General features: G+C 30.3%; 2 protein-coding genes across 2 annotated transcripts; one reads left to right on the top strand and one right to left on the bottom strand.

Moving 5' to 3' along the window:
* Window positions 1–21,085: 21,085 nt before the first annotated feature.
* LOC142321622 (lamin Dm0-like) lies at window positions 21,086–102,116 on the bottom strand. Its single transcript, XM_075359873.1, has 10 exons — window positions 101,595–102,116; window positions 47,732–47,864; window positions 45,491–45,628; window positions 45,155–45,337; window positions 40,555–40,695; window positions 35,792–35,997; window positions 32,380–32,602; window positions 29,189–29,413; window positions 25,230–25,343; window positions 21,086–21,641 (listed from the first exon to the last, which is right to left on the bottom strand). Exons 1-10 carry the CDS (start codon window positions 102,008–102,010, stop codon window positions 21,603–21,605), a joined length of 1,818 nt encoding a protein of 605 aa, XP_075215988.1. The 5' UTR covers window positions 102,011–102,116; the 3' UTR covers window positions 21,086–21,602.
* A 748-nt stretch (window positions 102,117–102,864) lies between these two features.
* Window positions 102,865–110,794, top strand: LOC142321133 (transmembrane protein 138). Its single transcript, XM_075359125.1, has 4 exons — window positions 102,865–102,992; window positions 103,427–103,499; window positions 108,018–108,192; window positions 110,688–110,794. The coding sequence occupies exons 1-4, from the start codon at window positions 102,865–102,867 to the stop codon at window positions 110,792–110,794; spliced, it is 483 nt and encodes a 160-aa protein (XP_075215240.1).
* Window positions 110,795–141,625: the final 30,831 nt, after the last annotated feature.

The following is a 141,625-nucleotide window of genomic DNA, read 5'->3' as shown; positions in this document are numbered from 1 at the left end:
AGCCAAAACCATGATTCATTAATCATCAGTTTTCATTAATCATCTCTTTACTGATTAGTGAAAAGAAAATAGCATATTCTTCCATTATTGAAAGTTTTCAAAAATAGATTTTGAAATAAAGGTGCATTTTGAGTTTCAGTGGATAATTGGAGTTTCACCATTTATAAATTTCTATTACTGTACAGAATATCCTTTTCAACTACAAATTTATGAAATTTTTAAAAATATTTATATAAATAAGGTAAAAATTGACTTAATGACTTCAAAGATAATGTATGGATATGTAAATAAAATTAATTTTAAATTAAATAATTAATGCTATGCAATAAATCTTAATCTGTCAAATCATTTTGTATGGTGTAAAATACCAGTTACCAGTTAATGGTATGCACTTATATGCATGTTATACTTGAAGACAGTTACACGTAATTTAAAAAAAAAGTTACAATACATATTTTTTCATCGTACTGCTTTTGGTTTTTTTTTTTGTAAATTTATAATATATTGCTGTAAAATTGTAATCTTTCTTCAGTTATTCACTCACACATCATTACAGTATCTAATCAGAAAATCTATGATATTTGGTTAATTAGTGGGTGGAAATAGAAATATTAATCATTAAATCACTTTACATAAACCCTTAGCCTTCTTTTTATAGTTCTCTTTTGAATAATTACTGTATTCTGCAAATTACGTTAGCATTGCTTTTTTAGTCAAAGTGAAAGATATCTTCAAAATATAATTCTTTATATTACTGATTCATGTATTTCAATATGCATGATAATGTGATGTACTGAGAACGAAATAGAAAATTATTTTGTTAGACTGTCACAGGTTGAAAATTTCCTTAATTCTAAAAAAACTAAGTTTTCATACTTCCTAACATCTTAAAAACAAAAGTATTGTGTAAGAAAACAAAATTTCTTGATATGATTAGTGATGAAAATTCTAACACACAAATCATGTTTTAAATAAAATAACATCTTGTGTATATATACATACTTTAGAAATAATGTACAGTACATGCAGCCTTGAAACATTAAGGTAAATTTATTTGCTTTTATTCATTTTTAAATAAATTCTGGAATATATTTATTAGTATGATGAACTATGAAATAGAATTCTGAGAATACAAAGACACGCACTGAAAATTATAACAAAGTTAAAGCCCTTGGATTTCTCTAGAAATCACTTCACATTATTTGAAATATTGCCATCTTTGACTTGTATTTAGTGAAACTTTACTACTTACAAAAAAAAGAAGATATTCAAGAACTAGCAACATTGGTTCTTACCATAAAAAGGATAGAGAAGAGTTTACCAATACGTGGTATCAGCTAACTTTTTCCAATAAAATAAATTATGTGAGTATTAGATTTTTAAATATACATCACTACTTATGGAAGAATTTAGAAATATTTAGGCATATATAAATTATGATACATAAGGGAAAAGAAGGCTTATCCTGTGCATTTAGTAAATGCCCTTGAAATAATAATTTGTATAAAAATGTTAGAATTTTATTGATATGGGACACTATTTGAATAGAGAAATTGAGACAAATCAAGGATTAAGGTAGGGATGCAGTCTGTCCCCATTATTATTATTATAATATTTACTTGGATGATGTAAACCATCATCTAGGGAGATTTTATAAACCAGGGGGTGCCTCCAGAAATATTCTTACAGTCATTAATGTTATCAAATGTTTTAAACTTGGCATATAATTTTGTCATTACAAATGGGATGACAAAGATAAATAACAAATAACTACGTACATATTGAGCGAAATAACAAAGCCTTTTAATTTAAAAATTTCAGAACAAAAATAATGGCTTTTTTGAGGAAGATGTTAGAACACAAAAACACTTTTATAGATAATAATTATAGATAATTTTATAGATAACTTATCCTGAACAAATATCAAATTTAAAATATTTAGATGTAGGTATGATATTTATGAATGTAGATAACAAAATAAATAAATTTCAATATACTTGTGATATAATTAAATGGATTTTCAGAAATAAGACTTGTATACTCAGTTAAAATTTGATAGCATAATGGCCTATATTTATGTATGGAGCATAAACTTGGGTCATTTCAAAAACACAGGTGGCAGATATACATTTCCTTAGGTGTGTGAAAAGTTGTACACTTATGAACAGAGTACATAATAATGATTAGAAGGGTCATGTAAACACATGTAAAGAATTTCAAAAGAAATCTACTAATATAAGGTAATTGTAGACTAATGAAGAGTTGATGATTAAATCCTTTTGATACTGGAATGGATATTTAATGCCTAATTCTAGAAAGAAGACATTTTGCTAAAATGTAAGCCATAATTTCAATCAACTGATTTGCAAAAGTTTAGTAAAAATAAAATATTCAATCTAACTAATTTTAGATCAATTAAATTCATCAAGATATTACATGTGTTTAATTAAATTTAAAACATTTAAGTGTTCTTCATCAATAAACAGTAATGTTACATAATGATTAAATGACAGGAAAAAATCCAATTGTATCTAGAAGCGTTTTTTTTTTTTTTTTTTTTTTTTTTTTTTAGTAAAACATCAAAACATCTCTTCCGCAGTAAATCCTCTGCTATACAGATTATTTTACAAATTAAGGTTTGTTTTGCCTATTTTTACTTATTTCATTTCACCAATAAACACCACAAGGAAGTCATCGAGTTGCTTTCACAAATATGTAAATTAAACCTTACGATTTTTAAAAATAGTGATAATATATAAAAAGATTACATTACAGAAATACTATGAAAGTAACATTGTTGGCCATTTAATTATCCAGATAAATAGTAATAAACAAACAAATTACTAACCGTTAAAAAAATTTTTTTTGTATTTTGTAAAAAGACATGCCTATGAAAAAATATTATTCTCTAAATAAAAAAATAGAAACATTACAAAAGTGTTTCGAATTCATTAGAAAATACAAAAAAAATAAAGCATATTTTATTTCAGATAACTATAATGAAAGAAAAAATGACAGAAGGCAAACTGGAATTCAGAAAAACTCACTTTTCTTTCAAGACAAGGTTATAGCCTATCACCATTGCTTTTAAATTTGCATTTGAAAGAGATAATAAGAAATTAAAAAGAAATAATAAGCTCAGAAGAATAAAACAAGGAAAAAATAAAATTAAGAGTTACTGATAATATAATTCTGGCTAAAAATAGGAATGAGCAAGGAGAAATGAATTTAAGGATTCATTGCCGGGGAAAAAAATTCAGTTTGCACTACATAACATTAAAACAATACAGACGAGATATAGAAAGGAAGATAATGAGCAAACTTTATAACTAAAATAACATATGTTAAAGTAAAGAACAGAAAAGCAGATTAATACAAGGCAAGAGTGTTTTAATGCATGAAAATGATTTCTTTCTTGTAGTACACATGGTAAAAATAGTAAAGGAAGATAAAAATTAGAATAAATGAAATAAATATTTAGGATGTAGAAATTGTCGAGGCTAAGAGGCTGGCAAATAATAAAAATCTATTTCAACAGGTCAAAAGTTATCAATTTTGTTTTATAACATTAGGATAAGCTTTGGTTTACTAAACTTTTAATATAATAAACACAATTATTGTTATTATAAATGAAAGAACTAATGTGCACTATTTCAAGTAATTTATTTAGATCTTAATTAAAATTTCTATACTGAAGACATCATCTAAATGTCTTTTACTCTTATTACAAGAATCTATTTCTTCATTTTCACCTCTTCTACCTCATCCATTTTCTTCCTCCACACTTCCTTTTATTACAAATTTAAAAAAAAAAAAAAAAATCTGTGAAATATTTATGTAGGAATAACAGCTTCATATATAATTTTTTTTAGAATGAGAGAGAGGACTGTTTCAGTAAGTTAATTAAATATTCTTGTCTATGTTAAATCTGTGGTCTTTTACATAAAATTATTTCTATATTTTGCTATCAATCTTATTTAAAAAAAAACAAATTCATGAGTTTATTATTTTTTTCTCTTTTTGAAAATATTACTTAGTTTTCTATTTAAAACCATTTCATAGAAAAATAACTTATCCCACTTAATAAAATTAGAGATGGTAATAATTAAATCTTTAACAGATATACTCAAATAGCACAATTAATTAATAGATTTCTTAAAACACCACTCCTACAGCTGATGATAAATATAAGCTCTTTTCAATTATTTAAATTAAGAGTTATTCACAAATAATTTTGAAAAATAAATGTACTGCAAGAAACAGTGAACTTAAAACAATATCATCCTTGACCTCATAGACAACTTATGCCAACTCACATATCTATGTTTTACAATTCTTTACCACCAAGGGCTTTAAATAAATAACATATACATGAAATAATTAACTAACTAGTAACAGCATTTTACATAAATACAACTGCTTGAGAAAAGCTTCCAATAATGTGCAATAAATATATTATGTTGAAGAGTAGGCGAGTACTGTCATTTGACTGAAAATGATGGTAATAAAACCAATAACAAATTCTAATTTTGCAAACCTTTAAAAGTAACAGGACTGACTCAAATTTACATATTAATTCTTGTAGAGGAGAATGAAAATCAGGCAGGCTTATATACCTCTTTAATATTTTTTTTTTTAAATTCATAACTTTTATGATCTGCTAATTTATGTAACTTGTTACATACAGTCTGATTAGTCTGGAAAGTAAGTTCTTTGCATCAAATGTTTCAAGTCCTTTTTAACAAATCAATATCCATAATAAAAATTTAATTTAAGATCATGTATAGATCTTGATAGAATTTAAGAACAGCCTGTACAAATGATTATCTGTTCATAATCTGCAAATTTTAATCTGAATAAATGTTTATTAATAAAAGTTAATTTTGTTTTTTGTGGTAAAAAACATTTTAATTTTATAGAAATTCTACAATAATTAGAATTATAAAAAATTACCAAAAAAATAGATCAGCCTATACATCAAACTTAATAGTTACACTGGGGAACAAAAAAGAATTTTTTTCTGTCTCAAGAAGAAAAATACATGATTCAGATAGTATTTTTTTTCCTAGATTTAAATATAAATATGATATCGGTTTTTCCCCATCACGCAAGGTTTCCAAGAGACAGACATTTATAATTTCAAACATTTTAATACTTTCTGCATTCTTAACTATACAATATTCAAACATTTGACTCACTTAGAAAGTAAGAAATGACAATTTTTTGCTATATTTTGCCCGTGGAGCATCCTTCTTGACGGTCCAACAATAATCGGCCAGCATAACAGGATTCCATTTGCTTTGATACCGCTTTTCCATAGCTAAAATCTCCTGATGAAAGTGTTCCCCGTGCTCATCACACCAAGATTTTCTGGGAAGATATCTAGGTGTGAGTGCAGAAAGTGTACTTTTAAGGAGATATTACAACCCAAATTATTATAAGATCACTGACAATATCACAGTAATTTTCTGCCTTTTGATTTCAAAAAACTCTTAGTAACATTTTTTAATGCTTGTAAACCTGCTTTCTCCAGTGGATTCAATAGTTCCTCAAACTTTTCATCATGCATTAGTGATTGTATTTGTGGACTTACAAATATCCCTTCTTTAATTTTTACATCACTAATTTTAGGAAACTTCTGTTAAGTACATAAAACCAGGAATATTGTCCATGGCCTTGACAAAATTCTTCATTGATCCTAGTTTGATATATATATATATATATATATAATGGAGGTAGAGACACATTTTTAGGATTACAAAATAGATCATGTTTCACATTTTTCTGTTCAGGAATGGGTGATTCATGTTTAAACCATTCTTTTCTAATGAAATGGTTTTTTCTGTCCCTACTATCTCATTCACACAAAAAACAACAGTAATTTGTGTAATCAAGCTGCAGACCAAGAATAAGTGTAATTACCTTCAAATCACCACAAATATTCCATTCATACACTGCATATTGAAGCTTTTCCAATATAAAGTTTTCATATTAGCAGAATGAGCCACAGGTACTGATGGGTATTTATTGCCATTATGCAGAAGCACAGCTTTTAAACTAACTTTAGAGAATCAATGAACAAGCACCATTCTGTTGAGTTATGTTCATTACAAAGTACCTCCATAAGAGAAGAAATGTCATTACAAAACACCAAGCCATTTTCTTCAGAAAAATAGTCTTTAAATTCAGAATGACGATAAGTACTTATCTTTGTATTCTTTTGAAGAAGATTCCATCCTTTTAGCTGGGAAGCAAGCATTTCAGACTGTTTTTTGGAGAACTTTAAATCTTGTATGAAATCATTAAGATTTTCTTGAGTCAGTAAATAAACTGCTTTGTTCAAAAGTTGCATCACCAGAATCTGTTTCTTTTCTTCCTTACTTCCATCAGACTTTGAGCTCTCTTCATCTAATGTCACATGTTGAGGAGGCTTTGGTATGGACTATTCTTTGCATTGTGGAACTGGTCTCATTGCAGATTGCAAGTTAGGGTGTACCACTATATGTTTTGATTTTGCCATAATCCCTTTAATGTTTGTTAATCAGAAATAACAGTAAGAAGAGTGATCTTTGCGTTCCCTCCAAATCATAGGGATAGCAAATGGCACGTGCCATTTTCTCAGGCAGTGAGAAACCTAGAACATGATAAACAGATATGTGGGGCCCAGGCCCTTGTTCGGTTCCTGACTTTACACCCAAAATAAAGTTCATAACACTTTTTTACTAATGGAGTAAGGTTTCATCTTTGGGACTTGAGCATCAATTCACCACATACATAACAAAAATGTTAGGATGATTTAAACAAATTCTAGGCATTTTGTAACTAACAACTAATTAAAAGAAATAAAGTTATAAATATGTAATACATAATAATTCAGACACACAAAGCACTCGCCATGACGTATTTACTGGTTCACTACTATCCCACAATTGTTCTGATGAATGTGCTACACAGATCACGCTTGTATATGCCTATACACGTCTGAACCTGCACAACAGTAGCAACGCTACCCTTTGAGTTAACTGATTTGGTTCAATCATATTTACAATACTCTAGGAGCTTTTACTTGACAATGGACAAATGGATGAAAAAACGTTTTAAAATATTAAAACAAATTAAAATAACAAGAAACTGGGCGATTCAGAAATTCTGAATAATTATTTGAAAACATGTTAAAAAAACTGCTGCATTAAGTACACCTATTGGTACTCATGAGACAAAAATCATGTTGACCAGTGTTATTGAATATTTCACAATAAAAAAAAATTACTTTTGAAATAAACCAAAGAAAGCCACAAATAAAAAAAATAATAAATATTGTACATTTGTTCAGTTCTACAAAATGAATTTCTATAATTCATAAATAGTAAATATTATACTAATAGTAAATATTATACAAACCAGTAAATATTACCTTCACTTTTAATAGGATTTTGGCATTTAGCATTGACTAATACCTATAAAATGGTGAAAAAAAAGAAAACCTTTCCTAATGTCTGCATAATGGAACTTTGTTGCAGTATCAGAAGTACTAGAAGATTGGTTCAACTTGACTATTGATTGACATGTCATTTATTTTGCATATGAACCTTTAAAAAAATGTTTATCTTAAAACATACATCAGTTACTAAAATAAAAAGATCTGATGCACTTAACAGTTTTTTCTTTCAATTTGATAAACAATAATTTCAAGAAATCTGGAAAGACTGAATTGAGCCACTTTACTCAAATTTACACTTTCTCAGCATCCTATACAAGTAATTTGTACAAAAAGAATTATACATTATTTTCTTTATAATAATAATGTTATGTGAACATAAACATTATATAACAAAAGAAACAATTAACACTACTCAATGTGGTAATTAGTCTATTATGTGGATTATATCACCAAAACCCACCAGGTTGGTCTAGTGGTGAACGCGTCATTCCAAATCAGCTGATTTGGAAGTCGAGATTTCCAGTGTTCAAGTCCTAGTAAAGCCACTTATTTTCACATGGATTTGAATACTAGATCATGGATACCAGTGTTCTTTGGTGGTTGGGTTTCAATTAACCACACATCTCAGGAATAGTCGAACTGAGAATGTACAAGACTGCACTTCATTTACTCATACATATCATCCTCATTTATCCTCTGAAGTATTATCTTAACGGTAGTTATTGGAGGCTAAACAGGAAAAAAGAAAAGGAAGTTTTATATCATCAAACAATCATACATCTTCACAATATTCAAATTATTAAAACAGTAAAAGCTAATTTGCATGGCAAAGGATTAAATTTCATTATTTTAACAACTACAAGCAAACTTCAGCTTTATCACTCTACAGACTTATGAGTATTTTATTAAAACATTTTTCTATAAAATGAAATAAGTTATGAATAAAACACTGAAGATTCTGACAACACTAACAAAAAAACGTTGAATATCCCAGATTTAAAAAAATATGTTAAGCTAAACAAACACCTTTTTTAAGTTTAGACCACCCTCCCCTTACTTGAAGTAAGAAGACTGTTTTTCTGTATAAGATGAGTCGTGTAAACTGTGCTGTTAGTTACACGTAGGAATTCTTCACAAATAGATTGCATCTCCAAAGGTGTTACACAATTTAGAAGTTTCCACATTCTTTATTTCTACCACTTCGCTCATTCAGGCTAATTATTACTGTTAGGTTGTTTTTTACTAAGACCATTCCTGTATTTACAGGTTTTAAAATTCTCAATGAATCCCAGTTGAGCCCAAAACCTATTGGAGGATGCACTGAATAGAAATATTCAAACAGCAAATCCTACACATCATGATGGTTTCTTGTTGATAAATTAAGGAAATAAGGCTGCTGGCCTCTTAAAAGTTATTTTGTTTGTTGACAGTCATGCTAGAGACTTATGCAGCATAGTTCAGGGATGAATCAGCAGGTGAATAAAACAAAGGTGGCTTTTACACTTAACATAAACTTACTGTCACCAATGATAACACAAATTCCATCAACAGACTGTCAATGTTACATCAAAGATTGGGAAGTTTGATTATGCAAGCATGTTATTAACTAAAATCCTTAGGAGCTTCAACACTTATCTTTGAAACTACATGAAATAAAGTAAATTATCACACAAGACACACTAATGTCTCACTGTTTTTTTATAGATTGAAATGTGGCTCTCACATGTTGTGTACATGCTGCATCAGAGGCTGAATTTAAATTCAGGTGACAAAGTTGTGATTGAAGCTTCGTCACTGGAAATACCAGACAGGATTTTCAAAAATGGCACAGGGGATCCTTTTTCTGTCTTTGAAACTACTCCCACCTTAAATTCTTCACATTCCTTTTATGACAAAAACCTTTAATTATAATACTTTACTTCAAATTCCTTCAATGTAGTAAATAACAATTCTGTCTTTAAATATAAAATAAATTCTAATATTAATACACGTTATATATACAGTTAAAATGATCCAAACCTTCATATAACTTGATTTTTTCTATCCTCCTCCCCATAAAAAAACTAATAATTACATTATTCTTAATATTTTTCATATAAATATTCAGTCCCTAAGAAATAAAAGTGAACTAAGAAATATTTCTTTCCAATAAGTCACCAGATTTTGCAGGTTTTCCAGAATAATGGCTGATCAATACATAAGATATCTCAGAGATAGATTAATAATGTAGTAATTCTAAGCTTGCATATAGAAACATGAGGTAGGGTCTCATTTTTTTTTGTTGAAAATAACTGTGTATTCACAGAAGTGTGGAACATTTAAAAACAATTAATTACTCTAAAGTTGATTTGAGAGTAATTTACAGATTGCCTTCTGAAACTTTTCTAAATTAACAAAAAACATTTTAAACTCCTAATAAACTTAATAATGTAGTATGCAGTGATTTTAATGTAAACATTCAAGACAATTCTAGTCCTGTGATGAATGAATTGTAAACTATGTTTCAGTTAGCAGGTGTAAATATTTCTATCTCATAGAAACTAGAATTACTAGTACTTCTAATGCCTGCATCGATATTTTTACAAATTTATCTCAATAATTTTCTTACCTTTTATGTAGATTAAGGTCTTTTAGATTACAAATCAAATTACTATAGCATCATTTATTATGTTTTTAAAGGCTGATTAATAAGGATTCTATAATAAATTTGAGTAGCTTGTTGTCAGAAACAAGTTTAAATGAAAACAAAATAAAATTAGGTATGATGAAAACTTGTGGGTTGTAAAAGTGAAAAAAAGGATTAACAAATAAAAGAAGTCAGATAAATTCACCAAAAATACAAAAGGGTTCACATTCGTAATTCTTATAGCAGAGAAATTAAAATTCTTTATTGACAATTCAAACAATAATCTTTTGAAAGTTATTCATATTAAATGGTTATGTAGATGAGCTATTATTTAACTTCCCAGTAGTACAAAAAAAAATTAAAATTTGTATTGTGAAATAAAGAGTAAACATTCTACAGTTATTGATAAAATTCCTGTCAATATTTTAAGTTATATAACTATGGTCCCTCTTACAAATTAACCATTTAATACATTTTGCTGTACACGGTACACATGCAAGTTTATACCCCAAATGTGTTTTGCCGTACAGCGTATGCACTTTGACATGCTGTCATGATCCTATCTAGTGGTCTCAAATGGAACTGGACTAGATGCAGTCCTTTTCTATAGGATTGATTTTACATATTTCCTGTTTTGTGTTATCGATTTTACGTTATATCCAATTCTACTGTTCGATATAAACTTCTGTTCAAGTTCTGCATCTGACCGCAATAAATAATTATTTTAAATGTTAATTAACATAACAATTTTAAATTCATTTATCATATGGAAAAAAACTCATCCAAAAGCAGATCATCTTGCTTTCAGACTGACTTATTAGTGAACTTATACAGAGTGATTATTTAGTCCTGTTACCCAATTGTTAATGTCTGGTAATTTTTTTCTAAGAAAGGGAAATTTTGTTTTGTGACATGAAGTTGATAGCGCTACTCAGCCGGTATAGATACGGCAGTGTGAATGGATTCTCCTTGAGCTGTGTAAACTTTTGTGCTGTTTCTGGTCATGTTACGAACAGAATGTCTTTTACCATAGAACGAGTTTTCATTCTTGAACAATATTTTGCTACGAAATCGCACGCGAGTATAAAAGAATAATTTCAAATTAAATTTGTTGGTGTTCCTCCGCCAAAAAAATGTCAATTTCTAGGCTAGCAAACCGATTTTGAGAGACAGGTAGTGTTTGCGACAGAAAACGTAGTGGTCGACCAACTCGCTTGAAAGATGACGTTTTAGAGAATGTGAAAACAAGATTGCTCAATTCTCCACGTAAAAGTTTATGAAAACTTTTCACGCAAGTTGGTTTGTCATATTCAAGTGTTCAGAAAGCTGCTAAAAAATTTAAATTGTATCCGTATCGCGATGAAGCTTGGATCCATCTTGGTGGTTATGTGAACAGTCAAAACTGTCGAATTTGGGCAGTTGAAAATCCTAACGCTTTACAAGACAAATTTTTGCATCCTGAAAAAATTGGTGTGTGGTGTGCAATATCTCGTCATCGTATAGTCGTATAGTAAGCAAGGGCTTATGGCCTCCAAGGTCCCCAGACCTCATATCTCCTGACTACTTTTTGTGGGGCTATATTAAGTCCGAGGCTTTCAAAAACAATCCTCACACTATTAATGAAATTAAAGTCAATATTACAGACTTAATCACAAATATTTCCAATGCAACTCTAAAAAATATTTCTGCCAATATGCTGAAAAGAGTCCATGGTTGTATAACCGCAAGGGATGGGCATTTTGAGCATATTCTTTTAACAGTTATGCAAGTAAAAGCTTTTTATTAAATCTCTTTTGTAACAAATACATTTTTTATTCCACCTAAATTTCCCTTTCTTAAATTACATTTAAAATTGGGTAACAGGACTAAAAAATCACACTGTACAACAGCACAGCATAATGGAAATAAAATCAACCGGTAGACCATCAATCCAACAAAATTAACAGAATGTCACTTTCTGGAAAAAATTCCACCTACAAGGAAAAAGGCAGTCTAAAAAGGTGCGTTGTATGCTCCAAGAATGCTAAATGAAGGGAAACTATCTACTGGTGTCCAGACTGTGAAGCTGGTTATGTCTGGAAAAATGTTTTAAAGATTACCACACCAAGGTGAACTTTTAAAATGTCATTATTTAAAAAATATAAACATAAGAATTTTATAGGGTAAGTGAAAATAATTTTATACTATAAATAAAGAGTTTCTTAAATGTAAAGTTGCATGTGCATGTTTTGCTTATTTAAAAAAAAAAAACCATGCAGTTGGGGGTATGAATGAACAACGAAACAAATGGGTTAAAGAGTTAATGAATCTTTCTGCAATGGATTATTTTCTAGCAGCCTTCATGTTATTATTCCCTCCATTAGACACAGTTAGAAGTTATCTGTATTTTTTGAAGTATTTAAAAAAATACTCTTAACATTTCTTGAAAGTGTAATTTGACTGACCTTCTGCATGCTCCTCTTAGGAAAAAATCTATTATACAATTATTCTTAGCTTTTAGACAACATTTAAATAGCACAAATAAAAAAGACTTCCTGGCAAATTTTTTACCATTTCAATAAAACATCGAATTAAATTATGTACATTTTACTGAAAAAACCCTTATTTCTATGATATTGGAGGTCAGTTTACAACTGTTTCAAGTCGCACCTTACCAACCACAAACAAGTAATCGATAACCTCACAGTGTTCTCAATCTCTTGCTCTTATTTTTTATTAATGATCGGCCTCAAAATCTGAAAACAACTGTTGTTACCCTTTCACTGATGAAACGACTATATCTATATATATTCAACCATAATTATTGAAAAGCAAAAACATTTCTGTCAGCAGTTCAAAATGACCTAGGTTAAAATAATGTATTATGTACAAATTAGATTAAAATAATTATTTAATGCAAATTCTGTTGTTCTGACTTTCAAGCCATATGTTTCATGCTTCCATATTTAACCATCAAACTTGTTTAGAGGAATACCAATTTTCTTTATACGAGATCTTCTCCATGTAAATACATGTCTTCACACAAGAGAGTACATTGTCTTTATGTTTGGAAGTCCTTACAAAAGTTCTTCCAGGAGGCCACTATTGTTTAGTTTTCAGACAGCGGATTTATATGTTAAACATCTGTAACGTACCATGTAAATATAACTGCATCTCTTCCAGGTGGTTTCTTTTCCATTCAAGTCTATATTCACAATGTGTCTGATGATATTTTAGATAAAAGTACTTATTTATCCTTTCATGAAATTTGAATTCAGAGTAATATTTAATTTTGGCTACAAGTAAACATCACTGAAAATGTGTTTTCAAATCATTTCTCTACCTCTTTATTATGAAAATGAGCCAAACTGTCAGTGTAAATTTCAGTCTGTTCTTCTTCACACTTAAGAATTTAAAATTAAATAACACATATTTTTTAACAGAACATAATTTGTCAGACTCAATAATTTCCATATAAGAGATTTTGATCAACAATTTTAAAGAATAAAATAACATTTAAAACTGAAGCCAAAGAAATGACATTATAAAACTAAATATTAATTTGAATTTTATTATCATGACTAAAAAATTAGAATTACAAACTAATTCTAAGAATTTTTAGTTGTGGTATTGACACAGGATTTTTTTGCAAAGTTGAATAATAATGGAATTCCATAAAACAATAAAAATATAATTTTGAAAATATTATTTTTTCAAAGCTGTTTTATATTGCTAGGGACTGACAGTTAATCACCAGACTGAACTAAAATAATAGTAAAATTATATATATAAATGGAAAAGAAACCCTTTCTCATTTTTATAACTGTTCGTCTAAGTACACACATTCTCAATCTCATTACACAACAATTACGTCCTCTAGTTCTAGCTAGCCAAACTGATATGGAATTCTTATACAAATCACAAACTATTTTAAATTAAATGAAATACATCTGACAATATTTCTCTGAATCTCAAAAAACCTGCACTTAAAAATCTTTCATTCAAAAGGGTTAACATAAATCATATTAGAATAAAAATGTTTAATAAATTCTAACTATAACTACTGAATAATGTGACTGTTGTTTTCACGCCAAATATTTAATTACAAAGTTTTTTTGGGATGCCGGAGAGAAAAAATTAAACAGGGATGGGAAGCATAAAAATGTTTGCGTTGGTTATCAAAGTATGAATGAACTATTCGACACGGATCATTGTTAATGCAAAGAGCTCTTATAACTGATAAGTTTACAGTAATATTTTTTAATAGTAAATGAATTCTAAAAATTCATGAGCTCTTTTTCACATATGGCTGAGATCATTCTTACATGTTGTAAGAAATAATATGCATTTGTTGTTAATGAAATTTTATGTAACATTTAAAATTACAATTAGTATTTATGAAAACAATGGTATATATTACTAAAATTAATTAATATACATTAAAATTACTTTTGCTACGTAAGATTTTACTGAACACAAAAATTAATTTTCTTTTTTAAGATTTTATATAAAAATATATTTTTAAAAGGAAAAAAATAACTTAGTAATTAAAAAAATACTATGAAAAACAAACAAGTTTGATTTTACAATTTAATTTTGCTTTTTAAAAATAATGTAAATTACATGCACCTAAACTAATGTAATTTGCATAAACAACCTAAAAAAAGTCTCTTATTTCTAACAGTTTATATGTACGTAACTAGCAAAATATGTGTTTTACAATTAGATACAATTTGTGCAATCAGGACTCTTACTATTTAGATTTAATTAATTAAAAAAGAGAAATAGCAGAAGAAATTAAAAATTTCTATGAACAAAAATATCAGTAAAAATAAAATGAATAGAGCTTTAAACACAAATTAAAATTTTTTATAAATTTATATTTTGAGGATTCTGTAGTTTTTAGAAAAAGATATATTACTTAAATTTACAACAAAGTGAAAACTTGTAAAGTATATATACTATTATAAAAAATACAATAATTTTTACAAATAGCACAAAGGATAATTCTTAATAAAGAACAATATTATAATTTTAAGCAACTTATTAATTATTTAAAATTGGAATAAAAAAACTTTGAACAATATCAATTAATTAAATAATTATAAAAATAATACAATAAACTAAAAATATATATATATAGACATATATATACAAACAAGTGAACACATCTGCTGCCAAGAAGAGACCCATCAGCAGTCCTGTGCAAAGTTTTTTCTCATACCCATATTAAATATTCAGTTTTAAAAATTAAAGTAAATATGTAAGCCTAATCAATTAATTATTTATTTCCTCAGCCACAACAGCTGATACCTAGTTATATAATCAATTTTGCTTTCTTAAAAATTAATGATGAATGTGATGAAAATATCATGCCAATCCAGAAATACTTAAAATGAGACAAAACTGTCAAACACAATAAACTGGGCACCTGTTGTTACGATAAATAACATATTGAAGGTACGATAATTTACCTAATTAAAGGATTATTTTTTTATCTGCAACAAAAAAGATCAAATTACTGATTTGCTATTGCCAGATTTTTTCTTTATATTATCATGTTTATCTTGATGCGAACATATTTATTATTTAGCACCTTTTACTGCTCCTATGAGTAGCATTTTCTAACACATAATGGCAGCAAATATGTTAAATTCATAAAATAAGTAACTACACAGAGAAATAAAAAATAAATAGAAAACTTATAAAAAAAATCCTTTATTTGCAAAGAAAAGTTATATAAAATTAATAACATTCTTTTTCTCTTTAATATGAAATAGTAATCTATAACAATTCTAAACATCATAAGACATGCTGTTTTTGTAATATAACATTGTTAAAAATAATCAAAATATATGGAATAACATATTATGAACACTGATTTTATTACTAAAAAATAACAAATGTTAAAAAAATTAATATGTTACCAGATTTAAAAAAGAAAGAAAAAAGGATGTAATATTAATAAGGATATATACCTTTACCTAAACTAATAAAAAAATTAACATATAAGCTGCTTTAAAATATTTCACAATTGATAAAAAATAATCCATGAGAAAAATTAATGTGCTTCTCAGTATATAAAAACTGAACAATTGAATTATACTCAGAAAAACAAAAAAAGAAGAGATTCAACATGAATTAAAAATAATAATTTACTGAAAATATGTTGTTTTTTTTTTAAATTCTTGTGGCTAACAGTGGATAAAGATAAATGCTGAATGAGGGACTAATCTATATATGAGAAAAAAAAACTGACTGATTTTTTTTTTAATATAAATGAATCTTTCTATTAATTTTGATTAAAAAAATAATACAAACCTAAATCTACGATATGTTTAATATAAAAATTATACACGGACATATTACTGTACTGATTAAAAAATTAACAAAAGTGATCTAGAATGTTATTTAATCAATTCTGATAGCAAATTGATAGCTCCTAATGTACTTAACACAAAAACATAAGGTAATTGTGTCATTTTAAAACTGAAAATAATGAATTATAATTTTAAACACTGACAATGTGGCAACTGTATAGTATTAAAACTGCATAAGATGACTAAATTAAATTTTATCTGATATAATTTTACAGTTGGTGAGCAATCTTTAATCACATACATGATTATTTTTAATCTCATACGTCATACCAATTATGGTATAGATTTTTTCTTAACTTTCTTGAAATTTGTTTTAATTATTAAAAAAAAAATTAAAATTATCTATCACTCTAAGTTAAGAATTTATTTTATATAAATTGTTCTAAGTTAAGAATTTATTTTATACAAATTGCTCTATTTTCATCTATAACAGAAATGTGTGGAGAAGTTCATGTGTGAAACCATTCAAATAACTGGAAAAAACGTTTTTGTTGATGTACTTTGAAATTGTAAACATCATACTGCAGTGTACAGTACAGATTGTATATATGCACGATGTTATATACTTAATTTTCTTCAAAATTAAAATTCAAAATTTCTTCCCTCAATGAAAGAAGAAAATCAAGAAAAGTAGTTAAAAACCTTTTTATACTAAATTCATTGGGCTGTTTTTTTAATTTTCTTTAAAAGACTAATGGACAATGAACTGCAGTCTCTATACATACAGAAACGGGTTATTTTATATTTACCATAACAGAATACAAATTAAAAAAAAAAAAAAAAAATGTAATACATTATGAACATGATCTTACTGGTACTAAAAATGAAAAATAATATGACAATAGGAAACGGTAATAGTTAAGGAGTAATAAGAAAATTATATTTAATAAAAATCAGCTTTACAGATTATGTCTAAAGCTGGGAGATACATAACTTATTTCATCAAAACAGGAAATATTTTATTAAAATCTAAAAAGTATTTTTTTTTTTTTTTTACATTTTATCCTCTCTAGTAGTGAAAGTATACATTTAGAACCAAAAGTTTATTCTGAATGAAATTAACTATCTGTACTCATTAAATGTTTTTAATAAGTTGAATTTAGTAACTGCAAATGGCACTCACCTCGTTCGTTTAGAACAGTGTATTTTTGCAGGCTGCGTTGACACTATGTGTGGGTTAAATTAAGTTATAAGACTTAGAAAACAAATTGTCTTATATACTTAATAAAAATATAGAAAAAAAATTAGATCTTGCTAGTTTAACATAATTGTTTCATGTATGAACAACCATTCTTTTGGGAACATTTACACATTGCTCACTGCTAGCATGAATGCTGCTGTAAATATTGCTTAAATAACTTCTTAAGTAACCTACTTACAGTAAGATCATACAAGAAATGTATAGCACATAATTCATGTGTAATTAAGATGCTGTAGATTATGTTATTGGAATGCTTTATAAAATTTACCTGGTTAAAAAATTTAATTTAGAAAATGTCACAACTTTTAAAGAATGTTTGTATTAAATTAATTCAAGTTGGAAAATAATGTTTATAAAATTAAACTTTTTTTATTTTTAATAGGATCTTGGACACATCTCATTTAGAGCTGCTCACACATTTTAATTTCAACAAAACAAAAAATTTTATAATAATTTTTTACTTTGCTTATAATTCCAATGTGTGAAACGAATGTTATGAGTTGCTGAGTTTTCAGTTAACACTGTTAACTTTTCTAGAAGATTTATGATTTGTAAAGAAATGAGTTAATAGGTCTATTGAATTATTAAACTAAATGATCATTAAAAAAATTTCAAAGAGAAATTTTCCAAGAATCATTTATAAAAAGCATTTATCATCAGATGAGCATTCTGATTATTGAACATTGATTCATGAGGAGATATAAAGGAAATATAAATAATAAATATCATGTTGCAATTTCCTTTATTTCATAATTAATTTTTTAAATGTATTTCCTTTTTATTTCCTGTGTATTGTTTATTATTATTGAATATCGAAATGCTCATCTAGCTATATATTTTTAATCTTTTTGAAAACAGTTGAAGTTTTCTCTTTGTTATTTAATTTATCTTAATTAAGTAACTAGCAGTGAAACATGGGCCAGATAAGAGCAAGTCATACTTGTAAACTTAAGTTGCAGGTAGTGCATTTTGCACAAAGAAATGAAAATCAAGCAGCTGGGAGGAAGTTCAAATATGGATGAGAAAAATATGCAAAGATGGATCGGAATGAAAGATGTTCTTGAAAAATTCAACAATCTTTTCATAGTAAGAAGGCAAATTACCCGGAAGTAGAAACCAAGCTTCTAGACTATGTTAAGAAAATACGGTTAGATGGATTTTCTGTGTGGGAATTCCTTGGGAGTGAATTTAAAGTCAGTTATGGCTGAACAAGGCGATTTATGGCACGAAATGATCTTATAGTTCAGAAGCTGACAACAATGGGGCAGTGATTTCCAGACATCTTCCAGAAGAAGACATGTTCTGAAGTACAGAATACACACACCTACAGCATGGGAACAACTGGAAATGCATATAAAACTCCCATATTCTTCAATGTGCCAAGTGAAACAAAGAGTGAACAAAGCTGGTGAAGAAACAGTGCACATGCCAACTTCAGGAGCAGAAAAAGGGCAGTGTACTGTAATGGGAGGTATCACTGCTGACAGACACAAACTCTCACCATATGTCATCTTCAAATGTAAAACCAAGCCCCTAAAAAGAAGTTTCCATCTGGAATATTGGTAAGAATGAAAGAGAGAGTGGATGAATGAAAAAAGTGTGGTTTTGATGCCCAGGTGCACGGTTGTCACAGGTCCAAGCTACTCATAAATAATTTCAGAGGTCATTTAACAGAAAAAGTGAAGAAGTTGCAGCAAGAGAAGTGCAACATGTTTGTGATATTCAGAGGGATGACTGGCATGTTATAACCACTTAAGATTTCCATTAACAGGCCTTAATTTCCTTTAAGGCTAATTTGCAGCTTTTCTATTTCAATTGGAGATGCAGTGTGATGGAAGTGACTCTGACTGGGCGTTTGAAAAAATCTTTATTATCTAGATTCTGTGAGTGGATTGTGGCAGCATGGAAACTCATACCATATGAAATGGGAGTTTCATATGACTTTAAAACAAGAGTTTTAAAGTCACCTTTACGTCAAACTAAATGGACAGCAATGAAGGTGACGCAATATGGAAGTATCATCTGAAAGTGAGGACTATAGCAGCAGTGATGAGGAAGAATCAACAGCTAGATGTTTATCAGTGCAAAATGGAATTGTTTTCATAGGGTGCATTACAAAATATCGTATTGATTTAATAATTTTTTTTAAAGTGACCTGTAGGCCTAATATCTTGAAAATAAGCAGCACCATACGATTCCTCAGTGAATCTGAGTTAAAAAAAACTACAGCCAACACACATGTAAATGCAGTATGAAATTCAAGACAAGCAATAATGTTATTAATATCTCCTCAGTTCAAGAAGCACTGAATCACTGAATTTTAATGTTCTCAAACAGTACAGAAAAATTTCAATTTACTGAATGTGTTAAACTAAAATTTAATAAAATCTTCATAAAAATTTGTTAATTATTGATTATATTTTAGTAAATAATAGTAATTTTAATCTGTGATGACTGATTTTGTTTTTCAATAAAGTTCAAAAAGTCTTACTAGAAAGCAGGTTAGAAGTTAAAAATAAATCATGATGGGGAGATTGTGAATAGTTCTTTTTCATTATTCAAAATCTCCCCATCGTGATTTATTTTTACAAATAATGTCATTTCTTTTATTATTATTTTTTGTTTCAACTGAATTATATGCAGTGAAAATCTTTATATAATGATTTTTTCAGTAAAAGATGATTGCCTTCACTTAAAAGTTGATTCTAACATTGTATAAATCTAAATTTATCATAATTTTTAATTTATAAAAAAAAATTAACTAAGAATTTAAAACACATTTTAGAATTAAATTTGGCATATTTAAAACAAAATAAAAAATTGTAAAATTTACAAACACTACTATACCTTCTATTTAAAGACATCTGGATAAAAAAAAAATAAAAAAAAATACATATATATATATACTTGTTAATATTGAAACAATAAGTTTCAAAATGTACTTTTAAAATAAAAATCAGCATGATAAAATTATTGAGGTTTGAATTAAATAAAAAAATTAGTTAACCTTTAGGAATACAAGATAATCTTTTTTTCTGCAACAACATTCCAGATCACAATTTCTATTTTTTACATCATAAACAGTGAAAATAATTTAAGTAGTGATTAAAAAAAAAAAATGAACACAATGGGCAAAAGAAACATTAATGAATATTTACATTGAAATGAAAATATAAATGGAAATAAGCTGTGCAACCACAGCAGATAAATGATAATATATAAATGTAGTTTATAATTTATAAATTAGGAATATAATGAAAATAATACATATTTTCATGAAGTGAAATGTTATGGTAACACCAACCACAAACCTGACTTAGGCCATATATTTAACACATGGCAATAGTATGCAGTCTTTACTAATTATGTTTCTAAATAATGTTGATAAAATAAAATATAAATATTTATTAAAAACAAATTACAACAGTCAATAAGGAAATACAATAATGACTGTTAAGTTAATAAATACTTTTTTTATTTTTTAATAAATTCACATTGTTAAGGACAATTCAATCACTTAAATTAACAGAAAAAATTATACTGGTAGTTAATCCTAAAAAAAAGAAGAAAAAAAAGTTAATTCTAAGTAAAACTGTTCTATTTTTTAATAACCAAATCACCGCATCACACCACATTTAGAAAGTTCTTTTCTTAAAAAAACAAGCCACTTTAAATTAAAAAAAATTCAATGTAATATTTTTTAAATAATAATTGATATAGAGAAATGCAGTCATTATGATTTCCCACTCATCTAACCAGTCACCAAAAAAATTGCACACTATCAATCATTTTTTATATTTTTAATTATAATTCTTTATAAGCATCACTTAAACATTCTGCAACATTTTTTTTTGTAACACTGATTATTTCCACATTTTGGAAGTCCCTCAACTCAAATAATCTTATCTGTAAAAAAAGAATTGCTAAACCACTGTTAACAATACTTATAATTTCAATAACTTTTCACTATATCTCTCACATGACAGAACACCTTTCATCTGGCTGTCCATCACCCTGAAAAAAAAGAAGATAACATGAAATATATTGTCTAATATGAGCATTAAACCTACAAAATCCACAGACTTCTCTGTTTGAGCAGCAGTAGAGAAACAAAAATATCAATTTAAAAATGAAGTTTCAAGATATTTTCTTCACTATTATGTAACTAACTCATATCCAATTTAGTTTTAAAGATACAATATTATTTACAAATATAAATAAAACTATCACTCCATTGAATTAAAATTTCATAATAAACAGGGATGGATAACTGCTACCTCATAAAACAAAGTAAAGATATTACTAATGTTATTTATTGTTAATCTAGTTCAATAATTTTTTTTACCAATTAGGAAATATATAATTGCTTTTCATAAAACAAAAAACTTATACGAATAGCAACGGCAAAGTAAGCCATCAGTAAGAAGAGGAAATACAATGTAGCAAAAGTCTGGAATGAAAGTTAAGGAAGGGTTAGTCAAATGCTACATATGTAGTGTCTTGTTGTATGGAAGTGAAGCATGGATGATGAGGAAGAGGGACTCTAGATTGAGGCTTTTGAGATGTTGATATGCAAAAGGATGGAGAAAGTAAGATGACTGGATAAGATGAATGAGGAAGTAATGAACCGGATTAAAGAAGAGCACAAAAGAAAGGAAACTGTTTGGGACATATGGAATCTTGAAAAGTGCATTGGAAGGGTCAGTAGAAGGAAAAAGGAAGCAAGGAAGAGAAAGGATGAATTAATAGATGAGGTGAAGATTGGAAACTACAAGGCACAAAGGAGAAAGCTTGGGACAAATATGAATGGAAACAGTGGTGGCATAAGAGACATGCCACCAGGCAGAACATTAGCTGATGACATTATTTTCTATTCCATGGAGGTTAGTCTTGAATTTAAAAATCATTAAAATTTTAACTTGAATAATAAATATATTTATTTAACACAATAGTTATTCATTACATTTTACAAATAAAATGTGAACCATTTTTAAGTTCACAAAAAGTTTAAGGAAAGCAGTTTTTCAGAATTGTGTTTGGACATTTATAAAGTATATATTTGAATTTTTTCTTTTATTTTCATCAGAAAAGGTATAATTAAAAGACCTTCTACTTACACTTGCACTCAATGAAATCATATGTAGCACTGTGCTAACAGCTCCCCTTATGTATAAATGTACATGTATGTATAAATGTATATGTAAATGTAAACATGCCTGAGTATTTTTCACTCACAAATTTATAACAGGAGAGATGATTTGATTATGAGCTATACAATTCTTAGAATTTAAAACATAAGTGTTTACTCAGCCACAAAAATCACATCATTTTGCTAAAATATACATTAAAAAAATGTATTCTGTTGCTGCCACTTTCTTAAATACATGTTAATTAAAATAATAAAACCTTCTGGCCATGTTTACAATCAGTAGATTGCAACATAAGTGTACACTAATATAATTGCAGCTATTTTAAGTTTTATAATTAAAATCCATTATGGATACCAGCAGTGGCTAGCAACAATCTCCTAATAAAAATTCAACGTTTAACATTTCTATTTTATTTTCATAAAAATAATTTCTCTATTGTGTGTAGTTTTTTCTTTGTTACATAGATTTTATTATTTTTAAATGATTGAAAAAATTTATTAAAGTAATTGTATTTTTTTTTATTTCACAGTTTAATCAATGTTTCTCCTATTCTATTACCAATTTCCTGATTAAATATCTAGTGATTAAAGGTTATTAACACGTTCAGCACCAAGGATGCCTCTATGGCAGCTGATGGGCTATCATCTCACCACCCGGTAGTGCCGTACAGGTGCTTTGTGCAACGCTTAGTTTATAGCAGTCGTAGTCATTTGGTTATACAGCTATGCTTTGTTTCTTTTCATGGCATATTACTGGTAGTTATAGAGAACGTGTATTGTACTTTGCCAGAGTTTTTTCTTACCGTTTGAGTATCGCTAATGATAAATTGTGGTTCCTTCACAATCGAAGAGAACACAATAATCAGGACAAAAATTAATGACATATAACTAACTGAAAGTGATTTTAGAGTGTGATAGTAGTGACTATGATTTTGATGGGGAGGGTTGTTGACTCCGATTATTGTTGTGGGGATAGTTATGATGAAATGGAAGATATGTCTGATGAAAATATTATCATTAAAAAAAACTGGGCTGTCATACTATCAAGACAATGTTACTAAATTCTTTCAAACTTTATTGCAAGTAAAAAATACCAAAATTACTTTTCATGATTTCTGATTGGCTGTAATAGAGGAATTGTTACCAGAAAGTTCATCACAGGAGGAAACAGTGCCTAGTCCAATTGTTCAAGGAAATCATTTCATTAGCAAATATGAAGATAGTGAAAAACAAGGTCATAGACTTTGAAAAAAAAATGCTGTCGTGTGGTAAAAATGGCAAGTGGAAAGATACAATATACTATTGTAAGACATGTTTTGATCTTCATGGCTTGCATTTCTCTTATTTTTGCTTTAGTTCGAGTTTTTAGATATATGTGTAATTAGTTCACCACTATCTTAATTTTTTCAATATTATTGCTGATAATTCAATTATATTATTGATAATTATTATTAATAATTTTTGTTATTGTATCTGCTTATGTAATCATTAAATTATCTATAATAAACAAAATTGAAAAACATTTGTTTTTGATGTCTTAATTTTAAAACTATTTTCCTTATACAGTACTAAATAGGTACAAAATTTGTATCAATACAGATAAACCAACACTATAAAAAAACAACAAATGTAGATATATTATTATCTCAACAAGGCTGGCGCCACAGAGGCGTCCACTGGTCCTATACCTAATGTTTTCATTCAATGAACCAAAAAGACCATAGAGGCGTTTTTTATGAATTATCACTAAAAATGTAAAATATGTTATCCTTTCTTTGTAAATGTTAGTTACATGTATAATTAAATCAAAATAAGAAAAATGCAGAAATTGGGTTTTCTGAAGAGTATGATAATTTCCCGACGGCACTGAATGTAATAGAACAGTAAAAAATTTTTTAATGAGAAATAACATGAAGAAAATATACTCAGAAATTTTTTTTTTTTTTAGAATAAGTTGTTTTAATTTCTAGGTAATATTATTGTAAGTGTTATTATTAATAGTAAGAAGTTACAGATGAATGGGTCTGTATGATTTTGTTTAGCTACTTCAGTTTTCAAAAATTAATTAGATATATATTAAATTATTATATTAATAATAAACAACTATTGACTGATATTCAAATAAAGTATGTGCAGTGTTTAACAATTTACACAACAGCACTATAGTCACACTTAATCCTGACACAATTCTGGCACCACAATAAACATGTTAATTTGGAAATATAATTTAACTGCAATTCATAACCACAAATCTGGGTTTTTTCTGAAGGAACTCATGTAAACTTTCTCATAGTTATATGATGTTTGATTACCATTTCAACGATATCATGTATTTAATTTTTTTTTAGATTTAACCCTCATACACAGAAAAAAACCCAGGAATATTGCAATTAGAGAATTATAATATAATTCAATTAAAAAGCTAGTTAAATAATAAACTGTATGATACTTACGTGATGGTGGTACAATTGTTCACCAGTAGATGTAGTATAACGGCGTGGAAAGTAACGAGCTGTTTTGGAAGAGTGTGACAACTGCTGACGTGTATGTTCTGTAGTTGCCACTTCCTTTAAAAAGTAACAACACACAAAAAATTAACATAGAAATAAAACTAATAAGGATAAAATAAATCTTACACTGAGTATGTATGACAGTAAAATCAGACACATCAGCCTAAAGACTAGTGACAGAAATAACAATAAAAGGCTTGTATTTAATCCAATAATCAACTGCATACACAGAGCCTAAATACCTCTAGAGCTCTGTAGTTTATAGTTATGGTCACATAAAAATGAATACTACCAAATTAATATACATATACCAAAATCTATCATTAGTTTCATAAGATTAGATAAAGCAATTTTTCAACTTAAGATATAAACTACTAGTGGTCTTACAGCTCTATACAGATATATCACTTTGAAACAATAATATGTTTGTATTTAATTATAATTTTAATAAATTGTCTGAAATTAAAAATAAACAACTTTCATTTGGCAACAATTTATAAACCCTATTCAAAAATTCAACATTTAACTCAGGCAAGAGACTCAGTGCAACTGACTTCCATTAAGGCTTAAATTACAGGGACACAAATTACATAAAGACAAAAATCACCACTGTTTATTGTACATGTTATAATATGGCTTGCTTGACATGGATTGCATTCTTTTAGCTTTAAAATGGAAACTTTTCCACTTAGCTTCACTTTTTTTATGCAATATCAAAGGTTTTTACCACAACTGGAAGTGCATAAAGGCATGTAGTTGCACTAATGTTCTTGAATATTGGTAAACATTATTTATTTATTTATTTATTTTATTAAGAAAAAAAGATCACTATATTAACACAATGCATTCAAAATTAATTTCACCTTCTACAAATATTCAATGTAAAACTTCATCCACAAAAAAAATTATTTTACCAAACATCTGTATTAAGTGGTCTTTTCTAAACAATTTTTAGTACTGTTTCAAGTTCAAATAGTACTTTCATAAATGTAATAAAATAAAACTGGATATTTTTTAAATATTTAAAAATGAATTATAGAATGTTAAAAACCTAATTTTAAATAAAATAGAGTAATAAAATTAAAAAAAAATCATTTAAATGTACATAAAGGAGAGAAATTCAGTAGTTTTTAATATGATGTGTGGATACCAGTCACTTTTTTCCTATTTAAATTAAGGAAACTATTTAAAAACATATATTAAAAAAACAAGAAATTATTTACGCAACTCAATAACAAATAATTTATATAAGTGCATGTCTTTACACAAGTGAAATTAACAGAAAATTTTCATATTAAAAAAAAACGTTGTTTGATGATGCATAACTGAAGAGAGCTTTAAAAATTGCCAAGAGTTCACAACTGGGGACTTATTTGGCCCATTCAACACATTTGGTTTTGTATATCTTTAAGTCTACAAAATTGCCCACTTTAAAGATTAAAGAATAATTTAAAAAAAAAATATTTTTTACTTATGAATTCTTTTTTAAGTTTGTTTTATTTTTACTGAAAATTTGAGGCTTAAAAACGTCCTGCCCAAGTAGAAAAATCACTAGCGAAGACCTGTGCCTTAGTAAAAGATATAAAATCAATCCAGAGAAGTTATGTAAAAAGACTGCTACTCCACAAATAAGCTTAAGGATCAATGAAATTTAAAAATATGCATTACTATTTTTTTTACTGTCTTAATAAAAATAAGAAAAGGAATGAATATGTATAATTTTTCATTTTAAGTTTTTCCACTAATTTTCTTGAATTTTTGCATGAAAATACTTAAAATATTGTATTATATCAATCAACAAACTATTATATAAAAATTATCTTATTACTAAGTAATGATGACAAAAAATGATTGCATCTTCAGTCTGTGTAAGTAATGTACGTGTTCAAAATCTTCCTCTTCAAGTTAGCTGGAAAAACTACTAGGCTAACTTAAGCTGGGTAGGAACCACCAGGGGTACTAAACAAAATAAGAAATGAATCACTGAATTACTTCATCCAAAAAAATGTGTGAACATATAAAAAAAAACACGTCAAATTGGGAAGAACCTCTTACTATAGGAGATGATTATTTTTCAAATTAGTAAATAGTCCATTTTAAGCCACAGGGCACTGAAAAAGTGTTTAATTCCTTATTTATGAAAATTAATATTAAAACTTCTTTATTAATTCAGTTTATAAAAAGTAACCTTATCTCTTTTGTCTACACAAATCTTAAATTGCACATTTAAAAAATGTTCACAGTTTCATCTTTTCAAACACCTCTGCTTTCATTTCTGCTGTTGCACACATAACCAGATGACTTGATTATTTGCTCTCACAGTCTTGGCTACTGAAAACATTTAAACTGCTCATACGGCCAAGCCTGGCTCAAAGTTGGATCAGCAAAACATATATCATTTACCATATTATAGTCTTAGAGTAATGAAAGAAAAGTTTACTGCAAAACCTTTTTGCATCAAAATCAAATCAATTATTCATATAAAAAATTGAATCCAATTCAGAAAGATCCACGTTACATTTTGGATCATAAATAATACATCTCTGAATACAAATTATTATTACGACCAGTTCAAATTTTCAGAACTTCTGGGTGCATAATATGCTTCTTATGTAAGAGGCACATGAACCAAAAAGTTTATATTTCATGTTTTGTAAGTAAAAATTTATTGTTAGGGAAATATTTTTGTATATAACAACCTTTATGCTCATTCTTCCTTTTGATAAAAGTGACTTCACTTATAAATTGTTTTAGTGATTTGTCAATACAAAATCCGGCCAGATTTAATGTTTGTTTTCTAACTATAAATGGTGATTACAAAATAACAAATTATTCCTATTTACAGCGATATTATGTCCTCAAAAGACATCAAAAATAAGTAGTCCCATGAAATCTTCTTGAGGTTAGAGCAATACTTATGATGCAAGAAATTAATGGCAGTTTAAACTCAGAATGAAATGGTATTTAATTTCAGAAACCATTTAAAAAAATTAACAAATGATAGGGGCTAATAACTGAATTTTTAGAGTGCAATTAATAAAAGTGTGACAGAAAAATCATGTTGTAAGAAATTATACAGGCTTGAAATGTTAAATGATTGAGAAAAAAACAAACAATAGAAAAATATGAGTTTCTGCATTCTGCATTCTACAGCTGAAAACACGGAATCACTGGACTGAAATGTTAACCAATGTAACGACTATATTTCAAATTTCACTTACAGGACTCATCTTATGTCTTACAGAATTCGATTTAACAGCAACAGAAAACAGAGCACAATAAAGTTACTGTTAAATATGTTGCAATGTCAATTTAACTTATGCTGCTCATTTAATAATGAAATTGTATAGATAAATCAGCATAAAAGTTCATGAGATTAAAACAAACATTTATAAAAATGCCTTGTATTAAGCAAATTAACATAATAACATTAAAATATTTAGGAGGTTATGAAGACATCAGCAAAAGGCAGCTACTCATTGTTAATTAACAGCAAGTTCAGCTACTGAAAATTTTGAATATTAGAAAATTCCTATTTGGTTTTTACAACTGACTATCAAGAAACTTATAAATGATTATGCATTAGTGCTGAGGGATCTAAGATTTTATATCACGATTCTCATCCCTTATTTCTGGAATATACAAAAATTTTTTTAATTGTCATTCAATTCCCCTAAGGAATGTGGAACACCTTGACTTATTATCAAATGTAAAATAATAAAATTAAATAAATTGATAATGAAAATGGTACTAGGTATTATTGCTTGAATATAACATTTACAAAAGCTATTATTTCTCAACAGAGAAATTATATAACATAAAGATAATTGGAAGTACAAAATATATTAAAATTTAATTTACAAGTTTTGAACAAATAAATATACATTTTAAAAATGGGTTACCTCGCTATTTGGATTAATAAGAGTAGTCGTCATACTGTCACCTACAAGCCACTTCTGACCTTTCATTACAACATTGGTCGGTGGCTCATGAGTTTGGTCACTGTCAGCTGACCACACTGTCACATAACCATTACCTTCAATTTTCACACTGCGGTGGAACTTAAATGAAGTAGATCGGTCATCTCCAACTTTTCTGATCAGTTGCCAACCTCCAAGGGATATTTCCTAAAAAAAAAAAAACAGAAACATAACATTATAAAATATGCTAAAACAGAGAAAATTATACATAATAATATATGTTTCCATACATACATAAAAATTACATACTTTTACTGCAGAATGATCAATAGAATTAATAGTTTCAAAACCATTTCTTTTTTTACACCATTCTATGTCATTAAGATAAATGTTATGAAACATTTTAAAATCTTTAAATCCTCAGAACACAGCAACATTTATCTTTACTTACTCATGGCTATTAGCTAGTCTTCTAGCCCACTAGTTAATACTTTTCCATTGCATAACTGAAGTTCAGTTGATCTTTATTTTGTCACACCTATTCACTTCTATAGAATCTGCCTTGCTACTTATTTTAATAATCTATCTAAGTACAACCCTAATATCAGATTACTGACCCCACTTATTCTAAACTAATCGACACCATCCTACTAAGTTTAGTATCAATCTGGAAATGTCTGGGTTCAAGGAGTTAACATTAGAGAACATTTAATGATCCCTTAATATTAATGTATCACATATAGAGCGAATTACAAGAAAGAATTTTTGTGGGACAGGAATATATTAATATATGCTATTATACGCCTAAATAAATCAACTAATAAAAATATGAGAGCTATAGTAATCAAGAAATACTTTTAAAAAAATTTGGTTGACATTTTATCTTCATTAAAATACACCACACCACTTAGCTTAGATTGTCTTTAATTTTAATTTTTTTATCAGAAAATTTAATGTAACTAGCGGAAAAAAAATTCCAAAACGTAAATATACCAAATAGTAGCAACAAAATTCTACAAAAGAATCCATAAAAACCCATAATTAGTATAATTCGTAAGAAAAAAGAAGAGTTAACAGGAATAGCTCAATAAGCGGGCATACAGATATCCATTACCAAGACAGAAATCATAACAAACTACAAATCACTCACATAAAAGTCAATGGGGACTAAATACAGAAAGATAAATGTCACCAATTACTTTAAGTACTTAGAAGAAATTATGAGTGGAACAAAAATAGATAAAGCATCAATTAAAAATAAAATATAAAAACTGGAGAAGCTTAGGTTTATCAACAAAGACATATACAAGAAGAATCTCTCCAAGATTCCAAAATTAAGAAATTATACAAATGTAGTAAGACCAGTAGTATCTTGTTAAGGCACTGAAACATTAGACTTAACAAACCTTGAAAAACTGTTCAAGATCAAAAGAAGCTTACTAAGGAAAGTCCAATGTCCAAAGATAACATAAGGATATAGACTGAAATCTAAGGAGATCTACCAAAATCAAGAGTCCTAGAAAAGGTGATAAGGAAAGAAGATAAAATTTATTGGGGGCATATGATTAGGATGGATCCAAACAGATTAAATAAAACAAATCTTTGACAAGCCGTGGAATATGAACAGCTAATCCAATTATCGGAAACAGATGAAATAAGAGGGCTACAGCTATAGAATAATACTTCCAAAGAATAATTTACGCTATAAAAGTTCTTATGCCAAAAAAAAAAGGCTGTCAACAAAATTGTAATACTTTCCAGGAACTGGTTATTTATTCTTGTAATGGAAAAATAATGATACATGATAAACTACAAAAAGTTAAAAAAAAAAATCAATATTCTTTACACTTTGATTGAACCGAACCCCTCACATCCACAATATTGTCTTCTAAGTATTTTTTTTTTTTTTTTGGACATTTGCACTACTATACCCAGGAATACATACAAATGTTTTAAATATATAGCTTTTGTTAATTTTTGGGGAAGCGGGAAATTTTAGGACAAATTAAAAAAAAATGGTAAAATAAGCATGTACACATGTACTGACGCTATATGAAGTTGAGTTATATTTGAAAAATTTTGAGAAAATTGATTTTAAAAATAAAATTTTTACTAACAAATTGCCCCATATACACACTAACTAGTCTCTATAGAAAATTTCATCAAAACTGGTCTACCCAGTCAAAAGTTATTAAGTTTCAAACACGCTAACAGATAGGTGCATTATCCTCAATTTTTTTGTGGGTCCATGGGTCATGAAGTATCAAAAAAAGGAAAAAATCTATATTCCAATTTGACTAATTACCATATCTTCTTGCAACATATCTCTATTTGCCATAAACATCTAAAAACAATGTAAGTTGTGTAAATTTGAGATTCTTATCACCAGCCCCCATCAGTTATTTGAAGTCAAAATTTGATTTAAAAAAAAAATAGTTTTCAAAATTTAGGGGTAAGTATATTACCATTAATATTATTTGGTAAAACTACAAACATACACCTACATACAAAAAAATAATTCAAACTGTGTATGCCATGTCTGCCTCTTGAAAAAAATGACCAAAAGTGAAATTTCACTGTTTTTCATGTTCAACTTTATTAGTAATTTTCTCATAGAAAGAGAAATATGCAAATAAACCAATTGACCAATCTTTTACCGTGAAAAAATATGAACAAATTGCTTTCTATTTCTTCCAGTTTTGTTTTTAGTTATGATATTTTCCATACACCCCTACAATCACAAAAGTAGGTGTGCACACTGTAACATAAATGGCCACAGGTAAACTGCTTAAATAAAAATAAGAATAAAAAAAAAAAAAAAAGGTAATTTTAAGGTCCTGAAATATGTAGGAAACAAGTGGGTAAGTTTCAATTTTTTTTGAACTGGTCAAGCAACCCGCTTATGTTTTATTGGGTCACTTCAAATGGATTGACCCAATAATGATGATACCTTTAATAAATTGGAATCTTCTTTGTTACTTTTTAATTTATTTTTATAGTACAGTATAGATATACTAGAATACATGTTAGTATGTCAGAACTAACCATTCTAATGTCTTTATTTATATTTAAGCTATTTAATTTATTTACTAGTTTGTAATAATTTTTTATATTAAAAGTATTAGGTAAATTCATTTTAAATGTATACATACAAATATATTTATTTTTAATACCTTATTGCTCTTATTATGCAATCTTATAAATTTTCCTTCAGGACAGCTCTCAGCTATTTCAATATCACCAGTACTGGTACTGCTTATACTGAAATTGGAAGAAGACTGCTCTTCTGAATCTTCCATAAAAGTACGCTTACGCTTAGCATGTATTGGAGTACGGCGTGAAGAACTTCGAGTAGGACGACCACTACCTGGAGTCGTCACTGGTGTAATATTCAACCTGTACAGGAGAATAAATCCAAGATCAATGAATAATCTGAAAAGAATTCTTTAAAAAAAAATGTAATCATGCACTGTGTCAGCTTTGCGTCCTAGGAAAGTTGTTGGCTTATCTCACTTTATAATATGATGGCTTTGCAACAACTGGCATGGTCACAAGTAGGCATTATAAAAGTAAAATGCCAACAGTCAAAGCCACAATCAATGCAGTTCCTGATGATCACCAAAGTTAAACAATACCGAATATGGTTTCAATGCATGAAGTTGGTATATACGAGAGGCTAATGAATGTAGTCAATATGAGAAAAATTACTATAAGCAAATATACCATTTAATTTCATCAATTTAAAACTTTTTTTTTGTAAAACAGAAATTAATAATTAACAATTTTTTAACAAACTGAAAATGTTTTAATAAACAGATAGTTAAATAATAAAAATACCAATGTACAGTACTATCAGTTATTATAATATATACAGTTAATAATAATTTTCAAGCTGTAAATTTACATATATCTTGTTCTAAAATAATAAAAATTTTATAAGTCTATCAATGTACAAAAAAAAAGAAGAAAAAAGCCACTTTTCAATTTTATATAGAAAAACGTATGGTCAATTACCATTAAATTCATATTAATTGCAGTAAAATAACTACAACAAACTTTTTACTTATCAAAAATGACAAAAGAGAGTTCTTTTTTTATAACCCGTTTTTAAAAATATTAGTTGCTACAAAAAAAATAAATAATATATCATGTTTTCTTTTTAACTATGTAATATATACAGGGAAATTCTTTGACAACAACAAAGAATCTCTGCTTCAAAGTGACTAAAGAAGCTTGATTTACAGCAAAAGCTAGTTCATACTCAAGTTTTTGAGTTGAATTCATGAGTAAAACTTAAGGTTTTGACGATACATGATGCGTATGCACTACCATAATGCATTTCTTAATAAATATAATTATGAATTTTTATTGTTAAATGCATTGGATTACACTAAGTGCAGATTATTTGAGCGATTTTCCATTTAAGATTACCATTTAATATATATATATATAGGCATTTTGACAATTTAAGTAACTTCATTAGTAATTTTATAGAACCTACATTCTGTGCCTATCTACATAACAGTAAAATGGTTGTTCTTTTTTAATTGTAATAATTCAGAAATCCGAAACTAAAACAAGGAATTCAAAGCTAGATGTCATAATCTATCACAAATCACATTCAATATTTTTAATCAAATATATCATTCTACAGTAACATCCAATATTACTAATGTGATGCAACTTACCATTTTGCCAAGGATCCTTAGATAAATCTTTAATAAATATGAGGCATATTAGGTAAGTAATTATAAAAATCAAAATAAAAAATAATATATAAGGGAAATAATTAAAAATTATTGTTTCACAATTGGCAGTACTACCATGTGTACATTATATGTACAGGGAACCAGATCCTAGTTGCAGTAGTGTTATGACTGGAGTATGTGTTTAAGAAAATAGAAATGTGTCAATCTTTAAGAAAAGAAAGGAAAAAATGAAGATGATAAGCTTTAACAATAAATGAATTTCATTAGTTACATTCAGAAATATCAACAATTGTTCTTTAAGAAGCTGTACGTAAATATCAAAGGCTATCAGGAAACTGTGTGTTGATACTGAAAATGCTTACAGACAAGCAAATGAAAAATCTAGCGGCCTCAGTGAAAATATAGTTTGTATCATACGGTCAAACATCTGACAGGAGATAAAACAAGAGGTATATTAACAAGTATGAACAAAATTAAAAAATTAATCCAACAGTTCACCCTCATTTACTAAAAGTAAAAAATCCAGTCACCATCCTCATGAAAAATCAAGATACTTGTCTTCTGGAACAAAAAGAGACCACTTCTCATAGATAATGATGTTGATCCTTACCGAAAACCTTAAAAAATTGCATTGAGTTACAAACTAACAGGAAGAAATGTCAATGAGAAGTTTCTGCCCACTGAATAAAACACCTCTTTGCTATAGATCAGTTAAGTAACCTAACAATTCCAACTTTTAAACAGGAAGTTGCTGTGTACCCTTTGTGCAATCTCAAACTCACATCAAGCAAAGAAGACTTCTTTGAAGAATATACTATTAGACTCAATAGATGTATGTGATTTTATTTTTTTTTTGTTAACCCCTTACTGATCTTTGCTGGAGTATTTCGACACAGCTGATGTGCACAATTAGGGCCTTTGTGCAGTTTTAATTCGTTCTCCTGTCATAATATTACATCGTCGTACGTAGTTTTTATTTTTTAGCAGTATTCTGCAATGATAGATAATGCTAGTTGTTAGTTTTAATACAATATAAAATAAGTGATTTTCATATATATTTGATCGTAAACAGCAGACCCGCTGTGTAATGGTGGGTTGTTTATTTATGGTGTTCTGTGAAATCAGACTCTGAGCACTATTATTTCTTATTGTATCATGAAACTCTATATAAATATATCAGTATATAATAAATCTATAATCATGTAAATATTTTGTGTGTAGATAAAATTATAAAGATAATTGTGTAAATATTTTGTATATACCTGTGATGGAAAGTATGTGAATATTATATATGTTCGTAAAATACATTTTGCATGCAAAAAACTGCTTTTAGTTTAGTTATACCACTATAAGTCAAAATAAATAGATTACGCCCTTTTTTAAAAAAAAAGAATCCGGTAAGAGGAGGTTAAAGAAAATAATGAGGTTAAATCTGGAGTATTCCAAGACAGTGAAATTAAGAAACCAGTTTCCACACTCCAAATACATTTAAGGTCCATATTATGTTTTTTTTTTGTCTTCAGTCATTTGACTGGTTTGAAGCAGCTCTCCAAGATTCCCTATCTAGTGCTAGTCGTTTCATTTCAGTATACCCTCTACATCCTACATCCCCAACAATTTGTTTTACATACTCCAAACGTGGCCTGCCTACACAATTTTTCCCTTCTACCTGTCCTTCCAATATTATGTAGAAAAATAAAAATACATTTAAAAAGTATCTAAATTCAATCAATCCCAAATTACAATGACTGAAAAATATTTCTGCCCTTTGGATTTTTTCTAAATATCTTTTTAACAGTATCACACATAGGAAGAATTCAATGTACTATAAGATGAAGAAAAAACAAAAATAATAATTTTAATTGTACTGTATTACCTTGCTTCTTCACCTTCAAGTAATTTACGATAAGCAGCAATTTCAAGATCAAGAGCTACTTTAATATCCATCAGATCCTGATATTCTTGTAACTGCCGGGCCATTTCCTCACGCAGCCGAGACATCTCTTCTTCAAGTTTTGCGTATTCACCCATGAATCTAGCTCTTTCTGTCTCCAATAGTTGTTCTAATTCTCTAACACGCAACTAAAAAAAAAAAAAATTAAACATGCTTACATACATACAGCAGCAAATCTCAAATTGCATGGCAATTTCTCAAAAGATGATTCTATAGCCAAAGATAAGAAAAAAAAAGTTCATGTAAGTCAGAAAATGGTTTGTTACGAGTTTTAACAAGCAAAATACTTAGCCCTCCTTTCTGCTCCTCTGTGGAATTAAACCGTGCTAAAATTCTTGGGGTACAAATCAAGGGGGTAAATTTGATGCTTCTTACGGTTTCCATCTAAGAAATTGAATGAAAGTGGCCCCAGACCTCCACCTCAATTAGGTTTTAAGAAAACCAGGGTAAAATATGACAATTTTTTTCTTGGAAAATACACTTTTTTAGAATGAAATAACTTTGTTAATTTACCAATAAACAAATAAACATTTCTAGTTAATTTTGTAGAGAACTTAATTTTGAGAAAATTGATGTAAATAACATCTATTAAAATTAAACACAAATTTGAGAAGTTCAACTGTAACTGAAAACAAAACAAACAAACTGGATCGGAAATGTGATAACATTTTAAACAGAACAAATTAAATAAAATAGCTAAAAATTATAAAAATAAATTTGAAACAACATTCTAAACAATAAAAATCTTCATTTTTTTCATAGGTTAACAATAACAGCTGATCAACAATTAAGTTTATTGTCTAGCATTTGAATATTAATTTTAGCAATATTTGTGCTGTTACTGTTCATTCACTCATTCAAAATGGGTGAACCACAAATTTGTTTCATTTGATGAATTGACAGACATGTATTTTTAGTAAAGTAAATAAAAGTGGATTGGCTACTGTGCGTGAATACCAGGATAATTATCCAGATTGAAGAATACTGGTATTAGATACTCATAAAACATAAGAGGCTTTGGAGAGGGAAGTTCGAGAAACAGGTATGCTTACTTAAACCACGATTCACTGCTGGTCATGAATGTTTTGTGAGAAATGCCAACACTGAAGAAGCAATATTGAATGCAGTACAATTATCTCCCACCTCAAGCACTAGAACATTGTCATATCACTTTCATGTTTCACAATCAAGTGTGTAGTGAATGTTACAGAAGCAACAATTGCACCAATTCCATACAATACATGTACAAGAGTTAGTACTACCTGATTTTGATATACCGATGAAATTAATGTGAACATCATCTTGATTTCAGAAGTAATATTCTAATTACTGATGAATTCTGTTTTACAAGAAATGGCATTGAGGATTATCAAAACACTCACACTTTGGCAGAAGATAATCCTCATAAGACGTTTCTTTTTTTTTGTTTAGCCTCTGGAACCACTGTAAGATATTACTTCAGAGGATGAAATGTAAAAATATAAATGTAGTGTAATATTGTACAGATTCAAGTCGACCATTCCTGAGGTGTGTGGTTAACTGAAATCTAACCACCAAAGAACATGATATCTACAATCTAGTATTCAAATTCATGTAAAAGTAACTGCCTTTATACTAGGATTTGAGCCTTACAATTATTGACTTTGAAATCAGCTGATTTGTTGAGTTCACCACCAGACCAACCCCGGTGGGTTATCCTCATGAGACTGTTAAAAGTCATTTCCAACTCACTTTTTGTTTAATTTGTGATGTGGTCTTCTTGGTGATAATCTCATATATCCTTTTTTCTTACTGTCAAGGCTCAATGGAGAGCAGTACTTGGATTTTTTGATGGTACTCTTGGAAGATACACTTGCATATAGACTGTAAATGTAGTTTTTCAATGATAGTACAGCTGTTCACTACTGTTGATGATGTACTGATTGATGAATCATTTAGTAAGCAATGGTGGCTAAAACAGATCAGTAAAATGGCAACCTCGATCTCCCGATCTCATTGCAGCGGATTTTTTCCTTTGGGGTTGGATGAAGTCAGTATATCCCACTCATATTGGCACACAAGAAGAACTGAGATAATGTCTAATGTATATATGACAAATGTATAATAGAAGTTGGAGAGCTACTATTAGGAATAATGATGATATCAGATGTGCCCAGCTAGCATGGATTTGCCAAGGTGAACTACGCATTGAACAGAGTGGCAGCCACATTCAGCAACTGCTTTGAAGAATTATTTGCGGCTTTATCAGGTTACAATTTTAATATTTAATAATTTTTAGAAAAAACCCAAAGTGTTACGTTTTCACCCCCTCTTGTCGTCGAGTGCTGAAACCTAGCAGTGGCTAGGGTGCCCACGGCAAACTATGGTCGCCAGACCATCACGCCACTCTATGTCACAAGTTGCTCCCTCGAGCACTGTACTTCTAACCAGTCTGCAGTCATACCTGACCCAAGGCGGTCACGTCCAGATGGACTCCTCAATTCTTGTTCGAATGAACATTACTTTAAGTTTTATTTAATTTATGTTTGCTATCTTCAACGTTAAGTTATGTTACAAAATTATTTTAAACCGCCAAGACGGTGTACAATTAAACAATCCTTCAGTAATCAACAAGGTGTCTTCATTCATCACCTATGAGTCCACACTCGCTGTAAAATCTACCACAATGCTGATAATCAAGGGCGGGACGCCCTTGATTATCATCGATGTCGCAACACAAAGTAAGTAAATTTTATATTTTTAAATCTATTTTTATTAATTTTTTTCTATTATTAAAAAGTTTTCTATTTGTTTTCATTTACACTATGCTGTTCAAACATTGATGAAAATTGTTCTGTTTAAAATCGTATCACATTACTGATTAAGTGTGTTTTTTTTCTAATTAAAGTTGAATTTCTCAATTTGTGTTTAATTTTAATAGCCATTATTTACATCAATTTTCTGAGAATTAAATTCTCAACAAAGTTAAATAGAAATTTTTATTTGTTTATTGCTAAATTAACAAAGTTATTTTATTCTAAAGCCTGAATTTCTACGATAAAATTTTTCGTGTTTTACTTAGTTTTTCGTAAAACCTAAGTGATAGAGGTCTGGGACTAGTTTTATTCAATTTCTTAGATCAAAATCTAAAAGGAAGCACCATATTTACCCCTTGATTTGTACCCCAAGAAGTTTAATAAGATTTAATTTCACCGAGGAAGCAGAAAGCAGGGCTAAATGTTTTGTGAGCCGAAACTCACTAATGAACAATTTTCTGACCTAAGTTTACATGAAAGTTTTTTTATTTTTGGCAACAGAATCATCTCCTGAGAGATTTCCATCCAATTTGGAATCACCTTTATACCCACAGTGAATGATAAAAATGTAAATATACAATCATAATTAATAATAAGAAACATTAACTAATATAATTTGATATTATTTTTACTACAATTTATTAATTTTGTTTCAGAAATAATGTATTAAGTAACACAATCATAAAAGCAGAAATAGTTTTTATTTTTTCTCCACCAATTTCTGTTTGAATAAATACAAAGTATAAGAAAAAACCTTAATATCAGCATTTGAGTAATACAGCAAAAAACGTTTTGGAGAGAAATTATATTGCTATCTAAAGCAATTTATGGTTCTTAATTAAGACAATAAACTACAAACCTGGCAGTTCCACAACACTGAAACATCTCACATAGTACAGCATGTTCAAAAATTGATGGAATGAAATACAGATAAAATGCTAATGATCTTACCTGAAATAAAAAAAACTGGAAATGCTACCACCTTAATTAAAAAACAACACTGGGTTCAGTTACAATCATCAGCTGGCATTTATTAAAAACTAATGACTATAGTAATCTATGCCAATTTGAAGGGAAATGTGAGTGGAACAATTATTTTGGGGAAAAAACAACATTATCAATATTGCAAAGATGAAAAATTGGATTAAAAAACCTGCTATAAACTATGAATCCACATATGCAGGAAGAAGTACTTTCCCTCTATAACAGAAAATTATAGTTAGCTAGTTCTTTTTTCAGTACTGAATATGAGTGGATTTGTACAAGTTAATCCACGTTAAATGGTTACTATTCTTATTAATTTTAATTATGCTATTATCACTGTAATACAAAGCGGTATAAGTAGAACTGTCAAGAAATATAATTATTTTCAGTGTTACTTAATGGATAACATCAATGAAAAATCAAACATATCCTCACTGTTACCTGAGATTAACTATTACCAGAGATCTAGGAACTTGTCAATAAAAATCAAACAGACAATTTCACAATATGAGTTAATATTGAAAAAAACAGTCAGAAGAAGAATTTGTCATTACGTCTTAGTAAAGGTTTGCAGAAGTTACCCAAGTGTAATCCACATTAACCTTCAACAAACAAGATATTTTGCCATATAAAAAAATTATTTTTTTTAATTTTGTTACAGATCAATATAAGAGGCAAGATACCACACTCCTTATTACTCAAAAGCAAACTCCAGCAAAAAACATTTTCACTTTTCAAGTTTACTTGTCATTAAATTCTTGTAATTTTTTCAAGAATCAAAAACTAGTATGAGAACGAGAGTTCAAACTTCATTCCAAATTTGGTCTAATATAACAATAATAAATGTTAATTAAGTAACATAACAAAACTTGTAATAAAAAAAAAATATAAATAAAAAGCACTTACTTGAAGAGCAGAGTTTGAATTTTCTAGATCAGAAATTTTAGCATTCAGAATATCTGTTCTCTGTTGCATTTGTTGCATCTCTTTCAATGCAAAATTAGCAGTGCTAGTATTTCGACTAGATTGTGCTGCAAGGCTCTTCAACTGAAAAAAAAAAAAAATAATAAAAAAGTAGAAAATGAACAAATAAAAAGTGACAACACTTTGAGACTGATCTGTAAAAATAACATACATAATTAAGAAATAAAAACACTAATATTTTTAATGTAGACCAAGCTTAGTATACATAATTTAAGTTAACATACTGACAACACTGTAAAATGAGATCTAGTATTCACGTATACTGCAGAGCAGTAGTGATACACCCTAAATCTAAACACCACTGAGATGTAATCACATTTCAATTGACATGCCGTTTTCTCTCACTGCGGAAGTTAATCTATTAAATTGACCCCAACAGCTCTGCTGTCTGAGGAAGCCAGTAAGTAAATTACTGAAAAAATGTTATACAATATTGCGTATTTACAGCTGCTAGGAAAATGTTAAACAGCACTCTTTTCATTCTGATAGTTCCATAACTGGAATTCCTCACGGAGAAAATTGAAATTGTGATAAGCAAGAATACCATACTAATGACTAAAGCCATGTTTAATAAACCACTTCCCTAATGATTTCCTAATTATGAAATACTAAATTAAAAAAAAAAAATAGTCACAATTTCAATGTACTCCTTAATGCTTTTTAGTGGATATGTTTCTATAAGGGTCAGAGAGCAAAAGAGCAACCACTAGGAAAGTATATAGCAGACATTGTCGAAGTGTAGTTTCTGATCAATTGATTTCTACCTGATCTGTCATATGAACAATATTGCTTAATCAATTTTAACATTTTAACAAATATTATCACTCCAGCATTTATTATTTCATCAGGTCTATACTTATGAGTTACAAGAGCCACTGAATATGATGTAACAGACATTTAACGTACATGTAATAAATAATAACCATGATATCAATGCTTGTATCTTTAATTTATGAATGAATACACAACCATTGATATGAGTTATTATATTTATCCACAAGAATAAAGTTTACATTATTTTCTGCAATATAATGCACCTGCTTTTCATTTTACTAACATCTTATTCCAGTAGTAAAGAATTTAATATCAAAGTCAATCCTATATTTCAATTGTTGCTTGGAAATGCCTCCATTCATTGAGTGAGCAAAGATATGAAAATAATTTGCTGATAAAGCTGGATTAAAAGCTACATATTGACATATTTTTCAATCAATTTCCTTTAATTTTAGTCGAGTTTGGGATATGTTTGCGATTGTTCTACCTTTAATTATGTTTTTTAATCAATACAGGTAACCTTGGATAAAAATAAAAGTAGATAATACTAAAAAGTATTTCTCTAAAAGTAGAGAAATAATGGTTAACTGTTTTTTTATTCTTTTAAAGGCCGCAAAAATCACACCTACCACGATAAATGAAGGTTTGACAACCATTTCCTCATTATTAACCATTTTCATTGAAACTTTGGTTTATTGATTCAAGATCAAAATAAATCACCCACGTACATCACAAATAACAATTTGAGAAAACATTCATCAGTCTATGCCAAGTAAAACCTATCTTGACTTTACAGCTTCTAAGCATCTGTGATTTGTGAACCAATGTTTGCATTTTTAACGTTCATCTTGCACACATTTTTCAATAATTTGAATTCTTGTTGGTAGAATGAGCTGTATTAATCTTCAAACTGAGCATTTATTTTTTCTTTAAAAATAAATAGTCTACTAAAACCTATCATTTCATCAAAATTTACTATAAGGTTGGAGAGAAGTCTTAAGTCATTAATCAGATAGAATTGTTTCTTCAGCATTGAAATGGCTATCATTCATATGTATGAATCAGTTGCACATATTTCCTAATCTCAAATATGATAGTTTCTTTTCCTTGTCAAGATAATATTGCCTTCACCAGTATTATCATATATCTTGTTTTCATTTTCAATGCTATCCTATTCTTAAGAAAAACTAAAATGTCTTATATCGAGTATATAAACTTACTATACAAATTGCCAAGCTTCAAAAAACACATTTTTTACCATATACTTAAGATTTTAAATACATTCCCAAATCTCAACATTATATTTAAATAACAAATAACTACTAAACTATGATGTTTAGTCTCATCAGCTGTTACTTACTGAATTCAGTCTATTAACAATTAAAAATAAATAGTTATCAGTGTTTGTGAGGAAATTTAACAGTTAAATTTATAGTTTACATGTCAATGTACAAATGAAAGAAAGTGTAAATTGTAACCTAATTGTATATTGAAAGTAAAAAAAAACATCAACATGTTAACTGCAGTAATAATTTTAAAATAAATAAAAAATTTAGTATTTTTATGTATTCTAGTATTACAAAATGAAAAGCAAAATTAAAATCACAATTTAAAAAAAACATATGCAAGTATATAATGTGAAATTATATAATCAGTAACATTTGAAAATAAAAAATACAAATTGTAAAACATCATGAATCATTATACATCTATATGCAGTTGTTCTGTAATGTATGCTACAGATGGGCCGAATAAAACCAGCCCCAGAAAATAGAAATTTAGAAATGAAAAGCAAAAAGTAACATTTAATTACTTACATTTATTGATTCTTGATTACAGTAGTGTTTTTGAAAAAAGAAATATTTTCAATGTTGCAATGTAATTTTAAAGTCTCTGTTCAAAATGCTCACAACTAGCTGCTATAAAGAGTTCAGTGCGACAAATAATATTCAGAAAAACTTTCTCAAATTCTCCAACTGGAATCCTGGCAATGTCATATATTGCCTTTCAACTCTTCCAACATCCATGGGTTGTTCTTGTAGACTATCCCTTTCAGATAAGCCTAAAGGTAAAAATCACACAGCAGTAAGTTTGGAGATCAGTGTAGCTGCAAGGCCTTACTGACTGTTCTTTCTATCTTTCATGAAATCTCAGTGGATTCAAAAGAGAGACTGATTGAAGTGTGGTGAGTTGCTCTGTCTTGTTGGAAGTATCCATAAGAAATTTCTTTTGCAGTCAAGTTATGTGTAAATTCTTTGTACAGTTGTAAATAAGACATTGGTATTAACAGTCTCTGAGAATACTGGTCCAATGATCTAGCTTCCAGAAATTGCACACCAAACACCAATATTTATATCATGGAGTGGTTTCTGATGGGTTTCATTTGAGTTTTGTGTATAGTCCAGTGCTGCTTATTCTGAGAATTAACACAGCCTGATAAATGGAAACATACTTCAGTTGTTGAAATGAAGAGAAAAGGATCAAGGAATTCTCTGCTAATATTCTGTAAGAGCCATTGACAGTAATTTATTTGTTTACCATTACCATATTTTAATTCATACACAACACTCATATGATAGGCTTTCATTTGTAAACCATGAAGTTTAAGCCGACAAGATGTTTGAGAAACAAACATCTTTTGTTGTTGGGCTAATTGTCGTGTTGACTGTGAGGATTTCTTCCAATAAGATTTGCTTTTTCACTAAAACATGAACTGTTGATCTGCAGAAACATTACTTTCAGGATACATCCCTTGAAATATTTTGAACCAAATTTATTGAAATTATACAAACATATTCCTCCACAATGAAATCATGCTGTTCAATTGATTACACCATGACACACAAACACTACAAACTCACTGAATGGGAGGCAAAGAGTGAAGGCTTATGAGTGAGTCAATGACCTTCAACTAATATGCATGTGTAACAAACATTCATCTTCCGACACAGTATGTCAGATGATACTGTGGCATAAGACACTTTGATAGATGGATGAGACTGGTTTTATATAAGCCCACCTGGTACATCCCTGACATTTTGTTTTTCTACAAGAGATGAGATTAATTTACCAAGCCAGATTATTAATTAAAGATGATGGGTATGGGGTATAAATTGTGAGTTTATGAAATCTTAATCCATTAGAAGGCAACTGTGATTTATAGACCACACATCACATGGAAGACCATGAACATTTCATTTTATGGAGCATCGTAACATTAATCTAGCATAGAATCATTATATGATTACAGTAAAAATAAGTAAGAATATTATAAAATAAACTGATGAAGTGAGACGCATATCATGAGTTAAAACAAACTTCTAACTTTCAGCTGAAATTCACTTGTAGCCATAGTATTCTAAATCTGGACAAGTGGGGGGAACAGGTTTCAACTCATTTATCCATAGTATAAAATGATACCTTAGACAAACTTTATAATTTATATGTTTTATCCTTACTCTATCAAAAACTAAAATAAGAAAATAATATTATCTGGAAACCAAAATAAAACAACAGTTATTAAAATTTCATATAATAGAATTTGTCGACCTTCACAGCAGAGTAGTAGTGTAACAGCCTTTAATCCCAGAGATTATGGGTTCAAATCAGGGTCATGAAATTTTTCATGCACTACAAACCAAAATTTCTATTTCTTTTCCCTCATATAGGTTTTGACCTCATGTGGTGAATTTAAAAAACGCAATAAATTAAATTAGAATATTTACCAATACTGCATTTAATACAATACCTTTTCTTCATAAAGTTTCTTGATTTCCTCCTTATTTTGTTCTAGATCTGATTCATACTGTTCTCTAATTTCCTGTAAGCTTTGATAAAGCTTTTCTTCATACTCAGCAGTAAGTCGTCCATCAATTTCACTGATGTCTACCTGTCTTTTTGTTCTTGTTTCAATAAGCTGCTGTTGGTGTATCTGTCAAACAAATTAATTTTATTAAAAAAAAAAAATTAACAGGATTTCTTGCTTAATCAATAAATATAATAAAAAATTAATACAAGTCAACTTTTAACACTTAAAGAATTAAAAACAGAAAAATCAATCCTAAAAACCATAAAAAAAAAATACCTGATCCTTAAATGCCATTTCTTCTCTTAAAGTCTGCATGCTGTTTTGAGATTCAATCCTATGAAGTATCTCATCTTCCAGTTCTTTTTCTACGTCTTTTAATTTCTTTAGAAGTCTATCTCTTTCTTTTTCCAAAGCCTACAACAAGAAAGTACAACAATAATTAAAATCTAAGTAAAAAATTAGCATTTGAAAAAAGTAAATTTCTGAAAAATGTTTAAATAGAAAAGAAAAACATTAATTCTTAAGTAAAACAACAAACTTGAAACCCCTAACAGCAAGTTATACTGATGATCCTCAGCAAGTAGAATTAAAAATAAAGATGTGAATCAGGATAAAATAAAAAACCAAAAGCTACTTTAAACAAACTACCTTTTCAAAATACAAAAGACATACAAGCAGTAAGTCTGAGTTCCCTTTATAAATGAAACGCTACAAATGAAATTCACTTTCTCATGACAACTCAGCTAGTTCATCAGTTAGTCTACACTAACATTCTTATTTTTAATAAAAATTGAAATGAAAATATTTAAAAAAATTCTATAATGAAAGACTAACAGATTTGACAGAACAATGTTGATTATTTTTGTATTCATTCCCACCATTAAAATAAATATGAATTAATTCTTAGTTATACATTAACTGTTCAAAATTAAAATTAATTTTAATCAAAAACAAAAAAACCCGCCCCTGAGACAGATCATAGAAAACAACATAAAACAACACCCAAAAAAAAACAGGTTAAAAATACATATTTCTCCACTCATTTTTAAAAATACATATTTTTATTGTTAAAATCTATTGTGGAATAATCACTCATAATCTTTTTACAAGAAAATTAACATTTAAACCAACTGTCCTCAGGCCATTAAAATTTATAATCTGCAACCTGCATGTGTAAACTAAATCCTGACTGCAAAGAACCAGTATGATCAATTAGGTATCATTATTAAAAGCAACCTTTAACTGGATGTCTGCAGCATTAAACCATGATACTGATTTTTCTAAAAAAAAATGATACAAAGGTATTCAATAAAAAAATGCTATATACTGAATAATTACGTTACACACTGATTTTTTTATTCAATATATATCATGCTACCCAAAATTTGTGTTATGCATGCTAACAAGCACTAGTACAACCAAATATCAATAGTAGTAGCATAATGTATCTTTGATGAGCCAGTATACCTAGTAGCTTTCGCTGAATAACAGATGTGTTTATTTTTGGCAGACAGTTTACAGTCATCACATTTACTTGTGATAGTGATTTTGCAATGACCAATCTGAAAGATCTGTGTACCTGAATCAAGTTCTGTTGAAAATAACAACAGAAATATACAGAATGTCAGCGGAAACATTTGGCATTAACATTTTACGCCAGACACATACATATGACAGAATAAACATTTTAAAAATGTTTGACAACAATCTACAGGAATTACATGAAAAAATGCCTGCTCTTTGGAATGCGATTATGGAAGATCACAGGCAGACCATTAACATCTTTAACATCCTGGCATTTTCATAAGCCACATGTCAGCAAAATTTAACACAAGAATTGAACAAGGGTAAGATTGCTTTCTAAGGTTGATGTAGATGATGAAAGTTGAATTAATGGATATGATCCTAAAACTAAGCACCAATAAGAGCCTAACCTATCATGTCCAAAAAAGTCTGTCAAGTCAAGAGTAACATAAAATCCTTATTGATCTGTTTCTTTGATACAGACATGGTTATTTAGAATAGTTCATATGATCAGATGATTGACAAATAATTCTAATGTGCATCTGAATTCTAATGTGTATCTGAATCAAGTTCTGTTTTAAACTGTGTATAACTACAGAAATGTACAAATTGTCAGCAGAAGAGATTTGGTAATAACGTTTTAAGCCAAATACAAACACATGATAGAATAAATGGTTTCAAAATGTTTGAGTTGATAAAAATTATTCAGAATAACAATCAGAGAAGTGGCACAGAAATGACTGGATTCTACACCATGCCAATGCGATGTCACATACTTCTTTCACTGTGAAGCAATTTTTCGTACAAAACTACTAATAGTTTTTAATAGTAAATTAATGAGGAAGATGAAAACTTAGTACATTGTAAGTTATAGTAACATAAAAAAGTAATGCTTGACAAAAAGTTAATTAAACAAAAACTTTTATTTCATAACAGATATTACTTAAAAAAAAAAATCATCTCTTTACAAATCAATATATATAATAAATGTACCTTATTATCATCGGCTAACTTCTTTTTCTCAGACTGAAGTTGGTTAAATTTTGCTGTCAGATCAGCAAGACGTGATTCATTAATCGACAAACTACGTTCAGCTAATGTTAGGTCAGTTGATTTTTTGTCATAACTGCAACATAAGAAAAAAAAGATTAAAGAAAAGAATCTTGTAAAATATCCTATGTTACTAAATGAGTAAATATAGTTAAATGTACAGCTAATTGTTTGTGACCAATCCCAAAATTCCACGTACATCTCAAATTAAATGTTCAAACTTCCCTTAAAATAACTAAAAAGTCATAAAGAGATTACAAATGACTATTTAAGTAGTGCTTCAAATACAATTTAAAAAATAGTAGATGCTTGCTTGAAAATAATTATACCAATAAGAAATAATTATTGAAACAGAATCAAACACATAATACTAATCATCAATAACAGAATTAGATAATTCACAAACTAATTCATCAAAAAACAAATCTACAGACACAATATTTTTTTCTTAGTGACAGTATACTCTGTCACGGGAAGAGAAATTAAAATCTTAACAAAATCACAATGAAACATGAAAGTTCAATAAAATTTTAAATCAAATATGGAAAATCTAAATTTAGATATCTTCCTATTTTTATTGGTTGACACATAACAAATTAAAATGACGGAAAAAACAACATACATATTTTAGCACAACAAAAGCATTGATTTAAGAATATTTCACAATGTACATTATTACGGCAACATTTTAATAGATATGACTACTACCCTGTATATACTTGAATAATTATAACTAATTTTTATACCAGTTTATAACAGTAATAAAACATAAAATAAAAAAGGCAGTAAAAACAACCTTATACATAATCAAAATACCTGTCATTAAATTAAAAAAAAATTTACATTTTATTATAATAAACAAAGACAAAATTCAGAGATATTAACATAATATAGCTCACAGCTGCTCTGTCAGCAGCAGCAGAATTGTATCACACCTTAATGTGCTATTTATTATTTTTATTAACTATTTAATATGAGAAATGAGTGGGCAGATGGTTGACACAAAGGATAATACAGACACCTACAAACATACCATTAACAAGTTAATAATTTTTGAATACCTGCAGAAAATTACATAAATTTGGCTGACACAATATTCTAACTATTACTTAAAGTAAACATTGGAATTTACTTTGAAATTTAAACTTTTGTAATACACCCCAATCAAACCAGCTAGGAACGGAGCAGGTGGTGTAGCGGCCAAAACTGTCACATGGAGTTTCACACCATGGAGAAGGTGTCTTCCCCTACGGGATCAGGATGTTAATAAGATATTTTTAAAAATCTAAATTAAAATATATTCAGTTAACTTTATAACTATCCTCAGTCATTGGTTTTCTGTTTTCATACAGGTGTCAGCTGATGTTACTGCTAGCAATTTTATTTTTTTTAATTAGGTAGACGCTATTAAGAATATGGTTGCCAAAAGAATATGAGTCGAATTATCTATTCATTTAATAAACAATGGTGCGTTTTTGTATATAAAAATGCATTTCATAATGATCAAATATGTTAGGTTGTTGAATTTATTTTTGTAAAAAATAAAACAGTTGACACCAGTGTGAAGAAAGTGGAACCAGTCATTGAGAATAACTGCGAAGATGACCGAGAACAAATTTTAAGTTAAGTTTTTAAAAACATTTTATTATACAATCTGGTTTAGTATTTAGGGCTGCTGTGTATTTGACAGTTTGGAGTCTGGTCCAATAATGAGGAGAAGCAGCAATGTATGGTTATAACAATTTATGAGTAGTAATAAGATAAGTGGTTTGTGGAAGTATCCATACATAGTGTAACAAGACTGGTAGAGCAGGCCTGAATAATGGATTCTTATAAATTGTTATGAAGGTAATAGAAAATGTAATTAATTGGAAGAATCCAGAACAGAACAAAAAGGAGAACCCTTTTTCAAAGAATAGGTCCATTTTACAACCGCTTAACACACAATGTACACCTGTTGTACAGTGAGAAGAGACCAGGTTTGGAATTTATGGGAATAAAGCCTCGGTCGACTCTTCTCATGCTTTAACTTGGGTCCGATCACACAAGTTAAGGGGCTTACAGTATAAATAACCCAGTAAGACCAACTAAAAATCCAGTTCGGTGGAAATCCGTGAATCAGTCTGCGAGGCATTACAACATCAGTCCTGCAAGGGCAATTCTGCAAGGAGAGGCTGTGAGTTGTGTGAATTCAGCAGAGAGTTCTGAACCAGTCTAGTGAGACGTATGACGGCGGTTCAGCATGGAGAGTCACAGGTGTGAGTCTGTGAAACGTCAGTCCAGCAAGGAAAGTATCAAGTTTGATACGATTAAGGTAACGCCACGAGTAATTCAGTAACCAAGAAAGTACTATCGGTGAGTTATAGTAAAACTATAAGTGCCTAAGTGAAATAAATAATACAGTAGACTTCATTCATAAACTGTTAAGATAGGCAAAAAATGGAATTTGCAAGTGAATTTTATAAGATGTTTTGTTAATGTAAGACTAGTGGTTAACACTAGCTGTTTCTTTGTTAATGGGTCTGAATACTACTTTTCTGTTTACATACCTGGAATAAATTCTGAACGATTATTTATTTTAAACTCTCTTATGTGTAATCAGTATTTACCACTTACTATTGACATTACTATCACTATTTGATGTGTAATAATTTTGATTGTTATGTTTGTTGATTACGTTATGTATTTTTGTCTGTTTTTATATCATGCTTACTGTTTTGATTATGTTATGTTTTTATGTCATGTAATTATTGTTTACTACTATAATTCTGACTATTATTATTGGTTGTAATTACTGTATTAATACTTGTGCTCATTAACTGTTTTATTATTATTATTACTATTATCATTATTGCATATGTCACCATTGATATTATTAATTTGCTTGGTTGTAATTTGAACATTTTAAATCAATAAACTATAATCATATAAACTTTATAAATTGTCAACAACCTCTCAATATCCTGATCAAGCTGTACGGAAAGCACACCGCACACCCACACGACAATAGTATAACATTTACCAGCAGTGATTCAACTTTAACTCAGAACTTAATACATTTTGTAGGGGCATAATTTGGTTAATAATTCTACAAATGGATAGTTGGGATTTATGATCAGGTTGTTTTATCATTGAAGCACATGAATGAAATTAAGGTTAACAAAGTGTACAATGACACCGCCTGCTTAATCTATTTTTTCACAAATTATCTTTATGGAAATGTAAATGAAATTTACAACAAAACAACTCTCCTTTAGACAACATATTCTATATTTTTAGAACAAAATATACACCAAATTGCACATAAAGTGTAAAATAAAGCAAATATAAACTAACAGTAATCCCACGATAAACATGGGGATACATTCCAGCCATTTCCTTAAGACTTAATATTACGGGAAAAAGGGAGTTAGTTGCATTCTTTAATAATACAATAAATTAAAATTAATACTAGAAATCCAAAAGGGAAAACCAGTAAACATCATTTTAAATATTTAATTTTATCCTGGAAACAGCTTGTAATTGCGAATCAGAGTAATGTAATCAGTGCAAAAGAAGACTGCTTAGACCTAGAATAAAGTCAACATAATTAAAATTACATTTTAAAGTCAAGTAAAGGAGGCTAACTGATTATGATTTAATAAAGAAATCTGCAAAAATGCATTATTTCTTATTTCAATTAATATTTCATTCTTAATTACAAATGAATGCTCAACATAATTATTCGGAACGGAACAGCGGGAGTTTCAATATTTCTCCCTGCAGATCGCAGAGCCTGGATAATGTCCCTTGCTGCTGTATCTTTCCACTATCGGGCGAGTTTCATTGGTTATTTAGTGGCAGTTATAAATTTTATTTATGGACGGATTTGGTAATTTGCGTTTCTATCCTTATGGACCAAAGTGAAATTTATTTACTGAGTCTGACCGTGGGAGACTTAAGATTTTGAACCTAGTACTCCAGGCGTGATTCCCCCTTCAGTCCATCCGGTAACAGCACCTTATGGGCTATCAAGAATACGCCTACTGGGGACCTAGTTATTTGGCAGGAGCAATGCACTCCCTTCTCCAGAGGGAGTTGCATATGCTGACTGAATTAAATTGTGTTCTCTTCGTGGGGTGTTGTATAGGGTTTTATAGTTTTAACAAAATTTAATTGTGAAAACGGTCACTTTCGCGACCGGAATTTTCGCGCGGTTTCTATTTATAAGTTACAAGATATAGAAGCTCCTAAGCCTGGTTTGTCATTTCTTGACTCTCGTACCGCCTCTTCACGGTGGTTCGTTTAATACGGCAAGAGGCCGTTTTCTTGTACCCTGTGGAGTACGGTCCTCTCGGCAGATTTCCCGGAGATGGCCATGTTCGGACACGGCCGCTCTCCCGAACAGTCTGCGTCACCCCCACCTCGGATACGGTGTGTAGTCTCGCATGGTAGCGAAGAGTGACGTTTCTGCTCCAAATATCGTCTGCAACGCTATGTTTTGGACGGCTACTAATTTCTTTTGAAGCGTGGACTTCAACAAAGCTCCCCATGTCGGGAAAGCATATGTTAGAATCGGCAGGACATATAGCCAAAAATGAGCAGTTTGATCGCCAGTGGATATGAGCTGGCACTGTTCAGTACTGGTTATAGTAAAGCCCTGACGGTCTTTGGGTCACATATTTAACATGTTCTCCTAAGGTAAGCCGTTTATCCAGGGCTACTCCCAGGTACTTGACTATTTTCCCAAAGGGGATTTTCTCTCCTGAGATTTCCAGCTTCCTGGCTGGAGCACGTGTCTTGTATGTGAACATCACTGCCACCGATTTTTCACCGTTGACCTTGATTCTCCACATATCGAGCCACGGCTCTACTTGATCCAATTGCTTCTGGAGTCTCTCGATCGCGTAATCTACAATTCTGGATTCATAATAATATGCCGTGTCATCTGCGAATCTGCGAATAGAGCTGTTTTGACTCCTTCCGACAGCAGCATATTGTTGACGCTAATTATTCATAAATTAATCAGTCATGGGTAAAGTATAATGTGGTTACCGACAAACTGTCAAGTAATGGTTCATTTTGAAAAATGTTACACGACAAAATGTAGTTCCTGTTTTATCCTTATATCTTAATGAGTAGTATTGATATTCATAGTAGTATAACTTGTCTAGTAAGGAATAAAAACATATGCATCAAAGATTAAAAAAATAAATTTTATGATTATAATTATTTATTAATTTTTAATTTTACGATAATTATTTTCACAACGATAAAGAAAATATTAAAATAGTAAAAGTAAAAAATACACATAATTTCCACTGTTTTGAAAGCTGACGCATGCATGCACATACACTTCACATGGCATATTAATGAAAACAAGGCAATTATCCTTTTGACCATGGCTTCTGACTTCTGGAAGAATTGCCTGTCTTCCCATATAACTTGGTGTCAACAGCGATAAAATAAATAAGGAAAACCAACATAACCATAAACAATTTGTAAAGGGGAGTTATGCGGAGGGGAAATTTTAATACTTCACATTTACATTATACGGGGATCAAAACCCAATAATGGTCGATCAATCATGCACTTCGTTGGCCACGAGTTAGAGCTGCATCATGTTTCTAAATAGAAAGCTGAATTAAATAATATTACAACGGCCAGCCAGCAACTGTAATTAATCTAAGGCAAAACTTAGCAGTAAAACTACGGATTTAAAGGACGGGTATAATATCCACTATATTATACTTCTGGCTGCATTAGGCACATTACAGGAAAAAAATCGTGCAATTTTCAGCGCGTTACAAATAAGTAGCATCTGTGTAAACTTCGTACATTTTTTGCGGAATAAAAGCAACTTTCAATTTTTGGGCCTTTTCTGTTTTCCCCCACAATGGGTTTTTTTACGTTAGGTATTAGTAATTGCTCATGTTTAAACCCGAGAAATTATAATCTTTTCTTTTTCTGTTTTGCCTCGGTACCACCGTAAGGTATTATTTCAGAGGATGAATGAGAATGATATGTACGAGTTTAAATGAAGTGTAATCTTGTATAGTGTCAGGTCGACCATTCCTGAGATGTGTGGTTAATTGAAACCCAACCACCAAAGAACACCAAACCTAACCTACGCTCGCTAGTCAAGGTTAGCGAGTGAAATGAAAATCTTGTAAATTTTACAGTCCAAGTGATATTTTAAATGGATAACAATGGACGTTGATGATGATAAGAAAAGTTTTTTTCTGGATGTAATGACAAACAAGTGAAGAACGAGTAAGTTGTAATATCATAGTCATATAATAACCCAACATTTACAACAGACTGTAAACGAGGAAAAACACGTTTTAAAAGTGAAACGAAAGAATGCAACGAAAGCGTGGGCTTGTTGCCTAGCAACTGACGTAATTTTGTGTGTGCGCGCGTGTGTATGTCGGTGTCAGTACACTCCATTCATATAAACCGGTACGATGCTAGGTACCATGACGTCAACGTAAACTTATATAGATTACTCAATATTTATTTTTAGAGACTGTATCATTCATACAAGTAATATATTTGCAGATAACGAAATAATTCGTAAGAAAACTACTATAGAAAGTTATCAAATTATAAAAATTCAAATAGACAAATTTGCTTAATTTAATTTCACCCTTTACTTTACACCAATCTTTTCGGATTGGTCTCAAATTAAAGTTAACAAAATGTAGATTTAAGACATTATCACAGATAATATTACGCGTATTTATCAAGAAAAAACAATAAACAAATAATATTTGCGCATTTACAATTTGTGAAATATTTAAAATAATATTGCGTTTGTTTAAATCCAGTAATAGATTACAGGAAGTCTTTGATGGGAAAAGCAATTGTTGTTTTGATATATATCAGAGTCATGATGTAAAAATAACTCTAAGAACGATGTCGACAAATCGTTTTTATTTATTTATTGCAACAGAACGGAATTCTTTGGCGGGGAGTTGGTCCTGTTTAAATAAATGCAGTAAGATAAAAATGGAATATAAACCAACGAATTACGTAAATGCAACATTATTAAACCAAAAACAATACATATCAAAACCATTATACTTAATACTTACTACGGAAGGTAAAAATCCTCCAAATCAGAAACTATTCTAATAGACAGCAAATTACTAATAACTTACGAACGAACACCACAGTATAAAATTATTTATTATTAATGGCATTAACACTTATTATTCGGTAAACTTCCGACGACCACAACTCGAAACATTTTTATATTAATCGAAACGGTTTCACTCAAGCGAGTATTTTGCACTTCAGCTAAGTAACATTTTAGAAAAGCGTATGAAAACAAACAAACCAGGCACAGGATGATGCAAGAAAAAAAATATATATACAGTTTTGTCACAGTTCTCCCGGGACTTTCATAACCTATTCTACTTAAGAAAATAATGGAAGAAGTTCACATAAACATATGTCCTAAAATTCTTCGATTGCGGCTAATGAAAGATTTCGCTCGGATTTCAGCTACCCTCATGAAATGAGGTCGTACTGAAATTTTTAGGATATTGATTAAGGGGCAGAATTATTGATATCTTATGATTTATGATCTGAAAAAATCAAATCAAATAGGTCCCAGAACCGTATCTGCAGTAGTTTTTGAGAAATCTGGAGTGAAAAACAATAAACTGGCGTAAAAAAACCCTGTTTTTTATGTTTGACGTACAATAACGTTGTTAAATGGGTAATATACGTACGTATAAAACTTTTAAACAAAACTTGTAGAGAATTTAGTTATAGATAAAATGGTGCAAGATAAGTAGAATAAAACAAAGAAAAGTTTAAAATAATTCAATTTCATTTAGAAGCAGTACACTAGACCAAGTACAGTATATGTACCAGTTTATAATAAAGTTCAAAAATGAGTCCGTCATTTTCAACACATTTCTTGACACGCTTCTGTATTACTTTTGCTGCTCTTTTTAGTTCTTCAGGGCTGTCCTTAAGTTGCTCAGCCGCATCCATGCGACAATTAATTCCTCGAGAAAATGTATTTTTGTTTTGTATACAGTATTTTTTATTCATCCCGAGACGCCAAAATCTAAAGGTTGGATCTGGAGGTGTTGGTGGACAGGAATGTGAACCTCCATGACCGAACCATTTCTCAAGGAACTGGTGATTTAATCGAGTGGAAACGGTACAAGAGAAATGGGGAGTCGCGCTATCGTGGTGGAAGTATACTTTGCGTCTCGGCGCTAGAGGAGCACCTTCAAGCAACGGTGACAATTCTTGAAGAAAGTACAAGTAGACACCTTAACGTTTAAGCGGTCACGTAATATGAACGGTCCAAACAACTGACTGTGAAGAAGGCCGCACCATATATTGACGCTAAATCGATGTTGAAAATTGCCTTCCACCGTTTCACAAGGATTTACTTCTGCGTGTATGCTCAATGCGTAAGTTGTTGACACCACCCCGAGTGAAATTTGCCTCGTCGGTAAACAAAACATATTTGTCGATTTGTATTCACAAATTGACACCACCAGTTGCAGAACTCCAAGCGAAGAGAACCGTTCCTGGGAGTAGATGCCGGACTGGTTCTTTATGATAAGGATAAAACTTGTTTTGTTTAAGTATCCTCCAAACCATCTAGTGCGAAACTCCGATCCGCTTAGAAAATGTCGTGTTGGACAAATCGTTCGTGGCTGGTAAGAATTCTAGGTAGTGAACCTGTTTCCGGACGATTGCCAAAAGTCGCACTAATTGTTTTGGGATCAGGAATCCTGAGATCGGAAAACGTACTTCATATTCTACTGCAGCAGCTGTAGCATTACCATTACAAACACCGAAAATTAATACCATATCAGCGTATTCCTCTGTTGTAAATAAGTAGGGCATTACCTATAACGGTATACCGATCATGTTCAAAGAAATATCCACAGAGAACCTTGCTAACGAGACAGCACAGTTCACACTACCCGATGTACTTAATGTAACTTACAAAACGATTAAACACTAACAGTATTGCGCATTGTTGATCAGCTGTTATTTTATTACTGACACTTTGAAATAGTAATTTTCAAATTATTTATTTATTGTATTTATGTCAATAATAAAAAAGTTATTATCTAAATCATTTTTATTTACTATTAATTTACAATTGTATAATTTCCAGCTTTTAACATTTTTTAACAGTAAATTTTGTTACTTAAAAATTCTTCCCATCACCAAAAAGGAATTTGGTTTTTGTTTACATTGAATAAGTACTTTTCTGACAATGTAGTAATGTAGTTTTCTAAGCAAAATTCGAATTTTTCAAACTTTTCTTTGTTTTATTCAATTAATCTTAAACCATTTTTTTCAGAATTAAATTATCTACAAGTTTCGTGTAAAAGTTTTATGTGTTTATTACCCACTTATCTTTGTACGTCAAACATAAAAACAGATGTTTTTTTTTTACCGCAATTTATTGGTTTTCACCCCATATTTCTCAAACTACTGCAGATACGGTAATGGGACCTATTTTAATAGATTTTCAGCCAAAAACCATAAGAAATTACTAATTCTACTCCTGAATTAACGTCCTAAAAATCTCTCCTGCGTAGCTGAAATCCAAGCGAAATCTTTCAGTAGCCGTAACTTATAAATGAAGTATTTTAGGACATAAGTTATGTGAAATTTTTCTATATTTTCAAGAGTACAATACGTTATGAAAATCCCGGGAGTACTTCATGAAACACTTGTGTGTGCGTGTGTAAAAGATTTTCTCTTTACTTTTTGCTCGTCAGTTACCCTTCTAGGGTGACTGGATTTCTTAAGAGTTTATTTTAACAAAACAGCGGATTTCAATTAATGGTTTACCAGGTTAAGTCTACCTGAATAAGACCAGCCGCCGAAATACGTACACCTTACTTCTTAACAGCATTTTATAAAACAGAACGGTCGAATAAAAATTTAAGAAATTCAATAACTTGCAATTCAACGCAAACCAAAAGTTACTAATTCGCTACATCACAGTTTTGAAATAAACTGTACCCAAAATATCAACACATATATTCATATAATCAATATTATTTATTTGTAAATAAATACGAGCAGTGATATTGCAATATCAATAAAAGTTTGTGTGTTGAACGATAGATAATATTATCAATAAATAGGTTAAAATGCAGACTACACTTCTATTTAAATGGACAGGCCTTTTTTTTAAATTGTCGGTAAAAAGAAATGTACTTTAAAATATGACAGAGCACAAATATTAAATCTATCTATTAGTTTTGAAATGTCTATGTAATCAGTATACATTACACATGACTAATTTAAAAGAATATTCTGTATTAACTAATTTTTTGAAACCGATTACACAAAATTATTTGGCTTTTTACGGCTAAACAAAAAAGCGCTCGTTATTAAGGTTTTTTACAATGTAACAAAAGTAACCCAAAATAAAAATTGTCTCCTTTTGGGATATATTCTCGTATTTTTTTCGTAATTATTAAATCAGAAAATTTTATAGTAGAGGGCTTTGGGAGCTTCAGAAAAATACTTTGTTCGTACCCAAGAAACATGAAAGTGTAATTCAAATACTTATCACAATTATTATAAGGGATAATGAAAATTTATTTCAAACAAATATTATAATGCTGTGAGAAGGGTCATTTTTTTACAGCATAATAAATAAGACATTAATACAAAAGGATAGGAAAGTTCTAAGGTTCGAACCGTTATTACGTGCCACTGAGATATTTAACTGACAAAAAAAGGATTACCTATCCTTTTTTTCTCGCTTAACAAGAAACCCTATTCAAAATTTTAAAAATATTTCGCCAAAAAGTAACAATTTCCTTCACTCTTAACAGTATGAAAAATGATCCTTAGCTTCATAATGAAGAGGCGTCATTAAATACGGCATGACAATACGTTTATGTGCAAAATTAAGTAGGAAGGGGTAAAAAGATAATTATATAACGTAATAGCTGATCCTACAAGGTAAAAGTCTGATTATTTTTTTAGTATATTCGAAAACTAAATCAAAATAAATTAAATTTTCAACAGCATCGATAAACAAATGCATCCTACTACGAAAGGTTTGAAAGAGTTAAGTTTCAACCCTCAGCTTCTTCAACAGAATCAAAGGCTATCTTTCGCTGCAAAAAAAAATAAAAAATAAAAAAAATTGGTACGTTAAAAAGGTATTGAGATACAAAAATATTACCAAAGATTTGAAGGCAAAGGTGTTCTAGAATAGCTAAAGTACTCCGCTTTCTCAAATTAAGCTTTAAAATCTCAAATGCAGGTAGATTTTACGTTCAAAGAGACGTTAGAGGAAAAGTGAAAATGTGCGTTTATACTCTACATGAACGAAAAGGACTATATCACTCACATTCCTTGAAAATAGTATATTATACTATAATAGTATAATGAAAATAGTATATTATACTTTTACTAACGATCAGAATCTTAAAAGTAAACAAATAGGCTTAAAATTTCACTAAAATATTAAAATTACTTTATTTTTTTAACATACGCACACACACACACACACATAAATAATGTAACTATTTACTTTTTAGTTAAATATAACTACAGTATTTAATTTAAATTACTAACAGGACAAACTATTTTAAATGTACACGAATCACAAATGTTACCAAAAGTGACTGTAATAGTCAATATTTGAAGAGAACTATTTATTTAACTATAAACGTATTATTAGTAGAAAGAACATGTTTTTATAGTAAATACTGGATACTGTTTGTATAATAAATACTGGTTCGAATTAGACAATCATTTATTATTTGTCACATTCCAATATCTTAATTTATTAAAAATAATTAAATAAGATAACAGTACAAGGTACATAAGTAAACAGAATATATATACCTAACAATTCTTCTTCTTTTATAAATTTTCGCAATTATTCCTATACATTGTCCCAATTCTCCACCTATATATTGTCATAACCAAAAAGGTGACGTGACATGAATGTAAATCACTCCTGAAACTAGCGTCGATATCTTCAAGACGAGCTCTCCAATCCCGGCTTACTAAGGGAAGCGAGGAAATGAGAAGTTTTTCCTTGATATCTTCTCTTGACCGAACTATATTGCAAATCGGAATGCTAAACCCCACCAAAATACATACAAATGATACTTTCACTTCGTTCACCACACATTGGAAACAAACTGAATATTATTACTGTCAGAGAAATCAAATCGCTAGTTTCTTGTACCTCTACATATATATATATTTTTTCAAAGCCATGACAAAGTCCGGAACGGATACTTTAAAGCAACAATTTAATGCTCTCCTGGCGAAAAACAATGCTTATAGAATAAATATTATTTAAAACATGAATCCTATCAATTTAAAGCCACAGCTACATCCTTTGATAAAAGTCGAACGCAACTGCATAATACTATATCACATTGTATTAATTTTTTTGATACTGTTTCAATCAGGTAAAATTTTCACGGTAATCACTTATAGATTCTCGATGGAAAACTCATTGTTGTACAGCAGTTTGCTCAATACGATTGAAAAAATATTGTTATCTGGAATCGACCGGTACAAAAGTATAATGCAGAATATGAGGAAGCCGATAATGAAATCCGGTATCTTACGTAATCAACTTTCATTTTACTCCTACTCGTACACAATTTTAGTACCAAAGTTTAACGGCGTAAACCTACTTCTTAAAATAAAAATGTTTATGAATATACTACTACTGTATTGAAATCATAACGAACGAGAACTCGAGCTTACAAAATTCCACATCGTAAACAAAATTGTAATTGTCCGAGTAGATCATGTTGGTGACTAAGAGTGCCTACTCTTTGAAGACAGACATCATTTACCAAACTCCAAGTCACTGATTATCATCTAACATCTTTCCAGTAAAAGAAAAAAAATAATAAAATTAAACCGTGCAATCCTTAAGTTAGTCAAAAAATAATTATGAACATAACATTTCGATATATTTCTAAAATGAAAATAATAGCGTTGCGACTAATAACAAGAAAAAAACGTCATCATCAAGGAACACAGATTATTTAGATAATTCATGACCGATCGGGAGTTTCACACGACTCGACAATCTACTATGAATACTTAACGTTCTACTTAAAAGCTATTACTGATGGACGATGAATATCATAAGATGTTTATTTTCAATAATGTAAACTTGGGGTACATCATTCAGAAACCGAGAAAGACACAACACATAAAACAAAATCCCACGGTAATACAAACGAATTTGATTCTTTATTAGCGTTAGTTTGTTAATTATGCGAAAATAATACTCTTTATACTACATCATACGGAATAATTCAAACAAAATTACTGTTTTTTATTCCCTTTTTACATTTTCGTCTCCTTCTTGAAATATGGTGTTTTTCACTTAACAAACGCTTCCTAAAAGGGCAACAGACAAAAAAATATAATCATGCATTCGTAAATATATTATACGATTGTTAAAATTAAGTTAAAACATTAATAATAATGGTTATTATTATCTATATCACCTCTAAAAAATAGACCGGTGCAAGCACCTACAAAGTAGGATATATATTTTTAATATTTTATGTTATATTAAAACTGAGATGTTTGCGATGACATGCTACATATAAAATAAAAATACTTCCTTTGTTCATGACAGTGGCCGACTACTTTTAACCGCGTTAGCACATTGTGAAAGTATGCTATCTTCAATCTTGTCGCAAACTTTTGTCCGCTTGATACATTGATTGCTGTTCATGAGTATTTTTAAATTGTGTTAAATACATTTATCAAAGATGAAATATAAATTATCATTCTGCTGAATAGTTATACTACAAAAAGTATAACTTATTTAAAAATCAGAATCGTTTATAAGAAATATGTTTTCAACAGAACAATTCTGCGATAGGAAGTGAAATTACCAACGTAATATCACAATATTATGAACTAATTATCATATTATGAACTATTATATACATATCTATAAATTATAATTTTTAAAATGAATTTGAAAACTAAAACTGTATTTTAATTTTAGACACGTACAAAGTAAATCACTGGATTTAACACAGAAACGATAAGTTTAAGAGGAGAACACAAGAATGATTAAAAAACTCCGAAATTATCATATTAATACAAATCAATTTAATTGTGAGAGTAATTCAGCGTAAAATAATTTAATAGCTAAAATAGAACGATGTTTTTAACGATTGAAGCGCCACCATACACCATACCAAAGACAACAGTTGTGACCTAGTTCGTGTTAAAATACAGATGGGATGCACATAACGATCACTAAGCACGAAATTTCGAAAAGTAGAACAAATACCTTTAAGGTAAAGTATTTAAGCGGTCTGTACTTTCCCAAAAAGAAACTACAGTTTTTATAAATGCCGTAAAATAAAATATATTAAAAAAGTAATTGTTTGCAACTGGCAGTTGAATTAAACACTCATACATATTTAGAAAAAGTTAAAACAATGTGAACAGAAAATAATAATAAACTACAAAAAAATTACTTTTAAGTTTTCACTAAAATTCCAAATAATTAATAAAATGAGATCGAATATTTCATCTAATTGTACAATGTATTTTAATTAGTTAAAACGTTATTCATACAGAACTTTTATCGATATATATTCTAAAAAGTTGAGACTGCGAATTTAACCCTTTTTAACGTTGGACATCCAGTAGGATCATACTGCTTAAATATACATTACAAACTACACTTTAACAGATTTTTAATTGGCGTTTACTTTTTACAATTATCGATTATGGAGCTAGATAAAGTTCACCGTAGTACTAGTGTACAAATGACAAAATGTAATATAAATATTTCCAAAACAATGGAAACAAAAACTGTGTTAAACGTTCTTAGTTCTTGTAAACAACAATGTCCAATTTTCTAAATTTCTCAAATTGACTCGCACTTTACTTGTAATTCACTTTCGTTTCATCCTTAATTGTACAAAAGTCCTTGTTTTGTAATCGGTATTCGAAATTAAATATATTCCAAGATCAACAAATAAAATATTAATTAAAATAGCAAATTGTAATTGCAAATAAATTATTTTTAACAGAACCGATCCATCAGTCATAACTCATTTAATTTTTATGATTTCAAATGTATTCATAAAACGTGTTGTAAGCACCGATTTTAATATTTTCACTCTTAATCAACGAAAAATCTTAACAAGTAAACCTGTATAATTTTAGTCGAAAAAGATAATTTAACTTAACGCTATACGAAAAATAAAACGGATAATTTTGTAATTTCAACTGTAAGCAAACCAACAAGTACTGTACGTAAAAACATATATACATAGTATTTTGTACACCCCAATATATTTAAACAGGTATATTTTTTAAGAACACCAAGAAACTCATGCCACACTTCCTAAGGAAATGAAGATTTAAGTCGAAACACTTTTATTTATCGGATGACTTTAAAAATAATACAAAAAAAAAATCAATACAGAAATTAAAATAACAACCGACTGTATTTTTTTATATATAAAAATAAGTTATAAATCATAAAATAAAAAAATTTATTAATGAGAAAATTATAAATGCAAGGAATTGTAGTTTTGAAAAAATTAAGTTATAAATGAATTGATATTCACGATGATAATAAAAGCTACATAATTATAATTAGGTTTGCACAAATAAATAAAATACAGCAACGTAATGTATTAATAAGATACTCTTACATCAATAAATACAATTCACGAATTCTTTAAGGAATAAATAGAACTGTATTGTACATAATACTTCAGATTTAATTACTTTTACGTTACATTAATTAAAAAAAAAATATATATATATTTATTTTATTCAAAGTTTGCCATCGTTTTAAATAAATAATATATATTTTAAAATGTTAAACTTTTATCATATTAACAGATTTAAAGTTGTGAGATTAATTGTTTCAAGAATTCAAAACTAATTTTTGTGTATATTTATAGATGTATGTGCACGCTACAAAACTGCTATTTCATCTCAACCTTAAAAACAATATCTAACGATGATTCCGGAGACTAAAACACATGTATGTGCTTAAGTACTGAATTGTATTTGAATTGAAGAATTCAAATTATGCATCGTTCAAGCCACGACTGACTGAGCACATGTCTGAGGTAGTAAATAAAAAAATGTACTGAATATAGCTCCTCTCTGACAATAGGAAAAGTAACAGATTTGTAAATCCTAGTCGAGATGATTCCAAATACAGAGAAAAAAATTTAACGAGTTGACGGGGACAGAAATTCGGTTATTTAAGGACGTGTAACCTACAATAAAGTATTTAGAACAGATAAAACAAATAAATGGAAATTTATGTGTTAAATGTGAATCATCCTTACTACAAAACATTAAATAAAAAATCCAATAAAGCAATTGGAAACGAAAGAAATGTAAATAAAAACCTTTCACGAGAAAAAGAATACAAATAAAAATCCACTAACATTGTTTACTTGGGGAAAGTAATGTTTTTTTTTTTTACAAGTAGCACTTCCCAACGTTAAAGAAAAAGCACTTATAAAAGCAATATTTAAATTATAATTATGCAGCTCTCTAATTAACAAATTTAAAAGCAATTAAATATTAAAAATAGTATATAATTTACGATATAATGGTCTTTAGATAAATATATGAAAATTTACTTGTATTATTAGATAACTGTCGCAGAATTTTCAACTTTATACATTTTTTCTTAACATTAAAGTTTTTACTTACTTTTGGAAGAAAAGTACGGTATTACTTTCGATCGCATGGCGGAAGTGGAGGGTGTAAATGAATTTTCTTTACGTTTTGAGGTACGAGTACGAAGATACAATTCATTTAAATTGGGTTTCCTTACATATATGTTAATTTTGCGGCTCGAAAATCTGCAAAATTACAAGATCAATTTCACTGAAATTCAGATATGCTGCAGTACAGTACTTGAAGCTGTGCACGTGAAAATTTTATGAAGACTGGTCACATTGTTCTTGAATTACGCTGAATTCAAGATCGAAAAGATTTGAGCGGGGCAAGTTAGAACTGTGGTTCGTTATGATGCTGTAAGTTGAAACGTTGACTTTCTTTATCTGCGGTATCTATTGCAAACAAAATTGTTTGGCGTATTTAGGACGCTTTATTTACTTTGAGGCTCATAATGACTGGATATTTGTTTGAACGGGGCAAAAGGAAAAAAAATAAAATAATGAAAAATCTTTTTCAATGTTTCTGTGCAAGAGTCATTATTGTTATAATTTAAAAAAGAATTTAATACATTAAAAATACATACGCAAACTTGTTTTCAGCGGAATATCGCGATTTTTCAAAATTTTATATGCTGTATTAGAAAACATAATGTTAAATTTTGTTTTACTATTATTTAAATACAAATCAAATATAGTTTTTCTTGAATTCATTTTTAATGAATAAATATTTTTCAATTATTCTTATCTTTCCGTCTTTAAACAACATTGGAATCTCATTCTCTAAACTGAGTTTTTTTTCTACTGATTAATTAAATATTTTAACTATATTAGATAAAACTGATAAATTATTTTCCTGCTTTGTAATAATGCTGCGTACATATTTTCATAAAATTAACAGTTTTATTTTCACTTATATATGTGAAATTGCAATAGTTACGTTTTAAGCGACATATGCCAAAAGTTATTATGAGAATCTGCATTTAAAAAAAAGTGAATTATTGCGTATGTGTGTATAACACAATTATTACTTTTAGATGCTACATACTGTAATCTTTTTACTTCCTTGTACGAAGTAAAGAAAATATTATGATCGGGAAAAATTTCTGTTTTAAGATTTCAACGGAAATATACATTTTGACTAGTTTTCGGCGTGACATCTGTTGGTACGTATGTATCTCGCATCAAAAACGATTAGCCGTAGGATGTCCAAAAGAATTTGGATTTTGGACTTTCTGTTAACTGCAGTAATAATCCCTCATTGAGAGCTTTTCAACGATATATCATAATAGGTACTTATTTTCATTGGTTCCAGAGTTATAGCCAAATACAATTTTAATTAATGAAATATTTGGATCTTACAACAAGAAGGCACATCGGTTCGAATCTGACTCCATCGCCTTTTTATTTAATTTAAATATATTGATACCTTTAATATATTTATACCTCTGATTGTAAAATTTTTTAAGATAAATAATAATTCAATAATAACAATAAATAAAAAAAATATTGAAAATATATCAGAAGTTATTAATGAAATAAAAATTTTATGTACTTATCATTTAAAAAAAAAAAATTATATGTGTACATATAATTTAATAGGCGTACAAGGGAGCCATTTAGTGTTCACGTCAGATTTTTTTTATATTTATATTCTCTTTCTGATATTTAAAATTTCTATTTTTAGATTCTTAAATAACTTATTAAAAACCTTTTTTATTTTAGTAATTTTATTTGAATAAAAATGATTATTTAAAATTTCATTGTAATTTTTTTTCAAGTTTTAAGATTTTTAAATCTCTAAAACAAGAATCGTACAGCTGAGTACATTTCCACTTCTCTAATTAAAATTTTTATTGAAATCATTTCTTAAGGATTCTCTAAAAATTTCAACTTTTTTATTCATTTTTAAGTCCAGATGATTAATCATTTTTATCTAGTTTTTTGTTTACATTTGCATACGTAAATTTTAAATTACTACTATTATATTTACCTAATGATACCAACTACTACTACAGTTTATTCGAATTTGCACAGATTTGTTGCAAAAATACTGAGCTAACGATAGTGCTACTTTATAATGGGTATAATAATGATACTATAATGATAATGATAATAATGGCTATATATAATAATGATACACTGCTTGAAGGAAAGACGTATTAAGTTAAAAATCATTGGCCAGTTTTTTCTTAAACAAACGTTATGTGCTATTTCCTAGCTACGGAGAATTCTGTCCGTTTAGTTTAAGGGTGAAATGACCGCTCGAACGGAAGGTGGTGGTAAATCCCAGATTAAAATGCGATAATCGAGCAATGACCCCAGTCGAACTTGGAAGCAGTATAGTCCGCCATTGCATACGGGGAGTATTATGCGGTCGCGCGCATGTTTTGTAGGTGCGGCGAGTGTAATAAAACGACCTTGGATAACGGCAGGTACTACGTGAGCGAAGTTTCCATGCAGTATCTTGTAATTTTTCACGTCGGACTATTATATTTTGGGTAAAAATGTATTTTTATAAATCTACTTATTTATTTCATTAAATAGTTGAACTATATGGACTGAAATTGTTTCAGAAAAGTTTATAAAGTCTTTTACACAGCGAAAGAAGTTCCTCGGTAAACCTTCAACCAGCCGTAAAAGTGTTTCAACTCAAATGAAACACTTCAAAAATCTGCAGTTGCAACTGCAGATTTTTGTTTTCAAAGAACTAGTAGAAAATTTTAAAATGCAAAATAATTCTACTAAATTACGTATTTTATGGAGACGAATCCATTAGTTTAAAATACGCACACAAAATGCGGAAATGTTAACGATTTTTATGATACTTGTTAGTCTGAATAATGCGTACATCATGCAGATCTCCCCTGTTTGGCGTTACGATCTGGACGCATTACTTCCTATCGGTGAAGCATTACTGATGGACCGTCGTAAATGTTGTCATCTGTGTAATTAGAGTTGAAATATTCTTGTCAATTATTGAACAATGAAAAATGTTTGATATATATATATATATATATATATATATATATATATATATATATGTGGTATAACAGACAAACAAGTATGGTTCTCGAGACATTTTTTAAAAGTACATTTTCAGGACATATCAGAAAATATCCTTCCATAACACTGTCGGTACAGGAAATATTACAAAGTAAAGCATAGTACCTATGTTATTTATGTTTTTTCCTTATCAATCTAGTTAACCGTTACACATTTACGTGCAATCGATTTTTTTTTGTTTCTTCACTATTTAGAAATGTGAAGTCAAATTTTGATGGAAGAAAGCTCATCTTAATTCAAAATAAATTACAAGTAAGGTTTGTAAAGGCATAATTTCCGGTCGGCAGCTTTTGCCGAAATTAAAAACTAGATTCCAGAGAAGAGAAAAGCGACGCAGGTGTTAATTTTAAAAGAATTACTATTTCTTATTATCGAGATATCTTAACGAATTAAGACAAACTGGAAATATTTTGGAGAAAAAGCAACAAACAAAAAAAAACATGTAATAAATTATGTAAAATTTAATTAGAAAATACAAGTGAATATATTTGATCAATTAAATCGAATAGGATATGTATTCGGTTAAATTTCTAATTACATTAAAAATGAAATGATTAAGTTTATAACCTATGATTATTTTTAAATTAGATACTTAAAAAATGTTTAATTACCAATGCCTAAGACAACCTTTAATACTAGAGTCCGAGAGAAACGCGTACTATCAAAATGGTAAAATGACAAATTATTCAAAATGAATCTGATATTACGTGTAATTACTTTAATTTTGTTAAATTTTATCAGAACAAATTTAATAAATCGAATGCTAACTTTGACCTTTTTTTTTGTAACCGCAAGAAAACATTTATTAACACCTTACGGACACGTAACAGGAATCCACGAGCTACTTACCCACTAGATAATCACGGCCCACGACGTGAAAATTGTGTGAACATTACAAAAAATAATGATGTACGCAATTGACACACAAATCGCTCAAATAGTTCATCTACAGTTATATAATATTATGTTAACTCCTTCGCGATGCTCTTTGGGTTAACAAAAACGCAAAACTCATAAATGTGAACGTTTATATAATACATACAGTACAATTAAAGATATGAACGAAGTCAATGATGCTACACCATAGTTCAAGGCCAATTCATCTGCAATCGCCGCCAATATATTTTATAGTTAATTTTTATAAGATATATAAATAGTGTATTAACAAAAATTTACATCAGAACTTCAAATAATCTAAAATTGGACAACAAATATTACCAAACAAAAATTCTTTGAACAACTTACGTTTTGGCCAGATTAGTACCGAAAACCCCATTACTAGGAAAGAATCAAGTAAAAATGGTGATTTACTTTGCATGCTGTTCTGCTCTGGGATTAGTTAATTTTTCAACTAACTGAACATTTCTGTATCTTATATTATCAAATAATATTCTTAAAGGGAATTCAGTTATCCCCGACACCATTCAACAAGGTACCATGATTTTTATAAGCGATTTCTACAAAATCATTTCGCTTAAGCGCACGTGACTTAAGCGAGTAAAAAAGGCCTGAGCGGAAAATCCGATCGAGTAACTACGGTTGTTAAGTATAAGCAACCAGTCGTTAAACCAACTCGACTACCTCTAACTACAAAATAATATTTTTATCAACCACTCTCATATCTTATTTTTAAATAGCTAATTATAATTTTACCAAAATAATATCTTACGTATAACAACGAAAACTGAAATATAATGCGGTAATGTAATAAATTCGTAACTACCAAAATAAACCCACTTTCTTCTAAATAATACAAATAATTTCTGTGTGATTATTTAAAAATACAAAAAAAAATATCGCACTGTAGATATATTGTGCGGTTAAAATTTACGACAGTAACTACTGATTTCGCAAACTGACCTCCAATATAACTACACCAAGTTTTTTTGCTATAAACTCTAACCGGAGACATAATTCAGGTTAATGTTAGAGGCTGGAGATTAATTTCTTAATTTAATCCTTCAGTTTACAGAGCTGCACCTAATTCAACTACTTCTGATCCTTCTCCATTGATATTTTAAAAAAATAATCAAGATCTAAAATCAAAAATTCATCACCAATACGATTTATTAACAAAGGGGAAAACAAATAAAATATTATAAACCAAAGAAAAATAGGAAAACAATGGAAAATTAAAACATAAAATTCACGGACTTAATCTTAGATAACAGGCAATAGGTTGGCCACAAGAATTCGTTGAAACAACTGCGTTTCTGGAGCGTAGTTGGTAATTCCACAATCAGGAGCAAGGTGTCTCTGAGTTAGGCAAAGACAAAAAACATAATTTAGTAAATATATAAAGAGAAAAAAGTCTGATGTGGACATCACGACTTCCTTGTATGCCTATTAAATTACATACACACATTTTTTGCTATACTTCATTTAAACTTATTTAATTTGAAATTGAAATACGATCCTCCAATTTTTTAATAATGTGGATAGTTACACAGAAAAATGGCCCTAAAAATTTCCTTAGCATTTTATATTAGTTTATATATTAATCTTGTTTCACGTCGCTCCAGTAGATTGGGGTGTAAGTGAGAACGTGTCGGATCCGTAACCATGCAAAAATCGGTTCAAATCCGACTTCATGTACATATATTTTTTTTTTATTTTTTATTATTTTTTTTAATTTATATATATCGATTTATTAATAACTTTTATTATTGAATTATTATCTATTGTTAATATTTTTTACAATCAGAGGTTAATAATTATTAATAAATCAATATATCTAAATTAAATAAACAGTTAAAAAAATATATATATGAAGTCGGATCCGAACCGATGTGCCTTCCACTTGTAAGATCCAAAGAATAAAAATATTTCATTAATTAAAATTTTATTTGGCTATAACTCTGGAACCAATGAATATAGGTTCCACTTATGATATATCGTTGAAAAGCTCTTAACGAGGGCTTATTACTGCAGTTAAGAAAAAATCCAAAATCCAAATTTTTCAAAATTGAAACCTCCGCTTTATTTAGAGGTCTGACTGTATACACATTTTTGGCTCAGTCGATCGCAATCAAAAAGGGAAGGTGGACAACTAGATGTTATAACAGTCCTAAATACAAAATTTCACCATTCTACGGCTAGCCATTTTCGAGTTATGCGAGATACATACGTACGTACGTACAGACGTCACGCCGAAACTAGTCAAGATGGATTCAGAAATGGTAAAAATTATATTTCTGCTGAAATCTGGAAACCGAAATTTTTCACGATTATAATACATCCTTTACTTCATACAAGGAAGTAATAACAACAAAAAAACTGGTGGTGAGTCCACCGACGATTTATGAAACACACAATATTATAAAATTCAGGAGTTAAGAAATCCCAATCAAATGATGCATGGGACAACAAAGGTTTATAAAAAATAGTTTACGGGATTAAGTGGAATTGATTGTCGTCGGAAGAGAGAAAGGTGGCAGGATGGAGTTGAAGGTGGCGAGGGCCAGACTCTGGATGAAGATAGCTGCATCGGAGTGATTAGAATAAAACTTCTTGGCGATAGGTTATCTCGACATCTGTATATACAAAAGGAGACTATTAAGTAGCAATTTTTACTGAAAAGTCGCGGAAATAATTTCATACAAAAGTTATTAGTTATTACATTACCCAGAAAGAAAGGCTTCATCTTCCGTGAGGCTTTACTGTAATATTAAGAATGATAAATCAATATTGATCAAAGTTTACGAAAATCTTTGCTTTCATTCGACTACAAAATGGATTGGATAAAAAAAATAAACGAGCAATAGTCTATTTTTTTTTTGTGTACACGCTACGTTAGAAAACCCACTATTTTTTGTTTAATAACAATAAATTTGTCGATTTATTTATTTACACAGCATAAATTTCAAAATATTTTGTTAAGTGTCACAAGAAATAACGATTTTTTTCTATTATAACTTATGAATTCTTGAATGAACGAAATAAATAGAGCAGACAGCTGAAACTTAGCGTACAACCGCAGAACAAACTGGTATATATCTCCATCAATTGTTAACATTTTATGTTGTTAAATGATGCCAAAAATTACCTACCTCAGAGAGATCAACTAAAAATCAGATACTATTCGTTAAATGTAACATTCCAACATTTCTTCAAATTGCATCAATTTTCATGATTAAATTTAGAAAAAACACGTTTTAAACAAACTGTGCATCAAATTTTTAATTAATTTCAGAATGGGATACTTTGTATTATTCAGGCATCATTAATTGTAAGGAGTACACAACCACATGCAATACGTGAATGTCTTTAAAAAAAATTAGGGATTTGCTTTAGCATTACATTTCTTGGAAGGCATCAGAAAATAGAAAATCATAAAACTTAAATGCTTTGCATAATAAAAAAAAAAGTAAATGAATAACTGCTGTTTTTTTCGCAAGGACATAACAACACGCAAATTAATAAAATATTTTATTGCCTTAACGTGCATCCATCAACTCGCACGCAGCGTATATTGATTTCTAGAAACTGTAAACTAACAATTACGCTAATTAAATACCAGTTTTATTAATTTAAAAAAAATTAAATAGTCAAATTATATCGAAAAAACAATGTTAGAATTCTTTCTGATCAGAAAAAAATAATTTAGATGTTAAACATCAAGATACCGTTGGTTTAAATATTGAAACATATATAGTTTACGTTTTTCTTAAGAAGAAAAAATTCATGAACAATAAACTTATTATTAATAATAATAAAATTTACTAATGAACAGTGAATAAGCGTTAAATCAGACAGCAGTTCACAAGTACTACTCTTATTAATTAAAAGCCGTTATATATATATATATATATTTATTTTTTTTAACGCAGGAAGTATAACAGAAAACCTACAACCTACGAACAACTGTTCTGTAAAGCGGTCTCGTCTTTATTTTGTAGACGGTAGTTCTACAATCTAGTTTGTTTTTGAAGGGGAGACAAGTTCACTTCCTTTCTCTTTTTATTACTAGTAAACGCCTGAAGAATGTCGAAGATAAAGACGAAACAGAAACTTCTCTACTATCCACAACACTCGTAAAAAACTATCCGATTTAAAACAATAAACAGACACAATTACAGAAACTAAGTTTTTATTTAATAAAAAAATAAATACCATTAGAAATGCGGGTAAACATAAAATGAGAGAAAGAAATTTGTAAAATATATTTCTAACAAGAGTAATAAAAAATTGTTAGGCAATACTACAGATGAATTAATCAAACACTATCTAATTGTAACTAAGTTTTTTTTTTAACTGACAACTTTTAAGAGTATATTAAATTAAAAATAAAGAACAGCTCAAAAAATTAAAGATTTACCTACTTAAAAAACCCCACTTCGATTGGTATCATAAATTAATTACTATCAAGTAAATTTCAAATTTAAAAGGAAATTAATATGACAAATTTTAAAAGTCATACCAGACTATCTCATACATAAATGGCGTCCTAGATTAAGAATATTAACAGAGAATGAAAAATGGGTGAATAAATTCGATAAAAATGCAATGACTCTATTAATAAATTATTAAATGCTCGGCTTTTGTTGACAAAATATAATGTTTGTTGTCAAAGTATAAAACCTTAATATCCACAAAACTTAGAAAAAAGCACAGAAGAATGATCAGGATTAAGCAAAATTGTATAAAATATTAACAACGAACAATAAAAAAAAACCTTAAATACATTATTAGAAGGTTATATACAACTTGCAATTAACTAACAAAAAAAGGTTCAACATAAACTACGTTTAAAAAATTTATAGACTCGGAATTAGAAAATGATGTAGATTATATGTACATCGTACCACCAGGTGAAAAAAACTGGGTCGGTCAGTTTTAGCAACACTAGGTGTATAAGCTTCCCCTCGTGATCACATAACACACAATATAAAGAAAGGATTCAGTAATACAACAGCTGGGCGTGTCTGAATCAACAAGCTCCCCACACTCAGGCGGCACGCGGTCGAGTCAGGCCATCATTTTTTTTCTCTTATTTCTATAACTTTTTCACCCCACTATTAATTTCATTAACTCATACAGCCAACACATAAGAATAGGTTTCAAACAAAATGAAGGAAAAAACCGACGGTAATGTAATTATTTCACGACCATAATAATACATCATTTCATCCTCTAACTACCTTCAAAGCTGATATTAGCACGTACAAAGATATAAAATCGATTTTCCAATACAAGCCTACTTTCCCTTATCGATATATCGATCACTGCAATCCAGCATAGGTGCTTCAGAATATGAAAAGGAACTGAACAATATTAAAACCAAAAAAGTGCTGTTTCCACAGTCTGAGAATCAGTAAAAGCCTTGATACTGCTGGAAGGTACACACTCGACCAGCAGCCAAAAAATCACTGAGAACAGACTCAAGCCACAGCACTCAACGCACTCAAGAAACTGATCAATACTGCAAAAAGGTCCAGCACACTTCTCCAGTAATACCTTTTTTTTTGTTGTTTACGTCTTGGGGTCGGGCTAGCTTTGAATACGAATACAGCCGCAAAGGAAAATCGGGGAGTTCATCCCCCTATGAACTCCTACGCCGTGACTGCGCGGATAAATCTAAACATCTTTGACACCACATACCATACCCGTAGTCTGCAGCATAGACTCCGTGTTGTTATCCGAGATAAGCATGCAGAAATCTCTCAAGCATGCTTTCCTACACTGCAAGAACCGATAGCGTCGAACCCCATGTGATCTGCGGTATCATCCCTTCCGCAAGTCACACTCCGCGGAAGGTCTCAAAGCCCGAACACACAGTACGGTTTAAACCAATCGTGACCAGTCACGAACTGGGTTAACTATTACTGATCCCATCTCTCCTAACACCTGCGGACAAGCGATGCCTCCGCGTCTCTCTTACTAACTCCTGATCGTGTATCAGGTCTTCACGGTCTTTCTCTTCCAAACGAGATGGACCTGATATGCAAGTCTAGACATTATATCGGCAGAATCGCCCGAGATAATCCTGTAACACCATACCCGTAGCGAGACAGTCCTGAGCACCAGATTAAGAATTCCACGGACCCTTTAATTTAGCGCGACAGGCCAGACATGTGCTACGTAGAATACTTTCATAAATAACAGCTGTGACATCTTCTGATCCATCTTCTGACGACCGTGTTTCCGACACTGAATGAAATTGAGATCAGCTACCGCTAACTCGAGATCGTGACCACTTGGGTCTTCTCAGGCGAAAGCTGAAGCCCGATCTCCTACAGAGAGAAACGATATTATTTATCGCCTCGATCCCAGGGTACATCACCATCCCGTTCCAACTATGCCATCACAATCATTGCCAAGTCGTCGGCAAACCCGATCAGGGCTGACTCTTCGGCAAGTGCTTAGAAATACTTAAACATCATGAAGTTGCTGATGCCGCCAGCGAATCATACTGACAACTGAATTCATGTGTGCTGTATCGGGACGTTAGGCAGCTAGTTTTACTGTCAGTGTAGCAAATGTATAACTTACACAATTTGTACAATTATACCTGCAAAGCTTTGTTACGTTTCAGGATTTTCAAATACCCAAAACGACTAAGTATGATGCTTATTAGAACTAAGCAATAAATGGTCCTCAAGAAAAAAATCGAGAAGCGATTATGCTAAAATAAAACTTGTCCGGCTTTGCTGTCAAACTTCCCTAACGGAAGAATGGGAGCAAAAAAATTGGAAATGACATAAAACATATTGAAATTAAGTTTTCCATTTTCTTGATAAATGTGACTTATTTTAAGAATCATAAGATAACTTTAATCTCTGTTGTAAAACTTTTTATTACTGAAAAAAAAGATAAAATGTTTGACAGCTTCTCCTGAGAAGACCCAGGGTTGGATTAACGGAAGCAGATCCCGATTTCATTCAGCAGTTCGTTCTCGGAAACACGGTCGCCCACTCCTTTCCCTGTACTGAAGTGGCTCGGGATATGGATCGGAAGGTACTGTCACAGCTACTACTGGTACTTTTTTTAAGCACTACCACTGTCGAATAATGGATGAACAACATGAAATTTGTTGAGGGTAGACAGAAATTCATATTTTTAACAACGTACTAGAAAATCATCACATGTATCAATAACATCTGCTGTGTTTTTCTGCATTTTCTCTGGACAAAAAATGTCACAATTTTATTGTTTAAGTTTTTAATCAAATAATGTAACACAGAACAAAATTAATTTTATGTATAATGAGATTGATTCAAACAGTAGTTTTATAAAATTAAAATCTCAAAATCAGGTAGTGTTTTCTTTAATCAACCGAATTATAGCACACGTAATAAGTTATGCAATTAGATGAAATACTATCTACGCACACATGTGTAGATTGGCAACTATTACGTTTCTTTTATTAATGTTTCATGATATTTCAATAGTGGTGAACGAATAAATAAGAAAGAAATGAAAAAGTTAATAACATAACATACAGCGCGACCAATTTACAACAAAATCAACCGAAATCAATGACCCTTAACGGTTCAAAAAGACCTAAAAGAAATTATAATATCTGAAGAAATAGTACAAAATAGAACGTTTCAGAAAAGTGGTACTAGATTTCACGAGTTTCCAAGAGGAGAAAGAAGAAACCAACAACGTCTGGCCAGAAAAGAGAAGGGAAAACAAAGCGAGAGAATGAATAACTACTGGAAACAACAAAACGTCTATAAGAAAAATGAATGCAAAATGTTGCTTACGTGGTCCTCAGACACAAAACTCAAAAAACTGAATGGTTAAGGAATTAACCATATGGCAAAAAGTTGTCCTACATACAACTTTTCCATTAAATCCGAGTCACGAAAACAAAAGATTGCACAATGCAACATGAAATACCTTAACTAATATTTATTTTGTCGAATTTTAACTGAACGAGATAATTTTAAAAGATAAAACACTTGTTATAACAATCAACCGAAATTAAAAAATTTTTCCTGAACGATTCAATAAAAAAAAATACTAATAGTTTAAATATACCTGCCAGTAGACAACATAAGCATTCAATAAGGAAAAACAGACAGTAATTAGGAGCTACTGAACAACTATTGTAATATCCAAACATAAAAATCCATAAGATCATATTAAATTACTTACAAATTCACCACAGCACATTACGATTACAAAAAAGTTTTACGATAAATGATCTTCCGACGACTAACCAAAATGTTAATGGTAAAAAATAATAAGAGACCACCGTTTTCAATCCTTATCGATCAATTTATAGTCTGGATACAATATGAATGCACATACTGCAAACTATATTGGATATTAACAGGAACATAATGCAAAACTCCCAACAAATGACAAAGATAGTTTGTATGAAAACAGGTGTAAGAAAATCTTGATTAAACAATATTGTTTAATCAAGACTGCGTTAAAAGTACAATGCCTCTTTTACATTACAATACAAAAACAAATACAATGAATATCATACAGTTCATTGCCACTATTTATAGGCTAAATTGACAGATACATTCGTAAATGTATCTGCCAATTTAGCAGATACATTTTAAAATTACTTTTAAAAGATACTTTTAACCCGTAGGTTAAAAGTTAGTAATTTTAAAATTTGGTAAGCCCTGTATATGCACATAAATGCTTTCACTTTACAGCAACTAGGATTTTTCAACATCATTTTAAGCATAAAGTACATGGAAGATAAATCAGAACTAGTTAAGAATTTGAAAAGTTAAAGTAAAGCCTATAATGTACATTTTCCTATAAAAAAAGTCATTCTAAACAATTTTTCCGAGAAGTTTTAACTCTCAGTCTCAACATCCTGAAAAAATGTTATTTTAAGAGACTCCTGTAAATAATTCCGGCTAGCCATAATTTCTCTCACATACGTTATCGAATATTATAAATATATTGAAAACATTCATGACTCATCGGAAACACTTATAAGTAAAAATATTACCATATCAACGTAGAAAAACCAACAATGGCTGCATTAACAAAACTACGAGTAAAAATATTTCACAGCTTAAAAAAAAATGATTAGAGAAAAAACTCTTACGCAATTCTGCGCGAGAAGAGCGACTCTTTGTTTTTGGCCCCGTTATTTCGCTGTCAGAAACGAACTGATTTTCACAGTAAAACGCAATACACACATTCAATAAATCCTAGCACAAGCATCAAATTCCACTCACTCACCACTATGAATCACTGCATAAGTGTGTATAAAAAATACACAATCACATAACCTCAAATTTAGGTTATGTTGTCTGTTGTCGATCTTAAAATGAGCTTAATTCAAGAACGACTCAACCAATCTTCATCAAATTTTCACACGCACAACTTCAGATACACTACTACAGCATATTTAAGTTTCAATGAAATTGATTTACGAGTTTTGGAGATTTTCGAGCCACAACATTAAATATATATATATATATATATAGTTTTGTTTTGTTTTTTTAAACAAAAGACACCTAAATAATAGAAAGGGGTTTTTTTTACTTTCTGGACCAGAGGGAAAGCATTATAAATTTCCAACCATGTTATTAAAATACTTTAATATCTTAAAATTGTCAATGGATTTAACTGGTAAAAATTTGTTTTCTCTAGCATATCAGCGGTAAATTTCGGGTTGATGCCGAAATTTCTGATTAAGCCTCGAGCTATAATCCGAAGATAAAATTTCTAAGATATTAAGCCATAAGAACTGTAAAAATAACAAGCAATGATCTCAAAAAATCCATTAAAAAATAATTAGTAAATGTAGTTAATTAGATGATATACATACAAATGTAAAAATATAGTATTTGGAACACGAGATTACATATGAGTACAGGCGGCGCAACCAATCTTGATGCTTGGTACCACGGCAGCGACAGCCTCAATCCGAATCATTCTACAATCCTTTTAGCATAATATTTACTTCATTACCTAACAGTGAATAGGCCTTCGTACGATGTATTGTGGTGTTATTGAATTGCAGAACAAAATTTTTTGACATTTTAATCACCACAATGTACAGCTAATATGTTGAACATCATTACATTTAAAATTTAATTTGATTCACTATTTATATAAGTTATGGCAAATTTAATTGGTTCACAGAAAAACGTTTAATTAATACGCGACCATTTTCTGCGAAAAAATATGTTATGCATTTTTCAAAATTAATAATAATTAATTACAAAAGCGTGACAATAATTACAAAAGCGCTTACGTGAAGCAGGGAATTGTACTGATCGGGGCAGAAACAATTAGACGATGCAAAAGTGGCTCCAACACCGACATTTGTTGTAGGCGGTGGAATAAAACACAAGTAGCTGAATAAAGCAGTTTAACGCATTCACTGTTTCAGTTGTGATACAGAGTTGGTCGGAAGAGCATCGTGCTTTTGCGGTGGAAGTGCTCTGCAAACGTAACGGTTCAGCTGATGTAACGCAACGAGTTTTTCGAAATTTTGACATTGGAAAGAATGGAAAGGTTACCTCCATACGCCAAACAATATTGAATTAGGTCAGATAATTCAGGTCTAATGTATCCACTGTCAACAAGACGCCGCCTGGTGGCCCTCGAACTCCGCGAATCCTGAAAAATGTACGAAGCGTTTCAGCGTAGTCCTCAGCGTCCCGCTCGTTCAACCCGTACCGCCGTTGGACGAATCTTACATGAGGATTTAATGCTCCACCTCTATAAAATGCAAGTAGTGCAACTACTCTATCCGTGTGATTTGAATCGACTGACGTTTACAGGCAATTGCTGCAACTAATCGAAGAAACGCCGCAATCGTTGGACCATCTGCTAGTGTCCGATGAACCAAATTTCCATCTAAACGGATATATTAATGATCAGAATTTCAGATATTGGGCCACAGAGAACCCACCTGTGTTGCACGAGAAGCACACAGTGAAAAGGTTATAGTGTGATGTGGTGTTAGTACATTTGGATCGATTGAGTCGTATTTTTTTTGAGAATACTAATAATGGTCAGTCTGTTACTATCACATCAGATCGATATGCGGTGCTGTTGCGAACGTTTTTCTATAACGAACTTCGTCGTCGTCGTTTCGAAACACGCCTGATATGGTTTCAACAGGATGCTGCTACCGCCCACGACAGCAAGAAATGCGAGAAATATTAGAATTTCAAAGATTACTGTCATCAGAATCACCATCGTAATCATCACTGTCCCTTTCACTATCTCTTAGTAAAGAAATAATAAATCATTCCATAGTACTGTCAATAATGTGTTCTTGTCGCACATATTTAGCTTCTGTTTCCTTAACTTTATCACAATACACCTTCCAATTTTTTTTCATTCGTGTCAGCCACTTTATTTTCACACAGCCTTTGAACATCTCTGATATCAAAACTTATATTATGACTTGCTACGTAAACTTTAACTTCTGGCCAAACGATAAGATTTAAATCCGGGTGGTATGGAGGTAATCGGAGAACGTCATGCCTTTTTTTGTATAACATCGTCAAACACATAGACAGTAAACTTTTCCCTGTTTACATTTACCAATTCGTACAACTGTAGTTTCAGAATCGAGGAAGAATGAGGAATGGAATGAATCTGCAACCACTTTATCATATCTTCTTTTCCTGAATTGGAATTTGTGATTTTTCTAAAACGGTATTGTAATAAGGTGCGTTGTCAGAAATTACCACAGAATTATCGGCAATGTTTGGAATTAAAATATCTTCCGTCCATTTTCCGCTTTCATTTGACCTCTGTAAACGCCACTTTTTAAACTTGCTTGACAAGTTAGTAAGACGTTTGGTATAAAACCCACTTCTCCTCCGTCGTGCACCACAATAAGCCTGCAGATGCTATACTGTGTACAGCGGGCGGCGTTGCTGTACACATAGACTGACAGCTGGCTTACTGGCGCTATTAACTATCCTGAACAACTTTGACAATGTACTGCACACTATGTAAGTATACGGAGCTATATGAGATGTTTTCGTAAAGGAATGATTATCTACCACGATTTACTTGCAGTGTGAGAAGATAAGATATATGACTCGTCGAGGTACAATTATCACCCTAGTTTCGTTCTACATGTTTTTACAGCAGTCAGATACTGAATACACTTAAACGTTATGTCATGTCGCTCAGTGAGAACCTTCCTGTTACGTTCGGTTTTTCTCCACCTGAAGCCCAATATTTTTATTATTTTTCTCATATTCGTATTTTTTGTTGAATAAACAACGGCATCTTTAAGCGCTAACCGTCGGCAATTGTTTATGAATTACGTGCAACTCGTTTATAGTCCGTCTCGCCACACACTTGTCAAAGTCTCGTTTCTGGCATTTCACGGGGTTTGTATTTTATTGTAAAGAAAAAAGTCTCAGCCGGATTTTCGGCTAATTTTCTAGCACCTACTTATTCTAGTTTTCTCATTTTTTGAACTTAAGATCGCGACACCCCACACTCTCAATTGCTGTTCTTTTTTCACATTTTTCAATGTGTGTTTATTTTCTTTTTCCGATTTTAAAAATCGATCACCTTCTTGTTTCATAAATTCATACACATTATTTCCCGGAGCTGCCGTTTTAGTTTTTTTTGTTTTATACGGTAGACTTAAGTTCACTAATAATAAAACATTAAAAATACACAACCCATCATAAAATGTGATTACTTTTCTAAAAAAAAAAAAAACAAAAAAAAAACGAAATATGCACAAATGTTCTTACAGGATCAATAGTAGAGGCAATTTGTCATCAAAATAGGCTGTATTTGAAAATCCTTACCTACCGATTGATCTTTTGTCCATGCGTTACGGGCGATGAGGGAGGCTTATTCCCAGATTTTTAACAACCCCCTCCCATAGATTTTTGAAAAACTCGAAAAGTTTTGAAATGCGTTTTTCTCTGAATCTATGCATTTTAGAGAAAAGTTTTTCAAACAAAAAATGTAGAGGACATTCATTCTCCTCTATAATTAATGTCTGAAGTTATGCCGTATAATTTGAATTTGAAATACTAGGTGGCGCTGAAGTTGTAAAAAATAGTTGTAAACGAGTAGACCGGTTTCGAACAAGTATCCAATTCACAACATTTTCACACTTAAAAACAAGCTACAGCTCCAAAACGGTAAGTCGTACAAGAAAATTGTTTAAATAAAAGTTATCTGTTTTTTTTTTTTGAGATTAAAAACTTCAAATGCAATACAGATGAAAAACAATTTTTTCTGGTGAAAACCCGAAAAAAAACGTTTTTTACAACTTCAGCGCCACCTAGTATTTCAATTTCAAATTATACGTCATAACTTCAAGACATTAATTGTAGAGGAGAATGTCCTCTACATTTTTTGTTTGGAAAACTTTTCTCTAAAATGCATAGATTCAGAGAAAAACGCATTTCAAAAACTTTTTAGTTTTCAAAAATCTATGGGAAGGGGGATGTTAAAAATCTGGAGTTAAGCTTCCCTCATCACCCCTACATATGGAAAAAAAATCAATCGGTAAGTAAGGATTTTCAAATAAAAATACAAATTGACTGTACTACAACAAATACAAGAGAACTCATTAATTGGATTATACTAGAGCATTTAATAACGTAAACTTATGGGTAATTATTGGTTTTATTCATTGACCTAGTTGTATTTGAAACTATGAGCACACAGCAATGTAGATAGCAATATTGTTTCTTGATACGATTCTAAGAAATGTTACTCATTTCCCGAGTTATAATATACTTGTCCGTGTTTATCTTTACGATAAAATCACGATAGATTATAAACTATGTTTACATATGTGAGACAATTATAATAAGTTAATTTATCATGCTGCGTTTGTCTATTGACGTAATTATAATACTTGTTGAGAATAGGCCTAAATTTAAAAATATACCATAACATTTCTTTTTAAGGGAAAATACGTAATCATTTACAACAGTTTGACTGCCATGGCCAAAATGTATGGAATCGCCAGAACGCTATGAGACAAATGTATCCTTCGAGTACCTTTGCCAAATTCGTCATTGAGAGATGGATACCAGTTTTCTTTGGTGGTCGGGTTTCAATTAACATCTCAGGAATGGTCGACCTGAGGCTGTACAAGTCTACACTTCATTTACATTCATACATATCATCCTCATTCATCCTAGGGTAATATAATAAGGAAGAAAAGAAACAAAAATTGTTTTAAAATAAATCGGTTTCTAAACTTTTTCATTTTGCTAGTGAAATATATAATTTATAATGAAATTTTTTGTTTTAAGTTTTACGATTTATTTTAGAAGTATTTTCAATGAGTTGCAAACACTAAACTATTTAGAAACAAATCAATTTTTGTTTAATTTTAATTAATTAATTAAAACTCAAACAGTGATTCTGATTTTTTTATTTATTAATACTAAATAATAAAATCATAAAACTGGAACTTAAACTGAAATGGAATTGATGCATCGAATCAATTTTAAATCCAAGACAATCGTAAACGTACTTTCTTGAGGCATTTAAAACTTTTCTCTCAAATGTATACATGTTTACACGCGGTATACACACCTAAGCTGTTTAAATTCAATTATAAATAAATTTGCACGCATTATTGTGTAAAAACCAAAACATCAGAATAATCGTCCAGAAGTTTTTCTCCACTTTTAATAAACTTATTTTTTACTATTTACGTGAATAAATTAAAGTATACATCGGAACTGATTGTACAAAAAACAGAAATAGATTTTTAAACACAGGAAATCCCTTTGACAGGAACCGACTTACATCTCATCAGGATGTAAGAAAACACTATGAAGACCGTAAATGCCTTAATAACGAGAGCAACACGAAAAAGTTATTAATTTTCAATTAACTATTATCATGACGTACACGAACTTTTCTAGCTTTACATTCATCAAATTTCTCGTCGTTTCATTATTTTGGTGATTGATAAGATACTTAGGGATGACATCATTTCTTAAAACATCTATCAAGCAAAGATAATAGACAAATCACATGAAATTAGTTCGATGACTGTAAGCAATAATGTCCGTATTTCAATATACAAGAGTTTTATATATATATATATATATATTTAAATAAAAATACAAGACATATGTTGCATCTTTAGACTAGTTTACAAAAAATGCAAGAAAGGGCAAGCTTTAATTTGATATGCAACGATTTTTTCCAAAGGATTTCGAAAAATTATCACTGCTGACAACGAGGCGTTTCTTTCAATATCCAAACTAGTTTGTATTCAGCCATTCATTCAACTTGAGTTCATCTCTTCGAGTTCAAATAATAATCGAATATTAAGAAAAGTACACTTCCACCAAAACATCTTCCCCACCCCTTAAATGGCGTATAGACTGGCAACAAGAGATTACACCCAAATAAGAATACAAACTCACTTATAAATGTTGCAATTGTATGTATCCACGCTTGTTAAAAACACTTAATACGCATGTTAAAACGCTTAATATAAATAATTAGAAAGTTGAATTTTTTATTTTGTTCTTTTTATAGAAATTTAAATCAAAGCAATACGAATACTAACGTTTGATTTATCCGCAAATAAAATTTAATATACATTTTTCAAGTAGTTTTCATATTCAAAGTTCAAACACATTTACTTAAAAAAGATAGATAAAGAGCGTTTTGATAGATCATAAAAATATCCTGACGAAATAATGTTTGCTAAAATGGATAATAGTACCACAAGTCTTAACTACACATGCAATTACTCTACCGTTACCACCACAATCTTTATCTTTTACTCTATGCATTCTAACGTTTTTTTCAGAATCTTCAAAAATATGAATAAAATCGATTTTACAAATACAATGAAAATGTACGTGAAAATAATGGCATAATTTTAATAAATTGTACATATATAATATAATTATATTTACTTAATAAACACATCATTTAATTACTTTTATGTATATTTAAATAGATTAGTTTGGTATCAATTCAGACGTTCTAAGCAAACGTTCAAAGCATATGTAAAGTAAATTTTATGAAATAACATAAATTATATTAAACAGAAAAACTTTCCAGGTAATATTTTAATTTGAATTATGCAAACACGTAAAATCGCCTTGAACAAATCTACAACGACCGTGACACGATTCAGAATCCATGAATACACTCAGTCAACAAAACCTAGTAAATATTTCTTACTTACTTACTGTAAAATACATCTGTACTACTAAACAATGAATTTCCGTAGTTAATGAATATAAAAGTACGTTCAATAAAAGCAAACATCTATAAATTCAGTTTGGTAAAAACTAATATACAAAAAAACGTTTATATAACAAAATAAAGAGATATCAGATAAGAAAAATCATAACAAAGACAAAAGCATAATTTTCTCCCTAAATTATAAAAGTAAAAAACAAAAACTATATAATCTTGAAAAGAATTTAATATAAATTCAATATTATATGGAGATATATTCATTATTATACTACCGCTTAAATCGATTTTAAATCTGGAACTTTGGTAGGGAAAAATGAGCTATTCTCAGATTACAATACACTTTTTCTTTTGAAATAAATTTTAATAATTAAACAAACTTAGAACAAAAACAATGCACGTTCATCATTTTCGAAAACAATCATTTTAATTAGGTAACTATAGTAAACGGCAAACATTTTCACGTGGGTGCTTGTAGGAGGGAATCGGCGTGTGAGAGCAAATCTAAATTAAACGACATCAGTAATGTTTGTTTCCTAAATAGAATGAAATAAATTCTACCGATCTGTAGCACCAGCGTTTTAGTTGTAGTACAGTAACGCATTAATCTTATTTTCTGAAACACAATAAGATAGATTTGCCGCCATCGACAAGCAGAGTACAACACATGCGCAATGTCTCCCGCCTAAACTAAAACAGTGATGACGTATTGCAACAAGAATTACATGTGACGTCACCCCATGCAAACCGACCGGCCGGCCGGCTTCGTCGTCACCTCACCTACCGCTCTCTCTCAATCATCCTACATGACCCAATTCCTATCACCATCTAAGGAACAAACTGGGAACTGTTGTTGATTTCACGTTTTAATCCATCGCTTAAATACAGAATTAAAAAAATGTGAAACCGCAATAAACGGTTATTTATCACCAGGAGAAATATTTAAAATGTTATTAGAGAACAAACCTTGACACGCAGACATATTGATATTTTTACATATACGACATTTATATTTATAAGAATGACATCATATGCGGTCAGATTTTTTTGTATCTTAAAAGAATTTATTTCAAAGATTTTTTTACAAAATAAAACTGGTAGCTATTAATACACAATTATTGAATACCTAAAATCAGCCTATGCGATACACGAAATAAAAAAAAATCGAAATTCATTTAATTGTGTATCTGAGCAAAACACCAAGCGAGAAACGCATTTTAACACCGGAAATATTTAAAAAACTAATACTAAAAATAATCTAAAATAAAATTAGAAAAAAATCACCGTCCTGGATAACACCTCAAACGATTACGTCTTTCCGGATTTACTAAAAAAAAAAAAAAAAATTTCGTCTTTCCGAAATACTAAAATCTTCAAACAACGACAAACGAAATACGTGGGCAAGTAAGAAAAGAGTATGAAAATCGGATCCTAAAATTGATAATTGTCATGTTATCATTCTAAAATAACATCGAGTTAATTTTTTATTTTAAAATAAAGATTGACCTCATTATAAACCGTTCCCATAATCTTTTACAAGTTATTATTTTTTTTTTTTTTTACTTCAATTTACGGTTTTCTGACATCTATCCAACAACATACAAAAAAAAAACTTAATAAATTTTTCTTTTTTCTTCCGAAAATCTTTCTTTCTGTAATAGATTCATTTACCAAAGGAGGTTTGAATCTTATACATGTGAATATAATACCGAGATTTCTATAGCACAGATAAAATCCCATGCCTGCCCGGAATTCTGATTCCGGATTTTCTGAATGTAAGGCTGAAATACTATCGTTCCACTAGGTTGGTCGGCAAGTAAACAGAACACTGGAAAGTGGTGATGCAGAAAAAAATTTTATGAGCATTTTAAAAATTATAACACACATGTTACTTAATATTTATATAATTAGTTTTACAATATATTTTTATTAGAAAATGTAGGACAAAAAAGGTTTTCTTGAATCTCAGATCGAACACTCTTCCCAATAAACGGTTCTGAAATACAACTACCTGAAATCACCGAACATCTCACAATGTACTCCGTAACAAACGTGATCGCTTATCCTGACGAAGGGCAACACTTGTTTTGTATAAATTATGTTAAAACAAACTTAGTTTTATAAACACTTGTACAGTAGTTTTTACCGCACAAATACTATTAAGTTATGTAATCCGTTACTATAAACCAGTTCCAAAGTAATTTTAACAAATTCTTTATTCCGCGTAAATTTATATGCCACATTGGCGTGTATTTTTTAAATTACTGAATCGTCGACTAATTCGCTGTAACCTACGCGAAATCATATAAAAATTAACAAGTTTGCGTTTATAGTATATTTAATTCACAACATAAGTTCAAAGCCTATGAGGTGTAGATAAGTTCCCTTATAAAAACGTTAAAACCTAAGCGAGATTCGAACCCACAACTAGATGAAAGACGAAGAGGCTGCTACAACTCCGCATAGGAAATCGGCAGAAGAAATTATGATAGTCTTTCGGAATTTAAACCCCAAAATTTGTACATATTATTTTGTCAACGATATGTGACGAATCGTAAGTATATCAACATGGTCTAACCAAACAACCTACGCTAGCTAACCTCGTCCAATTAACGTTAAATATACAAATGATATACAACAATAAAACAACCTTTAATGATACTATCAACATCCTAACCAAATGTATTACGCTCGCTAGCCTTGTCTAATTAACTAACATTATTCTCTCCATAATAATCTTATCTTATCATTAAAATATATGCATTTTTAATAAATTATGATATTGCACAATATAATAGGTATATAAGTAATATACTATAATAAGTAATTATATTATAAGTAATAGTACGTACACTTTGTGTATACAACAGATTTAAAGAAATACGATAAAAATTTCTAATTAAAAAATTTAAAGAAAATCATTGTATAATGTAAAACTGTGGTGTCAAAGTTATGTATAATTAATAACAATTAATACAACCCACCGGGTTGGTCTAGTGGTGAACGCGTCTTCCCAAATCAGCTGATTTGGAAGCCGAGAGTTACAGCGTTCAAGTCCTACTAATGCCAGTTATTTTTACATGGATTTGAATGCTAGATCGTGGATACCGGTGTTCTTTGGTGGTTGGGTTTCAATTAACCACACATCTCAGGGATGGTCGAACTGAGAATGTACAAGACTTATATACACTTCATTTACACTCATACATATCATCCTCATTCATCCTCTGAAGAATTATCTAAACGGTAGTTACCGGAGGCTAAACAGGAAAATGAAAGAAATAACAAGTAATATAATAAACAACGAAATTAAAAATGAATAAATACAATTGAATGACGCAAAAAAAAGTGACAAAGAAAAACAGTCTATTTTTTTAGAAATAAACATACCTTGTAAATATAACTAGACTTTGCAGAATACCAAAACAACAACGTCCTCCTCTCATTGTTAAAGAAATAAAAAAAAAAAAAAAAACATTAACAGAAATTTAATAACTAAGCCCTAAAAATTCATTCTATAATTATTATTCTCTTGTCTCGGAGTCGGTTTGTTGACGTTAAGATTGAATACGCTACAAAAAAAACCCTATATATCCTCAGCAGTATTACCTGCGGTCTGTCTGGACCTTCTCTCAATCTACAGTCCCCTGATAAATGAGGCATACTAATGCCAAATTTTATGAATAAGTTTAGATTTCCTAACACGGTGGTTGTTTGGGGGAGGGGGGGGTAAATTAGCTGACATTGAAATACACCATTATCTAACATTAATATAATTTTATTTGGTAAAAAAAATATAAAAATAAAAAACCGATAAAACTAGACGTTAGGCTGAAACTCTAACGAAGTATAAGGGAATATTAACGTATTACATGCATTGTATAGAATACATACTAACTAACCCCATCCAAACATTTGTTTTGTAAGGCCGTAAATAAATTATCACATATTCAAGAAAATCCTTTTTAAGTTTCGACATTGCAGAGCTTTTATAACAAAAAAAAAAAATATTGATAGTACATAAGAATTAGACGTCGTATTTATAATGAAATTACCGACACCCTTCTGTTTGGTCGGCGTTTTCACGCCGTCAATCCTAACTGCAGAAATAAATCAAGAGTACCTTTCGCAATAGTCCACTACATTAAAGAAGTAGAGCATCATACATTCAAGAAGAAATTCTGATTCCAGACTAAAGTCGATTGATTTTGTGGTCGGTGTGGTTAATGTTGGTTACCATACTTCTAGATAAGATAATTTAATATTAAGAAACTTCCTACATTCTTTTGCAACATTATGCAATAACGTAATAGTTTTACGTTAAAATTGCAACTTTAATTGGTAACAATCATTAAACGAGACATTTCACTTCCGTTTAATATAAAAACAAGAAACAATAATTCATTAATTTGATATCCCGCTGTAAAATTTATCCTACCACCGAACTGAATCGCATGACTCGTGTACGCGCATAATTGGGTGATCGCACCATCAAAACTCATTATTTTTCATTAATCGTGTAAGGCTTCCGTTCTTAAAAATTCACATCTGCAGCAATTGGTAAAAATGAATCATCACATCCGTAACACGACCAACTCTTTCGTTTACGAACTAAATTACATCTGTTCGTACGTCAACCAACAGCAGTTACATTAATGACAAGTAGAAAAAATTCACAAAATCAAATGAATACATTATTTTTAACTTCCTCTTTTGTTCTGCTTAAACCGTTGAAGCCAATGTCGTCGCAGAATTCTTAACTTAAGAAATTTTAATCTCATTAACTATTTTCTAAACCTTTCAGCAAAATGCAGCCAAATCAGGTATGATTTTTACAGTATCTTCCGCTTCACTTTTCACTGAATGGAGCATCTTTAACACACATTTTTATTTATATTAAATGTATATTTAATTTATATATAATTATAACATAATAATTATATATTATACAATTTATATACTGTATATTTTCCCCCTCCACAAAATATCGATAACCTGTCAGTCCAAAACAGAACTAAATTAGTCAAAAATCTCTAAAGTTCATGTTTGGTACATTAATCCGAACTCTCAAAGCGTTATTTGATCATTAAACAATAACCTCTTCATTATTATTAAATTGTTGAAACCTTTTACTACTTATTTCGATAGAATCTGTAATTGCTATTACACAAAAATGATACGGTAATAAGCCTATGCAACTATATAAAACGAAAATATACCTAAAAAATAAGTACTTTTAGCATAACTAGTTTGATTAGACTATGTGCTTTATCTTACTTTCACTCCAATTATTATTTATCTATATTTTACACAGCGTAACTCGTTAAGCTAAACGTCTACTGATAATTTAATTCTAGCGTACACATTGCACGGGTAGAAAAAACATTTATAAAATACTTTAGGCAAAAATTCGCTAATACGTTATTCTTTCTCTTTCTTCATCTTTTAAACTGTAGATGCTGGTTTCGCTCGCATACAACCCACTACAACGCTCAAACATGAAAAATATTGTTTAAAGGAAACAATAAATCGTACAGAACCAAAAATTTTATTTCAAATTAATTTTGACCTTTTTTTTTAATTTACAACACATTTCTCAACTTTTTCAACTAGAATGAAATGGGGACATTGAACAAGAAATATTGTAGACATTAGTCGTGGTTATATTACTTTACTGACCATTAGTATATAACAGGAGAAAGTAACGGTCGGTAAAAAATTGACCAGCCCCCCTCACATTTATCTAGAGGTCCCGTAAGTAGAAAAATATTAAAATCTTTAGTTACAAAAATGCTGTGTGAACCTATATACAAATGTGTGTCTTCTAACACAAGAATTGTTATTCGTACTTAATCGCGAAATTTTATGTAACTTGTTTATGCGTAAACCGTCTCATAGATATAAGTTGTACAAACGCATTTTTATTGCCGCACCCCGTTTACTTTTATAATTATTTTTACCTTTATAAAAATAATTTGTTGCCGGGCGAACAGTTTAAACATTATCAGAATTGGGTGGTTATAATTCCCACTTCCTAATCCGAGTATTCAACTAGGTTTTTATTTTAAATATGATTAATTCACACACATAAGCTTGAAACCTGAGTATGGTAATTTTAATACAGAAATTGAGTAGTGTATGAAAAATACGATTCGAACTACGTACCTACCGGATAAAACGTTTTTTTAAGTAGTCACTGAATTTTTTGAATTTTATTTTTTTTCTTCAAATATTCTGTTCCAAGATATTTCAGATTTTTAACAATTATTCATATTACCGTTTAATTACGTTTTTGTAGTTAAAAACAAGCCTAACCCACCGGGATGGTCTAGTGGTGAACGCGTCTTCCCAAATCAGCTGATTTGGAAGTCGAGAGTTCCAGCGTTCAAGTGCTAGTAAAGCCAGTTATTTTTACACGTATTTGAATACTAGATCGCGGATACCGGGTTCTTTGGTGGTTGGGTTTCAATTAAACCACACATCTCAGGAATGGTCGAACTGAGAATGTACAAGACTACACTTCATTTACACTCATACAATATCATCCTCAAGTATTATCTGAACGGTAGTTACCCGAGACTAAACAGGAAAAAAGAAGTTAAAAACAAGTCTGAATCATTTTTTTTTAATTAAAAAAGTTTTAGATCGAATGGAGACATTCTATAATCACAATGCAGTGTTCCCCACAAGAAAGATGTTCATTAATCTGTTTCTTTATACTGCCTGTGGAAACAAGTCTATCTCATCGTGTGAGGTATGTACGTACATCTCGAGTAAAAAGCAGAATCCTTGTCCACAGGGTGAATGTTCATAGGTTTGACTGAATATGATATGCATTTGGGTGAACTTAGAATGTTGATATGAAACTTGCATTCGATTCAGTGAAAAGCCAGTAAGATATCCACTTCACTCCTAAATTTTCTCAGTAAGTAGGCTTATTGAGAACACGAGGAACATTACGAGTAATGTTCCTTACAACTTTACGGTTATCTCGTTTAACTTACAGCGCCATCAACAAACTAAGCAAAAAAAAAATCATTAAGGAAACTTTAATTTTCAAGTTCTTAGACATTTCTTACAAACAACATGAGACTTTATAGTTATCATCTACAATGAAAGTTATTTTCCATTCCTTACGATTCATGACCAAAAAGAGGTAACATCCCAACAAAACCAAGGTGTGCAACACTTTAGGTGAAGTTGCTACCAAATTTGTGATTTCATTTTCGTACTTGTTTTTCTTAGACTCAAAGGTATAAAAAACATATTTCAACAGAATGCAGGGCAGTTAGGGAACATTTCAATACATCGTCTAGTATTTAAGATAAAAAAATCTTTATAATTTCATTAAACATAACATTTTTAGAACAATTACGTTTAGCTGATGAGAAAATTAGTAACAATCAGAGCAGGAAAAGATTCTAAAATGAATGAAATCGCATTGATAAGCAACAAAACATCTGAGAACACACAATGAGGAATAGGTAATTCAATATTATAAATAGTACTTCTAAACGATACACTTGTATGTTACCATATTAGTTAGCAGATTAATTATAACTAACTGTTTTTCGATGTATTTAAACTGCAATTATACATCTTAGGTGTTTATAATAAAACAACAGTTTATCTGAAAGTTGGAGTGGTTTTTTTAATAATAATTAAAAGTAAAAACTTTAGATATCTTTTTCATACGTAAACGCCATCGCTGTTCTAACACTAAATTAAAAACTCTAGGAATCTTATCCTGAATATTACGACTAGGCCTATTTTTGATTACAATTTCAATTCCTATTAGCCCTTTAAAATACTCGGTACTTTTTTCAAAACTGCAGGATGAAAAGGGAGAGTACTGAACATCACTTTCATGGTTAAGAGTGGAATAATGACCATCGCGATTACAGAACAGCGGTAATGACATGGAATGACATACAGAACAGCGGTTCAGCCTTCTCACCGATTTTTTCCATTAAGTAGATCAGACTCGTATCAAAATGACATAATAAACTTTGTATAGATTATTTAAGAATCCAATCGTAAAACACATCCAAGACATAACTTGCAGACCTAATCGTAAATTCTGTCAAACAATACTGGAAGGTCTAGAAAGCATTGGTCCACAGTTGTAGAACCACGGTTAAAGTTAAAAAAAGCCATAATTATTTTCAATGTAGCTGTGACTTTCGGTAACTCAACTCCAATTAAACGGCACTCTCGCATTTAAATGTGCACAAATTTCACCAAATTCTAATGAACTTACAATCTATTACAAGACAATATAATCGCAAAATCCCGAAGTAAAATTAAATTATTATCTGAAACCTAGACATTGTTCACATATCATACTTATATAACTGGGAAATAGTACTGTAAACTAGAAATTATTTAAACCACAATCGAAAAAAATCACTTTCTAAACGTCTAGGTTTGATCCAAAAAGCAGTTCTGTTTTAAGGTACTGTATCTCAATACAAATTAACTCCAGATTTAAAACAAAAATTCAATTAATTTGTACAAGTATCAGAATAATAATAATAATTCGCAAAACTTGTATTAAAATATGAGAATTGTAGTATAATAAATAAATACTAATATCTAGATGCAATAAATTTTATTAAAACATGCGAATCGTAAAATTTGGAACACAGTTTTAAAGTAAAAGGTAGTTAATTAGTTCCATCTTTCACTTCACCCTTTGGCAGATATTAATGAAGTCGTATTGCCGAAGTTATAGAAATTTAGCTGTTAGGGTGATCCGACCTTCTTCAGATCTGATAAACTGTAATAAATGTACCTGTGCATTATAAGATTTTAAATTATATCCTTGAATACAATTATTATTCGTTATTATCATACACACGACTACCAACTTAGTAACAATATACGTTGTCTCATTGCGTATTTAATTACTTTAATGCAGTTGTATTATCATCCACGATATTTTTCATTAAGATTTGCGGCTTTAACTTCGACACTAATGAAATAATTAGAAACCGCAGCAGACGCCACATTCTTTCACGTTGATCTTCACGAATGTTCAACAAAATGAGTAGTGTTCTAATACTATTTAAGAATTCATATCTTGGAGGAAGAGTATTAATTTTGCATTAAGAAATATTACATAAACGCAAACTTTATTTCATAAATTAATTCTTTACTTTATTTTGTTTTCACGAGCAAGAACACTACGCATCGCTGAAGCAGCGAAATTTTTAACACGTTACTAATCTAGAAGAACGGGAACTCGAATGGCTCTAATTTTTTTGTTATTTATGAACGACCCGTGAAGTCTTTAACAATAAAGTAGCTCAATTTTTTTCTAAAATTTCTAACAAACATTTAAAATAAAATTTTCAAAAGATTTTAAAATTTCTAAACTTCAAATTACAAAAGGAAAAATGTTATTAACTACATACTTTAATTCAGTATTAAAACTGCAGTTACAAAGTAAATCTATTAAAAAAATGCAATTCCATTTACATTAGATAAACGACAAATATAAGAACGTGTAATGAGAATAATGTAGGCTGATCTGCACTAGAAGAGAGTAAAGAGAAAGGTGAAAATGTTTCTCCTCCACGAACGATTCACGGCCAGCAGCACGCTTGGACCTGCTACGACTATTAACCATTAAAAGAAGGAGTGTCTACATCCCATATCTGAAGACAAATGTAGGGAGGGGCATTCGTTATTTTTTCGCTCTCAATCACTCACTCTCTCTCTCTCTCTATCGCATTAAAACGATTCATGCCAAACCATAAGTTATATAAACGAATGTATTACCTGTCATTCTAAAGAGTAGTTCAACACGAATCAAATAAACAGATCTGAAACACCCAAACCTACAGACGTTCACGTAAATTCGTTAAAATTCATAAAGGTACATACATGGAATAATAAATCCGTGTAGGCTGGCGTGCGTACAAAAGTACACTCAACAGTTTTCAATTTTAATAATATTCTACACACAACAGTACATCACTGAATAACATTATTTTAAGAGTAATTACCATAAACAAGATCTACTTTAAAAATTACAACAAAATATTTTATCAAAACGCTCATAATTCAGAAAAATAGTTTACCATATATATAAATTAAATATCAGAAGCAGACCATAATTTCGGAACACTTCCTCATGAAATGTCATACGTATTTTTTTTACAAATCTTAACAAAAGACAAATCATAGAACGCGTCAAGGTTTTTTTTCTTACTTATTAACGATAAACTGCACTCCATGACCGGTGGAATGATCGTAGATACTCGATGGTTAGTAATAGAAATCTGATCCGGTTTTGATTGACAGATAATCCGGAAGTAATTTGATACTTAACGCAGCTTTTTTGATTCGATAGCCGGAGGTGATTTACCGCGCTAGTAATTGTGTTTTTCCATCGCCTTCCTTACACAAATAAACACCACCAAAATTCATCCCTTAGTGAACACATAGGGAGGGCTTCATTATCTTCACTTCAGGGTCCAGATATTTAATGAACATCATTATTATAAAAAAAACTCTGAACAGTCCTATTTGTAACTTCAGACAAAATAAGAAAAAATAAATAAAATAAAATTTAAATCAATGAATAATGTAGCTCCTTAATATCTTACAAAAAGATACATATTTTTTATTCTATTAATAATTCTAGGTAAAGAATATCCGAGTCCATTTAAAAATAATTATTTTTTATTAAAATGAAACAACAGGTCGAAAATAACAAGTATATGTATAAAACTTAGTATAAAATAATACCTTCTTTCATATTTTTAACAGGAAATTTAACTAATTTACAATCAAAATGTTAAATACTGTGTGCATTATAGCATTATAAAAACAAATCCAATTAAATATCATCAGAACTTCGATCTAAAATAAAAACTAAATTTCAAACTTTAATGTAATCAACATATCGGTTCTCAAGTATAAATAAATGAAGATTATTTTTATATGGTTCATGTGTACTTATCTGCCCTTTTATTAGCATTATAGCATTACTCATCCATCCATCAGACTATGCAGCATATTTTAGAATTCAAATCAAATAACCTTTGACCTTGAAGACATAAAAGGTGCCTTCAACATAGCATCTAAAGGCTTTAACATGTAATTTGGGTCTAAAGTAATTTTTAAGGCAGTTCTTGCTAAGTTAAAAAAGATAGTTTTTCAAGCATAAGCTATTTTTTTAAGGTGAACCAGTGTTTATTATTAACTGAAAAACATGATTCAAATCTAGAGATAAAGGGTAGAAAATACAAGCTTTTAAAACATAAAATGCAACATTAGACTCTCAGGAGAAAAAACATATATTTAATCAAATATTTTTGCAGTATCAGCAAAACAAATTTGGTAAAATTATGTAAATATAATCAGCAGATTTTCACAAATACAATAATAGTTTTTCTTTGAAACTTCATTTAACACTTCTAAAGAAGTAAATTCTTATAAGTAATTTAATCTTATCATAATTAAAATTGCGCAAAGTAAAAAAGAAAGATTTTACATATATATATATATATAAAATATATATATATATGAGAAATTCCAAGCAATATATACATTATTGATAAAATAAACTGTATGTCTCTCTCTCTCTCGCTTAAGCACATATGCGCGAGTTGAACAACAAGTCAACTACTAACTGGGTCAAGGCATAATAAATATCTTTTATAATATATTGCATACAAGTAAAAAGGTAATTCACATAATAGTAACAATGACCTACAAATTAATATAATTAAAAAAATATAAAAAATAATGTTGTTTATCATGAAACACATTTATTACCAACATGACATTTAAATTATCAAATATAATTCTATTATTATTACTCAGGCACAAAATGATTTAAAATATTTTCATAGATATCTTCTAATCTGAATAACAGCACAACATTAATTCAGACAACCAAGAACTTTAAACAGTGGTAAATATTTACAGAGTAAAAAACATCAATAGAACAAAATAAAAGAGAATACATTTTTTTTTAATAGATCAGCAGTTATCTCTTATGTAAATCTCTTTCATAATAAAAATAATATATATATTTTTTTAAGTCCACGCATAAAATTAGTTGATGTTAAAAATTAATCAACTTAAATAAATCTTTCAATGGCTTTTTGTTAAATTATTTTTTAATTTATTTACGATTTGGTAGCCAAATCTAGGCACTTGAGTAATTTATAACAACCATGAGTTTTAAAACATATAATGGCTTAATTATGTGTAATCCTTCATTTTAATCAACAAAACATAACAATTTAATATCAGAAACACATTATGAAGCATTACGTATTACAAAAACGACCTTAGTGTATCAGTAACAGCCAAATTCTGGTTCACAGAAAATTTGAATAAAATTCAACCAACCACCAAAAAATTGTGTAGATATCAATAATTCTTCTTGAAACATGTGTGGACGAACAATTAAAATTACAACTTTCTTAGCAGGAGAAAAATGTTAAATTAATAAGAGGAAAGTTAATGTTAAAAAACAGAAACAAAATATCACAGAACTGATTTTGTGGAAGAAAATATCTAAATTTGTATCTTCATAAAACATAGTTAAAATACTAATTTTTTAAATTTGAATTCAGAAAAGAGAAAGGAGCAGATGGTAACTAATTGTTTAACAAAATCACAAAATATAGATAAGAAATTATAATAATTAATTTTACAAAGAAGGATTACAGAACTATTTATTTTCAATTAAGAGCTAAAAATTAAATATATAATTTGCAATACTACAGGAGAGCATAAGACATTTTTTATTTCTTTTTTTAGTTAACACTTCTACATATTGTGAAGCGACAAATATTGACACTTGTTCTAGATATTGTAAAGCTCACGAGCGCACAGATATTACTTAATCACATCACAGTATTCAATTACAAAGGGTGTTTTTTTTTGCTCTGGTAATCTTATGAATTACTGAATCAGTCTTTAGAAACCTTTTACTGTCCAAAAGCTTTCTTCTTCTTTCCATGTGATACAGCATATACAACAATTATATTACTCCATACATATCTGCGCTTCCTGTGACGGCCTTTTGTAATAACATAATTAACAATAGTCTGGAAGTAAGAAAACCAATCTTCCATGCATGCATGTGGGTGCATCCACACACACTAAAATGGTTTTGGTTTTTCACAGATCCAGAGCTAATAAAGATCCAACTCCCAACTGAGATGATTAAAAGGGGAAAATTCTGAAATATCCCAATAATCGATTCATTCTTTTGCAGAACAACCTCTAACTTTTTAGGACTCTTAAGAAGGCAAATAACTGAACAGTGCTATCTTGGCATCCTATACCTTCAGAAATCACATACATTCCTTTTCTCTCCTAACAAAAATTAAGGCATTGTGATATTAAGTTCTTTTTCAAAATTATTCTGCCTTAAGAGACAAACAAGAAACTATTTTTGTAAAAAAAAAAAAAAAAAATTCAGCCTCCTTTGCCTGTAGACCATAGCCCCTTAAAAAAAAGAAAAATATTGTGACAATATTTAAAGTAAAAAAATTCATAATAACAAAGCAAGTGAGGTGTGTTTTCCCCCTTACAACTCTGAATTTAGTATATAAAATTAAATTTTGCTACACGATTTACCTTAGGAGGTAAAACAGTTCAAGAGTATTACAACCTCCTGTTCCTCAAAATCACTATCTTCCTAACCACATCCAATCAAGATGAATGTGGTTGAAATGTGTGTAAAAAATTAAAAACATTTTTATTTTTAATACGGTAAAATTGTTATCATTGATAAGGTTGGATTATCACTATAATTAATGTTGTGATAATTTAACCTTTCAATTTCAGAATATCTTATACTTTTGGAAAGAAGTAGAAAACTTCAGTATTGATGAAAAATTAAGTCTCCTTACTCCCCAAACACTCCCTTTACAAAAATTTAATGAATATAACTCACAATAAGGACCACTACTCTATGAAGTCACATACATGATATTAAATAAAACAATAACTGAAAGCTGTCAACACAGACTAGTAAATAAAAGGCATAAATTGTTGCAATTAGACAGTCTGAAATTATTTTTTTCTCTCTTTTTTTATAGATAACTAATTTTATGATGCTTTAATTACTTTAACTAAAAAATTAAAATAACCTCTACCCAGAAAATGTAAATAACCCACTCACTAGAGAAAATTATATCAAATGATATATGTGACTGCCACATCAAGCACTTCTGCACAACTTACATACTGCCAATTCAGTTACTTACCTTAACATGCTGGTACCTTACTAAACTCAATGCTTTTATAAGCACTATAAAAAAACTTTTGAAAATAGGTTTTATCATTTAGATTTTAAAAGTATATGCATCAACATACACATACATTAACTGTTATTAACACATATCTCTTTTCTGTAACCTACAATTAAAAAATATCCTACTTCAAAAAATTTAAATAAAAATAATAGTAAATGACAGAAGATTAAAAATGATAACTTTAATCCAATAAATATTTATGTAAATTAACAAAACAACAATTCATTTCATAAATATTAATTATCATATTCCATAACTACCCGGTTTGAGGAGTAGCATTTTTCAAACAAATATAAGTCACATTAACATAAATAAAATACATCAATTAAACTCATTCAGCAGTATATTTATAATTATTTACATTAATAAACAAGTAACATAACACATAACAGGAGAGGTCTCATATTCTGTTAAATTACTTGTTAATACAGCAAAGAAGTAATGTTGATAGGAGAAATTATCTTTCTAAAACTAAAGCCTATTTTTATGGTTTTTGGACAGCACATTTCTAAAGATGACACTTAAGTATATAGAACAATATTTTATAAATTTCTACTGAAAATTATTTCTTTTGCAGATATTATATCCCTATCTCTTTTTCTGTATAGCCTTCGGAACCATTGTAAGGTATTACTTTAGAGCATGATATATATGAATGTGAATGAGATGTAGTCTTGTACAGTCTCAGGTCAACCACTCCTGAAAAGTGTGGTTAACTGAAACCCAACCATCAAAGTCCTCAAACACCAGTATCCACGATCTAGTATTCAAATCCATGTAAAAGTAACTGCCTTTACTAGGATTTGAACCTATGCATATCTAAATCTACACAAACTTATGCTTTGTTACTGCATCAAACCTTTTGATTTTTTAATGTTATTTTAAATTTTAGTCAGAAAGAAAGCATTTTCTGATGGAATGATTAAATGTATAAACACTCAATGCTAATTACACAGTCCTTTATCAGCATCATTGTTTTAATGGCATCCATCTTTGAAAGGTTAGTATGTAAACATTTGATCAGTACTGTAAATCATTGAAATTGATTTTTGGACTAAAATTTAGTGTTTGTGTTACAATTCTAAAAACTTTGAATTTTATATTTTATTTGTAAACTTGTATACAGTGTTTAATAACTTTGTATAATGTTCTATTTGAATACAGTAATTTGCAATAGTTGATATACTGTTGTATACAATTACAGTTAACAAGTAAGTTTTATGTAATTAATCACATGTAAAGTATTCGTAGAAAATTGCCAATAAGTTTAATTGAATCTGAGGTAAAGTGAAGTCCTTCATCTAACCAACTACCTAAGAAAACATTAAGAAACAAACACTAAAATGTGAGAATTTTTGAGTATAGACATCACATGGTGGAAAGAAACAATAGCCTATACAGTACATATGGAGCTTTTCATCTTAGAATGAAAGTTATTCTCAAGAGGTTTTTCATTTTTTCTTTGAATGAAAATGAAAGATTATCTAAAGCTAACACAAAAATAAGTTTTACATAGGCTAGCGTTAGCCTTCCTTAAAATATTTAATAAAATTCCACTTTCTTGTCCATAATATCTACATGAACTCCTGAGTGCATATGAAACTTGGATCCTTTTTATATTTCAATAAAACAACATCCATTAAGTTAAACATTTCAAACAGAAATTCATTATTTACAATCACAGTTCATTTAAATTACACCCTATTTTTATCTGAATATGTAGATCTTTCCAACAGCCAGTTAAAATACAAATTCTGTCTGAATAAATACTTCCAATTGACTATTAACAAATGAAACATTTGCATGGAAGTTATATTTCAGGTAACTTTAAAAAGCTTGCTCTAAAAAAAAAATCAGTAAATAATTAAATACTATAATCTGCAGGCTTCCATGCCATCTTACATTTTATCTAAAAGGCTCTGAGTTCAAATCCTAGTCAGACTTGGGATTTTTCACTTACTATAACAACTAATTCTCATTAAAAAAAAATAATAGCTAAACCTGGATGTAAACTTTGGTTATCAAAATGAAATAAATGAGGTGAGCTTTACAAACGTTTATAAACAAAGACTAATTTAAGAAACAAAACTATCTACTTCAAACTAGCACAAGAACTAGTGAAAATCGAAATGTACAAATAAGTTTATGCCAAACAATTATGAACTTAAACCATTATGCCTAAGAAAAATGCAAGCCTAACCTGAAAACTTCAAATTTTACATTATCAACTAAATTTAAGCCATATTACGTATTGCTTTTAACTCTAAACTCAATACAACCAATTGCAATAGTTTAGATTTAAAAGATCATAAACATCATGTAAATTGAAATAAATAATTAATACTTTGATAAAATTTAATCAAGGAAAATATTTACATTCAATACTTCAATCGCAAAACAAATGTATGAAATTTAAAAAAAAACCGTTAACTTAAACGCAATTACAACTTCCTGCATTACGCCTACTCATAGTCATTATCTTAGATTAAGATCCAAGCACATCTCTTATAAAACCATATTAAATAAAACTAATTTCAAAGCATAAACACATTACTCAACAAACCGAACGTACTTAACTATAAAATAATCCAATACACTCGTCAATACTTGATAATATATACATGACAATACAGGTTAGCGACAAGTATATCATAAATAAAATAATGTAACACTCTTACTTACTTTTTCTTAAGTTCTTCATACTCCTGCAGCAACTTTCTGTAATCAATCTCAACTTTGGCTTTCTCCCGGGAAATCTGATCCACAAGTTTCCTCGCTTCTGAAATTTCATTTTCATACATAGCCTTGACATTAGTCACCTCCCGCGTTGTACTTTCCTGAGAGGTATGAACTTCCCTCGTTAACCGACTGTTTTCAGCTTCCAGATATCTCACTTTATCAATGTAAATTGCAAGACGATCATTTAGATTCTGTAATTCCGCTTTTTCTTGCAACCGGCTAAAGCGAGTAGGGCTGAGCGGGCTGCTGGATCTTCCTTGGGAAGTCGACGAACTTGGTTGAGGAGTCTGTTGCACAGACGAAGAAGCTGATGACGATGTTGTCGTAGTCGTCGTCTTCTTAGTTGTTTTGGATGCCATTGTTAATATATGCTAACAACCTCACTGTGTTTACACAAACTGAAACACTCCAGTAATCAACCCAACGCTACACCATGAATACTCACAAGCAATTGTGAACGATGACGTCATCAGGGAAGCTCGCCCACTGAGCACTGCCTCTTAGATATTCTCATATTTTAATCCGTTCAAATAAAACTTTCAGTATACATACCGTCAACATTTATTTTATCAATCTTGTACTTGCAACATAGGTCTAGTGGTGTTGATTATTTAACATAATCAATCATACACTACATCATTACTTATTATACAGTGGGAGGGGGTTAAATAACTAACGTTTTGCTGAATATGTAAAAATAAATATCGTATGGAACTAAAAAAAAATATTCACAGTAAGCTTAGAATTGTGTAAATAATTTTCAAAACATGTAAACAAATTAATATAACATAAACATAATTAACATATTTTATTTTTTCCATGATTAAGTTCAAAATAATTCAAATTAACGGACAGTCAAACCGCTATGTAATTTACCAACTTTAAACACAGAATTTACCAGATAGACAAATAACTATGAAAAGAATCCCAGCGTAGGAAAACGTTCTTTAGTATTAAAGAATGTTAAATAAAATTCTTAATAATTAATTGCTAAAGCTCCGCTTTATTAACTGTCTGATAAATTGAATTTGATTTATATAGGGTCAACTGAAACTTTAATTCGTTTCAGAGTACTAAGCTTCCTAGTAATAAGTGACGTAAAAGTTTTTATCTGATAGGAATGTTTGTCCGTTGTGTTGTCATGGCAACGAGGATGTGGTAGTAAACTGAAATAGTCGTAATGTGATATACACAAAATATGATAGTGATATAAATGATTTCAAAAACCAGATATAGATTACTTCTTTTTGCACAGTTATTTATTTTACTGTCTGATTTGCTTCTTAATTCTTTTTCAGAAAGTTTTCGCCAGGACAACAGTATTTTGCTATTACTGTTTATGTAAGGGTCGTTCACACATTGTTGAATGTTTATAAATAACGTGTTTTAAAGTGTGTGTGTGTGTGTGTGTTTTTTTCAAAAAATCTGCAGACTTTGTGTATAAATGTAATATTTTATTTTTGTGTGAACTCTTTAACATAAAATTAAATAGCATGATGAATATATCAAATTTACATGAAATTTCAGAAATCTAGAATCAGAAAATGCACACATTATGCCTTTAGTCTTTCCATAGTTCCTAAGTTTCTTTAAGTGCCAATAAAGTGATTTTTTATTCCAGCTGCTCTTTCTTTTGCGGCTAATTGGATAACACTAATTAAAAAGTGGTATGTAGGGTACAACAGAAGTTTGTTAAACATCCAAAAGATGATAAAATATTTTGGTAATACTGTTTAATTTAAAAATAATTTTAAAAAAAATTATTTCTTTTTCAGAATACAAGACAGTTTACAAATTTTAGCTATAACACTTCTTCTAATCAGCTTATTTCAAACAAATGTATTTCAGGTAATAATTAAGTTAATATTTTTGATATTTTATTAATATTAAGTTAATATTTTAATTATATTTAAAAGTAATTACTATTATATAATCATTTATGTTTCTGGCAGACCAGGAGGCAGATCCAGAACCCCCCAAAATTAGTAACCAGAAGAATATGTAAGAGTTAAAAATACTGTGAAATATCTTTCACTGGACAGTTAAATTCCATTAGATTTACACAAACACTACGATATATACAGCACATGATTTGTGACTTAGAATCGCTCAGCCTTATGTACCTTCTGTTTTTATAAGCATAATTTTCATAATATAAATCATACTGTTCAAAAATTGCATCAAAGAATTCAAAAATAAAAATACAAAAAAAATATGTATATGACAAAAAACTCCTTGATAACATCCTACAGAGATAGGTAAAAGTAAAGCCAAGGACCACAGTAAAAAATCACCCAAAATTAAAAATAAGTTTGTTCGGATAATACAATATCTTATACTATGGAATCATAATGATTAGATTACTGTATCTTCATTGTAAGTTTAACTGTAATTGTGGTATTCAAAATAAATGTTAAAAAAATACTGTATACCTTTTGGATAAATTTTTCCACACTTAGTTAGAAAATAAAGTTGAATAAAACAAAGATAATGAAGTGCTACAGGAAGTATGTTAAAGAATTAAATATTAAATTTGGTGAATATGTAACCAGAAGTTACAGAATTTGGGAAATTGTTATTTCTGAAATAAGATTACAGAAGGATGGATGAAATAGAATAGAATCAGAAACAGACTGGCAAAAGTAAGTAGGGGTTTCATGAAAAAAGTGTGCTAGTATAAACCATAGATCTAAGAATTAGAAAGAAATGCTTTATTACATTTTTATGGAGTATAGCACTTTGTGGTAGTGAGGCATGGATGATAAGAAAAGCAGAATATATATATATATATATATATATATACTAGAAGGATTCTGTTGAACTTCACAGTTGTATTTTTCTCATTAATAATGAAAAAAGTTCATAAATACAAGAGTCCAAAAACACTTCATTAGCGACTTATGGCTAGTAAAAGATTTTGCCCTGATTTCTGCTCCTCTGTTGAGATGAAGGCCTATTGAAATTCTGGGAAGCTAAATTAATGGGAAAATTTAGTGATTTCTTATGGTTTTTGACTTTATTTTTAAAAATGGGTCCCAGAACTGTATCCCCATTATTTTCTATGAAATAGGATGTAATAAACAAAAAATTTAATTGAAAAACACAGATTTTTAGCTTTGGCATAAAATAACTGTTATATTTTCAAATTTATGGGGTTAAATTGATAGAAAATTTTATTTTGAGAAAATTGATGTAAATTATCTGTCAACAACATCCCACAAAAACAATTTTTGTACTTTCATGTGAAACAATAACAGAAAAATTTCACCAATACATATTGTCTGCAGTATTATGATAATTATTTTTTTATTATTAATATATTTATTCCTCAATAGGGCACTGTAATGCTATACAATATTAGTAATTTATGTTTAATCTCACATAAAGCAAAGCTGTAAAACAAAACGTTCAAACATTGTTGTGGTTATGATTCAAAATCTTGCTTCAGTGTGCTGTAATTGTTATTGAGAAATTAATTTTCAGTATAAATTTTATTTAATTTGTGAAGTGTGCATTTGTGATTTATGTGTATTTAAGTAATTCATTTCCACTGGTTTTAAAAGCTATTGATAATAATTAGTAAGTGATTTGTTTTGTAGTAAAAGAGAAATGTATAATAAGTTAACAAATCAGAAATATGCCAACATTCATTTCATTTATGGTTTTTGTAATGGCAGTGCTATGCAAACTGTTGAGAAGAATATCGTTAGAGATTTCCCAATCAAAACATTCCTAATCGTATCTGCAAGTGTTTGCAAATACTCACTGCCGTGTAAGGAAAAGCAGTACATTTAGGAAACAAATGTGGATTAGCAGTTCTAATATGATAAGAGTAAAGACCAATGACTAATACTTGTAGATTATCTGCACGTTTGGGGATTCCACACAGCAGTATATGGCAGACATTACTCAATGAAAGTTGACATGTAGGTCCTTCATGTCAACCTCAACTAGTTCAATGTCTTGGAAAAGGTGATAACAATCTCCGATTGAATTATTGTCAATGGTTATTACAAAACAACTTGCTTCATCGCCGATATTGTTTGGAAATGAAGCAACATTTATGTGAGATGGTATAAATAATATACAAAACAAATATTTTTGGCACATATTTATCCTCGTGAAACCACTGAAACTAATTTCCAGCACCGTTTTTCATTAAATGTCTGGTATGGGATAACAGCTAATGTTCTTATTGGACCTCACATTTTCAGTGGTAGACTGACGGTAATGATTACATGAACTTTCTTCAAAATGAACAGTCAGTACTTTTAGAGGATGTTCCATTTAGTACAAGAACTGATATATATTTCCAACATAGATTGGTACATCAACTCAATTTTATGGTCCTATTGTTCATTATCTGAATGAAATTTTTCCTAAGTGTGATCACACGATAAAAAAACGCTTCAGGCGTGATCACCTGATATGAATCCTTTGGATTTCTTTTTGTGGGCATATATGAGTGATAGTGTATGCAGAAAAACTCGGAAATCTAAATGAACTTTTACAAAGAATCACGTAGGCCATTGAAGAAATTAAAAATAACCCAAGAATGCTAGAAAATGCTATCTCATCTGTAACTCACCGTGCTGAAATGTGTTTTCAGGTTGATGGCAGACATTTTGAACAGTTGATGTCATGTAAGAATAACTTATGTTATTTTATTTGGTTTAAGAAGTTTATTTGTTTTTCCAATTTTATCCAATAATAGAAGGCTGTTCATTTGGTCTAAAATTGTAATTCAGTATTTTCCATATTTGTAAATGTTGTTCTGCATTAAAGAATTAATTATTTTCTTGCACTATTATTTAGCTTTTATTTATTTTTCTCAAAATTATATTCTTTATCAATTCAACCAATAATTTTTATTTGCTTATTGATAATTTAACAGTTATTTTACCCCAAACCTAAAAAAACTGTGTTATACAACCTAATTTTTTTGTTAATTACACCCTATTTCTTAAAAAAATAATGGAGATACTGTTCTGGGACCCATTTTTTTTTTAAGTTTTCAGGTCAAAAACCATAAGAAACCACTAAATTCGCCCCCTAATTTACCTTCCCAAACTTTCAGTAGGGCTTCATTTCAGCGAATGTGCAGAAATTAGAGCACAATCTTTCATTAGTCTTAATTCGCTAACAAAGCATTTTCAAACACATGTTTATTTTAATTTTTTTCATTAGTTTAATGAGAGAGACACGTCTGTGTTGTTTAGCTGAATTCTCCCAGGACACTCTGTATATATGTAATTAAAATTACTTGTGAGCCAGTTGTCACTAGAAGAGAAAATAAATATATAATGTGGATTATTAAAATATATAACCTAATATATATATAACCTCTTCATTAAGAGGGTTTAGGACAAGAAGGAGAGAAGTTTGTGTGGTAGAATTTTGTAAAAAGTTGGTGGGACAGATATTAAAATAATCAGGTTTTATTAATTTGATATCAGTAAAAAGTGAAGGAGGATAAAAACCTATAAAGGAAGAAAAAGATTAGAATTTATAAAACAGAATGGAATGGAGAATAGTATCAGATCTGTAAAGGATTAAAAATCACTTATACAATAATTACGAACAGAATTACTTAACTTATTTAAATTTGAATTGAAACTATATTTTTTGTTAGACACTAATGCTGCTAAGATATAGCCTCTGCTAAAGACGTTACTGGTAATTTTTATGAGTTAGGAAAATAGTTTTTTAAGATGTGTCAAAAAAAGTGCTAGATTTGAACTATAATGTTTTTCTATTAGTTGAGTTTTTTTTTGAGTTGTGTAATCATAACCTTTATGTGTGTTAACATGTCAATTTGGTGTTTATGCAGAGAAAGTATTTAGATTATTGATATTGTTGATAAATTTGTGTTTATGTCTGTGAGGAGGATGGAGAATGCTGACTGAGTATCTTGAAGTACCTTAAAGCATTTTAAAGGTATTAATTGTATCTTTATTTCGAGCTACCTCTGTTAGTTATCTATTTAGTGGTAAACTTTGTTCAGCAGTTACAAACAAAGCAGTATTAACAACAACCTAGATAAAATATATGAAAGCACAAAAAACACACATCTTAAAAACATTTTAATATTTTGAAATACGTCAACACATAACACTTTTATGACTAAACAAATACATTATTGAAATAATTATAACATTTTTGGTGAAAAGTGTTGTAGGTTACTTCAACACTATTTACTATAAAATTTACTATAACAAATTTGCAGTAGTAATTAATGATTTACAGTAGTAATTCATTTACAGTAGTAATTAATGATTTACAGTAGTAATTAATGATTTACAGTAGTAATTAATTTACAGTAGTTTCAATAATTCTTGGATTAATGCACTGATAATTTTTTTTCAGGCTGGTTTTGTTGAACTTTTATTTGATCGATTTCGGGTGACTGTGTTTATTGCCTTAATATACCTTTTTCTTACAATTATTGTACAAGTTTATATTTTAACTACTCGATGGTCAAATCCTTTAAAACATAGATGGGCTAGTGGTTTACTATTTTTTTATGTATTACAACGATCATGTAAGTGCTCTTTACATTTTTGTTATTAATTATAAAATTGTGTGTAGTCTTTGTAATAATAACCATGAAATATTTGTAGCTTTCCCTTTCCCAGTAGAGCTAAATATAATGATGAAATAAAGAGTTAAGTATAATGGTGACTTGGCGTGCTGATGTGAGTAGTATATTTAGCTCAGTGAAGACAGTAACAGAAAGAAGAAGGTTTGATAAAACAATATACGGAATTTTTTTTAATTTCTAGGGTTGCCTAAGTCCAATCTTTTTTGTTGTTATTTTATACTTTTCCCTAATGTATGTTTACATTGGGCGTATTGGATGCTTAATTTATTGTTGACTGGCAAAAAGATTACATGTGTTTTGGTATGGTTGGCAGTTTTTAACTTGTGGGAAAAATAGAACATTAAATTCTGCTTTAAGAATGGAATAAAGTGCAGCACTGCATTGGAAATGTTGAATGTTGCTTTTGGAGATTTTTCTATGAATAGAACAAACATTTACAAGTGGTACAAACATTTTAAGAGGAAGATTGTGAAGACATTGAAGATGTTGAGTGCCCTGGAAGTCCCAGCACATCAACATTGGATAACAACGTTGAAAAAGTGAAGAAAATGATTATGTTCAATCGCAGAATCACTATCACAAAATCAATAAGGATTATTACCTGGAAGTTCTTTGCTGTTTGTGCGAAGAAATTGAAAGAAAATGCCCAGATTTGTGGCGAAACAATTCATGGTAATTACACTGCTCACAAATTGCTTGTTTGTGAAATTTTATCCAAAAACAACACTGTTATGATGCCTCAGCCTCCATATTTGCCAGACATGGACCCCTATGACTTCTTTCTATTACCCAAGCTGAAAAGAACCATGAAACCTGACATTTGCCAAATTGAAGACATAAAGATAGAATTGCTGAAGAAGCTAAATGTCATATGGGAAATTGCATTCTACAGGTGCATCGAAGATTGGAAAAAACACTGGCACAAATGTTTATATTTGAAAAGGAGTACTTTGACAAAATCAATATTGATGAATAAATAAAGATCTTTTGAGAAAAACTAAAATTCTATATATTTTTTTATCAAACCTCATATCTTCACTTTCCTGGTAAGCTTTCCAATGGGATACTGGTCATGTTAAGATTGGGTATGCTTTTTCAGGAAATATTGCCAGAACACCTTATGGTTATGATATTTACCAAATAATTCACTAAATTGTTCATGAACAAACAATTTCATTCACTGTTTAAAACTGTTTGCCCTAATTAAATTCTTTTATTTTTATAGAGAAATATTTAATTTTGGAACATCCATTAATAGATTAGCGTATTTGTCGAAGTTTAGAAAGTGATGCATAGTGGTGGTGATAGTTTGGTGTAGTGGTCTTGCTGCCTATAATGTCTTGTCACTATTAGCAATGCCAGCTACTTAAGATGCCCTTGGCAAAACTGCTGCATATCTATATGTTTATGCTATCTAAACTTTGACAAATAACAGTAAGCACAATTTGGTCAATATATTTTTTGTCATGATTCACTTGACAGGTTTAAGTCAACCCCGTGGCTTTCTATTTAATTCTGGTTTGTAATTTCTTATCTCAACATATGTCTGATATTCATCATTACATTTCCACAACCAAATTAATTAACATCAAATGCCTTAAGATTTAACTTGCAAATGTGGGGATTTTTAATATTTTTTGCTTGTGTTATGTCAGAATTCTTCATTTTAATATCTTGAACTAGTATCAATTTCAAAGTTATTAAAGAAGTATTTTACGTGACTTGATACCTAATTTTTTTAAACAATGAACTCCTTTTCTTGCAGATAGTAATGCTGTATTTGGAAAATAGATTTAAAGACCAATTTTTTTAGTGAACTTTCTTAATGAAAGAATAAGTGTGTTTGATAAGCTATCTTTTTAATCTCCTATTTCATTACATCTTCACTGATGGGGTTGTATACATTGGACACACTTGAAGTAGTTAGGAAATAAGTAAGAGGACAAATAGTATATTACATGTCGCGCGCACTCACATGTGTGTGTGTGTATGTGTACAGTTGTATTGTTTTTGTCAAATTCACTGTTCTTGTAAATTTCATAATGTTCTAGTATTTTGGAGGTTATAGTATTATAAGTACTTTTGCTTTACAGATAATAAAATATAATTTTTACCTAATTATTTTCCTAAAATTAATCAGATTTACCAACTGCTGTTCAGTTGTGATTAGATTTAGATTTAAGGAAAAGGACTTAATACATACATTTCACATTGCCCTAGACTTTTGCCCACGTGTCCTATACTAAACAAACACTGTAAAATAAATCACTTAAAGAGTAACTGTACTCTGCTTCTTAACTTCAACCATCAGATAACTATGGAAATTGGATTATAAGCCAGCCACTGGCATTAGAGTTATAAATCATTTTACTTTAACAGGATATTTTTCCTTGAGATGTTAGAATTGTAATAGTGCCTTATGCTTCATTTTTCAGGTTCATGTATTTATTATTATTTCTATAAAAGAGCAATATTACGCATCAGTGATCCAAGGTTTTATGATGATGAATGGATAAATCACAGAGTTAATCACATTAATTAATAATGTTAAGTGATAAAATATTAATCAAAATAATTAACATTTAGAATAAAACTGATTAGTGAAATTTTCTTCCAAATTATTTAATAACTAATCAAATTTCTAATCAATTAATGTTTTTGTAATAAATTAAGTACAACTATAAAATACAAGTAATAGTAAAAAATAAAATCAAAATTTTTATACTAAAGTAATTTTAATTTTACGCTTAGCGGTCAATTAAAATAAAACTGAATAGTTTAACTTGATAAAAAATAGAAAAAATTATATATTTTAATAATTATGCTAACAAAATGTTTTTGTTTAAAATACCCAATTAAGCTTTAAGAGAAAGGGTTTTATCAGTTTAATCAATCTGGAGAATTATCCCATACATACTGGAAAATATGTATGTTTTAGAATGTATGTATGATACTGGATAAATTTGAGGGTTACATAAATATTTATTTTTTACGAGTGAAATTTAAAAATTCTAATTTGTTTCCTTTTCAATTCCAACATTTCAAATTAATGAATAATTTTTATTGTTTAATTTCCTTAAAATATAATTTTAATAAAATTTAACTAAGTGAAAATGTTACTTTTTTAAATACAGTAAATGAATAAACACATCCATTTTTTGGTCTTCTATATAAAAAAGTTATAAAAAAATAAATAAAGTTACTTTTTAAGATTCTGATTTCTTGAACATTAAGGGATAGTGGGATTTCTGAGTACCAATATATTTTTTTTGGGGCAAATATATTGATGTTAGTCTATTTTCATTGGCTGGTAAAATAGTAGAAAGATTATTTATGTTTTGTAATAGTCGTCTGTGACTGTTGGGATAGATTTTATAGTTATCAAACCAAATCTTTCTGACCTGGCAAACAGGAAAAATTTCCTATAATATACAATAGCTTGAATGTAAGGGAAAATTAAAAATTTTTTCACTTCAGCAAAACATTTTAATGTCTTAAAATAAAAAGCTGTACAACTTAAACTGGTTATATGATTTATTTATGATTGTTTTTTATCTTTATGTTTACATATATGAGAATATTTATTTGAATTTTATTACAACTTTAATATAATATTCATCAGTAATACTAATTTTTACTTTGAAAACATTAGTATATCTTTTTATAAATAAATGGAGAGTGATTTGAATGCTTGGGTGTAAATATTTTACTAAAATAGTATAATTAAAACTGCCAATAAATATTTTATCATAAGAATAAAACTATATTTGTAACTTAAGCTTTAGATTTATTAATTATTATACTAGTATGGAGAATTTTCTATAAATAGTAAGTGAAGACTAATTGTACTACAGTCGTAAAGGAACAATGATATATATATTTCATATATATTTATTATTCGCACGTTGTGTGACTAGACATTGGTTAAAGTAACTCAGGATTTTGACCCATTTTAATGATTGATTTTTTTAGACTGTCTACACTATAGATGTGAATTTATATCATGAATCAGTTAATATTTGCAATAAACATTATATACAGAAAATGTCATTATACTTTAGTATAAAACATAGTATTTGTAGACTTATAAGCAAGGAGACGTGGTAAATTGCTAAAAAACTAATAAAAACTAGGCTCAATGTTATTTATAGAATTCAGTACTGTATATAAGTTTAAAATACTTTAGGTAAAAGTGCATGATATACAGTATATGTATAAACAGGTGAAAAACAAAATTAACTGTTTTCCTAATTTTTGAATAATCATAGTGCAGGATGTTGCTATGAATTAAACAGCATAGAATCCAGAAAGGTAGTAATAAGACATACCAAAATTACTATATTTCCATTAAACTTAGGAATCATTACTTTTACATTGATTTCTACAGAATGCCATGAATAAACTCTTTTATTTATGGCTATGCTGCAATTTGTCTTACTTTTTAAAATAACAGTCTCAAACTGTAGAATTCATTCAACTAGTAGCAGATTTTCTATATACATAAAAACCAATAGTAAAACAAGTAAAATTGGGGGAAAAATATTTATTTATTTTTTTCCTAGAATTGGTTTTTACCTGTAAGTTTAAAACAAGATATTCATTTAAAAGTTCTCAAAATAAAACACTTTAAAAGTTGAGTGTATTCAACATAACTCTTACGCCTGATGCATGATTTTAACTAACATTTACATGTTTTCACTTAGTGAGATAGTGTATTAAAACTTCAATGCTTAAATGATTTTTTTTTTATGGAAAGGAGTACATAGATTTGTCACTTTATACTATTTGTCACTGATTTTCTTATGACTTACACGTATAAAATATGTGAGGTACACAAAAGGCATATCTTTCTCCAAGAGTTATGGTGTAAACAGGTAATTTAAAAACAATTAATAGCAAAATATGAATCTCAAATTCCTAAACAGATGAATTAATGTTATTAATTACTATATGTTGTTGTCTAAGTAACTAAATTGACTATAGAACAATTTATAAGAGACTATGAATGTAATTAATATATTAAAAAACCTCTTAACTCTATAGAAAAAACTGAACAAACTGAATAAGCTTTTTGGGACTGGAGAGAATTTGACCAGCAGTATAAAAAATATGTGTTGTTGGTATGCTTGGAAGTGTGAGGTTCAGAGATTAATAATTGTTATAATTTAATAATAATGGTATAGTAAAGGGCATGAATCTTGAACCATAGTACTGTGTCGACTAGTGTAGTGGGTTGGTTTAGTGGTGAACGCATCTTCGCAAATCAGCTGATTCTGATGATTCTGAAGTCAAGAGTTCCAACATTCAAATCCTAGTAAAGGCACAGTTACTTTTATATGGATTTGAATAATAGATCTTGGATACTGGTGTTTTTTGGGTTTCAATTAACCACACATCTCAGAAATGGTCAACCTGAGACTGTTCAAGACTCACTTCACTTACACTCATACATACCATCCTCATTCATCCTCTAAGTAATACCTGTTGGTGATTCCTGGAGGCTAAACAGTACTGTATTGACTGAACCTGTTCCAGCTGACATTTTACTATCCATTTAGTGTAACATACAGTTTGGTATGGAACCAAACCACATATGGTTTGTATATTTGTACACTAAGGAAAATTAGCACTACTAATACAGTGGTACCTAGAGATACAAATTTAATTCGTTCTGTGATCATCGTCGTATGACAAAAAAATCGTATCTCAAAGCAATTTTTCCCATTTAAAATAATGTAATATATATTAATGCATTCTAGCGATATGAAACTAACCCAAAATACAGTTAAATTACATATAATATACACAATTTGTATATAAATAAACGAGTAATAACACACATAATGTTTATTAATCATCACTTTAACGTCGGGCCTTTTTGGCCTCACTTTCCTGACTTTCACTGCGTGAGACCTTCACAAGGTAACGATCAAGAGAGGTCTGTTTCTGCCTTCTTTTTAAAATGTTAACGAAAGAATGTGAAACACCTATCATCAAATAAGGCACTGGCTCTCCCTGTAGACAATTTCTCTGGGTGTCTTTTTTCCACAAAATCAGACACTTCCTGCCACTTGCCAAGGATATCACTAATTTCACGTGAAGTAAGTTTCTCCTCCGGCTTGACCTCCTCCTCACTGCTGAGTTCCATCATTACCCCCGAGTGGGAAATCTTCTGTAACTCCTTCAGCTCCTTCGTCATGAGTTCTTCAGCATACTCCTCAATGAGATCAGCAACATCTGCCTCGTCTACCTCTAGGCCCATGGAGCGACCAATGGATACGATCTCCTCCTCAATAGGTTCGAATCCCTCAAATCCCTCTCGTTTTAAAACAACATCTGGCCATAATTTTCTCCAAGCTGAGTTCAATGTTCTTTTGGTAACACCTTGCCAGGCAATATCTATAAGGTTAAGACAGATCACAATGTTGTAATGATTTTTCCAAAACTCCCTCAATGAGCAACGCTTGAAAAGATGCTTCATGAAAAGTTTCTTAAAATTGGAGATAACTTGTTGATCCATGGGCTGAAGGGTAGATGTTGTATTGGGTGGCAGATAGACAATTTTAATAAATTTAAATTCATCTAAAAGCTCATCCTCAAGGCCAGGAGGGTGAGCGGGACCATTATCCAACAGAAGGACACACTTAAGCGGTAGACCATTATCGATTAAGTATTTTTTCACTGAAGGCCCAAAAACTATGTTCATCCACTCAATAAAAAACTGACGGGTCACCCATGCTTTACTGTTTGCACGCCACAGAACTTGTAATTTTTCTTTCATAACTTTATAAGCTTTGAAGGCCCTTGGGTTTTCCGAGTGGTAGACTAGCAACGGTTTTATTTTGAAGTCCCCAATAGCGTTAGCGCAAAGGGCAAGCGCTAGCCTATCTTTCATAGCCTTGTGGCCGGGTAGACTCTTTTCTTCAGCCGTGATAAACACGCGCCTAGGCATTTTTTTCCAAAATAACCCTGTTTCATCACAATTTAACACTTGTTGCGGTAGGTATCCTTCTTCACTAATGAGTTTTCCAAAAACCTTAATGAAATTTTTTGCACTAGATGCTTCTCCATGACGAATAACTGAATGAATGCCACTTCGTTTCTTAAAATTGTCAAACCAGCCACAACTAGCTTTGAACCCCTCACCGCCTTGCGATGATTTTCCCTCCGTCTCGGTTACATCACGCTTGAGGTCTTGGAAGATGGCGCCAGCCTTCTCACAAATAATCGCTTCAGAAACAGAGTCACCTGCCAATTGCTTCTCCTTAATCCATAATTAAAGTAGCTGTTCCATCTCATCATGTATATTAGTTCGTAGCTTTGAAATAATGGTGACGCCTTTAGAAGGTTGCAGCTTCTTTATCGCTTCCTTCTGCTTGATGATCATGGATATTGTAGAAGGATTGCGGCCATACTCATTTACCAAGTCGATGATACGAACGGCTCATGCTTTGCAATAATTTCATGTTTCGCTTCCATTGAGATCATTTTCTTAGGCTTTTTCTTTTCACCAGTTTTGTCTTTGGGATCCATGGTTAAAATAACAAAATATGCAGAGTACAGTATATATATTATCCAAAATGACATGAAAACAGGCACAAACAAAGCGAATAACACGTCGTGGCGGCCATGCAGAGGACTGTGGTCTCAACAACCAAACAGAGCGACATAGCTGGCAGAAGCGGCGGGAGGAAAGCTGAGCGAACGCTCTGCCATCTAGGGATCACCTATGCAATTATCGCACATCGCAAATTCGTATCTCAAATTTTTCGTTGTATGTCGAGGTATAAATTTTAGAATATTTCATGTTGTATCTCAAAACATTCGTATGTTAGGACATTCGTATCTCAAGGTACCACTGTATTTATTATTATTATCATTATTTCATTCATGTTAATAATGTCAAGTGTTGATATTAAATAATATTATCATTATATAATTAATATTAAATAATATAATTAATTTGTAATTGATAATGTATATAAATCTTATGAAAAAATATCTTCTTGTTTTTCAATTAATATTATGCTGATCCGTGATGAATTAAATGAAGTGTAGTTAACTGAGGCTATAAATTGTTACTGAGACTATAAATTATGTGCTCCTGTCTAATGTATTCATCTTCATTTTTTCAGACTTTTTTAGAAAATTTATCTTTGGCAATCTGTTGAACATCATTAAAGTCAAAAGTGAAATTGTGGGCTCCAACGTATCGTTTTATTTCAGACCAAACCACTTCAATATGGTTTAAGTCTGGGTGGTATAGGGGTAGTCGTAACAGTTCATGTTTGTTTTTCTTGGCAACTTCATCAAACATAAACACTTTGTATTTTTCTTTTTTCCTTTAAATTATCTTGTATAGTTGAGAGTTCAGCATAGTAAATGAGAATGAAATGTTGTAATTACATAACTAGTCCTGCATCTCTGATTTTCTTTTATTGGATGTGGGTAATCTTTCTTGCTATATTCTGTGATAAGATGGCGTTGTCTAAAATTATTATGGAATTTATGGGAAGATTATTCATTAATTTTTCTTCAGCCTATTTTAAGTAATAATCTGCATTCATAGAGTGGTGGTAATCCCCATTTGTTGCACTTGATTTCCAGGTTAATAATTTGTCCGGAATAAATCCCACTTCACCACCAGCATGTATCTCTACTGACCTTAGAGATTGGAGTTAGAAGTTTTCCCCCTGAAGCATTCCTTCTAATTTTTTTGAGGTATGTCTTGACAAAATACATGTTTCATTAAGATGTACAATCAACCCGTTTCCAGTTCTGAATTTTTTTGACCACATTTCCATATTGTATTCGTTTATTCCTAATGCCATGATGTTAAATAACAAGTTTCCTATTGTTTTCAGTTTTTTCACATTTGAAACCCAATTGTTGTAGTACTCTAAGCTTTTTTTAGTTCCTGAGAATTCTACTGACTCATTCAGAAGTAATTTTGGAATGGTGGGCAACTGTTTTTCTTTGAGATGAAATTAGTTTACAGTCCTTCTCACTATACACATGTCAAAATCATATAGGTCTGTTACTACTTTGTCTTGGATTTTGTATTTTATTGGTGTACTGAAAGAAATAGTAGCCTCTGATGGATTTTCTTGTAATTTTTTTAATAACTTCTTTTTCTGTTTCCTTACTCTTTGAACTTGCAATTGTGTTGTTTTACATGCAGCTGCTATTTTTTCTTCACACTTTTCAAATGGAATAATATGCTTGTTGTCATCATTTCCTGACTTTCCAAACTTACTTACTGATTAACTCTCCCAAGCTTGCAGTAGATTTAAATTCATTCATCCTGCTTACAACTGCAGATCAAATAAAAAATTAATTTGTACTTAAACATTATTATTACGCAAAACTTTCAATTTTAATGTATTTTATAAATAAAAAAAAAATGTAATTCTTGTTTTTATTTTGTAGATGATGTTTGCTATCGATGTATGTCTTTACTGTTAGTTAGCTAATTAGAATAATTAATTTATTACAATAACTCATACTTAAAAAATTGTTTCATTTAAAAGGAAGTTTGATTTACATTTATCAATTTTGTCAACATATGTCATTTGTAATTTTTAATAGCTGGTCCGTAAATTATCATTATTTAGATTGAGAAATACCTACAACATTTTCAAACAATAATTACAAGTTAAATACTTGTAATTTTTTGTAGCTTACAGGTAATTCAAGATAATTTTATTTTAATTGTAATTAATATTATAAAATAAATGATTAAATTATACTTATCATCAATTTGGGGTAACAATTTCTTTGTTAAATAAGAAATACTTGTAATGTAAATTGTAAAATGAGGTTGAATCATGAACAGATTTAGTTTTCTGTTTTGTAAATACTAATACAAGAAATGTTTGTAGAATCGTTTATATACAACATATTAGCTGCTTAATTAAAAGCTTCAGATTTCATGCCTCCTACTATAACATTAATTTGGAATACTTTTATTTAATACCTGTTACACAATGTCTATTGTGTTACTTTGAGACATTGAATCAACAGTACTCTTCCAAGATGCCAATGCATCAGGTGAATAAATACAAAAAGAAATAATACAAGGAAAATACAAAAAAATGTATTTTTTTATAATATTAAATTATATAATCATGCTATTCAAATTAACTTATATAAATAATAATTATACTGAACTCTTGTTTTAAAATGTAGTGATTGATTGACCGAGAGCTTCATCAAACTTTATTTGTTATTTTACATAATATATTTATACAATGTCACAGACAAACCTTAAACACTAAATAATCTTTCATAAATCATCATTACCTGATAAACTCTAACGCTAATAACTTATAACATTAGCAAAAATTAATTCAATTCTCGGTTTGCATATTACATGATTATTTAATGTTCATTCTCACATAATTAGTACTTGCTCTTCTAAATTTTACTACAGTAACTTCATTCTTTATTTCTCTTGGCATAATTATAACCCATTGTAACATAATGATGATGTTACTACTTTTTTCATTCTTTCAATCCTTAAATCTATTTTATTCCTTAAAGAGTAACTGCTAATATATTATAAATTAAAGAATTTACTTTTTAATCAAAATGGGTCGTAGGAAAGAAAGCTTAAGAAAGATAATTATTTCCAGTTAAAACATAACTGTTCATTTTATTTAGCAAGGAAAAACGATTCCAGTAAATTTTAAAAATATAAATTAAATTAACGTAAAAACTATTAACTCAGTTAAGTTGAATGTTCATAATTGTATATTTTATAATGAACAAATGTTGGATTCTCATAAACTGGTTTTAGTTATTAGAATGATTCAGACAGTTTTTCATCATTTATCAAATCATCATTATAATAACAAAAAGAATTGTTGTACTGGGAATAAATGATTTGTGATTGAATAAATATCTTAATTTAATTATGAAAAGAATAACAAAATTAAAAAGAAATCACCAAATGCTTGAATAATATGATAAACAGTTACAATAAGAAAAACTTATTGTATTTATTACAACTTATTAATAAAAAATAAATCATAACTTGTGGAGCATATACATTAATCAAAACAACTTTTACCTCTAACAATAAGAAAAAAGAAAAGTTTTAAAATCATGTGATGTTAAACAAGAATGTTATAACTAAACACTTTTTTTTTAAATACTTTATTTGGATGTTATAAATAAAATAAAATTGTATATACTAAAACTGCTTGTACTTTTATTAGCTCTTTTAGAGTTGTTTGTTAGCTTAATGTAAATTTCTGGCACTTTGACACTTTTCTGATTTTCCAGACAGCACATAATTTGAAAGTGATACAGAAAGATGAAATTAAAAACCAATCATTTCTACTTTTTACTTGGAACAATTAATCAAAGATTAGAAAGTGATGGAAATCTTTGATACCTTGAATTTTAAATTACAGAATGAAGTTTTATGTTTTATACAAGGCTGAAACTACACATGGAGAAATGTTTTTCCAGCCCAATGCAAGTTTGATAAAAAAGTAATTATTTGCCCTTAATTCTTAAACTTGATGTGTGTAGGACAAGGTAGGTATTTTCAGCATTCAAATCTACCAAGAACTTACATGCCAAATTTGCTATATACTTATTTTGTTAATGGTTAGTGGAATAATGCATTCAGAATTTTACCCTTCACTGGGGTATGATTATTAATAAAGTACAGTTGGATACTTCCCAAATAAAATAATTATGGGGATAGGTAACAAGTGGCACTTTACTTTGAGAAAGGCTGAGAAAAGTAATTTTTTCAAACACATTATTTTGGTTGGGATGTTTGCTCACTACCTGCAGGGGACTTGGCTGCTTCTTTTGATCTACTTAATTAGGATCATTCTTTCATATTATTCATTCATTATCTTATCCTTGATCCTTTTCATCCTGGTGGTTTTTATGAGGTTTTGACACATGCTTTAAAAGCACCAGAAGCTTACAGGTAACAAGTCATACAATTTTTTTAATAAAGATTCACGTTTTCTTTAACTATTTTTAACATTTTTGTTTACATTGATAGTCAGGAGTATGGATGCCTATTTTTCCTCAGTTTCTGGTTTATTTTCAACTTAGGTTTAAAAAATTGATGTATATGCAAAGTATACATTTTCTCAGGTATATGAGTAAAGTTCTGTTTCTCTCTTCAATTAATTTTATGAAGCTGACTTGCGTGCAGACTTATTGTTTTAACATTTGCTTTTGCCTGTGAACCATTAATATAAAAAATTTAAACAAATCTTTATTTATAACATTCCGAGAGCTTCTGTAGTTAGAAAAGATTTTTTCAAAATAACTCAATAATAAGTATTATTTCTGTTTTCTGAATACTATCCAATATCCTGTAAATTTGTAGTACTTCTATATATTAATGTATTAAAAAAATTTTATAATTAAAGAAATACCATTTATAGCTTTACAATTCACAAAGGTGATTTGAAAATAACTTTGAGAATAAGCATGAAATATTCAACAGTTGATTTCAAAATTAAGATATGACAGAACATGAATGTCAAGGGAAAAAAAATGGAATAAGTAAACATTACAAATATTTAAAAACCATATTAAAGGAATAAAAAAGAAATTAAAACAAGAATAGCAAATGTCTAAGGATGTACGAGGGTAAGTCAATTATTATCCACAATTTAGTTATATTTTTGTGTATGTTGGTATTACTGTCATGTTGCGTAGATGACGCATGCGTAGTTTAATTGTTGTGATGTCTGTGCAGATCTGATGTGGCTAGGTTATTTCCATTATCGCTGCCCTGCCGTAAACCATGGCTGCTTCGCTTTCTGTTTGCAGCAAAGAAGAGCAATGTTCAGTGATCCGTTTTTTGTGGTCGGAAGGTGAATCAGGGGCCGAAATTCATTGAAAACTTTCGTTACCGTATGGGAACAGTGTGTTGCCGCAACGAGTGTCTACGAATGGATTGAAAAAAATTCAAAAATGGTCGCACAAGTGTTACGTACAACGATGGAGCCGGACGACCGTTTACCACCACAAATGAGGAAAACATTGAGCGTGCACGTGACATGGGTTTCTTAGACAGACAAGTAACTATTTTTGAAGTGGCACATCGTCTGCAAATTACTCACGATTCTGCCTACGAAAATCTACAATATTCTGCCTACGGAATCATCCATGATTCTGTCGGAATCATCCAAGTCCAACAAACTTGGGTTTCATAAAGTCTGTGCAAGATGGGTCCCAAAACAACTCACACAGTTGCATAAACAAACGTGCTCGGACATCTGCCAAAAACATTTGGATCGCTATAGTAACGAACAGGACATCTTAGACGGAATCATCACTGGTGACGAAATATGGATCCATCATTATTAGCCGGAGAGTAAACGGCAGAGTATGGAATGGAAACATCCTAATTCGCCCTGCAAAAAGAAAGTTCAAGATCCAACCATCCGCAGGAAAACTGATGCTTATGGTCTTTTGGGACCCAAAAAGCCCAGTACTGGAACATTATGAGGAAAGGGGCACGATAATAAACAGTGCGCGTTACAGTGAGATGCTTACTGCCAAGCTTAAGACTGCAATTTGAAGCAAATGCCGAGGACTGCTGTCGAAAGGTGTTGTTGCACGACAATGCCCATCCACATACTGCTGCCCACACTGCTGAAACGCTCCAGAAACTCAAACTTTGAAGTACTGGCTCATCTATTCTCTGTATTGTCCTGATCTTGCCCCTTCTGACTACCACTTGTTTGGTCCACTCTAAGAGGCATTACATCGATTTACCTCAAATGAAAAAGTGAAAGAAGTGGTGCGTTCCTGGCTCGCAGCTCAACCAAAAACCTTCTTTTATGAGAGCAACAGGAAGCTTGTGCAACAATGGACCAAGTGCGTTGAAATGCAAGGGGAATATGTTGAAAAATGATGTACATGTAAGTTTCCTATTTGTATTGCAATAAAATTTATAACTACATTGTGGATAATAATTGACTTACTCTCATATTTAATAGAAAGAAACATAGCATGGATTCAGACAAAGAACTATCTTTTTAAGTATTAACTATCTTTTTAACTCATAACTGCCTCTTTGACCATTTTCTGTGTAAATCTGTACATTATATAAGAAATGAGTCAGCTAATAATACTGTTGTTGAGTTGTTGAAGTTATTACCAACTGACAGATTGTCAAGTTGCAACTTTTACATTAACAAGTTTGCACATGGTGATCTCTATTATATATATATTCATGAAACTTATACAGATATTTTGAAAAAATCTATAAAAGTATGTTCTTTCACTTATGGTGGTATCTGATAGTATCACATACATATTGGTGATGAGTTGTTTGACAACACTCTCCTTTGTATGCCACAATTCAATAACAAGAGAGTCACTCTAACAGACAAAAACTTCCTCTAAGTTGAATAAAAACTGCCTTGGTGCCATTCCTTGGTTAGGTGTATTCTGTGTATTAATTTTGCTGGTTCATATTTCATGGTAAACAAAACACATGTTCAATTATGTTTAAAGACTATATTCTTGTAAGTTATAATGATCATTATATATTAATATATTTCAGATTTAACTTAATGTGTATGTTACATTGTTGAAGAATATGTGTAATTTACATATTAATGGTATGAAGTATACATTTTGACTAAACAATATTAGAATTGTAACACACACAAATGAGTTTTCAAACGATGGTCAGAGACTGCCAGAATCTATTGTGTAGCCGGCTTATATATTGTAGATTGAGCCAAGTGAACCGCCAGTAGCTGTGTGAAGGTATGGAGTTGTGTCTGCCAAAATCACGTGGGTGATCTTTTATAATATCAAAATGACGATTATAATACTTCTTGAATTGTAATATTAATATGCTAAATGTAAATGAAAGGATTATACATTTACTTTATTATTCATTTAGTCAATGAATAAATAATATAATATATAATGCTGCATAGATTATGCCATATTACAGAACAATAAACAATTTTAAATGTGAATATTTGTTAAATATAATATTACAATTAAATTATTGAATCTATACTTTGCTTAAAATTGGATTCAATGCCATTTCATACATAGTAGAATAATGATTATGTAATTATAATGCATAATGGTCATATAGCTCATTTGTAATTTCTTAATGTGTAAAAAATCTCAATCAATATATTGAATGATTGAATAAATAATTTCTAGTGTTGTAAACACCTTGAATAAATGAGTAAATTAGTCTCTAGTAAAATCTTGAGACACTATAAGAGATTGAATCAAACAAGTTTGGTGACTAGGCCGAATCGTGTAGTTGTGTGTTTATGTATGTATGTGTTATATGCATGTGTGTATGTATGTAGTATAAGAACTAGTCTGTAGACTGTCTAATGGTAAGAGCTATATGAACATATTACAATTAGTTAAATATGAATATGCAGAATGAGTTACAAACAATTATACAAAATTTATGAACATACCAATAATTATATTTTTGAGAAAACAAATCAATGAAATTACAATAGCAATAGTATATAAATATCAAATCAGTCATATTACGAGATACAAATTAAATGAAATTGTAACAACAATAAAATATGCAAATAATAAACTCAATCATTAGAGATTGGTAGTAAACAATTTATGCACAGATCTTCAAAATTGACCCATTAAAGGGTATATAAAGGGTGTTATCTAAATCAATAACACTACTAGGTTGTCAGAAACTGAATAATGTGTTACTTGCACAGTGTGGATAACTTGATAGGAAAATTAGGATAACTGTAGTTGTGGATAATTTGCACAATGTGAATGTATGTGATTCTTCCAATGTGTGGTGTGAAGTATTTTCGGTAATCAACATTAAATCTCCAACAGAAGAGTTATGTGATAAATGGTATTGCTGCAAATTGATTGCATGATATTTTGAAGTACTGCAAAATGGCCTAAGCAGAAAATTGCAATTTTTTGGTCACTGGGTTCGTGTAAAGACATGAATGGACATACAATGAAACAGTGCCCTGGTGATAGTGATCCTGAATTTAAAAGTTGATATAATTTATGAACATTATTTTTGTCAACAGAAATTGAAACCATTGTGAGAAAAGACTTGAGTAGGTGTACACCTTAATTGTTTGTTATACATCTTTTAAAGGTTGCAATAAATGACTGAAGTCAAGTCAGATACTAAATCCATATGAATAGCCTTGGTAGCAAGACAATTAAAGAGCAAGATAAGCTTTACTCAAGGTTTTAGATCTCTCCCTGTCATGATGATTCATAATTGAGCCGCCAAGGTCTATTGCACACAAAGAAAATGTTCAGGATGGAATTACTCTAAAAGGTGGTAGTAACCAAGTTGTTGCACCTGTGTTGTACAAGATATCTGTGATATCTTAATGAACAAACAAACTGGTTTAAGCTTTCTGAATATTTCTAATAAACCTGAATTATTATAAAACCATTTTGTCTTGTAATAAATGTTACAATTATATTAAGAAATCCTTTGATAGCATTTATTGCAATAGGATTGCTTTCAATGTATCATAATTGGCAATAACACTAAATGATGTAGCATTAAGAAATTGTTTACGTTCATCAGACTGCAACTGGACATCTTCAGTACTTAAATCTTCTCCAACAATTTAAATTGATTGTTATAGTCACTTACTCAGTCTTCAAATTTTTTAAACCAATCAAAATATTGAGCTAATAGTTGTATTAATCATTCCAGTTTGTTTATTTATCTTGCTTATGTTGTTGATGAATCTATTTAAATATAAGCATTAAAAATGTAGTACAAATGACTAATATATAAATTCAACCAGTTGTTTCTACTGTTTTTATTTTTGTAATTCCACATAACCTTTTCATTGCTATTATTGTCAGAGGTACCATTATAATTCTCCCAAAGAGATTCTGTATAATTCATTTCACAGATTTTTTTATTATAAATTACAGAATAACTATTTTTGTTAATTATAAATATGATTATGTCAAATTAGGTGACCAGTTCTCATCTCTGATCTAATAATACATTTGGATTTATATTTTTACTGGTATTTGAAATAAAATAACCTTTTTTAAAATGATTATTTTCTTTTATATCTAAATAACTTTGCATTTCTTATAATATAATCAATTTGATGTATATTATTGCCACTTTCAAAATCATTATTTTTATTTATTTTTCTCAATTTCCTTTGAGTATTAAATTTACCTACTTAATAAATGAAAAAAAAAATTCTTTATAAATTTAAATCCATTATCTTGTATATTTTTATTGGTATTATTAACAAATGTTTTGTTTGTTTAAATTTCATCCATTTTTCATTTAATAATTTGTTATTTGTTCTAAAATAAAGCAATAGTTGTAGAGCTGTTATTTTAACATTTAGCACATTTAAACTTCCACAAATTGCAATCTGAGCTGTGTTTGAAGATTGTCATGTCTTTAAACGCAATACCTATTTCAAGTTTTAAATCTTACAGTGAAGTGAACATTTTCTTTGCCTTTTCATAGTCATTAGTAATTGTTACAAATAAAAAAGTTATAAATCTTTGTTGAATACTGAAAATAACCTTACAAAATCTTGTAGTAATCATTAGTATTATATTTATTGTTAGATTCTTGATCTGTAATCCTTACAGTGAATATGATAATTCAGATTTTAACAAATTATTATTTGGTATACCAGTGAATAAATGATAGCTTTCACTCAAATCATAAATAAATTTTATTACTAGATCAGAATTATACTTGTTCAGACTCATTTCTAGTTTTAATGGTATTTTATCATTAATTGTTGAAATTATTGTTAATCCATTATAACTGTTTTCCTTTCCCATATTGAATCTCCAAAGGAATGTTTTTCCTTTATTATTATCTAAATAAAGAAGCAGACCTATATTGATACTCCTGCTTTTCATATCATTCATAAATATTTCACAGCCAAAACTTGTTATGCTTTAAATTAAATTTTAAAGCAGATAAAAAATTATTTTCTTTAATGTTTATATCGTTCTTCATTGAACGATATATTTAATTTTTAAGATTGAATTTTTAGTTGAAAATGATGTGGATTCAAACAAAATGGTAAATTCAATAAAAACTTTACATTAATATTTGTTAAATTATTGTAAATAATGTAACAATGTAATAATTAATTTAATTTTAGTAAATGACTTCATATTTACATATATGCAGTTTTTAATTTTAATTTAAATTTTAAAAAGTATAGTATAGGATGATTTTTAATTCAATTTTAATATGTAAATTTGATACTGATTTGAAAAAAAAATTATATGGAGCAACTGATGATGCGAGTAACTCATGAAAGCGCTCTTGCATGAAGTATGGAACAAGGTAGGTGTCATCCAATTAAATTTTATTTTATTGGTTAATTCTGTACTTGGATTGATTGGATTAATATAATATTGTAAATATATAAGGACTCAAAATAATATTTCATCATAAAAGGAATTTGTAATTTTAATAAAATAGATTTATGTTTTATGTTTTCAAGAGCAAAATGTAATCTATATTTACTGTTAATGAATAGAAGACATTTAAAATCTCCATAATAGTTTTTCTTTAAACCAATGGAATTCGATAAAGTTATTTCACCCACCCTTGCCCTTTCTGTCAATATCTAATACATGATTGTGCCTTACTACTTAGTTTTGACAATCTGTATCTATAAATCAATGAATCAACATTAACATTTTTAGATATCTTCTGTGTAATTAATTTTTTCTATCTTGACCAAAATGTTGAATCTATTAGTCGAATCTATTGAAACTATTAATTTGTTTTGTGACTGTTTAATGTGGTTATAACAAGAAATATTTGTTTCTGAATTACGATGTCTTGATATGCCAGTAATTATGATGGCATAAATTACTACTGTAGAAAGGACAGTTAATTTAAAATTTCCTTTTGATAATAGTATTTTGTCCTGTATTGTTATAAACTAGCTGATTAATATTACGTCTACAATACCTGAAAAACACTTGGATAAAATAGTTGAAATAATGTTAATTTTTACAGTGTACTTCTTTTTACTTATTTCACAGTTAGATTAAAAAGTTAATGAAAAGTACCTATCTGTATAGCAATTGCTCTTTCATGATGATAATAATAATAAACATAAATTAAATATACACAAATTAAAATGATATAATAATATGAATTGTTGTGAACCCAATTCCGGTGTTGAATAATGTCAGTATCTCCGTATCTCCACTAATTTTTTTCTATGGTATTAATCATAAATTAAAGTATTGCACTGTAGAACTTTCAATATCCGCACGGTCGGAGGACCAAAAATATGCCGAATAAAAACTGCCTTGCTGCCATACCTTGGTTAGGTGTATTTATTCTGTGTATTGATCTTGCTGGTTCATATTTCGTGGAAAATAAAATACATTGTTCAGTTATGTTTAAAGAGTATATTTTCATAAGTTATAATGATCATTATATATTAATGTATTTCAGATTTAACTTAATGTGCATGTTACATTGTTGAAGAATATGTATAATTTAAATGTAACGGTATGAAGTGTAAATTTTGAATGAACAATATTAGAATTATAATTCACACAAATGAGTCTTTGAACAATGGTCAGAGACTACCAGAATCAATTGTGTAGCTGGCATATATATTGTACATTGAGTAGAGTGAACCACCGGGAATGATGTGTAGTTTTCTCTGAACATTATATGTGTGCTAAATTACTATCAACCACTCAAATATTTCTAAATAAAATTCTACCTTTCAAATGAGAGTCGCTTTTCAATGAAAAACAACTGTTTATTGCAGCTAGTAAAGAAGAGAATTACAGGAGGAGCAATGATAAACACATATATACTATTAAACACAAAAGTAATACCCCTATTTCTTAAAATGGTAGTTTATCTTTTCGTTTTATTCACAATTTCCAATAATCAAATTTGTTTTTTTTTTAAATAAAAAGAGACATCATCTATATTTATATAATCTTAAGCAAGCAATCTTAATCTTATTGTATTAAACTTTCAAATAAAATGATATGAGGTTGAGTAAGAGCACTCGAACAGAGCAGATGTGTTGTTTCTTTGCTTCTCGTTTTTTAGAATTTTTATTGGTTTTTGGTTTATTTTTTCGGTTTGGACTATGGAACTTTCAGTGAATATATTAGTGTATGTGTTTTAAAGAAAATTGTGATCAAAGGATAACTAATTACTTTTTTATAACGTTTTTTCTAATGTCGACCTTATTGCCATAAGCATTAAGGACTACATTTGAGTGGCTGTTCTGGTTACAAGATTCGACAAACAGCCAAATACTGTAAAAAAGGCCTTAGGAAATTTTTTTCAATCTCCATGGTGAGTGTACTAATTTTTTCTAAGTCCGGAGACAGGAATATAAGGGGGAATGGTTTCTTCTCAATAGATCCCTTCCTATACTGCCTACCCCCAAACCCCCTGGGATCTATCCGTCCCAGGTCCGTTCTGACCCCCTGCTCCGCATTTTTTAATCCATTTTTTGGGGGATACATTTTCTGATCCCCCAAAACATTTTTTTGAATCCCCCATTTTTTACCTCATTTTTGGCTTCATACATTTTATTTACCCCTCTCAAAAAAAATCCCCCCCCTTTTTTCGGAGCTCGAAATTCTCCTTGTGGGGCATTAAAATACTAGAAATTAAGAGTAGAACACAGAGGTACTACTTAAAAAATTTTCTGACCTTCCTATCAGCAGCAATAAGCAAAAAACATAATGGGTGAAGAGGACTCGTCCTTTTCTTTCTCGACCGGCTCGCCAGCACCCAAACCAACTAGATCTGACAAAGGACGGAAGAAAGTTAAAAAATCATCAACGGATGAAGAGAATCCACCATCAGGAAACCTGAAAACCTTGACCAACAGACTGGGATTTCCCCTGTACATTTTGAGACGGAACCACGGTACTGTAGTTCATGATTTTATCAATACGCATGAAAAAGAACTGTAAGCTATCTTCAGCGGTCTCCAGGAACTGTTTGACTTAACTCTACCCACTAAACTACACGGGCGACTCAGACTGACGAACCACACACGTTCTATATGCACAACATCCTAGATGAAAAACACGGATGCTGAACTAATCAGGTTAGCACAAAACGCTGGCCAACACAACTATCTGGACATGTGCAGTTTGTGGACAATGCAGGTTTGGCCGAGGGAGATGTCTGCACATTCAGAACTCTTGAACGTCGGCGGAGCTCGGTAAGTGCGGGTTCACGAAAGCGTTGGAAAAAGCAGGCAACACAGCTGCTGGTCCGGATGAAATCCATTATAATATGATCAGGCAGCTGAATACCACTGCAAAACGCAGATTATTAGAATTGTATAATCAAATATGGCGGAATGGAATGTACCCGCAGCAGTGGAAAAAAGCTCACGTTGTTCCAGTACCAAAGAAAAAGAAAAATTTAACAGATCCCAATAGCTATCGTCCTATCTCCTTGACGTGCGCTATGGGAAAAATGTTCGAAAAAATGATTAATAATCGACTCGTTTGGATTTTGGAAAAAGAAAACCTGATATCACCGTATCAAGCAGGTTTTCGACAATACATTCTACCACTGATCAAATGATCAACGTTATATATAACAGCTTTATCACAAGGAAGCATTGTGTCGGAGTCTTCTTTGATCTTCAGAAGGCTTTCGATATGACCTGGCGTCATGGTATAATGCTCCAGATACATGAATGGGGCATTCGTGGCAATCTGCCAGTCTTACTGAGCAACTATATGAATGACCGTACTTTCCAAGTACGAGTCAATAGCGAATATTCATCTGTAAGAATCTTGGAAAATGGCATATCACAAGGTTCGCTGTTGAGCGGTACCTTGTTCACTATCGCCATTAATAAATTGATATTAGCCATTCCAGTAGAAATCAGCAAAAGCGTCTATGTTGATGATTTGGCAATTGTGTATGCCAACAACAAGCCTACTATGATGAAGTACAAATTGCAACGAGCGATCAACGCTCTAAATGAAGTTGCAAGGAATAACGGATTCCAATTCTCACCAGAAAAAACGTGCTGTGTACACTTTTGTAGAAAGAGAATTCCTCATCAAAGTACTGCGTTGACAATTTGTGATAATCCAATACAATATAAAGACAACGTAAGATATTTAGAACTAGTATTGGATAAATCCCTTACATGGGGATTACATATACATGACTTTAGTTATAGATGCAAAAGAGCCCTAAACATTATAAAATGTTTATCGAACTTAAATTGGGGCTCAGACAAAGAGACATTACTGAGATTGTATAAGGCATTGGTTCAATCGAAACTCGACTACGGATGTATTGTATATTCATCCGCTAGGAAGTCGTATTTAAAAAAGTTAGACGTAATTCATCATAGCGGAATAAGATATGCAACAGGCGCTTTCCACACAAGTCCGGCGGCTAGTCTGATGTCTGAAGCCGGAATAATGTCACTACATTATAGAAGAGAGATCCTTTTACTAAGATACGCAGCAAATATATGGGCTTATCCTGCCCATATAAATAATAAACTTTTCAACAACCTATTCCAGACCAGCCGGAATTAGGTACCACGAATTAAGAAGTAAATACGAAATTGCCATTCCAGTTACATTAGCAATTTCTACTAGAGAAATACCGCCATGGCTCTTGCCAGCGGTAAATACAAGGTTGGATCTCTCTCTCAAGGAGAAATAAAAAAGAAACCAGCAGTGATCATCCAACAGGAATTTTTGGCAACCGTCAGTAGTTACGAAGAACATACGAATTTATACTGACGGTTCTCAGGCTTTTTTCATGATTTTTTGGCTAATCTCCGGTTTTTCATAAAGCAGGGTTGCAATCCTACTACCAAGTACTGATATTTAGCGGCGTGATTTGTAAAGGTACATTAACAAAATGACATATTCCAGTCTCCCGATTCATCAAATGGGAAAAAAGGTTGTCTACAAAATTCGAGGTATTTTTTGAAAGTATTCTTTATTACTAATTTAATTGAACTGAAATATAATGTTTTCACGTTTATTTTTTTCCATTTTAGGTTAGGTCACGTTTAGAACTGTAAACGTAGTTCGTTGACTTCGTCGCCTCTTACCGACGAAGTTCTAACGAACTCCATGAAAATTAAAAATCAAAATCAGTTGTTTGGACCTTGCAGATGATCTGGCAATTTTGTCCGCAGCTATTAAAACTGCAGAAATTGAAATGAATTTTTTGAAAATGTTAGCTGAGAAAACAGTTTTCCAAATTTGTTTCAAAAAACTAAATTTATGACAAATGTTAAAAATGCTCCAAAGACTTTAAAAACCTAATATGGAAAAATTAATAAAGTGAATAAATTTAGATATCTAGGTGAAGTAATTAAACTCACCGCTTTACATAAAAAATGAATATAATTAGAGCTAGTAAAATGGATCTTGCATATCACTTAACAAAGCATTTGTACAATAAAGAATCCACCTAGAAAAACAAAAATTAGACATTATAATGCAGTTATTAGAGCTGAATGTTTTTATGTCTCTTGAGTGTCTATATATGGATAAGATAGGAAAAATTGAAGAACTAGAGAAGAAAGGGAAGAAATTATTAAGAAAAATGTTGTGGCCGTTAACCCGCGAGAGGGCGCGTTGTTACGTGGTATCTAACAAAATAAGTCGTTAAATTACATACTGTTTTGTTTTCATAAAAAAATATTTCAAATTCTTACAATGCCTCAATGATTATACGAAACGCGTCCTTTACGAACAATTTGCGTGAATCATCCGTCGGTGCTGTGAAGGGGGAGACATAAACAACCTCATGTTAACTATGTTAGTTGCGGTCTAGCTACGCGCCTGGATACGTACAGGTTTCTGTTAGCTGCAGTCTCACAATGCACCTGCTTACATTATAAAATTATTTATTCCTTTGTGTGTAATAAATAGTTTGTTTTTTGACAAGTAGTTATGGTGTTTTTAAATTTATGTGTGATATTGTAACGTGTGTGTGATGTTTTTAAAAAATCCTCGTGAGTATTGTATTCATGAGTGTAATGCGTGTGATATTGTATTATACAAGTATGTCTGATACAGAATGACTAAAAAAATCGTGATGGTTTAGAATTATTTTAAGTTGGTTGGAAAAAAGTGATACTGATTAGGAGTGCAGTGATTCTGAGGCTCCTTCTGATCATTAAGTACACAGTACAGACACAAAACAATCTGATGAATGGACAATTTATGATGCAGGGAATTTAACCGCAAGAGCCGCTGATAGTGGAAGAATTGATTCCTTCAGGCCCAGTAACAACTGAACACCTTGCCCATCACAACAACCCCAGTCCAGCTAGTTAGCAAACTCAAATTTGTTTTATGTTGGAAAGGTTTCTCATACTAAATGGTCAATTGTAAAATCTAATGATCTAGAGACAAAAACTTCTAAAGAAAATATTGTGACCAAGTTACCGGGTGACAAAGGGGCAGCTTAAAACTGTCACACACTTCTAGACTGCTGGAAAATTTTTATCCCTATCGAAATGATTGATATATAATTGTCCAATCTACTAATACACAGTTGCTGGAAATACGAAGTCATTTTTCTTAAGAAAGGAATTGTCGGCCTATAGACTATTAAGATATTTTAGCTTTTTTTGTATGTTATACATATTAGGTGTGAAAAAAACAAGACACCTTAATATTGCTGATGTGTGGAGAACTGACTCCCTGAATTTTTTAGGGCAGTCATGAGTGAGAAGAGATTTTACTTTCTTGCACATGTTATCATATTTGATATTAAAACCACTTGAAAGCCTGAAATAAAAACCGGCAATTTAGCACTGCTCAGAGATTTACCTGAAAGTTTTGTAACTATTCTCCGGGAGTGAGCCTTAAACTTGACGAAATGGTGGAACCATTCCAAGAAAAGTGTAAATTTCATCAGTAAATAACCAAAAGCCAGATAAGTACGACTTGAAAATATATGCATTAGTTGATGTTAGAATATTTTACACACTGAACATGGAAGTATACTGTGGCAAGCAACCTCAGAGCCCTTTCAACATTGAACACAGTCTGAACTATGTAGTAAAAAGAATTATAAAATGAATTATATACAACTTGACGCTGCGGGACTTGCAGAAATGAATGTCACTATACAAAAGATTACAATTTTAGGGCATACGTTCTGTATTGCATCCGCAACGGTACGGGAAGCCTCCATCAGTTTGGAGCTAAAAGATCAGTAAGACTGATGGGGCTCCAACGTCAGCTACAAGACAAAATTAACAAAATTGACACTGAGACAGAAACGATAGACTACAAATACTGTAAACAATACTGGGAAGACAAAAAGAACAAAGACGTTTAGGAAAAACAAAAAACGCAAACGTGGTGGACGTAATAAAACACCTTATAAACGAACACAATATCGTATCGTGTACTGACTGGAACCACAAAATAGACATAAACATAAAACACCAACTAAAAAAACAATTCGGACTTAACATCGACAGCTACATACAAAAAATAATAAGATACAATAAACATGAAAGAATAAAAGGAGTAAAAACAAACTCAATGACAAAAATCATGACTGATGTATACAACATACACTAACGAATTTGAATTAAAAAAGCAGGATTTCGAAAGAGCAAGATGGATAGAATACATGCTACAGGAAAACAACATCGATCCTGCAGAATTATTCGCATGGACAAAAGTAATAAAAACTAAAATATACAAAATGATTAACGGACTAGTATTAGAGGGACAAACAAACGCAGGAAAATCTCTGATAATAGACAACCTGATCGAACCGACCGTGCCAAAAGAAATTCCAAGAGAACGAGGTAACAGCGGTTCCATCTCGACCAATTTCCTAATGCATCGGGTGCCCTATTCGAAGAACCAATAATAACACCCGTAGACGTGAGCACGTGGAAACTACTGATAGAACGGAAAACTGTCAAGACAGACATTAAACACAAAGATGAAGGAATCCAGAGGTTACCTGTATACATAACAACGGCCATCCCAATCACCAACAACATAGACAAAAACGAGGAAATCCAGATTATGCAAAGAATAAAACTATTCAAATTTAATAAAACCACTAGTTTTATATTGTTAAATGAAACAATGATAATTTTTATACAATAGTGCCGCTAGCAAATGATCTTATTGCCGATCATTGAACGACTGTAGTCGGTACTTTTAAAAAAATTAAGCCTCACATACCTTAGTGCTTTAAAACAGTTAAGGAAAGTAAGGTTGGGGGCAGCATGCTTGGCTTTTGTAGGGACACAAATCATACACGTTTGGTGTCGTATGTACAAAAATGTGTTGCTACTGTCAACATTGCATAAAGATGATTGTATTAACCCCAAAAGTGAAGAATTGACTAAACCAGAAGTGATAATCTTCTATAACTTGACCAAGGGAGGAGTGGATGTTGTAGAAAGGATGAAGAAGGAATACAAAGTTGGAAGAGAAAGCAATCGATGGCCACTAAACTTTTTAGTGGATTGAGAAATGTTGCAACTATTAAATGCACAAATCATACACAAAACAAAAACAGAGATCATCATGCGTGGGAAAAAATTCATCTCTCAGCTTGCAGAGGTATTAACTATAAATACATCTTACGAAGCATGCTAGCATTGAAATTCTTCCAATGAAGTTGATGTCCAGTATCCTGATCACTCTTGGCCAGAAACGTCCTGCCAGAAATTCTAACAAAGGTACAGTTGTTGTAATGGGTTTTATAGTGTTATTAAGTTTGTTGTCATAAAAGATAAATTTGCAATAAATCTTCTTAACTTACATTAAATTCATTTAGGTGTTAGTAATAAAGATCGATATAAGAAGGAAACTTTAATTTCAGGTGTCGGTAACAACAGAAAAAAGTCCGGATATAGTTATTGTCCAATGAGGAATACCGTTTCATGCCGATTCAGTATAATAACTGGGAAAAGCTGATTTGCAAATAACACACTAGTTCAGCAATATGTTTGTATTGAATGTTCCTTAAAAATAAGGTGGTAGTGGTGGAAGATATTTATAGGGCTGTTCAAAAGATTAATGAAATGAAGGATTATGTAAGGTATAGGGCTGTGATAGGCCAGGTTGGCGGAATTTTCAAGCGTATACTTGAATGTGTGGGGAGAAGGTTGAAGCGGAAGGTGAGTGTATATTTGGAAGAAGGTTCCAGGAAAGGAGAGGGGCAAAAACCAGTTCAAGTAGGGGGGGGGGTCTGGTACTATTAGTATAGTACCGCTGAGGGCGGTAGGCACCAAATATGCTGACCTCCTTAAAAGAGTAAAGAATGGAGTTCGGAGGGAGTACTTGGTGGAAGTGCTGTCAATTAAGAATAGCGGTGAGTGAGGCTCTATGTATTCAAGTTAAGGGGCAAGGTAATGTGGTGGATGGAATAAGGCAGCAGGTAAATGACAAACTGGTAGAGGGGTTAATGTTACCAGGATGACTAAGGGGTAGACTTGCGTTTGTAAACATGAAAGACCTGAAGGCCGACACAACAGAGGCTGAGGTGGTTGCCTCTATACGACAGGTGTTACAGGATACTGGACTGGAGGTTAGTGTGGCAGCGATGGGAGTTGCGTATGGAAATGCTAAGGTGGCGTCAATCGCATTGCCGCAGTCTGCAGCGACGAAGCTGGTAAAGATGGAGAGAGTGCAGGTGGGCTGGGTTCGGTATCGTGTGGTATTGCGAGATAATGAATTAAGATGTTATAGGCGTCTTGAAGGTGGACATATGGCGTCGAGGTGCGCGGGCCCAGATCGGCCGCTTGCATGATTTAGATGTGGAGAAGAAGGGCATAAGATAGCAGAATAAAAGGCCACGGAGAAGTGTGCTGCTTTCGAAGGGGTAGGACGTAGGCCGTGGAGGTGTGTCAAGAAGATTGAGTTAGATTTCTACAGATTAATGAAAATAGAAGTGCCGCCTCACATGATTCGGTTGTTGAGATTGCGAGGCGGAAGGATGTTGATTTAACGTTAGTGTCCGAATCGAATTTGAGACGGCTGGAGCAGGAGGGTTGGTGGCTTGATGTAGCTAGAAGTGCCACTCTATATCGCCTGCACATATTCAAGAACCGATTGACACCCCACAAATACCTTTGCACGTGGGCCAGGTCGACTTGAGGTTTGGAGGTGCTCCAGCAGGAAGAGTCGCTTAGTGACCTTGAAGTGATCTGTTTTGAACTAGGGGCCTCGTGGTCACGAGGGGTTGATGTATTAGAAAGAAGAGTGGTGAGTGCGTTGGGCAATATAACTTCTCCCCACATATTCACGAATACGCTTGAAAATTTCGCCAACCTGGCTATCACAGACTATCACATACCTTACATCTTCCTTCACCTCATTAATCTTGGGAACGGCCCTATAGATATCTTCCACCACCACCTTATTTCCTTTTTTGGAGTGTTGCTGGATGTAACGAATTCATTTAATTCGCTGACGAACGGTGGGTTCTCCAGAAACTCAAGAAGAGAATGATCAGCCCATATTTGTACAGGCTTGTGCAGGATTACTTTAATGTTAGGGCAGTGGTAAGCAATGCTGAAGGGGTTTCAATTGAGATTGGAATGGAGGTAGGAGTGCCGCAAGGGTGGTTATTGTCCTGCTCTTGTGGTATATTGCCTATGATGGGCTGATCCGGTTAGGTTTTCTAGACGGGGTGTCGCCAACTGGTTTTGCGGATGATCTCTCCCTGGTCATTACGGCTAATACGGAGGAGGAGGCTATGGCCCGGGGGAAGGAGGCAGTGAAGATGGTTCATGATTCGTTGGTTACGAGAGCGACAGCTCCATCTAGCGTTGGCGAAAACACAGTTGGTATTAATGACTGAAAGACGGCGGCTTCGGAGGGTTAGTTGATCAGTAGGAGACACGGAGATTATACCTGTGTCCAGGGCTAAATACCTAGGAGTAACCCTGACAAGCGCTCTTTTCTGCCGCATGTAGTTGAAGCGGTGTAGAACGGCGGTAAGACTGTGGGGGCAATTAACAGGTTGTTGAGTAGAATGGGCGGGTGTAGCACAGCGAAGAGGAGATTGTTAGCATCGGTGGCTAAGTCCGTCGTCTTTTACGTGGTTTCAGCCTGCAAAAGAACGTTAAATAAGAAGATTGTGAGAACGCAACTGTTTTCTTAGCAGAGGCCGTTGGCAATTAGGGTGGCGCGTTCGTACGAACCGTTTCGACGGAAGCAATTTTAGTAATAGCGACCATGCCATCTTTAGATTTGATGGCGGAGGTGGTAGTGGAAAGATTGGCGGGTGTGTCAAAAGCTCAAGCTAAGCGAGATACGCTGATGAAGTGGCAGAACCGCTGGGAAAGGGCGCAGGTAGGAAGCTGGACGAGAAGACTGATCCCACAGATCAAACCATGGCTGGACAGAAGGTATGGCGAATCAACCTATGAGATGACGCAGTTGCTGTCCGGTCATGGCTGCTTCAACAAGTGTCTGTGGGACAGAAAGAGGAGGAGGTAGGATGGGTGCCTCCACTGCGGAGAGAGTGATACAGTGAAGCACACAGTGTTCCACTGTCTCAGAGGGCGATGGAGAGAAGAGAGGTGGAGCATGTTATTGGTGTGATCACCCCAGATAACTTGGTGGACACGATGTTGTTCAATCAGCGGAATTGGCACGCATTAGTTATATGGTCATTCGTATAATGAGAGCCAATGCTAGGGAGGAGGTGGAAGATGAGGAGGACGATAAGGGGACGTCGAACAGGGATATTTGGGGTTTCTAGATTAGGAGTCGGGTGGATAGCCCCTTTTAGGAGGCGTGGGATGCCGAGTTGTCTCATGGCCGATGAGTGAAAGGGGACTCCAAGGGGTTAAAATGAAAAGTCCAGAGTCCCGGTTGGAGGGTCCTCCAGGGGGCCCTCCACTTAGAGGCAAGGCATGAAGGAAGACCAGATTCCCGGGTGGAGGTCCCTCTAGGGGGACTTCAGTTTAGAGGCAAGGCATTAGAAAAGACCCGGTCTCGGCCGACCGGGTTCTACCCCGTGTTGGGAACGGCATAACCGGCTCCAGCATGGTCACTAGGGAGGTTAGAGGCAAAGGCACCCTTGGGATTCAGTAATGCTTCTCCGGCCTAGATCCGGTCCCAAGGGGAAGAAGAGATAAAAAAACCTCACCGGGAGGGGTGGGAGGCTCCGGCGTTCCACCATCAATGATGGGGCGGGAACTCCCTTGCAGTACCTTTGGGTGGGAAGGTAAGACCGTAGTCCCGGTGGGGGGTCCCTTTGGAGGTTCCTCATTAGAGATGAAGGTATAAAGAGTCCCGGTGAGGGGACCTCCTCATTAGAGGCATGGCATAACAATAAACGACCGAGTCCCGGCTGCCTGGGTAGGGCTTTGTTCCCGCCGAGGTAGTTTGAGGCGATGGCATCCGTCGGAACCGAGTTTATGTTTGATGCGTGTCCGGTTCAGGGTGGCGGGGAAAATAAAGATGCTATAAAAAAAAAATTTTGTTATGAAAGCTAAAACATAATGTCAGAAGTAGACGCCATCTATACGTACGACCCTTTTGCGGGTTAAAATTGATGTTTTATTTTTAGGTCCTTTTTCTAGCAAAATTTAGTAGTGTGTTGATAAAAAACACAGTAGAACTGAAAAGAATGGGAAAACCCGTTCAACCAGTTAAATAGCTGATGAAAATTACATAAAAAAATGTATATGTTTAGAGAGAAAGAGAGAGAGAGTGAGAAAGAGAAACATTCAACATTAAGCCGTACAGATATTTATTATTTATAAGTAAATAACTGTTTAAAAAATCATGTCGTACATGTCAGTATCCAAAAATAAAGTTGTTTACCTTTTTTTTATTTATAGTGTACAAGAATATAGTAATATTTTATTAAACCGAGTTAGCTTTTATAAAACAAGACAAAGCGTGTTCCTCATATTTATGTTTTCTCTTCGAAGACCTCAACTTGTATTTCTCAGACGAAGATTTAGAAGATTTCTCTAACTTTGTAAGTAAGTATTATAATCGTTTTCGTATTTAAGTGTATTACAATAAATATAATCTGTATAAAAATCAGTTAATGTATACTTAAGGTTTTTATCGCCCAACGATAACAGATCGGTATTAATTTGTACAAATAATAAGCGATATTAAAAGTATCAACAGAGCAGCGATATTTAAATTAGCTATGTAGAATAAAATGACATGAAACTGTTTCAGAAATGAATAAAGAATTCATTTCCCACACGATTAAAATTTATTTATAAAATGTGCTTTTTACTTACTTGTACGAAGTGAAGTAGTAAATTTAGGTTTTCAGATTTCATTGGAAATATCCATTTTGATCATCCCTGAACCATTTCGACTAGTTTCGGCGTGACGAAATATACGACGTATGTGCCAAACATACGTACGTATATATATCGCATAACTCTAAAACGATTAGTCGTAGGATGTTGAAATTTTGGATTTAGGACTGTTGTACACCTCCCATTTTGATTGATGTCCACTGGGCTAAAAGTGTCCAAAAAAGCCCAAAATCAAAAAATGTGGATTTTGGACCCTTTCTTAACTGCAGTAATAAGCCCTCATTGAGCGTTGTTCAACGATATATCATAAGCATTATTTATTTTCATTGGTTTCAGAGTTATAGCAAAATAAAATTTTAATTAAAGAAATATTTGGATATTACAAAGGGAAGGCACATCGGTTCGAATCCGACTTCATGTACAAATATTTTTTTTAATTTAAATATATTGATTTATTAATATATTAATCTGTGATTGTAAAAAAATTTACAAATAATAATAATTCAATAACCATGAAAAAAAATCAGAAGTTATTAGTGAAATAAAATTTTATGTACTTTTCATTTTAATTCAAAATTTTTACAGAGGTTATTATTATTAATAAATCAATATATTTAATTAAAAAAAAAAAAAAAATATGTATATGAAGTCAGATTTACACCGATGTGTGCATGGTTACAGATCCAACACGTTCTTACTTACACCACATGACTACATAAGCAATATGAAATGGATAGGCATATTAATTTTGAAAATTAATATATAAACTAATATAAAACACTGATATGGACACCACAAAAAAATGTGATGCAATTGGTGTCAAACTGCATAACTGCCCACTTTGTTAAATAATTGGAAGATTGTATCTCACTTTCAAATGAAATGCAGCAAAAAAAGTGTATATGCAATTTAATAGGCGTACAAGGAAGTCATGTGGTGGTATCCACAACAAATTAAAAAAATAAAAATAAATAAAGTTAACACATAGTATGCTTTTAGTTCCTAAAATACATCTTTATGAAGTTAAAGCTTAATAAAAATTATCAACCATTATTTTATCTTAAAGAATTTAAAGTGTACTACTTTATATTTTACTAAAAGTGTGTTATATATTGTATAAATATAGATTTTTTTTGGTCTGCATTATTATGATTTACTGAAGTTTATTCTTTTAGTTTTATTTTTATTTAAAATATGGTAGGTTGAAAAAATATTTGCTAATGTGAGAAAGAGATGCTCAACTATAAAAACAAAAAAGGAATAAACCTGGATATACTGATTTCCATTTAGACCCTCGATATATTTATAAATAACATAAAACACCTCTTTTGATTTATTTTGTAGGCACTTTGGAATCTAGGAATATGTTATTTATTTTTTTTTACTGCAGTCTTTATAAGTAAAAGAAAAAACAACAATGATATATGAATGAGCAGACATAACTCAATAACATTAATTGTTCCTGAACTGACAACATTCAAATTATTGATGATGTTCACTAGAGCAACTGAAAAATATTTTATATTATGAAAAGATTGAATTCATAAATTTTGGTTCAATTTGTTGTTTCAACATTTTTCAGTTTTAAATATGTTATATATAGATGGTTGACTGACTGAATGGCTCAACCAGTAGTATTGTGAACCACTAAACTGAAAATCCAAGGGGTCAGTTCTCAGTAAGGGTATTGATTTTAATCACAAAATAAAACAATCATTTGAGATTTCTACATCAATAAAAATTATACACTGAAATGTATGAAACTTATTTCATTTATTATAATAAAGCACTTCTTTAGTCGAAATAAATTAACAATAATTAAAACATAGGTGAATTAAAAATTCTCCCCTTTTTTAAATTGGTTAAAAATTAATGCAATGAAAGATTGATAATGAATAATTTAATTAGAAAAATATGCAATTACTTTTTTATAAACTTAACTTTTTATAAACTTAACTTAACTTTTTTTATAAACTTTTCAATTTCATTTACTAGAAATTTGTTTAGAAAATATGTTACCCCTACAGAGTGGTAGTTTTGGGTATAACCTTATTGTTTTATATCACAGAAAGAATTACATTGATCTGTTGCTTTAC

Source organism: Lycorma delicatula, chromosome 3 (genome assembly GCF_047948215.1).
Source record: "Lycorma delicatula isolate Av1 chromosome 3, ASM4794821v1, whole genome shotgun sequence".
Lineage (NCBI taxonomy): Eukaryota > Metazoa > Arthropoda > Insecta > Hemiptera > Fulgoridae > Lycorma > Lycorma delicatula.
The sequence above is the reverse complement of the archived record's forward strand: the minus strand, read 5'-3'. Positions and strand labels throughout refer to the sequence as shown.

What these genes read in the sequence shown, in the direction of transcription:
- LOC142321622 (XM_075359873.1), bottom strand. Translation starts at nt 102,010, where the DNA reads ATGGCATCCAAAACAACTAAGAAGACGACGACTACGACAACATCGTCA. An exon ending in TATGAAGAACTTAAGAAAAA is followed by an intron (nt 47,865 to 101,594) that starts GTAAGTAAGAGT and finishes CTTATGTTGCAG; the next exon opens with TTATGACAAAAAATCAACTG. An exon ending in TGCATAATAAGAGCAATAAG is followed by an intron (nt 29,414 to 32,379) that starts GTATTAAAAATA and finishes TTTTTTTTTTAG; the next exon opens with GAAATATCCCTTGGAGGTTG.
- LOC142321133 (XM_075359125.1), top strand. Translation starts at nt 102,865, where the DNA reads ATGATTTCAAAAACCAGATATAGATTACTTCTTTTTGCACAGTTATTT. An exon ending in ATTTTGCTATTACTGTTTAT is followed by an intron (nt 102,993 to 103,426) that starts GTAAGGGTCGTT and finishes TTTCTTTTTCAG; the next exon opens with AATACAAGACAGTTTACAAA. An exon ending in TTCAAACAAATGTATTTCAG is followed by an intron (nt 103,500 to 108,017) that starts GTAATAATTAAG and finishes ATTTTTTTTCAG; the next exon opens with GCTGGTTTTGTTGAACTTTT.